Source organism: Podarcis pityusensis, assembly GCF_964106645.2.
Source record: "Podarcis pityusensis genome assembly, chromosome: 9".
Taxonomy (NCBI): Eukaryota; Metazoa; Chordata; class Lepidosauria; order Squamata; family Lacertidae; genus Podarcis; species Podarcis pityusensis.
This window is the reverse complement of record NC_138034.1, coordinates 41,165,681-41,287,576: the sequence shown is the minus strand read 5'-3', so window position 1 is coordinate 41,287,576 and position 121,896 is coordinate 41,165,681. Positions and strand designations below refer to the sequence as shown.

The window sequence follows — 121,896 nt, the reverse complement described above, 5'->3', positions numbered from 1 at the left end:
AGTTCCACTAGGAGCACCACGATGTTGTTGTTGTTTAGTCGTTTAGTCGTGTCCGACTCTCCGTGACCCCATGGACCAGAGCATGCCAGGCACTCCTGTCTTCCACTGCCTTCCTTTGGTCATACTCAGTTTGGACAGCTTCGAGAACACTGTCCAACCATCTCGTCCTCTGCCGTCCCCTTCTCCTTGTGCCCTCCATCTTTCCCAACATCAGGGTCTTTTCCAGGGAGTCTTCTCTTCTCATGAGGTGGCCAAAGTATTGGAGCCTCAGCTTCACAATCTGTCCTTCCAGAGAGCACTCAGGGATGATTTCCTGAAGAATGGATACGTTTGATCTTCTTGCAGTCCATGGGACTCTCAAGAGTCTCCTCCAGCACCATAATTCAAAAGCATCAATTCTTTGGCGATCAGCCTTCTTTATGGTCCAGCTCTCACTTCCATACATCACTGCTGGGAAAACCATAGCTTTAACTATACGGACCTTTGTTGGCAAGGTGATGTCTCTGCTTTTTAAGATGCTGTCTAGGTTTGTCACTGTACCATGATGGATCATACCAAAGGTCCGCGCAGTCCTGCATCCCGCTTCCCACAAGAGTCAAACAGATGCCTTTGGGAAGTTGACAAACAAGGCACCAAAAGCAGTAGCCTGCCATGTTATTGCACCCCAGCAATTGGTATTCTGCCTCTGAACCTGGAACATCCATATCAAGAATGGCAGTCACTGGTAGACTTACTGGGTTGCATCCAACTCTCCTGTTCCGCTTGCGCAACAGACTTCTGCTTGCTGCATGGAATTTCCCACTGCAGCGCCCTGCAAACCCTCAAAATGTGATCACAAGTTTTGGATGACCCCTCTGGAGCAGGATTTGGGGTTGTGCAGGGAGGGCAGAGGAAATCCCATTGCATGAGTGGAATGGCGCACATGCAGTCCATTTGCCAAGGCCACATTTTGGGGCAGCAAATTCCATCCACAATGCAAAGCTCAGACGGTAGAGCATGAGATTCTTAACCTCAGGATTTTGGGTTCAAGCCCCATGATGGGCAAAAGATTCCTGCACTGCAGGGAGTTGGAGTAGATGACCCTCGTTGTCCCTCCCAACTCTACAATTCTATGATTGTGTGGGAAAGTATTTTGTCTCCCCCGAATCTCCTACTAATTCATTTATTTGAATAGCTTTTAGTTCTAGCTTGATGTCAGAACTGTTGTACTGCTGCAAACCCATGAGCACATACTTGGGAATAACCCCACTGAACTCACAGGTAGATAGGTGTAGGACCCAGGTGTTGATTCCATTGATTTTACTAGGATGTAGGCACACTTAGTTTTTTGTATGCATTATCTCATTGATAATGCTATCACAGGAAGGAATATAGGATGGTGCATTGGTCATTCTAGCTTAGCATTGTCTACAATGACTGGCAGCGGCTTCTGAAGTTTCAATCAGGAGTCTTTCCCAGCTCAAACTGGAGAAGACAGGGATCTGAACCTGGGACCTTTTGCAAACAAAGCATGTACTCTCCCACTGAGCTTTACTAGCCTGTCCCTAAAAGTAGCAAGTAGGATTCTGCTCAATTACCCAGGCCATATGTACAGTGGTACCTCAGTTTAAGAACAGCCCTGTTTATGAACTATTCGGTTTACGAACTCCGCAAAACCAGAAGTAGTGTCCCGGTTTGAGAACTTTACCTTAATCCAAGAATGAAAGCCGAATGGTGGAAGGGCACCAGTGGTGGGAGGCCTCATTAGGAAAAGCGTGCCTCAGTTTAAGAACGGTTTCGGTTTAAGAATGGACTTCTGGAACGGATTAAACTCATAAACTGAGGTACCACTGTATATGCTATTGTGAACCTGGAGTAAGGAACCTTTTCCAGCTCCAGGGCTGCATTCCTTTCTGACCAACCTTCCAGGGCCCACATGCCTGAAGCAAGAGCCGGCAGAGCAACAGATGTGACTCTTATCTCTGTAAAGTAGGCTACATTCCAGCCACATATGACAGGGAATTCCACACACACAATACACGCCATCCAGGCAAGCAAGAAGCATTAGTTGAAGGACACATTCCAGCCAGGCAAAAGCACTCAAGGATGACAAACCACTGGGGGGCATGTGGACATGATCAGGTCAAAGTCCAGGTCAGTAGAGCTACATTTGGCTAGCAGATCTAAGGCTCTCCCCACTGCTTTAAATGCATCCATGCAAATATATAATTGTGCATTATTAGCACTTAAGGTGAAGTAAAAACTAAGGCCAACTAGACAGCAAAAACTCTTAATTGCTCTCATTAAAAAGTCACAAGATACTAATTTCAGAGTCCCAAAGCACTGTTTTGGCTTTTCTTTTATAATTAGCATGGTTGAAATTCAAGAGCATTTGGTAACCATGAAATGTTGTGAACTTGGGTGACTCACCTGCACATTGACTATCAAAACAATTCCCCACAATAGTCTAGCACACCAGGGGGGCTATTTCTCCTCAAGAGAGGGAATTGCTATTAATAGCAGCTGTTACAAGTTGAAATTATTTTCTATGTAGTCATAAAGAGTCTTATGGCCTGGTTCATGTTAAATAATATTTGACGCTGATGATGACAGCTACCCAAATAAGTTCTTGTTTGGAAATTCATGCTGGTAGATTGCTTATTTAATGCAATGCTGCCGTCCGTACTGGAAAAACCTTTCAGACACAGCAGCTCTAAAGGAAAACTCGTATTTTATAACTGTGACTAATTGATTAATTATGATTAAAAACTGTGTGCAGGAAAAGACCTGTATAGTGCACATCAAATGTGTATATGGCTTAATTTCATACGGTTTATTAAATTCTGTATAATAGGAACCAAGTAGTCCTGTATTGTGGGCATGTGGAAGCTGGGACCTTCTAGCTGTTCCAAAACTATAACTCACATCATCCCTGACCACTGGTCATATTGGCTGAGGTTGATGGAAGGTGGAGATGACAACATCTAGGTGGACCACAGTCTCATTACTCCTTTATAATACAGTGGTACCTCGGGTTACATATGCTTCAGGTTACACACTCCGCTAACCTAGAAATAGTGCTTCAGGATAAGAACAGAAATTGGGCTCCAGCAGCACGGCAGCAGCAGGAGGCCCCATTAGCTAAACTGGTGCTTCAGGTTAAGAACAGTTTCAGGTTAAGAACGGACCTCCGGAACGAATTAAGTACTTAACCCGAGGTACCACTGTACAGACTTATAGCAAGTTCGGGTGAATGCTACAGCATCTGAAGGCATGAACTATTTGATGTAGTAATATATTTAACCCTCCCCTAAACACACACTTTCAAACTGTTTTAAGGTTCCTTCAAGGTGTTTCATGTGTCCTCAATGAGAGAATAATAATGGCAGAGAAGCTTTTCTGAAGTGCGATTGCAGGGGAGTGCTGGGTGTGTAAACACATTTGTGTGAGGCTGCAATGAAGACTGCAGCTGAATGGGACACAGCTGTGGGAAGCCTGAGAAAGTACCATCCACCTTGGACCTGCCCATAACAAGCAAGTCTAGCACGAGACTAGGATGATACCCACTGTTTCCAGGAACTCTTATTGTTGTAAAACTTGTGGGTAAGCTGAGAGTTTGTTTGGACCCTGGGTGAGAACCCATAATCAGAGAGATGAGGTGCGCCAGAATGAAAATGATTTGATATTGATTTTTATATATACAGTATTAGTAACTTTGTATTAAGGTAACATTTTTATATGTAAATCTGTATTTTTGTAATATTTTGCTTAAGTTGTCTGTTGTTGCTTCAGTTTTGTGTATGCCGCTTAGAGATATTTTATATTAAGCGGTATGTTTGATTAAAAATTAAATAATCATTTGCAGAAAAATCGGGCTTGGAGGAAGCACATCCTCAGGATACGACCTCAACCCTGCTCTTTTCAGCAATAAAGGAGCAGCAGGAGATTGGTGTGTGTCTTGTGAGTTCAGTCCACCCAATAAAAAAGGAAGCAAGTTGCACACTGTCTGTTACTTTTCAGCCACCTCAGCTCCCAGCTTCAGCTTGCTAAGGGCTAGAGAACCCTGTGCCCACATTTCTGACTCACCCACCTCTATTTTGCATCACTCCTACTCTCCTACCCTGCCTTCCCTCCATATACTCACAAAGGCATAGCAATTTGCAAACACAAGGAGTGGTGCTTATAATGCCTTGGTTAAATTATTAAAACTGTATTTTTGCCAACTTTGATCTTCCTTACGTGTATCTGGCTTGATGTATGCAGAAAGCTTTGGGGACTAGATGAAAATGGCTTAGGTTGATGGGAAATGCGATTGATATTCCCATTGCTTGGTTTAAGTTGGGTATCACAATATTCATATGGCAGGGAGGGGAAACATGTGGTCATCCAGTTGTTGTTGGGACTCCGGCTCCTTTCAGGTCCAATCAGTTTAGCCAGGGATGATGGGAGTTTTAGTCCAGCAATAATCTGAGGTGCACCAGATTATCGTATTCTAATTCAGCCCAGCATCTCCTCTGAAAATGTGTGGAATGGAGGAATATAAAAAAAGGAGGCTGGGTAATGAAAACCATCTGTTGCATAAGCATTTTACTCCAAAGAGTTTCACCTGACCTACTTTCAAAATATAATTTCTGCAATTATATTTTTCAGCTTTACACCCATGTCATGAAAAGTAGGCTGAGCACCCCCACCGTCTGTACAAGGCGCTTCATTTCCTTGAACTGACACAATCCCGCCTCCCCTTATCCAAAAGTCGTCCTCTCGAGCTCCCGAGAAACTTTCCAGAGCAATCCTGGCAAGAATCTAGCATTCTCCAGAAGAAGTTTCTCTCCGTTTCCCAGGCCTGCTTCGGCAACTACCCTTCTGTGCAATCGACTACTTTTGCGCACTACAGATCCCAGGATCCCTTCCGTAGGGTTGAGTCCCCTCCCTCCCTTATTCGTTAGCAAAAGAAGAGAGCGAGCGAGCGAGCAACCTCTGGCCGACTTTCAGAGAGTGGGGAAAACACTCGCTTCCTCTGCTTTGGACGGAAAGCACGCAGAAGAGCTATAGAGGCCAACGCTGGGGGAAGAAGAAGGGAGAAAGGTTTAGGGAGGGGTGGGAAGCGTCACAGCAGAGCGGGCTCCAAAGGCAGGGCACTCGGGCTGCAATCCTAACCCCCGTTACCTCGGAGTAAGCCCCGCTGAATTCAACAGAGCTTACTTCCAGGTAGCCATAGGTTAGGATCGAGCTGTTACAAACTGGACTTTCCGCTTGCTGAACAGGGGCGGGGGAGCCCCTCTGGGGCAGCGCCCCTCTCGCCCGCGGTGGACACGCGGAATTGCGTCCCCGCCTTCCCGGGTTTTTAACAGTTCTGACGTTCTGAGCGCAGAATTCCGCCGCCCTCAGGATTCCAGAGGGGCGTCCCCTGAACTGGCTCAGCGCTGCAGCTGCAGCGAGGACCGTCGAGGCAGCACTTCAAGCGGGGACGGGACTAACCGGCCGGGTTCCTCCTCCCCGCTGTAGCAGGAAGGGACAAAGCGCCGGCTGTAGCAGCGTCCAGGCTTGCCCAGGAGCTGCCAGCCGAAAGTTACGGTGGCCGCTCTGTGTCTTTTCCCTACCCGTCGGCTGGGAGGAGGAGAAGGAGCGCCTCTGTCCCTCCGGCCCGACGTGGGCTCTCTCCCTGTGTGTGCCTTTGGATACACACATAAATACACCACCTCTCTCGGCCCGTCCCTCCCTCTCTCCCTCTCCTGCTCTTTCCCGGCCGTCTCCTCCTCCCTCCCTCCTCCTCTTTCCCCTCCTCTTTCCCTTCCCCCAGAGTTGCCGGAGGAGGCCGGAGCAGGCAGGCAGGCAGGCAGGCAGGCAGGCAGGCGCGGTGCTCCTGTTGTGTGCGCGCCTCTCTCCCTTTCTCTCTCTCTCTGGGCTGCCTCCTCTCGGCCCAGGCGCACCGCAGCTGCCCAAGGAAGAGTCTCCCTTCCCTCCGCCCGGTGCGCAGCAGCCATGAGCGGCGGCGAAGTGGTCTGCTCGGGCTGGCTCCGAAAGTCGCCGCCGGAGAAGAAGTTGAAACGCTACGTAAGTGCCTTCTTTTTTTTCTTTTTTTCTTTTTTTTGCCGCGGCTTGCGGGTTGTGCTGGCAGGGGCGTCCCTCGGCTTGCAGCCGCCGCCGCCGCTCTCCGTTCCTCCTTCCTTCCTGTGTGTGTGTTTTCGCCCTCAGTCCTTTCTTCAGCTCTCCCTTTCCTCCTCCTCCTCCTGCGCCTCAGCTTCTCTCGGTCCCCGGAGCGTCCCACCCAACCTGGGCTGCGGTGAAGGCTCCCCTGGCGAGCGGGGCTGCTCGGTTTGCCCACCCGAAGGTGCTCGGGGCAGCCGCGGAGCCCGTCAGCCTCCCAAGTACTTTTCAAAACTGCCAAGTGCGCAGTTCTGGTTTCTCAGCGTTTTGCAAAAGGCCCTGAGCGGACACAACTTTTACCACCTTCTTCTTTATCAGTGCCCTTTGCCAGGGGATGGCGGTGGGGGAGCGGGCGAAGTTGAGTCCAGAGGACGCTAAGTTTCTGTTTTTTTCCTGGAATGGTTGTCTTAAAAAGAAAAAAAAAAGGGGTGGAAGACGGGAGATCCTTTTGGAATAGGGTGATAATTTTGTTCTTCGAACTTCCGCTGGTTATCCTTGTATATGATGTCTGTCCAGTCCGATTTGCAGCATAAAATACAAATATAAGGCGCTGGGTCCCCCCCCCCCTCTCCACTGAAAGGACACCCGTGCAATAAATAACCTGCAGGCTGTGAACAGATAGTCGCATGTCCATAATCGTGCATGTAGGTGTGTTGTTGGAGCTACATGTGAACCTGCAGCCATATGGCTTCCTAGTGTAGTGTGCACATAACACAACTTATCTGAGCTTGTGTGTTTGTTTAAGATTTGTATGTGCAGCAGACATTGCCACTCAAAGGACACCCAATGGGGAAGCCAGAGTATCAGAGTAACGCAGTGATTTTGGGGTGGGGGTGGTACCACAGATGCTTAGAAACCAAGGATTTTTTTTAAAAAAACACAGATTATTCCCTCATTTTCCTTCCCATGTGTATTAGTCCATTTGAAATGCGCACAAATCTAGTTTATCTGAGTTGTGCAGTCATGTATAAATAAAATCTGCTCGTGACATCGATTCTTACATATATCATTGATGATTTTGCAGCCGTCTCTAATATGTGGTGCCTCTATAGATTATGTATTTTAGTTGCAGTGAGATGTAACTAATTGGCAGAACTGTGTTATCCCTAGTGCCATTCAGATTAGGATAGGAAGACCAAATACTCCTGGAAGCCTTTGGTTTTAATACCAAACCTTTGCCTCCTAAATTTCTACATTTCAATACATGTTATTTTAATCCCTTCACTCCTAGGGGTGCGAATGAGACTGCCCATTCTCTCTCATACCTTCAGGCATAACATTTCTCAAGCTACACCATTGGATTCTGGTCTCTAAACAAAACAGAAACAAAACACTAAGTACTCTAGTTAGTACAGCAAAAAGAGAGACTGTCCTTAGAAAACAAAAAGCAACCATTTTCACCTTTTAAGACTTGTCTAGCCCTGACTAAGGTCCCATCTGCACTAGACATTTAAAGCGCTATGAAACCACTGTAAACAGTCATAGTTTCCCCCCAAAGAATTATGGGCGCTGTGGTTTGTTAAGTGTGCTGAGAGTTGTTAGCAGCCCCCTATCTCCCCACAGAGCTGCAATTCCCCTAGAGAGAGAGATTTTGATTGTTACACCATTCTAGCTCTCTGAGGGGAATAAAGGTAAAGGGACACCTTTAGGTCCAGTCGTGACCGACTCTGGGGTTGCGGCGCTCATCTTGCTTTATTGGCCGAGGGAGCCGGCGAACAGCTTCCAGGTCATGTGGCCAGCATGACTAAGCCGCTTCTGGCGAACCAGAGCAGCACACGGAAACGGCGTTTACCTTCCCGCCGGAGCGGTACCTATTTATCTACTTGCACTTTGACGTGCTTTTGAACTGCTAGGTTAGCAGGAGCAGGGACCAAACAATGGGAGCTCACCCCGTCACGGGGATTCGAACCGCCGCCCTTCTGATCGGCAAGTCCTAGGCTCTGTGGTTTAACCCACAGCGCCACCCACATCCCCTGAGGGGAATAGGCGTCTCCTAAACTCACAGCATCCTTCGGAAACTGCAGTTCCCAGGATTCTTTTGGGGAAGCCACAACTGTTTAAAGTGGTATGATACATTGTAGGTGGGCTCTAAATGCTTAGCAGAGTTTGGCTTGTTGAAGTAGATAATTCATCATTTTCTGATACAGAGGAAATGTCTCAGTAATGGAGGCATTCAAGTAGTTTATATGAGTAGACATGCTAACATTAGAAATACCTAAATATCCTTATTAACCTATAACTCTTTCCTTGCATGTTGTCACCTATGTTGTCTTGCAGTGGTGATCGTCAAGTTATCACATATTTATCCTTGGAAGGGACAGGAGTGAGAAGCCCCTAAGTCTTGCTTCAAGCTCCATTAAACACCTTGATCCTTTAAGCAAATCTGGGTTTGAAGTGGTAAAGGGATAAGTGGTTTAAGCAAGTCTGATTTTAAAAAACAGTACCTGAGTAGAATCTTGGGATGAGATGAAATTGGGCTTCTGCATAGAGAAAGCTTTGGCCATGACCTGAACTAATGACTAATAGGGTTAGTGGCACATGTGAAAAAGCCCAAGGACATGAGCTTGTCTCTGTGGAATAGCAGTTCAAAATAATCTTTGGAGGAACAGTATATGAAGCAACTAGGCTGGTGAATCACTTCTCTATGGTTGACATTTAAGCAATCAGGCAAAAAATTGAGGGAATACCATCATAGTGTCAGACTTAGGTGAAGCGTTGGGTTAGCTTCAAAAGTTACCTTCCTGTAATGGAGAAGGCCTCTTCATTTGGAGGAAGGAAGGCAGTCTTTGGATCAGATTTATAGGGCAATAGCCCACTAAGTCATGCTTGGAGCAGACCCATTGAGGTCAAAGGGCATGACTGATTTGTCCATTAATATTAATAGGTCTACTCTGAGTTCAGCTCAGTAGGATATCATCCATTTAGTCTTGCTGCTGCAGTATATTAAATACTTTCCTGTTTTCCTTTCAATTGCAAGCCTCTTTTTAGAGTGTTTCAACAGAAAATAATATTATAAAAATACACATATCAATCATTCAAATATTATACTATAAGCAAGGATGGGTGAATAAGTCTATTTCCAGTTTGCATCACTTTTGCTTTGTGTTCACCCCATCAATCCATGCTGTTTCCATGTTAATCTGCTTAAGAAACTCCACCAATTTGAATAGAAATATGTATTTAAACACACATTTCTGAGTATATTTTTTGTCTAAAATGAATTTTGAAATGTAAGATATCTTTTAAAAATTGTTAAGGCTCGAATCCTATACTTTGGGTGTAAGCCCCATTGAACTTAATTGGACTGACTATAAGTAGACATGGATAAGATTGTGCTGTCAATATAGGTTATATTGTTTTTTGAACTAAGAACTGCATTGGAACATTCAGGAAGTGTGAAAGCTAGTGGATAACTATGTTCCAATTTGTGTATTGGTTTGGGAGATGCAGATCAATCCAGTCCATTTTGGAATGTGCAAAGACTGAGTTCCTCAAGTGCCTCTAATTAGAACTAGTAAAGGTCTTACCCCTCAGTTTTGAAGTCTTCTTTCCATCTCCTCATTAGTGATTTGTCATCCATATTCTAAATGCTCTCCATCTCTGGCCTCTGGGAAGTAGATTGTGAAGCATCATATCAAGAAGAAAGAGCCTACCACTTTATTATATGAGGGTGGTAAGGAAGTTAATAAAACCTGTGTCTATGGGCAGAGAAGTATTCTATTTGGGTGTGGTGAATGGGTGTATGGTTTGTTTTTGGTAGAAGAGATCCAGTTGTTGTTTCTTCTGAGGCGGGCTCCTAGGAGCAATTAGTACAATAAATTGAGGTAATCATTAACTCCTTTATTTATAGTCCTGTCACACGTGCTTTGGTTCAATGTATATTACTTTTCTCCTCTGTCAACCCTACTGAGGCATTTCTACTGAAAGATAAAGTGGATGATCATGCTTAACTTAATAAGTGGGACTACATATGTGGGATTTCCTTCCATTTTTCTGGCAGATATTTGTTCATTTGCTTCATATTGAGGAGGGGGCTAAAGCAACTATGTTCAGGCAAAAGCAGGAGAGGCCAGGCTGATAAATATGAATTTCTTGTGCAGTATTCCTAGTGCCTACTGCAGGCATATTTGTTCTTCAGGGTTGCTTCTAGAAATGCTGTATGGCAGACTTTCACTTCACATTTCCTTTCCTGACTAGTGTGGAACTTTATTGCCTCACATGTTTTGTGATCCAGTAAAATCCCCTACTTGGCGTTCACGACTGCAAGCAAGCTTTCATCTTCCCTTCAAACCCGTCCTTTAACTGGTTGTATGGACTCCTGTTTTGCTTAGCTTACAAGTTCTGATGCATTGTTTGTCTCCTGTGACTTAGCTTAAGGTCTCCTGGAGGGCTTTGCGAACTGGATTTGGGATAAGTATTGTTGTGGTTGTGTTTAGCCTAAGACTGTTGCTCTGCCCAATCAACATTAAAGGAAACTGTTGCTTGAAAAATTCAGAAAGCAAGTTGCCACACCTTTTCTTGAGTAGGTTTGATCAGGCTAAATGTCACTGGGTTCTCCCAAGGTTTCATTTTTCCACAGTGCTCTTGGGGATTTAAATTATGTGCAGCCACTTAGAATAAATTTACTGGAATGACTGAAGTGATTCAAAACAGATTCAAAAGATGTGTTGCTGTACCATCTCTCATGTAAACTTACTCAAGTGAATGAGCAGTAGTATATCTTTCAAAAAACTGGAGCAACAGAAGGCTCTTTCCTCGTGTATCCTCCTCCTCCTTCCATGCCCCATTCTATCAGAAGAAGATCTTAGATATGTGAGATCTGGGTTTTCCTTTTATGATGCCAGGTTTTCTTGTTTTGTATTTGCAGATCTGTCAAATTTGCAACTATTATGGAGTACCAAAAATATTGGGGAGGGAGGACAACATAAAAAACTAAAGGGACTCCCAAGCACACAGTCAACATTGTACAGAAACTCCACTAGACTTTCCTGAGATGGTTACTTTATCCCAGCAAAAGAGAACCTGGTGGGTCAAGCCAAAGGCCCAACTAGTTCAGCATCCTTATTCTCACAGTGGTCAACCAGCATCTTGCTTCTGACACTGGACAACTGGGATGATTCTGGGAAGCCCACAAATAGGATGTGAAGTGATGTCTTTCCTCCAGCAACTTTTACCAGAGGCTTGCTGTCTCTTTAACATGGAGAGGTTCCTTTTAAGGATAATCGCTATTGGCAGATTTAGCTGCCATGTATTTGTCTAAAGCCATTTGTTTTAAAGCCATGTAAGCCAGCTGCCATCAACACATATTTTGACAGCAGATGCCATCAGTTCAATTATGTGTTGCGCATTGCCTATGTCGATTCTACTTCTAATTGATTTATTGAGAAGGCGTATGGAGATCAGAAGGGGCAGAGGCAGAAGCGAAGTGCAGCTGACAGAGGGTGTCAAGATCAGAAGCAGTATTGAGCCAGGTTGGGAGCAGGTGTGCAAGCTAGTCTTCCCCAACTTGGTAACCTCCAAGTACTACAACTTCCATCATCCATCAGCACTGGCCAGTTGGGGGCTGGGACTGATGGGAGTTGGAGCCCAACAACACCAGAAGAGTCACAGGTTCCCCATGCTTGTGCCAGCCTGGCTTCTGGCACTGTTGTTCAATCCCTTCCCTTGCAAAAATGGTTACTCAAATAGGATTTCCCTTTGCAGGAAGCATACTGATTCTCCTTCAGTGAGACTTATTCTTCCACGTGCTCAGTAATTCTAACTTTAATAGAAATATTCACTAGTTTATGAGGAACAAATTTGGGGCAATGGGCTTGTAATTTTGTACAGCTGTCCCCTGTTAAATTGGTGCTACATTGCCTACCTCCCAACCATCTGGTATTGGTCTAATCTCAGTGTTTCTGTGTCATATTTTGTGTTTTTACCAGTGTACTTCTATACATATCTACTCAGAAGTTAGTTTAATTAAATTAAGTGGGACTTACTCCCAGGCTAGTGAAGATGGGATTGCAGCCATAGCTGTTAGTTCCTGTTGCCTCTTACTACTTCAGCTGCCCTCTTGGGGGTAGGGAAAGAGGTTCAGCCACAAGTATCTGTCCAACATCTTCCACACAGAATACTGGTTTAAAGAATTCATTCTCTCTCTCTGCATTCTTCCCAAGTTTCTTCAGTACCCCTTTCACAGCTGACTACTTGGATGGCATCTTAAATACGACTGCAATTCATAGACAGCCACCTCCATAGTTAGCTGGTTTCCTGCTTCAGATATATTTAAAGAAAAGTTCATTGGCCATTTTGATGTTTGTAGCAAGGAGCTCCTGCTGTTTTTGCTTTTGCTTGCCAGCATAGATTTTCTTTTGCCAGAATTGCTGCTCCTTTAAATTTTCCTCAGCTGGGCAAGGATGTAACATTTTTGGAGGAAACTTTCTTGCTCTTTCTGCCTTCCTTGACTCTGCTTGCTAACTGGCGACTTGTTTCATACTTTTCTTATCTGCCCTATCTAGGCTTCTGTTCTCATTTTTAAATAACCTCACAGCATCTTGGGGAGATTTGACCCATTTAACAGACTTGCTTCCAGCTTCTTTCTAGCTAATACTTCAATTATTTTGAAATTAAATATGACTGCACTGGGACTTTCTAGGCAACTTTCCATTTACATACATGTTGAATTGGATAGCATTGTGGTCACTGCTCCCCAGTGGTTCAGTAACTCTTACATCTTTCACCAGATTATGGGCTTTGTTCAGAATTAAGTCCAAGTTTGAGCCAGCTTCTCAGCTAATGGTTATAAGGGACAATTATTTGTTGTATCTAGAAATTTCACCTCCCTGTTGCAACCTGATGTGTATGTACCTAGTCAATGTAAATATAGATAAGGTCTCACATTAGAATAGTTTCTTCCTTTGGCTGTGCCCTTAATTTTTCTCTATCTCAAGATCACCTTCAATGTTTTGGTCATAAGAGTGATGGCTTAGCATGAATACTTGGCTCTGGGAGAGGAGAATGCAACTGTTTTGTTCATCTCACTAGTTGTTCTAATGCTGTGCTGAGCTAAGCCATGGTTTGGCTTAGCGTTCTGTCTGAACCTGCGGTTGTCGCTTAGCTCTCTCTGGACTAACCATGACCTGTAACCAAAATTGATCCTATGATTTACAGCTTGTGATTTGCCAGGAGAACAAAACCATGAGCCCAGGTTCAGATAAGACACTGAGCCATTCTGCACCAGCAGAATGACCAGAGAGGAGGGAAGTGGCTGAAATCTCTTTTTGTGGGGGTTTGACTTAGCATGGCTTGCAAAACAGGCCACTATGTCCCCACTACTTGTTGGGTCTAGTATTTCTACTCACAGTGATTCTCTGAAGTTTGTTCCTCTTAAATTTTTGAGCTTTTTGGAGTTGCTGTCATTGTTATCCATGTTCTTAGATCTGGCCATACCTAGAGATGGTTTAAAAATTGTGCTGCAACCTTTTAGACATTGAGCACCAATAGTCTGAAGTTGGTGCCTTGTTCTGGTCTGGCTTATGTCATCATGTTCCCCAGTGCCTAACAAAAAATTAAATCCTTCCTCCTGGTGCCACTGCTACTTGTGCATTGATTCCTTGTTGGCCTTGCATGCAGAACAGGTAACATTTCTGGATTTCAACATCCTATTCAGCAACCTAAATTTGCCTTCCCTCATTGTATTTCCAGATGTTTAAACGATAGTGCTCATATGTACCACTTGAAATACAGACAAACAAAAAGGTATTAATTTGGAACCTGAGTCTCAACAAAGAAGGCACCAGGTGATGATTTATGGGGTTGTCATTCCAAAAATGCAGCACCACAAAACACTGAAAAGGACCTCTTATCCTATGTGGGAAAAGGCTACTGTGATTTTCTTAATGCCGGTGCAGGTTTCATATGGAAGTAGGCCATCCTTTCCGTTCTTATGGCAATAATTATGGGCTGGCGTGATCTTAGCCTTGGATATGCAGGTCGTTGGCTTTGGCTCTTCCTAGCCGTGGATCATTTGTTGTTTATCTGTCCTTTTATACACCTCTATGTGTGTAAATAGGTGCAATGTACATTTTGAGTTGTTGTTCTGATTATTTTGGGGGTAGGGAGGGAAATAAAGTTTGCCCACATTCATGTTGATGATCTGATTTCTACCCCTTTCTAAACATAATTTTTGATGCCAGGTTTTTGCAACAGGATTACTTGTTCCCTAACACTTGATATTTGAGAGGCACACTTTCCCCCGCCCTGACTGCTGGCTGCATGCAGTTCATTGGAAAGAAGCTTTGCCCTTGGGATAGAAATGTTTAGATTGTAAATTACGGGGTGGGGGTGGGAGACTAGAGACAAGAAAATGTTTTTCTTTTTATAGCACCCTACCGTTTCTCCTGTGTAAATATTTTAATAGGCTACAGTAGATCTGACATTTTAAGATGCATGAAACTGTTTCTTGTTTGCTGAGAGGGCAGATTCCTTGACATGGGAATAGCAATGCTGTTGTGTGCTAGCAGCTTTTCAGACCTTTTTCAGGAACTGTCTAGTCATGTTTGGGCAATGGATCTTGCAGGAAATGTTCCATCTGTATGCTGTTTATTCCAAGGTGGACTAGGTGATGTCTGTATTCGTGAACAGATGTTGCAGGCAGTTGTTGCTCATACAGAAACAGGGTCTGGTTCTCACACCCATATATACCGTTTGATCCCTCTATATTTGATTGGCAGCTGAGTGTGTCAACTAACCCTGCTGAAAGATGTGCCGTTGGAGGTGAAATTCAAGTTCAGTCTGTTGTGTTGGATCTGTACTGGCCATTCACACATGCAAGACATCGCTTAGCGTTGCAGTCAAGAGTGTTGACCTTGTTTACGGGAAGCAAGGTGGGTGGAGGGTGGAGGATTTTGAACTAAGGAACAGTTATTAAATAATTTGTGAAAGCTGGGATTGTTGTGCAGATAGTAATAAATATAAGCAATATTGGAACAGGGAGAAAAAGAAACATTCACATCACTCATCACCTTATCATGAAGTGATAAGGAGTGGGTTCAGTTGGAGCTAACTGTTGTTGTTTTTATTTGCTCTGGCCTTGCTCTTCCAAAGTAAGTTTTTTGATCTGGTCTTTATTGGGGCATTTGTTGCCTTTTATATATTCATACTTGAGCAGATAGCATTTATGTTCTAACCTGCTTTGTATTTTCTCTGTACTTAATATGATGATGTTTTGTATGGTTTTATTTTGGATCTCATTTTTGGTTTGTAGACCATAAATCGATGGTGATGATGATTCAGTGTGTATAGTCATCTATATATATATATAGAGAGAGAGAGAGAGAGCTTCATGCCACCCCAATCCCCACAAGCTGTGTGAGATTTCAGGGATTTCAGGCACTTACTCAGGGTTATGTTTCCATTGGGAAAATCAAAGCACAGTGGAGGCTAGTGTCTTCGTGAAATATGGTTTATGAACACGTATTTGCCCCTGGAAGTCTGCAATTGAGCAGGTGCAGGTCATTATACCCCCAAGAGAGTTTCTTATTGCTCCTCTCATAGTTTCAGCAAGCTTGAGTCCAAAGCAGTCATGGTTCCCGGTCTCTGAAACTATGAGCCTCTTCAGGCATCAGCAAAGATAGTTTTGGCCTGCCCAGCAGCTCATGGAGGTCTGGCCTGTCTTCTGCTTCTTCCCAGCACACCTCTCACCAAAAAACCTAAGCCTTCTGCAAAACAGCACATTTTACTGTCACCTCACACCCACCCCCATCACCTTGGCAACCCTGTTTTGCACAGACCTGAGAACCTTCTTTGAAGTGTAGGTGCCTGGCCCTTGTTTCATAAAGGCTTGCATTCAACCAGGCTGGCAAGGCTGTTTTGCATAAGCGGGTTCAGGGATCCCCTGTGTTTCTGGCACACTTCTGTAGCTTGCATTTCCCCTTCCTATCCCAAATATTAGCTAGATTCTGACATTCATTTATTTCTTGCATTTAGGATGGTTCCCCACCCCAAACTTATAACAGCATGCTATGTCTGAAGTCTTCCCCCCGCCCTTTGTTGGCAAAGGTGTTATAAGTGTTGCAAATTGTATTATACAGTATGTTGCAAATCACTTCAGAATGTTTCATGGGAACGATTCATAAATGAAGTATATAGTCTTGCACTAGTAAATTGGGCAGTTTTATTTTTTATTGACAAGTGAAATCTATCTTATTTCAAAATGACTAAGGATCTTGATATTTGGCATCTCTGAGAAAATTCTTTTTTACACTAGTGAGTGTTTTCTGGCTGTGTAGCTAAAGGAAAATTTAATTCTATACCCACAGGGTGGTGTGACTTAACACTCTGCCTCTGTGCATATCTTGCAGTGAACACTTGCATAATAATTGTTATAGTTCATACTAAAGTTACTTGCTAGCCTTTCCTGAGAAACTAGTGTTGCTGACTATATAAGAGGCGCTGTTAAGTTTGAACTACAAGGATAGCAGCCATGGCCATGGGCATTCTAGCTAAATTTCTACAGCCATAAAACCTTTTTTTCAGCTTCCAGATATGATGAGACATAACCCAGGTGGCTCCTCTTAGCCAACAATTCCTGCCACTATAAAATAGCTCTTCTTGCTACGCTTCCTTGGTCAGAGGAGCTGCTTAATAGACTTGTCTACCCAGACTTTAAGACGTTGCCTGTAGATTTGTACATCACATGTAATTGTAGCTTCTTGACTGTGCTGCAAACAGGTTTGGTTCCTTCTGATGCTTGCTTGCTAAGCTTCCATCCTGACTAAAGCAGAGGCTGCATTTGGGCATCCACTAAGCCATTAACTATGGTTAAGCAAAAGAGCCTATGCACAAGGGGAAGGGGGGGAAAACCCTGGCCTAGTGTTGCATATGAACCAATGCTCATAACTTGTAGGAGCAAAACAAGCCACAAAAGGGAAGCCAATAACAAACATGAATCTTATCTCCAGGTCATGGAGAGAAACACTGAGCGCACTGGTTCAGGCACAGTGCTAAACCAGTTGCTCAGTGGTTTGTTTCCCCACTCGCAAAAGAAAGGATTGAAGAAGGAGATCTCAAACTGTGTGCCTCACCTAATTTGCTTAGCCATAGTTAGTGGTTTAGTGCTCCACTGGAACATGGTCAGAGCCTGATTGGGAGCTGTATGTACATGCCAGACTTCCCAGAATATAGAATGTATGTGCTTTCAGATTTACAGAAGGATGTAATATGTGCTGAAGTAGGACTAAAGCGACTTCCCAATATATGCATATGTTATTTAGAAAGATGTGGTCCACCAGCAATCACCACCTGATCAGTGAAGAGGGGGCAATTATAATCTCATGGTACTGTGGTGGGTGGTGAGGTCAAAATTTTGCCCCCTGTCACAATGGAGATGCAAATATTTCCTTCTGTCTCATCCAGTGAGCAATGTTCAAAATCCCTCAGGCACCAGACTCGTTTTGCGACTGGCATGCGTCCAATTGCGAACAACTGAAGATGTTTTGCTTCCAAGTTTGGCGACTAACGTCTCCACCATCTTACTGGTGCACAGCAGTATTTTCTGCAGTGGCGCACGTCCCCATGCCAGTCAACTGGCCGATCTGTGGAGATGTCTTGTCACTGTTCTGGATTGTTTTATTCAATGTTTTAATGTGTTGTAAACCACTTTGAGCTCCACCTCCCCTTTAAAATATAAAGTGGTATATAAATGAAAATAACAACAATAACAGCACCACAACAACAGTCCCTGTTGGGGGGAGTTGATGGTGACTAGTCAGTCTGTTGTGGCAACCAAAACCTAGGTTTAATGTGCTATTTGGTGATTGGCTTATATATCTGAGTTTCTTACACTGTCAGTGAGCAATTTGATTGGCAGGAAGGGGGCGGGAACCATGTATGCCTGTGTGTGTGTGTCTCCATGAGCCTGTATATTGGCATTTGGTGTCCATGGGAGTGTGGGTGGGTGTGCTTGTGGTGGCTACATCCAATGCTGGCATGCAGCCGCTGGAGAGTTGCCCAGGATGCTCTTCCAACCATTGAAGGTTAGCCATCCCTGTTTTAAACTGATGTACAGTTCTGGGATAAGAAGCAAGACCCAGCTCTTGGTGGATTCTCGCATGGCTCAGTTTCTCTCTCTCTTCTTTGATTTGTGAACTCCATAGCTACATATTTTGCATAAGCTCTATGTTGTTAGTCTGAAGGCCACTTTAGAACAAAAGGTGGTGTTTTTCAGAGGAAAAGTTACTGGAGGTTTTATATTCTAAGGCTCAGTTGTTTTTCGGAGGAGGCGTATCTTCGATGCCAACATTCTTTTTTTCAAATATGAGGTTGATCATGTGCGCTCTGTACAAAGACCTGATTAAAGCCGGTGGCCAATAGACTTGGCTACAGTAAATGTAATTGCATCGTGGTAACAATGTATGTGTGGAGCTTGTTGAAAGCATAGCCTGTGTTGGCGATTATTCAAAGGTCTGTCTTGGGAGAAGGGGAAGTCTGATTGCCATTGGAAATATTTTTTTATTTAATTCTGTAAAGCTCACTTCCATGTGTATCTAGAAAAATTGCACCTTCACACCCTGTTAGTGAATGCATGTACGTGTTAGAAAAAATTCAGAATTCCATCTGGGCTGAAGATGGTAAGTATGAAGTTGCACTTGTTACATGTGGTTTCAGTGCATTGTTTTAAGAAGTGGGAGGAAGAATACTTTGAAGCTATTAGGCAGACGTCTGGTCTGTTGTGTTTTTCAGGTTTTTTCTCTTCCCAAAATGATCTGACGCAGCACTCATAATGTCTAAGCCCTGGAAGCTTCGCTATACTGAAGAATTTCCTTACAATTGGAAAAATTGCCTGGATTTGCGTTAAAGAATTCTGACCCACTTTTTTCTCGTGTTGAAACTGAACTGTGATGTTGTTCTGCCCATTAAGAAGCAACATTAATTGCTAGCAAAGCATCCTGTGTATAGGTGACATTAAAATCCATTAAACAGATGCTGAAAACGCTGGGGAGAAACTCCAGCAGCATCTCTTGTGAGTAGCAGGTCAACTTTGTCCTGTTGGGACTAGCAGATTTGTCCACTTGTTTTTTAAGGTGCCAGTGGATAACGTTTATGTAAGCTGGGATATCTCCCATCTCAATCTGGGAGGCAGTGTTGGCTTGTTGGTGTTGAGATGAACCTTGATGCAATTCTATGAGCTTGATGTTTTGCTCCTGTTACCTGTGTGAAGAGCCAGTTATGTGATGTAGTGGTTAGTGTGCTAGACCAGGCCTGGGAGACCCAAATTCTCATCCCTCTTTAAGCATGAGGCTCCCTGAGTGACCTTGGACTAGACACACACTCTCAGCCTAATGTCCCAATCCTCATAAGCTTGTTGTGCAGAAAAATGGGCGTGGTTGAGAACCATGAACATCAACTTGGAAGGAAAGCTAGGCCACAAGTGTAGTAACTAAATGAAAATATCCATTGGTCATCCCTATATCCATAGTTGCTATACCCTATCTCTACAACTCCCTTGCAAGACGTGCCTAGTCCCCCTCCTGGAGGCTACTGACTGCCATTTTATTTAGGTGGGCCTCTAGCTGGAGTAATCTCTGCCATCAAGTAAGGAATAATTATCTAGGTTTTTTTCCATGTTGTGTTTGTGCAGTTAGTGCCATTATTGCTACTGGGAGGGATTCGGGATAACGTCAGTGGTTCCAGTGATAGGCTCTGCCCGTATGTCCCAAGAGGTAGCCCACTTATCCTGATGACCCCCAACAGTGTGTGGCCACAGAGAAAATGAATTGGGCATTAGATGCGGAAATATAGCAAAAAGGGAGATATGACCCAGTCTGAATCAAGTTGCGCAACATTTATTTTCATTCACTGTTACATCTGTGTCCCATCTTTCCCACAAGGAGCTTAAGGTGGTGTACGTGGTTCTCCCTGTCCTCATTTTATCCTCACCACTTCGTGAGCTATAAGCTAGAGTCAGCAGCAGTGACTGGCCCAAGATCACCCATTGAGCTTCGTGGTAGAGTGTGGATTTGAACCCCTGGTCTGCTAGGTCCTAGTCGGACTTTCTGACCACTACACTGGCTCAAACAAACTGCAGTAAGTCTGTGTCTGGGTTGTACCACTTCAGACTGCATGTAGGGGCTGGATGGCTTGATCCTCTAAGCTAAAATACAGTCAGTCCTATCTCCCCACTTCCACATAGACTAGCTTAGTTGAGCCTCCTCTCTGATATCTGAAGTGGATTTGGGAAGAGGTCGTGGACAACTGAACCTAGACTTTTACCTTGGCTTTTTCAGAATGCATCATTTGCTAGTTCTTCAAACCCTTCATGTTGTCATTCCTCTAAAGAACTGAAAGTGACTTATTCTAACGAAAGCTTGGCTTGGAAAAGCAAAGTGTAGCTCAGCAACTTTGCTCCGGGGCAGTTTCTTAAATTACAAGCTGCTTGCAAGAACCTGTATTCATGTAAACAGGAAAACTCTCAAGGGGACACATATATATCATAGAACTGTTTATCTATGCATATGTAACACTTTTAATTTGGGAAGTGCTTTGCAGTCTTTTATTGTGTTTGCACTCAGAACAACCTTGTGGTTAGGTCATTAACTTATCCAGGCTTGCATGTGTTCAGCACAGGTAGGGCTACATTTGAAAATCCCTTTTTAGTTTTGTTTCAGTGCTTGTCTGTTCATTTGCATGAATTTGAGATGCACAGTCCTGGTGAGAGAGATAATAAAAGTGCTTTCCAACAAGGCAAAATGTTTGGTTCCAAAACATCTGGAGGACACCAGATTGTCAAAGGATATGCTAGAGTGTCTGCATTTCTCTACATGCTAGGTGTGATGAGTATGAGTTACTCGTGCGTAAACTGGTGCCTCTCTAGGCTAATTTGCCTTGTTAAACCTTTCTGACTGCACAGCCCTTTCTAATCATGACTGCCTCAGTCACTGGCAGAATCCGTCAGTGGGCGTTTCTTGAATCTCTTCCAACATAAGAGTTGTTTGACACCCAGTCTCCTCCTCCTCTCACTGCGCGGGAGCCTTCTGCACAGGGAGGGCGTAGGTAGCGGAGGACCTGTCCCCTCCTCACTGAGTTCCAGTGAAGAGTCCGGGAGCCCTCTCTCCGATTTCCCCATCTGCCCACCTTTGTTCCTGGTGTTGCGCTTAAATGCTTCCTCCTCCACTGAGCTGCTTCTCCCCCTGCTGCTGGGTCCTTCTCCAGCATCATCTAGGAGCCTCCCCTTCGCCTCCCGCTCCGATGTCAGTTCCCTGACATCCACCTCCCCCCCAGAATCCCCTCCACCCCTGGACCGACCTGTGGGATCAACTTCGTCCCCTTCGTCGGCCGAGGAGGCGGGGAACCCCCGGAAGGAACTGTCACCATCTTCTGTGGATTCGAAACCCGCTTCCCACCCGCTCTTCCACCTGCCAACGGGGTGGTCCTCCCAGTCTGATTCTTCTTCCTCCGAAACCTCTCCTCCCTCCTCCTCGGAGTCAGAAAATCCCTCAAAAACCTCTTCCTCATCTGTGGTTCCAAATTGCTCCTCCCAGAATCTCTCCAGGGGTTTGGGTTTGTCCGGGAACCGGCGGTGGAATACCTCCACCAGATACCTGTCCTCGAAGGCTTCCGTGGGGACCCACGTGTTTTCGGACCTGGGTTCCCCTTCCCACGCTACCAAATACTCCACCCGGCGCCCTTGCCACCTTGAGTCCAGTATTTCCGTGGCCCTGTGGTGGTGTTCCCTTTCTTCTACCTGCGGGTGTGTGGTGACTTCTCCCTCTTGCCCCTGGAATTCCCGCCCTTCCCTATGCGGTGAGAGCAGGGACCTGTGGAAAACCGGGTGTATTTTCATGCTATCAGGCAACTTGAGCTTAAATGCCACGGGATTAACTTGCTGTGTTACCTCAAAAGGTCCCAGCCATCTGGGCTGCAACTTCTTGCACCCCCCTTTGAAAGGTAGCCCTTGGGTGGACAACCACACCCGGTCCCCCACCCGTATGGTCTCCCCTTCCCTGCGGTGCTTGTCTGCCTGCCTCTTGTAAGTTTCCTTGGCCCGTTCCAAGTTCATCTTAAGTTGCTGGTGTAGGGCCTCCATTTCTTCCACAAACTGCTCTGCAGCGGGTACGCTCCAGCTTTCCTCCCCACTCCCCGGGAAGGCCCTGGGATGACACCCATGGTTGGCCATGAATGGGCTCATTCCCGTGGACACCTGTTCCGCGTTGTTGTACGCGAATTCAGCCAGCGCTAGTTTTTCTACCCAATCGTTCTGCCTCTCGCTGACATAGCAGCGTAGGTATTGCTGGAGTATACTGTTCGCTCTTTCTGCTTGCCCGTTGGTCTCTGGGTGTCTCGCCGTCGAGAAACCCACCTCCACCTGCAGCAAGCTCATGAGCTTCCTCCAGAACCGGGAAGTAAATTGTTTTCCGCGGTCGGAGATAACCCTCAAGGGGGCGCCATGCAGCCGGAATATGTGCTCCACAAACAACCGGGCTGTTTCCTCTGCCATTACAGCATGTGAGCAAGCTATAAAATGGCACATTTTTGTCAGTAGGTCGACCACTACCATGACTGCTGTCTTTCCCCGGGACTTGGGTAAATCTGTCATAAAATCAATGGATACCACCTCCCAGGGTTTCCCCGGCGTGCGTAAGGGTTCCAGTAATCCTGTGGGGGCAGCCCGCTCCCCCTTTGCCCTTTGGCAGCGGTCGCACCCCCGTACATATTCCCGTACATCCTCCCTCACCCTGGGCCACCAGAACTGCCTGGTCACGAGCATCATGGTTTTGTGCTGTCCAAAGTGCCCTGCTGTGGGGTTGTCGTGGAGTTGTTTAAGTACCTTTCCCCTCAGGGTCTCCCCTGGTACGTACAGCGCTCCCCTATAGTACAGTACCCCTTCCTTCTCCTCAAACCCTTCTTGGGTCCTTCTTCCATCTCGTAGTTCCCGGATTTTAGTTTGCGCGAACACGTCGTTTCTGGTCAGCCCGGCTAGTTCTCGTTTCCCCACCAAAGTTCCCCCACACACCCATCGGTCCTTGGGGATCACGTGTCGTTTCTCCGGCGGCCCCTCTCCTTCCAGGTACTCCGGTTTACGCGAGAGAGCGTCTGCTCTTACGTTTTCCTCTCTGGGCACGTATCGGATTTCAAAGAAAAACTTGGAGAACTCCTGTGCCCATCGAATCTGTCTCTGGTTGAGTACTCGTGCGGTTCTCCAGTACTCCAAGTTCTTGTGATCTGTGCAAACCTGGATCTGTTGTTGCGCCCCTATCAGTAGATGACGCCAACGACGAAAGGCCGCGTAGATTGCCAGCAGTTCGCGGTCATACACTGTATAGTTTTGCTCCGACTTGCTCAGTTTTCTCGAGAAAAAGGCACACGGTTTCCATTCCTGCTTGCCCTTCCCTGGCTGCAAAAGGACCGCCCCTACGGCTCTGTCGGACGCGTCGGTCTCTAGCCTCAGGGGTTTCTCCAGATCTACGTGCAGGAGTTGCTCTTCCGATGCGAACGCCTTCTTCAGTTTTTCGAAGGATTGCTGGGCCTCTTCTGTCCACACAAACTTCTTTTTGCTACTGAGACAATCCGTGATGGGCGCTGTCAAGTGGGCGAAGTTCTTGATGAACTTCCTGTAGAAGTTGCTGAACCCTAGGAACCTCTGTACGTCCTTCCGTGTTTTGGGAGCCTTCCACTCCAGCACTGCCTGCACCTTGCTTGGGTCCATCGCTAAGCCTTTGTCAGACAACTTGTACCCCAGAAACTCGACTTCTCTGGCGTGAAACTGACATTTTTCCAGCTTGACCCACAACTGGTGCTTCTGCAGTCGTTGTAACACTTCCCTGACGTCTCTAACATGTTGCTCCAACTCTCAGTTCCTCTCCACCAGCGTTTGCCCTCCAGCTGCTCCCCCCTTGGTGCTGGCTTCTCCAGGCTTGCTCATGATGCTGCCTGCCTGCCTGCTGCGCACGAGCAACTTTCAGGGACTGACGGATTGCTGTGATGAGTATGAGTTACTCGTGCATAAACTGGTGCCTCTCTAGGCTAATTTGCCTTGTTAAACCTTTCTGACTGCACAGCCCTTTCTAATCATGACTGCCTCAGTCACTGGCAGAATCCGTCAGTGGGCGTTTCTTGAATCTCTTCCAACATAAGAGTTGTTTGACACCCAGTCTCCTCCTCCTCTCACTGCGCGGGAGCCTTCTGCGCAGGGAGGGCGTAGGTAGCGGAGGACCTGTCCCCTCCTCACTGAGTTCCAGTGAAGAGTCCGGGAGCCCTCTCTCCGATTTCCCCATCTGCCCACCTTTGTTCCTGGTGTTGCGCTTAAATGCTTCCTCCTCCACTGAGCTGCTTCTCCCCCTGCTGCTGGGTCCTTCTCCAGCATCATCTAGGAGCCTCCCCTTCGCCTCCCGCTCCGATGTCAGTTCCCTGACACTAGGTGACTCTATTTCTAAACGCACAGGTGTAACTCCTTCCTTTGTTCATTTATTCATACATTTTTTCCCCATCTTTGGACAAAATGCCTATTTGTGGATTGAAATTCAGTACATTAAAAATCTGAGATTCTTGTGGGGACTTCCATTACCTGTTCTGAACAGACACCTATCAAGCTTGCTACTTAACAAGGATGCTTCAGCTTGTTAGAAGTGACCTTCAGTAGGAGTGCCTAAAAGAAAATTCAGTATGAGGCTTAATAGAGTAAATTTCTATTATTTTGTAGTTTAACCATCCCTCACAGAGCTACAGTTCCCGGCAACCTTAGCAAACTACAGTTCTCAGGATTCTTTGGGGGGAAAGCCCTGACTGTTAAAGCTGTATGAGTGCTTTAAATGTTCAGTGTAGATGTGACCTTAGACTTGTGACAGTCAGCAAATAGCTGTGAAAAGTATTTTCAGAGCGTCTCATCTCTCCCGTGTGACTAGTTACATGCTGAGGCCTAGAGTCCTTGGTGTTTTGGAGAAGAGGGATGTTTGGCTGACCTTACAGGGGTTGCCAGTATGGCTCCCTCCAGAGGTTTTTGGACTAGAACTCGCATCAGCTCCAGCTGGCAAAAGCAATGGTTGATGAGAATTGTAGTTCAGCAACATCATATTAGCACTGTATTAGCTTCCCCTAAGCTGGTTTGAAAAGAGGAAATCATCTTGCACTGCGAAAAGTATTCAAAGACAACTAATCTTTACAGTTAAGCCCTCCAAAATTGGGAAACACTTGACTTGTCCTTTCGTGTATGTGGATTATGAAAGTCTTATAATTATATGGTGACACAGCATATTTTGTAAGGGACAGCAATGGTAGTTGCTGTGCCAGTTTTTTTCCAGAAAGGGATTGCTTTAAAAATAGCAGTAGAAGAAATGTTACTTCAGAACAGGAGTTATTAGCTGAATTGCAACTTAACAACAGTTTCCTCTGAGTGTGATGAGTTCAGTCTTGTTCCTTTGAACACCAAAGGCTACTTTCAACATGATGTATTTCCTGTACAGAAAGCACCAATATCTAGAAAAAGGTGGCATGTGTGTACAGTAGTTTATATTTCTGTTTCTCTACATATATGCATGCCAGGAAAATGTGACTGAGTGCAGCTTTCTAGTATGTGTATACATTGGCTGCCTTTGGAAGTCATGATGAACCATGGTTTATTGTGACAAAAATATGTCAAGCCTCCCTCCAGGTTCACGTGCACCCTCTCCTTTTACTTCACAGCATGTTGCCTCAAGGAGAACTTTGCAAGTTTTTGCTGCTTTAAAAAAAAATTAACCACAGTGTGCTGTGTTGGCTGAACCAAACACGTTGTGGTTCAGCTTAATTAGGGTCAGTGACGTGGGATTTCTGGAAGATGTTTCCTTGGAAAAATATCAAAAGTCCTAATTTGCATAGAGTGAATTGCATAGGAACATTTTCAGTTTGCATCAGAAAATGTTATGTTGGCCTAGAACAGGATCTAATTCAGCATGTTTATTTCACTTATATTTTGCAAACAAAGCTAAAAACTAGGAAACTTGCAAGTTTGCCTATTGCTGTATTTGCAATTGTTGTTAAAGAAGTTGGGAAACAAATACATAAAGCAAAGAAAAATTTTCTACCCTACATCACTGATGGTGGTCTGCTTAAAAGAAGCTACCTCTACACCATGATTTATGAAGCTGGCTTGTGTCAACAAGAATTAATCATAGAAGATCATAGAACTATACGGTTGGAAGGGATCCCAAGAGGTCATCTGGTGCAACCCTCTGCAATGTAGGAATCTCAACATGAGGTCTCCCATCCAATTTGAAACCATACCAGACCCTGCTTAGCTTTGCAAATGTGCTAGCAGTTTAGGGTTAACTGGGGTAGGGAGTTTGCATTCTGCTACTGCTGCTGTGTTCCGCCAAGGTAAGCGATGGTTTAGCTCTCCCAGACAGACCATAACCCACAGGGCAAATCTATGCCCTAGTGCAAGCAGCAGAATAACCAGAGAGCAAATTTCACATGGATCCTGTATATTTGTTCCAAGTCTTGGTTTGGATTAGCATGGTGCCAGAGTCCAGCCTGCCTCCTTACACTATAAAAAAGTATCACAATAGTGTAGAATTTGCAGGAATTTGAAGAGTATACATGGTACTATCTTTTCTTGATTGTCCACAGTGAATGCTGCATGTTGGAGGTTTGCATGGGCTTCGTAAACTGGGATCTCAATATATGCTTAACTGAGATTTAGGATTGTACAAAATGAGTTCTTTGAGAGAAGTCCATTTGGAATTATAGTTTTGGCAGTTAGAATGAAGCAAATTTCTTCATTGTTACAGAGCCTTCCCCAGGCATGTACGTGACAAAGTTTTTCATTCATTATTCCTTTGTGGTATGAGAGATAAATGTGAGGGTCTGCCAGCCTTCTTGACCTCACGCTTCATTTTCAAAGCCTTTTTTCCCTACCAGGATGACAGCTGCAGACATTTTCTTTTTGGGTGGTGAAAACTGAGATTCTGAAAGCCTTTTTTTTTTTTTAAAAAAAGAGATGGGTATTATGGGTTGCATGGAAGTTCTTGGCATTCACCTGCTTCCTCCAAGTCTTTTGTTCTCCCTCTTTGATGGTTTCAAATGTAGCTGTAACAAACTTGCAATAATGGTGCTTCTACTAAGAGTTGGCATGCCATTAATATCAGTTTTACAATTTAGTTTTTTAAACATTAGTGTAAGCTTGTTGTTTTTCTGGGGCAAAGGTTTTGCTCACCGTGTTGAATTAGAGGTTTCATATCTGGGTCACATACCAAATTGGGACCATTTTTTCTTTATAAGTTTTCCCAAAGGGCTCATTGGTCTTTATAGGAGAGCTAGCGTAGGGTCTAAACAGTGAACAACAAGCCAGTCTTTCTGTGTCTGATGAAGAAAGCCTGCCAAGCTGAGGCAAATCAGAATCAAAACAACTTGCCTCCTTGGTCAGACTCTCATTCAAGGCCCTGTGCCACATCATTTCACCATCTTCAATGTGCCAGCTAGACTTGCAAGATACGGGCTTGTTGGTTGTGGCCCCTAGGCTCTCTAATTCTCTTCCATGAGAAGTGGTCCATTTGGCTTCCTCACTGCTTCCTTTTCAGCGGCCTGCTTTTTTGGGGGGTGGGGGGTGCATTTTCTTGGTAACAACTGAATATATCCTTTATTTTATTGTTGCTGAAGTTGGGCTGTGTTTGATGCATGCCAGATGTTTCTTCTGATTTGTTTAGAATACACACACACACACACACACACAAATTTTTCTTAACCATTGGGAGGGGATCCTTGATAGGCATGTAAGCAGGTTATAAGTATTTTAACAAGGCTAGTCCCAGTGGCTTATTTAGGAGCAGGAAGGCTGCACCAGAAGAATCAGAAAGCAAGCTAGGGCTGATACAGTGTTTAGCAATGGATGCACATACAGGATCTATGCTCTGTTGCACGTGAAGAGGCTGCAGGTAAGGAAATGATATGGAGGCAAAAGTGAATTGTGGGATACTTTCTGCAGGGCAGGGCAGTCAAGGTGAGGGGCTGTTGAGGTGACGTGGGCCCAGGAACTGCACACTCTAGAGCAGTAGTAGTGACTAAGTGAGCAGGGCTTCTTCTACTTTGTTCTCAGACACACCCAGGCTCCTGCCTTCTTGCATTTAGAGGGCTTAGCAATCTGGTTATGTGCACATCAAATTTATTCTGGAATCTAACCCACGTACAAAAACAGATGTTCATAAAACATTGATGCAACTTCAGTTTTTATGTAGCGTAGCGCTGATTTCCAGCCCCCAGTGGCTAGTAAAAGCCAGTGACCTATGCTAATGTAGGCCTCTGTGGCCTCTTTGGAAGTAGGGGCGGCACCTTGTTAGACATGTTGAGAAGTGGCGCTGTAATTCAGATGAAGATAGATTTGTCTCTCAGAGCAAATAATTTTATAGTTCCCTAATACGTAAATGCTCATTTTTGCAAAAACTGAATAGGGGGATAAAGCGCCATCTACAACATGTAACTGAGACCTTAAGATGTATAACCTTGGGGTTTTTTGCTATGCGAATTCAGCCTCTCTCTTTTTTATTTGAGAAAAGTTTTGTCATTGGAACTCATCCTTGGACGATGCTTTAGGACAGCAGTGCTGCCAGGTTTGAGAGAGCCCTGAATAAACTGCCTTCTGGGCTCCCCTACTTGCCATTCTGGCTGCTCTACTGCTGCCACCACACTGTCTTCCCCACTCCCCCACATACACCTTGCAATGCTCTGTCTTACTCTCATACTCTACCAGGAAGCTGGTAGGGCTCTTTTATTTAACATTTATCAGGTGGGCAAGTGCAGTAGCTGTGGCTGAGACTGCAGCCATGGACACCATTTTCACATCCCCAGAGTGTCTCTGAACCACCGAAGATGGCAGGTGCGGCTGGAGCCACAACAGAGGATTTGCTGCACTCTGTATCTGCCCCACTAATGGTTGGAAAAGAAAAAAGGATGCTGTACGATAACCAACATCTTGCCCATTATGCTAGGTGCAGGTACCCCGCTTGTTCCCTGTTCACCATCTGCTTTGGCTGCTGTTCCCCATTATCTGCCTTCCCATTTCACTCTCCTCTTACTTTCATATGCTAGAGGAAAAGAGAAGGATTGTGCTTTTGTTTTTAAACTAACCACAGTCTCTTGTGACATCTGAGCTCAAAAGACCATGGTTGTAAAATCTGGTTGTTGAGAACAAGCCTAAACTTGGTTTCAGATCTTAGGTCCCATTAACCATAGTTCATGCAAACCACAGTTTCTTGAATCTGGGTGGGCATCATGTGGAGCTCTGCTTCATTTGAAGGTGGCATATTTTTATTTTCTTCTCTTTCTTTTAGGAGGAGGAGGAGGAGAGGGGAATAGAAGCACACAAGCCTGAGGCGGGCAACCACAATTTTCTGTTGTATCTGAAGCTGGATTGGAGGGGGGAAATGTCTAAGGATATGTTGTGAAGTGTGTTTTGTGACCAAGCATTTAAGAGCTGTGTTCGTAGCTGAGCCCAGGGTTTGTAACGATGCACTTGTAATATACCACATTGGAGTTGTTGCCAAATTTGGGCAAGTCTAGTCTTGCCTATCTCAGGCAGACTTTTCTACTATGATGCATGGCTCACTTTGAATTGTAATTGAACTGCCATTAGCAATGATGTCCTTTGTGCCACCTCCCATCAACCTCCATTGAAGAACAAAATATCCAAGGCCTAAGATACTGGTTTTGAGATTATCAATTTCTTCTGAAACATTTATGTTACTGGCATTGACAATTCCACATGAGAGAGAAAGAAAACTAAGGTTTAGGATAATGATCAGAAAGCACTGAAGAAGTGGTGATCAGGCATGCTGTATAAAACTTTTCTGTGGCGTGCAGCCTGTTGGAACTTTTGATCTGTTTGAAGGCTTGTTTGTTCTTTTGCTAATATGATGAATGCTTTGAGGATGGTGATGCAGGAATTAAGTGTTAGTGCCCTGCCCTGAGGTAGGAGGTGTTTTGAGGGCGATGACTGGAATGCAGTGCTCGCTTAACTGATAGAAGAAGCTATATATTTGCTGTAAGCACTGTTGAAGCTGCATAGGGCCTTACTAATTTTATGGGATAAAGGTCTTAAATTTCTGATAATTAGAACTATCTAAAAGGAACCGAGAGGGCTATTTTAAAATATGGTCTGTATCAAATTTAAGGAATTTGATGATCAGGTGTACTAACCACCTGTTTTTATGCTTATTGTGTTGTTTTTATCATGTTAGCAGCTCCGAGCCCGGCCTTAGCTGGGGAGGGTGGGATACAAATAAAAATTTATTATTATTATTATTATTATTATTATTAAATAAGAGAGAGTGAACATTTTAGCTCTGGATTATTGCAGTAAAGTTTGGTAAGGAGCAAACTTCTAACACCCTGTTATCGAGTTATAGATTACAATCTTGTCCTTATTATAATCTGCTGAAAGAAATTGCACTGCTGAATAATTTACTGTATTAGATGAAAGTCATTAAAAATTAATGCATGTATCTCTTATGGCTTTACAACATTTGTGTCTCCAAAGAAGATTTTTAAAAGGCAGGGCAAAAGTGTAGAGAAGCAATTTCTCGATATTGGGATGCTAGTTTCTTGGAACTCCTAGCGTTGTAGAGTGCACAAAGATGAGGCACTGATGTTAAATCCTAAAGTGGACATATCTGTGTTGCAGTGTCTGTTGTTGCTGCTCTAAAAAGAGCCTGCCTAAGGAATGGGATGAAAAATCTATCTGATGGTATCTTTGTATTAGGGAAGCCTTTGTTGACATATAGTTATTGATAAATAGCATGGTAAAATACAACATGCACATATTGTTAACACTGGAAAGGAAGTGAGGAAGAATGTAAATCCATTGCAAAACAATCCAAGAAATGTAGAGGGGACAGAAACCCCATTGGTCAGGCCCTGCCCAATGGTAGAAATAGCCACTTACAGGACTGATGAGAACACACATGCTCAACATTTATCAGGAAATGTCCTGAAGCCCTCCCAGAATTCCTGAACGAGCCTTCCAGAAAGTGGCTTGTTCTCCAAAGTTTAGTTTAGTTTATTAGCTGCTATTGCTTTGTGCCTTTGTAGCTTGGTGAATGTTGGGGTGGAGTGCTCAAAAACTGAGAAGGGTGCTGAGTTCATACATAATACCAAACCATAATTAAAACAAACCAAGTCTGGTAAGCCAGCAACAAACCATGGCTTCAGATAATGGTTTGTTGGCAGTCATATTGGGCAGAATTAGCACGTACTGCTAAGAAGAACAGAATGGCCTGGTTTGCACAAGACGTTAAGCTATGCTTTATTAAGCAGTAACTTAGCATTTTGTGCAAACCAGGCCATTCTGCTCTTTATTACCCTATTAACATATTGTGGTGATCTGCCATGGATACAGGAGCACCTTGTGCTGGTCAGATGAAGCAGGATTGAAATGTTCCGTCTGGCTTTGCTCATTTCAGAATGGCTTAAATGCTTAAGTTTTTTTGCCAGGGAAGTGGCACTGGTTGCTGTAAACAATAATGTTGCATGAATGAAACCAGTTCTCCTCACGATCTTTGATGAACCCAAGTGTGGCTGCTGGGGTGTTCATTTTGCTCTTGTGCTGATACTATGGCCTTTAAGAGTGTGATCTTTAAAGAAGAATCATCCTGGCTCAAGTCAAGGCACATATTGAATCTGATCTTGGAGTGGTCACTAAATAACTTGTACTTCCCCCAACTCATGCCTTTTTAGCTATTCCCTTACACACCTTGAGAGCAATGGGGTTACCAGAGTAGACAAGGACTTTTTACACTCTCTCATGATTGGAGCCTGGTTTATTACCCAGTTGTGCTATCTGACCTAAGCCACAGTTGCCTTATTTGAATGTAATGAACTCTGGGTTAATTTATGTCAGCATCTCCACACTGAAGCCAGCATGCAGTAGGAGGAGGAGAAAGATAAGAGAGGAGCCCGTAGCCACTGTGCTTCTCTGTGGTTTCATGAAGCTCCCAACAAATGTCTGAATGTGACGGAAGATTGCAGTGAGAATTTTAAAAACAACCTGAGAGGCAATACAGAGAGTTGTTTTTCAAAGATCTTGGCAGTGATTCCATTCTTAATTAAAGAAAAACTTTTGAGGAGGGTGGGAATGCCCTTTAATTTAGTCAATTACTCACTGTAACTAGTAGAATTCAATAGAACCTTGTTATAATTTGATAACTCAGATTTGAAGCAGAAAATTAAATTTACAGGCTAATGGATACTGATTAACTAGAAATACAATTTATTGCCATGAAACACTGTTTAAAGCATTTATTGTTTCCTTTAGCTAAGGAAAATGTAACTCTGAAAGCCCAAACTAAAAATTGTCCTTGGATCTGATTGTGCTCTTGCATGAGCAAAGAAACTTCTACTTGAGAGGGGGTGGCTGATTTCAGCACCCACCCAAAAAAACCTAAATTTCTGGTTAACACCATTTTAGCAACGTGGTTAATAGTGGTGAAAGGAGTTTTTAAAATTGGCTTTAAAAACAATTAAAACCATAGCATTTTGGTATTACAGTGGTACCTCGGGTTACAGGTGCTTCAGGTTACAGACGCTTCAGGTTACAGACTCCACTAACCCAGAAATAGTACCTCAAGTTAAAAACTTTGCTTCAGGATGAGAACAGAAATTGTGTTCTGGCAGCCTAGCGGCAGCGGGAGGCCCCATTGGCTAAAGTGGTACCTCAGGTTAAGAACAGTTTCAGGTTAAGAACGGACCTCCAGAACGAATTAAGTTCTTAACCCGAGGTACCACTGTATAGTGTTATACCTCTCTTCTTCCTGCTTTTTAAAAGACACCTCAAAATGTGTTACTGTGATAATTAAAATATTGATTTAAGAATTGGGTTATATTGGAGCGTGGTAAGGTGACTTAAACTGAGAAAGACCCATTGGTCCATTGAACTCAGTACTGTCTACTGACTGGCAGTGGTTCTCCAGGGTTTCAGACAGAAGCCTTTTCCAGCTGTTCTTGGAGATGCTGGGGTCGAACTTGGGACCTTTTGGCATGCAAAACATTTGCTCTACTACTGAACCTTATGGCACTTCCTCTGGGTTATAAAATGGCACCCTCACAAAGGCCATAGTGAATGTGTGCCGAGCTTCGTACGATTCCACCACAGCTGCTGCGCCATGCCCAATGGTTTGAATGGAACACAGTGGAATGCACAAATGGGAAGAGTGAGTTCTCCTAATAATGTGCGGAAGTCCAGTGCAATTCCTCTTGCAGCCCACGATAGAAGAGCAATGCTTGGGTAGCACCAGGAGCCACCCATCTGGAAGCAGCCTGAGATAATATCACTTGTTATAGCCAGAATCCAGCACACAGAGAGGCATGCTTAAACTCCCTGAGGTCTGTAGGCATGAGCACAACTGATTATGGGTTGGGTTGTGGCCAGTGGCGTAGCGTGGGTTTTCAGCACCCGGGGCAAGGCAAGTAATTTGCGCCCCCTAACCCTAACCCCCAGATGTTGCACCCGGTGCGGCCGGCCCCCCCTGCACCCCCCACACTACGCCACTGGTTGTGGCCGCTTGCAGATCTAGATGTATCTGCTGTTGATGATCGCTGTGTGGCAGCTTTTCAAAGTTATGTCAACGCAGCATTTTTTGCACCATTACAGAAGAATTGAGGCTTTTCTGGGTACTCTCGCCTAAGCGATGACACTAGCTGATTCAAGAACAATGCTTCTTGCCTTAGACATTGTAGGTTAGTCATCGGTGACGGGTGGCAATGCTTTAAAGGCTCTGGGAAGACAGAGGAGTGTACCCTCTCCCCGCCCCCAAGTGTCTGCAGTTCTTCAAGATCTTGCAACACAGTTTCACATATTCACAAATAAAACTACATGCACTCATTGTTTTTAATGACGTTACCGTGACATTGTGCTCTCAAGCATTTTATGTCATGCTGAGTAATCAAACAATCCCAAGCTGATCATCGCATTTAAAGTGATGTAAATTGTTTTCACTGAGTATAAACCATAAGAAACCTATAGTCTTGCAATTGAGTGGTTAGTTTAAATCAATACTTGAATTTTTGCCCCACTCCCAAAAATGTACTTGAAGACTAGTAGGTCTGTACATGTAGTGAGCTTCATACAAGACACAGATGGTTGGAACAGGATAACATGCCAACCTTCAAACAGGCCCAGATGTTATTGGTGGGACATGGATCAATTGACTCTGAGAGGAAGGAAGAATGAGTTCAAGAACCTTGGGTCAGTGTGTCTATGATTGTTGCCGTGTGGAGGCCATTTTAAGTTGTTCTTTTATGTGGTGAGCCATATGTGTGCAGTAATTCGTCATAACTACTACCAACTTCTTTGGGAAGACACAGATTGCCCAGTCTTGGGGGTGAGCTCTTTTAGAAGAACAGTTTACCATGTGATGACTGCCACATCCATTAGTTTAAAACATCTCCCGTGTGCTATCTCAAACATGCATACCCAACCTAAGAGTCTTCCTTGTATTCCTCTTTATATTTGGTAGGGTAAAACCTTTGTTGCTGCAGTCTTTGCTGGTTTCACTGCCATTGTTTCAGCTTTTCTCTTCTATCCGTTGTTTTTGGCTGTTCTGTCTGCTTCACTGCTCTTGAAATGGCAGACTTAGCTCCTCTTGAAATATACAAAAGTACAACATGTCCCCTTTTAGCATTTAAGATGTTGTCAGTTGTCACCCTCTTGTTGCCACGAAACTCCTGCAGCTCATGTGCATTGTCAGAGGCCTGCTTTTTGTGTGGCATAGAATTGTAGAGTTGGAAGGGACCCCACCGGTCATCTAGTCCAACCCCCTACAATGCTAGAATTTCAACACCCATCCAATTTTATTTTATTTTTAAAAAAATTAATCATTTTTTATTTTTGCAATTGTAACAATAACGATAATCCAGATGTAAAACATACAACTGATTTTGAGTTCCCTTCCCCCCTTCCATGGTTCATTTTATAATTTTCTTCTCCACTACATATTCTGATTTCCCCCAATATTTTCTTTTTCTCAGTTTTATATCCCAATAATTCTTACTGCTGAAATTACTCTAATACTATCCAGACTGAAGCCATAGCAAATGTGCTAGCAGTTTTATTGCTGCATCGCCATTGTGAATGTGATCTGCCACATGCATAAGCCTAAAACAATTAATGGGTGATAAAATGACAATAAGCCACAGGTTTATCACACAGGAATGGAACACCTAACAAAGAGTTAATACTTAAGTTCTCTAGAACGTACTTTTATCTGTTTCCATTATGGATTCTTTATTTTCTCATTAGTAGTTCTGCAAGAGGGGGGAAAACACTAATGGAAGAGGAACATCTGAACTCAGATCTTAATAACTTCCTAACAAGCAGTGGCAATGCATTTAAATGAAGAAAGTGCCTTCATGTTACTGAGGTCCAACTAAGTGTTTCAACTTGTCCTGCTACATGTTTTCTCTGAGGCTTGTTTACCCTATTGTACAACTCAAACTTGCCTATCTTGTTGGGCAAGTACTGCTAAGATTCCAAAACTGCAAAGTGAATGATAGTAATATTACCAAAACATATTCTTACAGTGCGCCATCTATGGCTATTGTTACAGGTAGGTAGCCGTGTTGGTCTACCGTAGTCGAAACAAAATTAAAAAATTCCTTCCAGTAGCACCTTAGAGACCAACTGAGTTTGTTACTGGTATGAGCTTTCGTGTGCATGCACACTTCTTCAGATACTTCATGTGGTATCTGAAGAAGTGAGCATGCATACGAAAGCTCATACCAATAACAAACTTAGTTGGTCTCTAAGGTGCTACTGGAAGGAATATTTTTGTTTTGTTTCATCTATGGCTATTGTCATTATGTGTGCATATGTGCAATTCTGAGGCAAATAGCATCATAGCAATCTTATTCTATCTCTCTCTTTTGTAAAGAATAAGACAGCTTTGGGAATGCTGCCCTTTTGTGATTATTTTAGTGTGCTTTTGGTAAAGTAGGAGAGATCAGTGTACTTACAGTCTAAATTCTAAATAAGTATATTACTAGGCTCCATGCTTAGATAAGCTTGATCGTAGACACAGAAAACCTGGATTAAAATATCACCAAACTTTGTATTCATTAGGTTAGCAAGTCATTATCTTTCAGATTCCTGTTGGTACAATAGAAACAAATGCTGGAGTGAAAATAAGATTAGGATTGTAAAACTCTGTGGCCTTGATCAGACAATAACCGGCATTCCTACCTTCCTTCTGAGGCCATTGGTCTTTAATGCATGAGTCCAAAATGATTCAGAAGGGTCTGCACTTTAGGGCCAGATCACATGGCTTAAAGATATTGACTGTGGAGATAAGTCATGTAACATTGACCATAGTTTGCCTGGCAAGGAGAGAGGGAATCAACATAAAACCACAAAATATATATTCAAAATAAAAAGAACAACCCAATAACGCCCCCCAAAACACCCATGTTTTAAAAGGGCTTTGGATGTCAATCAGATCATCTGAAGGCCTGGTTAAAAAGGAACATTTTTGCCTGGTGCCTAACATTTTGCCTGTATAATGAAGGTACCAGGCGAACTTCCTTGGGGAGAGCATTCCACAGACAGGGAGCCACTGCAGAGAAGGCCAGTTCTTGTGTTGCTCCCTCCGATCCTCTCAAGGAGGAGGCACACGAAGAAGGGCCTCAGAAGAGGATTTCAGGGTCCAGGTAGGTTCATTTGGAAAGAGGTGGTCCTTGAGGTATTGCGGTCCTGAGCCGTTTAAGGTTTTATAGGTCAAAACCAGCACTTTGAATTGGGCCCAGAAACCAATTGGTAGCCAGTCCAGTCGGACCAGGATCGGTGTAATATTTTCTAATTGTCATGAGCAACCTGGCTGCTGAATTCTGCATCAGCTGAAGTTTCTGAACCATCTTCAGAGACAGCCCTACGTATAATGCATTGCAGTAATCTAGCATTGAGGTCACCAGGAAGTACACAAATGTGTGTCACTTAGCAAGCCTCCAAACTATGGTTTTGAGAACTAGGAATATATCCACACTGGACTATGAAGGGCTGGGAACCACAGTGTATTTGATCTTTGTTTCCCTTGAATTTATTCATGGAAAGGGATGGTGGTTTGTTCTCATTTTGTCTGGAAGCAAGAATTTTCCATTAAGGAAAATTTTTGCTTTAGTGCTTAAATGTTTCTTTCCAGGCCTCCATCGTTAAATTTTCCAAGTTGCTACCTCTGTTTTGCTTTGTCTTTGCTTTCAGTATAGAGGCATTCTTTTAAGAAAGTTGGGCTCAAGTTTAGAACCAGTATATATAAACAGAAATCTAAAGGGGGAAGTGAAGCAACTCCCGTGATTTAGTAATATCTCATTTTGTTATGAAAATGCAGCTTGAAAGGACTCTTGATTATTGGAGGAGCCCTGTTGATTTCAGGGTGGGGTTTGCATTCATGACAGTATGATTTCCCTGCTGGTTTGTTTTTTTTAAAAAAATAAAGCTAAAATTAGAAAGCACAATCCAATTATAATAGTCATGTTTGCATTTTTCCCTTTCATTACACCTTATATATGCTGTATCAGTTCAAAGAGCAAATACTTAAACTGGATTAACTTGTTTGAAACTTCAGGTATGTTCTTTCTTCCCAGCACCTGCAATTTGCATCTCTTATTACAAAACTTTGTGTAGTATTACTAATAAATAAACTGCTTCTGCAGTTGATGGCTGGCTGTCTTTAAAGCAAATTTATATAAGTGTTTACATATCAGCTCTGGTTGGTATTTGAGAGGGATCTGGCAAAGCTCCTGCCTTTTTGAACAGATAAACAGTTTAAAAAAATATTGGAACAGCTAATACATAATAACTGCAAATGTTGGTAATTATGTAATCATAGAATTGTAGAGTTGGAAGGGACCCTGAGGATCATCTAGTCCAACCACCTGCAATGCAGGAATATGCAGCTGTCCTGTATGAGGATTGAACCTGCACGATTCTCTAACCAACTGAGCTATCCAGTGGTGTTTAGTTGATTGTGTAACCTTTTATAAATTACCCAACATAGGAATTATGCAGCTAATGAATTATGCAAAGAACAGATTGTCCAAAAATTGTTCCACCCCTTTAGAAGTTCAGCTAAAAGTTGACATTTCTACCATTTGTGCTTCTGTAATAAATGCTTCTTTTCTGTTATGCTCCTGTCTTGTGGCTATCTGACCTTTTGTGTTTTTTAAGATTAAACATTTTCACTCAAAAGAAGAAGAAAAAAGCAAGCAGAAATTCTCTGTGTGCGTTTTGCTCATCATAAATAATTTCTACAGCATATTAAATGTAATTTTTCAACCTAAATTTTGTTTCTAGCCCAGTGAGGTTGCTCCCGTTGTTCTCATTGCACAGGTCCTTCATGTTTCAGAATTTGTTAAAATTTCAGAACACATCCAGAATATTTGGCTGATTAGTTTAATGTTGGTACAGTTTGAGTGCAGCATGTGTCCTGCCACTTGATGGTTTGGTGTTAGCATGGTTTTTATATCATTTCACAAATGTCCAGGATTAGTTTTATGCTGTGATGGCTGGAAAGGGTCAGGGTGATTCAATGACCATTTACCAGGTGGTAACTTTGTTATAAACAATACTGGTGACTGGCTTATTTACCGTATTTTTCGCCCCATAGGACGCACCGCCCCATAGGACACACCTAGTTTTTTGGGGGGGGGGAATAAAGAAAAAAAAATTATTTCCCCCCCAGGCGCGGGGCTGGCGCGGGGGAAGCCCAAGCTTCCCCTGACCCAAGCCCCGAGAACAGCCTGCTATCTGCAAGCCTAGGGAGCCCAGCGGGAAGTCGCGCCGGTCTCCCCAGACTTGTGGAGAGCTGCGCGAAGCCCGGGCGCGCTCTTCAGCGCGCCCCAGGCTTCAGAATGCAGGCAGCTCTGCACAAACCTGGGGAGACCGGCGTGACTTCGCGCAGGGCTCCCTGGCGTTGCGCAGAGCTGCGCGAAGCCCGGGACTGCAGACAGCTCTGCGCAGCCCTCGGGAGCCCGGCGTGAAGTCGTGCCGGTCTCCCAAGGGTTGCGCAGAGCTTCCTGAAGCCTGGAGAGCGAGAGGGGTCGGTGCGCACCGACCCCTCTCGCTCTCCAGGCTTCAGCGAAAGCCTGCATTCGCCCCATAGGACGCACACACATTTCCCCTTCATTTTTGGAGGGGAAAAAGTGCATCCTATAGGGCGAAAAATATGGTAGTTATTTTCTACAGCTAGTTATCATTTGTGAAATGTTCTTCTGTATTCTCTCAGTGTTAAATCTTTTGGGAAAATATGAATATAATTTTTGCTACCCTTTTGGCAAAAATACTTGAGTAAAATGTTCTTTTCAAAGTGCAATTCTCCATGTTCATGTAAAGTAAAAAAAAAAGTAAAAATAAAAGAAATTTAGGATAGCCATGTTTTATTTATTTATTAGATTTGTAGACCATCTTTTTACAGCAAAATTCTCCTAAGGGAACCTATATAAAAAGGATAAATACAATTCCATATTTTTGGAGGGGAATACTTGTATCCTGATTGAAACAGCTGTGAAAACTTACAGTTGTTTTGAAAAAAAGATAAGCACTGATGTCCATTTTAATGCAATTTTATCCTACCAACTGAATTCATTCTCTTGGTTGAGATTTCTTTTCTTTAGACCATTTTCAGATTGATGATTGGTATTTGATAAGCATCTCAATGATGCCTCTTTAGACCAGCTGTTCTTAACCTTGGGTATCTAGATCTGAGATGTTCTTGGAACTACAACTCCCATCATCCCTGACCCCTGCTCTTGCTGACTAGGGATGATGGGAGTTGTAGTCCAACAACATCTAGTAACCCAAGGCTGAGAAAGGATGCTTAGGACAGTGGCAGAGGTACATGGAAAGGTTTTACATTATTGGCAGTTGTGCTAAGTTTATAATAACATTCTCCCTCTGTTTCTGTTTCTGCCTCCAGACATCAGACACTTGAATGAGTGGTAAATGAATGCATTTGTACTATTAGAGTGGGCCTGAGATGACGTACTTTTGGTATAGCTAACTCTTGCTATAGGTAGTGTCAAGGCTTGTTCTGAAATGCAGTTTTGATGACTCTGTGGAAATTCTAGAGTGCACAATGTAGCAAAATGTATGCTTTGTGATTTTTTGGAAAGCTGAGGCCTTATGAAAGTGGCAGTGCTTGAAGGGCAAATCCATTCTGAGGGACAGTTTTTAAAAAGTCAATACAGTTGTGCCTTGGGTTACAGATGCTTCAGGTTACAGACTCCGCTAACCCAGAAATAGTACCTCGGATTAAGAACTTTACTTCAGGATGAAAACGGAAATCACGCAGTGGCAGCGCGGCGGCAGTGGGAGGCCCCATTAGCTAAAGTGGTACCTCAGGTTAAGAACAGTTTCATGTTAAGAACAGACCTCCAGAACAAATTAAGTTCTTAACCCGAGGTACCACTGTATCTCTCCCCAATCTCCTGCAACTTGTTGGAAAAGAACAGACAGCTTCTCCATTCTCCGCCACCATCCCAGTTAGGGACAGTTTATAGTTTACATTGTTCTGAGTGAAATTAACCCCCTCCTAAAAAAGGTTTTCTCCTGTCTGCCATTCTAGTTTCCACTAACTGCACCAAGACTCCTACACCATAGGGTGTCATCTGCTATATTCTAATTCTAGTATGTATTGCACCCGTACTTGTAATGAAGAGTTGAGACATGCACTTGGAGTTAACTAAGGCCACAGCTTGTATTTATGTACAACAGTGGCAGGTGTAAAATTCAAGCAGAAAATGCTATGGGCTGTGCAGAGACTAGTTCAGCCCTCCATAACCTAACCAGATGTTTTGGACTACCACTCCCATCTACCCCAGCCAGCATGGCTAGTGGACAGGGATGGTGGGAGTTGTAGGCAGGGGTGGATCTACTATGAAACTAATGAATCTGAAGCTTCGGGGCCCCTAATCCCCTAGGGGCCCCTGAAGCAACCTTAGTCCACACTGCTTACAATTTTTCAGTCTAGGAGACTCAATTTGAATGGTGCAACTCAAATTGATTCATCTTTTGTTATATATATTTCAACAGTCCCGAAGTTTGAGAGCCAATAGCACAGATGTTGTAAAGGTGTGGTGATCTGCCATGGAACAACAGCACTGAAGAAAACAGTGGTTACCCAGACCTCATTGCTGGTTGCAAAGGGGCCCCCATGACAGTTCTATCTTCAGGGCCCCCAAAATGTAGGTCTGCCACTGATTGTAGTCCAACGACATCTGGTCACCAGGTTGGAGAAGACTAGGGTTCTGCCCGGACACTGAGGTCCAGTGCCGAGGGCCTTCTGGCTGTTTTCTCACTGCGAGAAGCCAAGTTACAGGGAACCAGGCAGAGAGCCTTCTCGGTAGTGGCACCCCCCCATGGAACGCCCTCCCACCAGACGTCAAAGAGAAAAATAACTACCAAACTTTTAGAAGACATCTGAAGGCAACCCTGTTTAGGGAAGCTTTTAATGTTTAATAGGTTATTGTATTTTAGTGTTTTGTTGGAAGCTGCCCAGAGTGGCTGGAAAAACCCAGCCAGATGGATGGGGTATAAATAATAAATTATTATTATTATTATAGGGTGAGCCTAGCATTGTTTCCTTCTCCCCTATCTTTTTGGCCTTTCCTTAAGTATGACTTCCATGATTCTGAGTGTGTGATCCATAAGAACATAAAAAGAGTTTGCTGGCCTATCTAGTCCAGTATCCTGTTCTCACATTGGCTAACCAGAAGCCTAGAGGAAGCCCACAAACAGGACCTGAGCACAATAGCACTCTTCTCCAGTGGTTTCCAGCAACTGGTATTCACAAGCATACTGCTTGTGACTGGACAGTACTGAAGCTGAAGCTTTGCCCTCCCATTGGTTACAGCTCCTTGAAAGGGACAGTAACCCTTTTACCATAAACATGTCTCTGGATCCTCATCAATGTTTATGCTCAGCAACAAATTCATGCAATGCCTTGTCATTTAACCAAACTCCTCCATTGGTTGGTACCACCATTATACTAGATGCCAAATCTACCTGCTTTAACTGTGCATAGTAGGTGGATAAGCCTGCTTCACTATGCCAATTTGATTTGTAGGTAAAAAAAATAATCCTGCTCTAACCCTAAAGCAAGTAGCAAAATCTGCATGGGAATGGGTGGGAAGTTAGTGGGTGTCTGGATGATCAGAAAGAGGTGAATGGGCCTAAGTGATAGGTTTCTGTGCTCTTCTTTCTCTCGCCTCCATATTTGTTTGTGGGCGGGTGCATTGGTGTGTTCCATGCTTGCCCTGGCATGCCACATCCCTATCTCAGGCTGGCTGCGGTGCCGCCCTCCACCCTGTAGCATTCTGTGTTGGAAGGAGCAAAATAGTCAACAAATTTCTGTGTTTGTAAAAATCTGCATCTAAGAAGTGTTCAGTGCCAGCAAAATCAAGGTTGAAGAATCCTTCTGAAATAACTTGGGGCGAGCAGATGGACCAAAATCACTTTCGTTCTGAGGACATGGCCCCCAAAAGTCCTAATCAGAAGAAGTCACACGTGGCTTACCCCAAGGAATCATGGGAGCTGCAGTTTGCTATGGGTGGTAGAAACTGTAGTTCCATGAGGAGTAAACTACCGTTCTCGGGGATTCTTTGAGGGAAGCCATGTGTGGTGTGGATGTGATGCATTCCTTTGCGATGGAATGCATTTCGCTTCTGTACAAAGCATGAGGCATTTTTGTTGAGTGATTCTGCAAATATTTTGTATGCCGGTATCTGCCAAGACTCATCTCCTTCTGTTCAGTTGGTTGGGGTGGATTTAGACAAATGTGTCACAGTTCAACTACACAAACCATGCTTTGGTGTTGCATGTGAACTACACCAATGGCGAATTGTGGTTATGCCTCTGAAGTTAAGCAAACTTCTTATTGGCTGTTACCTGACCTGATTACCTAGCAGCCCTATATATGTCCCCCTTGAGTTCTTTTGGAGTAAGGGCAGGGCACAAATGTGGTGTAACAAGTGAGGGTTATGATGCAAATAATTCTTAAGATTTACAGCATGTTAGCCCATGATGTAACCACATTCAGTTCTTCTCCTTCAGTAACAAATGATAAGACAGCATGTCTTCAAGAGAGGTTCAACCCCCAGAACCTCGTATTAGAAATTGATTGCCAGCAACATGGTTTCTAGTGCTTATATATTTGATTTTTATTTAAGAATTTAATATCCCACCTCATTCCTAAGATTCCCGGAAACGTGCAAACAAATGAAAATCAATATTCATAAAGCATAATGGACATTAAAGAGCAACAACAGAAGCAAGTAAATCCGTTTGAACTTCCACCTTACCCATTAAAAGCCCTTCTGTGTAAGGATGCTTCGCTAGGTTATCTGAAAGCCTACAAAGTTTCAAAGAGGTGTGAGCTCCATAGGCAGCTGACTTCCTTGAATAGGGACTTCTGTTGAGAAGGTCCTCTTTGGCTTATGATGAGCAGAAATTTGGATACACTTCTGTTTTTCCATAATGATCGTCTTAATGGAATGTTCTGGATAAATAATAAGAACAGCCCTATTGGGTCAGATCAAGGGGTTTATGTTGTCCAACATTTTGTGCCTGCCAGAGAAGCACACAAGCAGGGCGTGAAAGCAACATTCTGGACTTCAATGATGCTCTATGCATCGGGCTGCCTTTGAAGTCTGCCTACAAACTTCACCAGGTTCACAAATCCAGCCATCAGAATGCTTGTGGGGATTGATCATATTCCACCAAACTACCATCAGTTGCCTTGGTTGCCATTTGTTTCTGGGCTCAAGTTAAAATGTACCCTTTAAAGACCTGAAGAGTTTGGGACCAAGTTCTACATTTAATAATAATAATAATTTGAAGGTTCCTTGTGACACAAGTACTTTTGATGAAGGATGTTAGTAGCAGTGTCAGAGAACATCGCAAAATATGGTGGGAGGTATCTAATTAGGATGAGTTTGAGAGATACTACACATTATACAATTTGCCTTGAAGCAGTGTACACCTTTGTTATCTCAAGAAAATACTTCGGTGCAAATTTTAGGTATTGTGGTCTTCCAGACCATGTCCCCACCCCCAGTTGTGCTTATTAATGCAGTTGTAGTGGTGACTTTGACCATCACTTGCAGAACTGAAAAATGCACAATATAAACAGTACTTGGAATGGGAGGGGGATAACCAAAGCTTTGCAGTCTTTTCAGACAAATGAATGTGTCTCTAAAGCTTCTTTTTTTAAAAAAATATCTGAGTCTGTTTTGTGTAATTGCTGTGCAGCAACAGCTTCCCTCCCTCTTTCTCTCTTTTGAATGCAGACAGTGGCTTGACCAAACTGTCTGATCCACTCCATTTTCTGTCTCTGTCCCCTGTGTATTGCTTCTGTTACTGTATGAATATGGAGCAGTTGAAGTCACTGACTTGGCTGAAGGCCACTTTGTGCTCTGTGTATAGCTTCTGTGAAGACCACTTTAATGAACAGTATGATGATGTGATTCAGAGATAAGCAGAGATTCAGCTTGGATGAACGGTATGTTATTCTCTTTCTATCTTGCTTTCTTCGCTGCTTCAAAACCCTGCTTAAATACTTGATATCATCCATTTTTCCACTCTTTTCTCCACCCCTTTGCATCTCTCTCTCTCTCTGGAATCATTATCCTTTCTTCCTTGTTAGGCAAACTGATGCTGCTTTGATAGCTAAAGGTCTGCCTCTGTTAAGTAACATCCATTGCTCGAAGACAAGTCTTGTTCAACAGCCTTGTAAGTTAAGATCGGTAGATGATCACCGTGTAATATATAGTATAATAATCCATGTAAGCCATTTTGCAGCCCCAAGATCCCTTGGTATGAAATAAATATAGATGTAAATAAAGTATTGCATTATAACTGAGCTTATGACTTTCCTATTTATACACGGCTTTGAGTTTTTATGTAGTAGGTTTGTAAATACTGATTATTATACATGGATGTGTCTTATTCTACTAAGACAAGAAGCATCAAATTCATGAATCCCTGGATGTTATGTGGCAGTCTTATGCTGGGTTTGTTCACAGTTGGCCCATTGTAGCCAATGGTGTTTACTCCCACATGAGTGTTTGAATTGCAGCCTTAAAGAAATAGGACATTGCAACTTTACTTCTAGTTTTTGAACACGTGTGCCACCACTGAAATAGATAAATGGATATTTTCTGAGCAATTTTTTTAAAAAAATATATGTTTAAACCATGGATTGTTCATTACATAAAGATATCAGTGGATCTACTTGGAGTTGTGACTTAGTCAGATACTACTTTGAGAAATTTTGTCATTTTGGAATACTTTTAATATTTCTTTTCATGTCATTGAAAATTATTCCTACATATATTAATCCTGTTATCCTGTCTTTGTTAACTGTTTTAGTGTTTACACATTTTATTTCTTAACCGTAAGTAATAGTTAATACTGGCTCTGTGTGTGTTTGTTTGCTTCAGTCTCACTAGTCTTTACATCTAGTGTAAAGTGGACTGTGTTGTCCTAACAGGGAACACGAAGGATCATATAGAGGTTACAGTTGCACTGGACAAAAATCTAAAAAGTCATCCAGTGATTGCTTTAATGTATCTTGGTGTTGAGTTGTTATTGATGATGGTGGGCTTAGAATGGGGAAACCACTTACTGAGCATAAAGTGTGGTTCTTGTTGGACCCTGGACTAGCCATTTTGTCTCAAGGTAATCATTCTTGATGTAAACCCCCAAAACGTATTTTCTATAGTTAAGTTTTTACCTCTATCTTCAGTACATTTTATTTTGTTTTGTTTTATTGCCACAGCTAGTGGCTGATGCAAATAAAGATTCTTCTGATTCAAGGTAATCATGACAACAGAAGTAGCATGTGCTGTGCTGAGCTTCTTGATAAGAGCTGTTCGACTGTGGAACAGAATCCCATGAGAGGTAGTGGACTCTCCTTCCTTGGAAGTTTGTAAGCCATATATGATTTAGTTGAGGTTCCTGGACTAAAGGGGGTTGGACTAGATGACCCTAGGGACCCTTTCCAACTCTACAATTCTGTGATTCTATGGGGATAGATTAAAAAAATGAAATAATGCCATCAGTTTGCACAGCATAAGGCTTTTATTTTTTAAAGTAAAGAAAGCAAATAGATACTGAGGGCTTTCTGTTTATATCTTTGCATTTTTGGACGATGCCTACCATGGGAGATGGATGTGTTTGAAATTCTTGTGCTAAAGCATTAAAGTCACATTGCAGTAGATTTCCTCATCTAAACACAGGGAACACCATTTACACAATTCTTTGTTTATTATGACAGCTGTTAAAGCTCCAGATAAAAAACTGGTAAGCATCTGCCTTGGATAATTATGATTAAAGCTAATGATTTAACAGTGATTAAAGCAGAGACTCAAAGTGTAGCTAACTTTGAAAAAGGGCCTTTTTAAAATCATTGGAACTGTGCACTTGTTTATGTTGGAAGTTTGCAACTTCCTGCGTCTACTGCGCCTTGTTCTAGATGAGTAATGATTTTTCATCTGTGGCTGCTAATTCGTGTTAAGAGTTCAGATCATTCAGTATTTTTAAAGAAAGTAGATTGTCTTCCTTTCTGTGCTCCAGTGACAAACCTCTGTGCAGTTTTGTTGGCATTTGTTCTACAGATTGGTGATGGTGTTGGAAAGTAGAGGAGAAGCCATTTGCTCCGTTTTAAGAAATTGAGTATTTAAAAAGAGGTGATGCTGGTAGCTTTCGCAAATGATGTGTCATCTTGTATCAAACTGAGCCCTATTGTCAGGCCTCGCTGAACCTTCTTGCCTCCCACCTGCAGATTTTGCTGCAAGAAAAGCTAAAGTTGACTGGCTCTCTAATTGATATCTAGGTAACTGTAACATGAAAAATAAAATTTAACATAACTTATTGATGAATAAGCAATGTGACTTGGCCATCCTATGGAATTCAGATCAATTTATTCTCTAGTGACATGTTGATAAAGTGAGAATGACTGGAGAATTCACGTTCTGGCATTTGATATCTGTGGGTTGTGGCAGATGCTACAAGGGTTCTGTGGAACTGCCATGGTGTGAAATTGCAGAATCTGGTTGCTGTGTGCTAAGATGGATGCAGAAATAGACCATAAGGATCCCTGACCTCTTTGCCCTACATCAGCTATTCTGGATGACAACGTCGCCCTTTGTATTTTTGCTAGTCTTGGAATTACGTAGTTTGCTATCTGTGTCTGGGCCATCTTTGCTCAGGGACTGTGACAAGAAACAATTGCCAGAAATAGGCACTACAACATTATGTAATGCTCTGGCAAGTGCAATTTTATATTAATTTCAAATGATACAAGTTGCTGGAGCAGAGGGGGAGTCCATCTTAAATTCATTTGCTTTTTTGATTCCCCTCCCCCTTGATTAACAGAGGGGTTTTTCCCTCACAGAAGTGACCATGGTACCCTTGGTTAAGTTTACTATAGAAACCTATAATGATCAACAAAGCAACTGGGATATATGACTGCAAAACTAAATCAGTTTGTTTGTGGACCATATTGAGCAATGTGCGGAGGATGTTTCAGCAGGAAGTCTAAAAATATTTGTTAAAGTTTTTCTCCAGAGAGACGCCTCAGAATGTCAGGAAAATGAAACATGTGTTTGCAGGGTACAGGTACTTGAAATTTTGTCTGGCAAAAATCGGGTTTGGGATCTGCTTTGTGAGGAAAACGTAGATTTACAGCAGAAGTAGAGAGCCTGGGACCCTTCATATGTTCTCTGTCCAGTGATTAGACCAGATAGGAGTTTTATTCCAGCAACATCTGGCAGGCCACAGGTTGAGGGACCTGTGGCCCACTGGATGTTACTGGGCTGCCACTAGTCTTCTGAAAGAATGTCATAAACTTTACTTCCCATGACGATTTACGTAGCTTTAAGGCAAGTAGGAAGAAATATGCATTAGAATGCAAAGCAAATTAGGACACAGCGACATGAAACAATGCTGTTAAATTAGACCTTACGTTTAGTGGAAGAATTCTGTACAAGAGTGTCCTGTGAAATAAAGAATCTTATTTGGAGATTGTTTCAGTAATTTAACTTGTGCAATAAATAATGTGTATTATCTGCTATAAAATATGGTGGACTCGTCAGTCGGCAGTGTTATAATGATTACAATGGTGAATAAGCTGTAAATAGTGGAATGCTGATTATGTAACTTTAGTAGAACATGCAAGTGTGTTTTTCTGCTAAAATTAGTGAAATGCATAAACTGCCTTGAAGACCTGGCTTAGAAATGGCATGTAATCAATTACGCCCCCCCTCCCCACCCCTTTCTCTTTGCTTCTAGATGTTGCAGGGCAGTGTTTCAATGCTGTGTTTAGATGGTAAGCTGATTAGCCCTGTGCCAGGGGACTGGTGTAATGGGTTGCCATTCAGAGTGCACTGTGAAACCACACACACAAATTACCTCATCTCATTAGATGATCGAAACCTTGATTTGAGCGTTTCAAGATCATTTCATGAGCTCTATAGCAGGGAAGAGATACTAAAATTGTGATGGCTTCATTTACTTGGAATGAGCTTGTTAGATGTTTTCTTACAAGACAACAGCATAGGTTTAGTGACAAGTAGAGACGGTTTCGTGGAGGTGCATGTTTGAAGAGTGAGGTTTTGATCTACATACAGTACAAGCTTAATGATTCCTAAAAGGCCAAATTTCTGAGAGTAATAAATGCTGTGTTCATTGAAGGCAGGGTTGGGGACCCAGTGACCCAATAGAATCTGGAGGGGCGCAGACTCTCCATGCCAGCTATGGGGTTTATTAAATGTTAAGTATTGAGGTTACATTTACGTTTGCGGTTTTGTGTGTGATGTTTTTTCCTTTTCCCTGGTTGCTCTTTTTGCAAACTTGAAAGGATCTGAGCTCCTGTGTAAAAGATCCAGAATTCATGTAGGTGCAAATAAGCACCTGCAGTTAGAGCACTTCAAATGGTAATGCTTTTGAGAAGCGTATTTCCCTGTTATTACTTGCCCCCAAGATACAACGTATATAGACAGGAATGCCACATGAACTCTCAGACCCCGCTTTCAGGAAGGTGATCTAAGAGAGTAATTTGGGGGGGGGCGGGGGGGTCTCGTGCTGCATTCTCTCTCTCTCTCTCCTTCCCCCACCTTACTTCCCATTGCTTTTATCCATGTTGTGTGTGTTTGCAATTAGTTCATTGCAATTATCTTGTTTTGAGTGGAGACAGTACTACATAATAGTTCATATTTTAAAAAGAGATGATTTCATAGATTGGCTAGACAAACAGACCTCAACTAATCATTCCTAGGCATGGGCCAATTGCCTCAGCAATACCTAATCAAAATGGTCCTCTCCAGACTGGGTTTTCTTTGCAGTTGTACTCTGCAACATGTCATTGATGATACGATACTGCTTTAGAGGTGGATTTATACTTGACCATCCACACCTCATCCTGTTTTATTAGTTATTCTGCAATGCTTCGCCAGTGTCATTGCATTTTGGAGGGGGGTAGTCATAAACCAGAACATGTGTGGTATAAGAGTTACAGGATTTCAGCAGGAAGTTATGGGACATGAATTAATTGGAAATAAAGCATTATGTCTGCCCCAAAACATTTGGGTGGGCAAACACTATTGAATGCTGGCTGGGGTATTACCGCCTGATGCCAACTTGAACACCAATAATGAACGCCCAATAAAAAGGATATCTGAAGGTGCCTATTGTCACTGTAATTAATTGTTGAGTTGGCTTCCCAAACAGGGCAGAAACAACCTTAAGGCAAGGTGGTATAAGCAAAACAAGCCAAATATATGCTAAAATGAAGAAGCTGGCCTGTACCCGACCCCACAGCATAATTAAATTATTGACACTGAAGCTGTTGCAATATTCAACCACTGCCACTCCATAGTTGCATAGTACTTGTATTGAAGGAGCAGACCTTGTTGATGGGTTGTTTGCAATTTGAAGCAAAAGGCAGGAGTGGTGGACATGACTTTTAAGCGATTGGCATCGGTTGCTTCGGAATAGTAATGTCAAATTCATATAAGTGAGCTGTGCGAATGAGAAGGTAGCACAGTTGGCAGCAAGTGAAGACTTGTCTCACCAGGGTGGACTGCAAAGAATCTATTTTAACCTCTAAGCGGTTTTCTGTGGCTAAAGGGAGCACAGGAATGCAGCTTGGAATCCAGCATTTAAATTTAAAAATGTGTGTGTGTTGCTATCTGGAATATCTCTGATCCTCTCAGGCTGGCCAGATCTGAAACTTTGTTCTGCTGTGAGAAGATGCAGCGCCTTAGCTGGGAAAGGCAAGCTTACTGAGGCTGGCGGCATCTGTTTCTCCTTTCAGAGAAGCATGCAACTAAAGAAGTGTGAAGAAAGTGCTGGGTTTTCTTGCCAAAATTCACAAGCGTCAGGATTGAGACCATCTGCCAAATGTTGTGAGCAGCGGTTTTAAGAATAAATGATCAGAATGAGTCAAAAGTGTTGAGGCAAAATATGTCTTTGTTTGGTTTGGGGCTGAAATTTGTGCTGTGTAATGCTCGCTTTGGCAAAAGTGTTCAATGTTGTGAATGCTTGTATATTTATGTATTTGTTCATGTAGCAATTCTGTATACTAACAGAGAATTTGTTCTCCCAATGTGGATCCTTTTGTAACCAAAATGGCGGCATCCATGCACAAGAATTAGATACTAGCCTGCTGGGAAGGGGAAGATTGGGCAAGATGCTCTCAGTGGGTCCCCACCTTAAGCAGCTCCATCTTCTACTTTGCCACTGGTAACTGCAACCCTTTTGTTTGGCCTTTCCTTCTGTTCCCAGTCCACACAACCACCCAGGTGAATAGAGCCTGGAGGTTCTGGGAGTCAGGAGTATCTGCAGTGTTGTGACGTTTAGCAGGTGCCCAACAGTGCTGACCCCCAACGCTCGCCTTGGGGAGTGCCAAGGTTTGCAGAAGGTTTACAAGAGCAAAAATTGGTAGGTGGGAACCTAAAAATAGGCCCAGTGATCACAGAATGCTAACTTAGTTTTGTGGGGGAATTTGAGAATGAGGTGTGTGTGGGGAGACTGGATTGGACTATCCTGGAAAGAGCATGGCTGTATGGAAGCTGAATGAGGGCACTCTGCCCTGCTGCCTCATTTGAACCTGGTATTAAAGTATATCTTCCAGTTATCCATACTTGACTGGTAATATACTAAGGCTTTTAAGTGTTGGGAAATACATTTGTATAATATGTTTGACATATCTTTTTTCAAATGGTTTGTTTTTTAAATAACTCATCTCTATAACCTACCATGGGGACTTTTTCAGGGGGTGGAAGGACAAGATATCCCTAATCTTACCTGGCAACTGCTTCAGTGTGTGCAGTAAAAAGGCTTATGTTAGGTATGTTGGTACAAATTCCGTTTTGTATATCTTTAAGGGCCTTTTAGGCTGCTTGTGATATGCACGTGTGGATGTTAGTACGAGATTGAAAGGGAATAGGAGTCCTTTCTGTTTGCTGGCCTTACAGAATCAGGAAGTACAAAAAAATAAATTCAAAAGTTACTTGTGAAAATCGCTTGAAGGTTGCATCTCCTTGTGCTGTGTTTTATGTAACACGCTTCTTCAGATCACTTAAAGGTTCTGCAGGTGTCTTTCCTTGTGCCACAATATGTTTTCTTGACTAACTGGATTCCATGCACATCTGGACAGCAAAACAGATCACGATCAGGAACCAGGGAACTATGCAGCTAGTTCTGTGAGCTCTACACGGGCGAAATAATCTAGAAGATGAGTTCAGGCAACGACCAGTGTTCAGGACTGTGAAGAATGTAAACCTAAACTTTGTTGCTGTATTATTATGTTTTCACATGTGTACATTTGTCCTAAGAAGCCTGGTCGACAAGCCATGTGTATAACTGGCAATGAGCCAAAACATTTAGCCTCAAGAAGCCCCCAAGCAATAAAAGCTAGATTTAAAAAAAATGCCATTGGGAGTTGCTTCTGAGGTAAATGTAAAGGCAAATGGGGGTAAGCTAAAGCAGCCAAACATGATGCGACAGAGCACTGACAACAACAAAGGAAACATGAAGGCATAGTTCTTCTGCGGCTCATAAATTAAACGTGGGCCTCTAATGCTGAACAGGAGAAAGGAGATGAATAAGAAGTGTTCAGGAATACTTGTATATTTGGTGAGGGACTCATGTGCACTACTATTTTTAGTAGCATTAATGCACAGAGGTGTCCTTTATATCACAGGAAAGTGCAGTACACTTCCCTTCTCTTAGATTTACTGTTGCCAAATGGCAGAAAGCTCTGTATGTTGAAAGGCAGTTGGAACAGAAGCCAAGGACTGGAGTTGGAGTCTGGGTCAGGAGGTCCACATTTTAATCAAAGATGCCTTTTGTGTAACCGTTTTCATCCATGACAAGGCACCTGCAAGCTTCCCAGAACGGTAAATTTAGTTTATAAGGCATAGAATTTCTTGGTAGATTGTGGAGTCCAGCAGAAGTTAACACAACTGCAGCCCCCTTTGGGCATTATTCATTTGATGACGGTCTCATAGGTAAGGGGAGTCTGTGCCTTTGCCCCTGGCAGTGTATGGTTCCCTGCCCACCCCCCACGCCCCATAACCTACTTTGTGCACGGACGCCTTCTTAGGGAAAGATTACACACATAGAACTTCCTTCAGTCTTTCATGCAAAGATGTTGGGAGTGTGGGGCCAGGGAACTACATAATACCAGGGGTCAGGCCGATGGGGTGGCAAAGTCACTGCCCCTTCTTTCTGTGAAGCCTTCTACATGCAAATGGCTGTGAGTAAGTGGTCTTTTTTTCCTTTTCTACCCAACATGATTACTTCCTGGCCTTCCTTCCTAACTTTCAGTGTACACTATTAATTTTTAACTCAGTTTTGTGAGTGCTAATCCAACACTAGAACCTTATTTCATGTTAACATTATTTGCCAGTTAAAGTAGCACCTAGTATCTCTTGTCTTGTGCTAAGTATCCTCTGGTTTTGTTGGTCTCCTTAAAGGCATGTGGGGGAGAGCAGGATATCCTTTTTCGGTTATTCCTTGGCGTTATGGCAGCATAGGCTCCAGTCTCAGGATGGAAGTGAAAAGCGTGTTCTGAACTTCTCCAAGCACACTTTGGCTCACAGAACTAAAGAGGCTCTTAGCTGCTCTTTTGCCGGGTGTCAAATAAATGAATTTGACACTGGGAAACCTTAAAACTGAGCAAAGAGGGAGCTACATAAAGGAAAGGCAGTGCATGTTTCCGCCAGCCCTCTCTCGTGAGATTAAATAAATGAAAAGTGAAAAATAAGAAATGTACCGGTACTTACTACAATTGTACCCTGGTCCCCGTCCCCCCTCCGGGGAGTACAGAGTGGCTTACATATGGTTCTCTGTGGACTCTCTTCCCCACTTAGCTCCAGTAGCTGAACTGAACCACATCCATTCAGACCATCCTCTTTTCAGGAAATAATTGCCAACATTTGCAAGCAATTAAAACTTTCCTGCAGGACTGCATATGAAATATAAAACGCATGCTGTATGTAGAGATGTAGGGTTTTTTTAAAGCAATAATTATAATAGAGAATCCATAGAAAGATACAAATCAACAGAATAAGAGTTTTGGCATTAAGCTTTATAGGTTTACTGTGCATGACAATTGCCCGTGTTCACTGTCCTCCCCCCCCCCCTTCACAGCACAAAAATAGTATTTGGTATACAAGGATAAAATCAGCTTTAGGCAGTTTGTTCACCAGTGAAATAAGTACCTCTTTCCTTTACATTAAATCATTCTGAATGCATACAATTGCTGTTATTTTCATTCTATTGTGTCTACTTCCTGTTGGTCAAAGGTTATTAGAATAGGGTGGTGTATAACGAGATGGAAAGCTGACAGGAAGACTTAACGCTGTGCTTATTTTGGGGTAGACACAACTACTGAAATGGTCGGGATTTTGTGGCTGTGCTGAAAACAAAATGAGGTACTTTTATTATCCAGTCTCAAGGTCCTTTTGTACATATGCACAGTCCTGTTTTTAAACTTGTTTCAATGGCAAATAAAAGCAACTCTAAAGTTACTTTATTTAATAGAAAAAAATGTCTTTTAGAAAATTACGGTTAACTTTTCCTCCTAAGCAATTCTGTTTGGTTTAATGATATATATTTGGTCTTTTTTAAATAGTCACTGTTCAGACTTCAAGAACAGTCCTTTGTTGATAGTGTGTAATACAACTGCCTTGGAACCTGAAAGAACACTTTCAAAAAGTACAGTAATCTCCACCTTTTAATGTTTGTTGTTGAATAACAGTGTTCTTAAGAGCTAATCTAGATGACATTTATTGAGAAACAGCTGCTTGCCTAAGACATGTTACATGTGGAAATCAGAGTAGAGGATTCTTGTAACTTTGTTAAAATGAAACCGGTAGATTGTAATACTCATTGATCCACAAGAAAGTTGTTTTTTGTTGTGTGACTTGAGGTTGTTTTGAATTGCCTACTCTCAAGGTCTCTAACTGCACAGTCATGAATTCATATGTAAGAGTGTGGCTTCATAACAAATTACTGTACTTTTTAAAGTAAATGTTCATTCATCGTACTGAAACGGAATGTGAAAGGAAGAAAAGACCAGTGGCAGAAGATAACATAGGAGGGGCTGTCTTTCTTAGCAATCCACCTCTGCTGTATTGTTCGGTTGTTGTTGTTGTTGTTGCTGTTTATTATTTATAAAGTTCTTAAAGTTGCTAGGAGTTGTACAGAAAGTAAAAATGAACACAAATCCTAGCAGGAGGTTTACAATTTAAAAAATTGACAGGAAAGTAAAAGGGGCTACAATGAAGTGATTAAGACTTCAATCCTATACAGTTACCCTGGGATTAAGTGTCATTGAAAACAGTGTTGCTTCTGAGTATACAGCATTGGTCTGTATAAATAACAAATTTTGCTAATGCATGTGAATAAAAAAAAAAAAGCTTTGAAAAGCAGAAAGGTGTAAACTTGGATTAAACTTGTTAAAATGTAGTTTTTATCCCTTTGAGAGGTTGGAAGTTTATGTGATAGCTGCTGGTTTTCAAAGCAAAACCTGACCACAGACTGGTTTTAGTGCATTTGTTCTTCATATCTAAGTTTGTGCATTTAAGGTGGAGGGGTATTTTGGTTTTTCCTTATTTTTTTTTTAATGAGTCCTGATGAGAGCAGATTACACCAAAGCTTGCACATTTTATTCAGAGAAAGGGGTTGAAACTTAGGAGAATGTAATGTAAATAGCTGTGAGTTGTAAAAAGACTTGGCACTGTTGGTAAAATGGATATATATGGAGCAATTCTATTCAGGGGCATTAATAAAGAGTTGAGTAATGAGGGGAAACACTTGAAAGAGCCCCCCCCAAGTTGTCGTAATATAAAAAAGGAAACCACTGGACAAAAACAACAGAATCTATGGTGGCTTCTGAACTGCTGTTACAGCAATGCCACCAGAATGAACCACTTGAAGGTTAATGTGGAATGGAACATGATATCAAACAATACATCTTTCCAATGTGTTCATCTAGTTATGAGAACAGTTGTAGAAGAGATAGAAAGCGTTTCTTGAACAACAGAAAATAAAATTGAAGGTGTATTCTATTGTTGAGCACAGGGAAACATAGCATGCAACTAAAAAAAAAGTCACAGGTAAGACCAATTTGGGCATATTAGGAAACCATGATTTCCTGTTACATCTGAACCAGGCCAAAAGCACACGTTTGCCTACCCTTGTTTTTGCAATAATGAGATGGGATATTATGGGAGTGATATTCATATTGTGATTTTAAGTCAAAGGAATGTTCTGAAATCATTCCCATTATTAAAAATGGTCTGATTCTATGAGTAATCCATAATACACTGAGAATCCCAGGGCAGCTTGGCATACCTGTATTTCTTCTTATTTACCATTCCCTTTAGTGTTGGGTATTAAAAACCTTTGATTTAGGTCTGGGAGTGGATTGGGAACCACTGAAGATTGCAAAGCTTATTAATATTAATATCTAAAATGTGTATAGTGCTTTCAAGTCCTTAACATGCGTTAGCTAGTTGTAATTTTTAGAACGACTCTATAAGGTTAGTATTATCTCCCATATTGTGCATGGGGTGTGGGAATTGAGGCTGAGAAAGAGTGACCTGCCAAATACAATCTAATGAGTTTTTGGAAGAGGTGGGATTTGAACCACAGACTTCAAGATTCACAGCTCAATTTCTTAGCCACTAAACTACACCAGCTCTCCAGCTTGTTGGGCACCACTGATGGGGCCATGATGACATTTTCTCAGTCATCCTGACTGGTGTCACAGAAGTTAAACCTTACCTTTGCTACTGTTCAAGCTAATAACTTGAACATAGGGTTAATGAGTAACTGTAGGTACATAGGAAGATTAGTTTAAAGTTATTGCATTATAATTTATCATACCATGTGGATACTAACAGCGATGGGAAACTGAGCTTGTGAACACTCTAACTTGTACCTTAGAATCATGGAATAATAAAACTGTAGAGTTTTAGCACATACATGAACGTAAGAGGGGCCTTCATACTGCATCACACCAAAAGGCCTGTCTAGTCCAGCATCCTGCTTCCACAATTGCCGTGGGAATCCCAAGAGCAGGACATGAGGGAGATGGTGCTCAGTCCCACGCACTTGTATTCAGAGACACATTCATTCTGATGGTAGTACATAGCTATGATGACCGGTAACTGTTGAAAGCTTTATCCTCCATAAATTTGTCTAATGCCTCTTTAAAACAAAGTTGATAGCCACCACCACATATTGTGGAAGTGGATTCCTAAGTTTTTAGCTGTGCAAAGGAGTACCTTGGTTCTCAGACGCCTTGGAACCCAAACACTGCAAACCCAGAAGTAAGTGTTCCAGTTTGCGAACTTTTTTAGGAAGCCGAACATGCTCCGTTTTGAGTGTTACGCTGAGGTCTGTCTGTTTTTGCTATTTATTTTGCATTTTTGTTTTTGTGGCTTTTTTGTTTTGCTTTCGTGACTGTGTGCAACTCCGTTCAGCTGCTGATTGGTTGATTGTGTGACTGCAGTACATTGTTTATTGCTTTAATTTTATGGATCAAAGGTCTCGTTAGATAGTAGCATTCATGTTAAATTGCTGTTTTAGGAGTTGTTTTTAAAAGTCTGGAACAGATTAATCCATTTTTCCTTACTTTCTATGGGAAAGTGCGCCTTGGTTTTGGAACAATTTGGTTTTGGAATGGACTTCTGGAATGGATTAATTTTGAGAGTCGAGGTACCACTGTACTTACTTTAGCGTGTTGTGCTTCTCATACAATCCTTGGATAACCCTGGCCACATGGCTACAACAGGTTGAGGTGGCCTTTAGAATAGTCTTTTATTACATGAACAAAACTGTAATTAGACAGCAGCATTCTAGGAGTGCTTCTAATAAAGAATGCTATAACAGCGCTAAGTACCATGTGGTTGGTAAACCCTTAATAGTGATAAAGTTCTTTGGGTTGCATAAAAAACTACTAATTACTAAGCGTGTAACAACTGCAAAGCATAGCAAACTTTCTCTCTCTCTTTCTCTTTGTTCTTCTTGCCTTTCTGACTGTTTTTTTCCTATTATTTTTTCCAGTGTAATTGAACAAATTCCATTTCAGATTGCTAAGCACAAAGCGCTTCAATGCTGCTTTTCTGTTTTCAATGTTTTCTTTGTTTGTATAAGCAAGCTAAAGTTAGAACTGACCAACACAAAACTAGCAAATGGTGACAATAGATTGAAAACAGGAAATTTTGGCCGTGTGTGTGTGTGTGTGTATTCTGAACAGATTATAAGGATGATAGCTGGTGGAGTGGAAACTTCCACTGAGACTGTTTTTTCCTTATTTTCCCCTGCTAGAAAAGATGAGGCTTCCTGGAAAACAAGCCTTATGAGGTGTGAGTGCAGAGTGTTTTTATATCTTGGTCAATATCTTAGTAAAGGTGCACTGGATATTTTCCACAGTTCATTCATACTTGTGAAAGATTTTGCAAAAGGCATTAAGAGACATGGAACTCCATTCATCTCAAATAATATTTTCACCATTCTCTAAGACCAACCTGGCAACAACTTTCTATTGAATGCCTGAATAATAGTTGTATGTGGAGTCGAAGATGGGGCTGTCTCTACCCCCACATTGGCAAGGGGATGTCTATAGGGGGAGCTTGTTGTATGCTCATTGCCTCCTGCTCTTGCACATGATGTGGAACCCTGGTTGTTTCAGTGGGGAGGATCCTGCATGCATACCACAGGGAGGCCAGGTGGTTACGTGGGGCCAGTGGTCGCAGCCCCAGCCTTGCGCTGTGTAGGGAGTTAAAGCTCATGATTGAATTCCTGAATCAGGCTTCTGTTTATTGTGACATTTGATACTATTGTCAAGTAGCACTCCATAAAACAAATGTGAGAATATTTAAAGCAAATTGCATTGAATTTTCACATTTAAAATGATACAAAGCAACTATTTTAATTAAAGGGAAAATAGGGAAAACCTCACCATTTGCTTGTTTAAAAGGCAAGGAAACGAGAGATTGAGGCTCATTCCGATACACATATACTTGGGGGTTAGCCGCATTGAGTACAGGGAGGCCTTACTTTCGAGTAGTCGTGCATGCTACTGTGCTGTAAATTGTTTTGTTTGTAGCCCATTCCTCCTCAGAGCTTTTGTTCCTTTGTCTTCACTGATCAATATTCTGATCCTCAGTTTTAGGGCTGGTGGTGTAACATCCCTACAATACCAAACACTAATTATGGTTTGGATTAAGCTGTTTCATTTCTCTGTCTTGGAGGAAAAGTTAACATTTGCTTATTGTAGTAACACTTCTGTAAGCAAAGATCTGTTTAGCCTTTCTGAGCATGCTTTTTCAGTTTCAACATCAGGTGTCCCAGCTGCAAAACGTAAATGGATTTTTGTGAAGTATCTCTTCATGGGCAAATGAACATATAAACTTTGTAAGAATTCTGTTTGGGAGCAACCCAAATGTTTTGGGTTTGGAAAGTACCTCCCAAAGCTGTACTCCTTAACTTCTGTTGTGTAGCATGGGCTTCTGAAGCACTTCTCAGTAAGGCAATGTAGAGCTTCCACCAGGCAGCCAACACTAAAATGTTAAAAATAGAACATGCTTCAAGAATGCCAGATATTTTCAGATAACAAAGAGTGATTTATGTGGGCTCCCTTTTCAGTTTGACAAAACATAGAAGGGCCTTTGTACTATGATTAGCACGCGTGCTGATGTCAGTTCTCTTGTCTAGCTTCAAGCTTTATTCTGCTGCTAAATTGTGCTTTTGTGCTATAATCCAGAGAAGCTTTGTGTCTGCCTTATTAGTGTGTAGTTTATGGAATTGCTTTTGTTTCTGAGGATAGTCTGTGCCAGTTTCAGTGTGAGTGACTCATTATGCAACTGAAATAAACATTCCCATTTTCACTATGTGGAAAAAGAAATCTTCTGGGGAGATAAGGGGAGGGGGCACAGAAGCAGGTGTTAATGGTCACTGTTTCAGATACTTGGTACTTTGTGGCTTGCCAGGCTAAAAAGAAGGTCTGTTTGGATTATCAGTTTATGAAACTGGCTCCAGTGAGAGTTGTATTTTGCCCTCCATGTTGAATTGGGTCTCTGTTAGCACTGAAATACAGAGGCGATTTCAACTCATGAATGTGCAGAATTAGGAAGTAAACTTCCAAATTACCTTCATTCGGTGTGTTGCAACCACATCATTAAACAAATTGCAGCTCAGTTTTGTGCAGCATTTTATTCTGTATTGTATCTTCTCCCGCCTTCCTCCCCATTAGCATTTTTTACACAACCCAAAGAACTTGATCATTATTAAGGGTATACCAACCACATAGGACTTACAACATTCTTTATTAGATCACTCCTGTCTTATTAACAGTTTTGTTCATGTATTTGAAGGGTGTGGAGGGGGAAAGCAAACTCAGGCCCCTCCAAGTAAAAATGACCTCCCCAATCAGATCTGGGAGTGGGGCAGGTAACAACTTCTGGGTCAGGAGGGACAGGACTGTTCCTTCTGCACTGAGACAGCATTGGAATCCCCACAGAAGGCTGTTTGATGGAGTGACCCTCCTCCTTTGCTGTTGTTAGTGGCAGTTTTGGTTTCTTGGTCTCAGTAGACAGCAACCCCTCCCTGAATGTACTCTCCACCCAGATCAGATATTTTTTCTGCCTGTAGGCATCTCCCCCCTCCTCTCCACCCCCCAAAAGCCACATAATTGAAAGTTAAACAAGTGTTTGGATTATAAACTGTGCAAATATGAGTTGTACTGGAACTTCTTCTTCAAAGCTGTTTAAAACAGGCTGTGCCAAGTTGCCATCTCTGGTCCAAGCAAACTGAAGAATTGCCGGGGTGACACAGGAGTCTCAGTCTAGTCTAGCAGCAGCACAATGAGAGCTCCAATGATAGTATGTGGTCATGTAAATTATAGTATAGAAGAGGAAGAATTTTCATTCTTGTTTTCATTCAGAATTCAGAATTTTGCACTTTGTATTGCAATTGTGAGTTTAGATAGCATGCTACTTAGATCTGCCAGTTACCTATTGGGATTATTGTTACCAAGCCTACACATGTCCTGGTTTATGTTACATGAACACATGTGTTTAAAAGTGCAACCATTAAGGTATGATATTTGAAATCTTTGTTCCAAAGTTTGCTATATGTCACAGAGGTTATTGCACTGTACTTACACTTTTAATCACTTGGGGGAATTAGCAAATACAATTCAGTCCCAGTTTGGAGTTAAACACAATAATATTTACTTATTTGTGTGCCAAAATTGTGGTGAGTGAGTAATTTGATTTGTGGTTTGAAGCACCAAATGCACTATTACAGAATTGCAAGATGGGTTGGTTGTTGAAAAACTATATGCAGGCTATCCAAACCCACATGGCCTGAATCAGTAGCTGACACTTAGGTTGCTACTATCTTAGAGACAGCAAAAGATGGAGGCAGGGAGTCTAATGGCTGCTGTCGTGTAAGAAGTGAGAAGCATTATCAGGGATGTTGCAGGCCAAGGCATGCCAGGAGGATGAACTATCAAGTGCAAATGACCTGGGCTTGGACCATGGGAGGGCAGAAAGATGGCAAGATTTAAGAAATGAAGCAGGTGGAGAGAAGTGAGAGGAATAAAATGCCAAACACTATTTGTCCCAGAGAAAGAAGGGGAGGCTTCCTTGAGGTCCCAAGCATGCACTCTGATGTCCTTGGAACGCTCAGCCAAATAGGATTTTAAAATACTGTACAAATGTTGTCCAGAGAGCATGTGAAACTTGCGTTCCCTTAAAGTTCCTGCCTAAACCACCAGACAAGGAGAAGAGGCAGGGAGGAGGTCTGCTCCCATGGGGATCCTTGACGGCAAGTAGACTAGGCAAAGTGTGGTGAATGGGGCAGTCTCATGGGAGAAACACTTAACTTGTGGAGCAACGCTCCTGGCCAGAAGACTGAACAAAGTGGGAACTGAGGGGACAGGACTTCCTGAGGGAAGCAGTCACTCTTAAGACAAAAGACAGTTACATTAGGGACAAAGCAAGATGGAGGGGAACATTGGGAGCTAATTAACTCAGTTGCTGAGTCATTACCAAGCTTATCAATGCAAGTTTCCTGCTGCATAGTGGCAGGGATGTCACGAAGAGTCTTTGTCCAACCTGGTGACTGAGATGACTTTTGTGGGGAGAGGTGGAGGCATTTCCCATTCAAAGTTAGACTTACTGTAAATTTCGACTTAATTCAATTACCAGACGTAGGTGCTTGCTGGAAGGTGTCCTAGAAGTGATTAATGTTATTTGAATTTATGTTGCTGAGATATTGGGGGGGAGGGGGCAGCAATTAGGCTTTCATGATTGCTTGTGCATACCAGTTCTTGCAGGGAAATTCTCCTATGCAGCAGCTACTGTAGAGATATTTGGTAGAAGCCACTAGAGCTCCCCATGATGGGACTAAACTTGAACTGCCACAGTTTCCTCTTATTGTCTTGCAATGGCACTGCACTGATTGTTCACAGTACTCACGTACTGCTCAACCAAGCTGTGGCTTGGCGTGATAAGTGAACACAGAGGGAAAATTGTGGCCCCTGCCTGGATCTACACCGTGCTATCAAGAGCTAAGTCATCATTTGGCTTAGAGTCGGCTGCACACCTGACCCCCATGGTTTGTATGCTCAAGACATGGGTTGTTTTTGGCTTACCCCTATGATTGCTCATTGATGGGTAGCTGTGGCTTCACTTAGCATTACATGTGAACTGGATCAATGTCTCTGGGCATGTGCAGAGTTTCAGTCGAACTGAGTTTCTTAGTAACAGATTGCACTCTGGACCAACCATGTGCCTCCTTTTCCCTCTTAGGCCGCTGCTGTCCCTTTTAGTGGAGGTTTAGTGAACTAAATAATAATTCATGATATTTAAGATTTCCAGAACTTTGGTCTAAGATACAATTTTACAGCTTTGAATATTTTACAAAACTGTTTATTGTGTCCAGCGCTGGTCGAGTAATGCACTGGTATAAAATATGAATTGCCTGAATCTTTTCTGCCTTCCCTTCTCTAGGCGTGGAAGAGGAGATGGTTTGTGCTCCGCAGTGGTCGACTGACAGGGGATCCAGATGTGTTGGAATACTACAAAAATGACCATGCCAAGAAACCAATTCGTATCATTGACTTGAACTTGTGTCAACAAGTGGATGCTGGATTGACATTTAACAAAAAAGAATTTGAAAACAGCTATATTTTTGACATCAACACAATAGACAGAGTCTTCTACTTGGTTGCCGACAGTGAAGAGGAGATGAATAAGTGGGTTCAATGTATTTGTGAAATCTGTGGGTTCAACGCTACTGAAGAAGGTAGGATTCCCCCCTTGGTTCCCCCTCCCACCATTTAATTTGTATTCTTTTCCCCTAGGAACCCCAAAGCACTCTATGAGACAATTGCAAGGCAGTGCAGATGTCTGCTGTGCTGTGTTTGCTTGTTTTAAAAAACTGCACAGTGTTTGGAAGTTTGCAAATATTGGGTCATCATGTAGACACAGTCAACAACTGAAGAGTTGTGTTTTGAATTCTTTACACTATATAGAGCCACATTTTTGTATGTTTCTCTGGAAGGCATTGCCTTTTTGGAAGCAAAAGAGAAAGGTTCTGTATTTGGTTTTATAGGCTTGAATATTTTTAGGACAGTATTTGCATAGTGGCTAGTTACGAGTTTTTATAATTTGTCTGGCTGTAGATTTAAACATATATATTTGTGGTTGTAATAAGCTAGCTGAACAGCTAAAGCTTGATTGCAGCTTGAGCAGTGGGGTTGACTTGCCAGACTGTGGTTAAGTGGAACAGTGGCCACAGAAAAGCAGATCTTTTAGTACACAGCAATAAAATAATAATAATTAATGAAACCTGACTTAGTATTTGTTACCTACCATTGCAAAATTCCCCAAGGATCTCAATGGCTACCCCCTGCTTATTCGTTCATAGACACAAAATAGAATTTATTCACTGACTATTCTGACTTTCCCAGCATGTCTTGGACAATGTAATGGCACTTTTAACATGAAGAATGTCTAGCTGACTTGTGTTAACGCACCATCAATGTCTCCAAGATGTCGCATTGCCCTCATTTCACCATTAATGCTTGGAAGCTAAGATAGAAGGGTTCTGCTGGTGCACTGGGACTTCTGTTTCCCCTTCTTCTCCTATGTTCCCTTAAAATCTGCTCTGGTGTGTCCTCTGGAGCTAATTTTAAAGACCTGTGGGGAGCTGGAGGGGAGAGGAGAGGAAAAATACGCTCCAGTGCATGTATGGAGCTACAGTGTTGGATATGGCTCCTGGTTCACTTGTCACATTAAACCTTGGCTTAGGACAAATGCATATGCTCCCCAAGTCCTCTGAAGTGGGACTTATGGTTATGCTCTCTCCAGACTAACCACAAGGTGTGACCAGGAACAAGTCTTGGCTATAGCTCGTGGTTAGTGAGGACAGAGCTTAACCATGAGTTCCGGTTTGTACAACACATTAAGTCAAGCCTTGGCTTAGGTCAAATGGCCACAGGCAGCAAAAAGGGAGGCACAAAGCACCTGTCAGCTGATTTCCAGGAGCCCATGCATCCACACCAAGTCAACATCTTGCCCAAGACCTTGCAACTATACTGTGGTTAAGGTGAGATTTTAGCCCAAGTCTTCCTAGTATGATTCTGAAATGCGAAGAAGGCTTTTCAAAATTGTGTCCTGATTTTTGTAAGGTTTCTGCAAAAAAGGCAAGAAATGCTGTTTGAATCCTTCAGCAAGAGATAGATTTGCACATCTAAAAATCTGAGAAGCGAACATGCAATTTTTAGATGTTCAGATCTTGCTGAAGGATTCAAACAGCATTAATGTGATTGTTTTGAAAGATCCTATGAACACACATTTTCATTGTGGAGGAGCATTTGAAACTGGCATCATCCACACATGTCTTGAGGCAGTAGAGTCCGTTCTGCCACCTCATTCCTACCCCTAGTTCACTGCGTGTGTAGACTCTGCCTCTTTATTATTGTATCCTTTGTACAGGATACAAAGTGATATTGAATGTAGGATAAAAGAGGTGTAGGAAGTTGCCTGTACAAATGTTCACAATGTTGTACAAAATAATGTGTGGGCTTTTAATCAAAATAGATGCATGTGATTCAGATGTACTCCCTGCTTTGGATGATGTGCTCTGAATTTGCATGGTTTACAGCTTGCAGACAAAACTCCTTTTGTCCCATGCTCCTTTGTAAGCTAATCACTTAACGTCCATTGCCATTGTATCTGCATATTTTCTACTTGGTATCAATTTGAAGTGCAGTCGGATTGTTTTGCTTCTGTACAGATGTCCTAAGTGACTCATTCCTGAAAAAGAGTTGCAGTGCAAGACAATCACTGCAAGACAATTTTGTTTGTAGCTGATTCATCACTTTCCATTGCCTCTTCCCATGTTCTGTGAAGTGTGCCTCCATCTCTGTGTCTGAATCTGACATTGCTTAAGGTCTTATCATTGTGGAGGGGTGGAGCTGGTATCTAAAACATGTTCACTCTGCCTTTAAAGTATTTATTATTTCCCAAAAGGTTGGTGGTAATTTTCTGCTCATATGTAAAGCTGGATATTGGGAAAGATCCAGTTTATGTGTATTGTACAGTGTGCTACACCAACATAGGGGGTGTTTAAGAAGCACGCATATCTTATATTGTTGTTGGTGACAACTAAGTACAGGGAGAGAAATGAATATTTTGCTATTCTGAGAGGTCTTTGGGGGTTATTTGCTGTGGCTTTCTGATGTTAGAATTTAGCGTGCAGATTCACCAAAGGACACATTTGAAACAGTAAGAAGTCATACACAACCCATGATAGTGGTTGGGTCTAGCTGTTCTCACCTCAAGACAGGTAATCTGTATCCCCCAGCACAAGGCAGGTAGTTAAACTATGGAATTTATTACCACAAGATGTGCTGATGGCCACCAATTTACACTGCTTTAAAACAGGATTAGACTCTTCTCCCAACTGGCAAGAAGAAGAGTGGAAGAAAGAAGCAGCTGCCTAGTGAAGCTGGCAAGATGATGAGTAGGGCATACACATTTCCCCCAACTGGCCTGAATTTCTGACAGGAGAGACCATTGAAAGTGGGGTGCTTACATGGCTTGGCTAGCCATGGCGTGCTCTTGCTTTAAATGGAGCTTTGGATCAACCCACTGGCAGGAAAAGGGGTGTTTCAAGGAACAGGCCACCACTCCTTCCAACATAGGGCACTTGTTGCATCCACCCCAGTATGGGGATAGTAACAGCAGGCTACATTACAGGCTTGTAATGTCATTTGCCCCCCCCCCCCGTTAGTAATGTGGCATTTATTCAAATGCAAATCACATTAATTGACTGAGCATCTCATGATTAATTGATTTTTCAAAGGCTTCAGTTGGGCTTGGCTCTGATTTAAAGAGACTTAAATGCAATTAAGCAAGGATTGAATGCTGCTGCATGCTTTTTGCATTTGTAGATGCTGTGAAGCTACCTGGCAGTTCTCTACAGGCGCCTGCCGAATTGCCCTCGGCTGTCAACACTTCCCTGCCATCTGTGCAAGCAGAACCATCCCTACCTCCTCCATACCAGCTAATTAACATCCCACCATCAGAGTCTGCCTCAAGTCAAGAAGATCCACAAGACTACCTGTTACTAATTAACTGTCAGAGCAAGAAGCCTGAACCCACAAGGTAAATGTTAACTTCCTCCCTCATAAAAGTGCTAATGGTGACAAATCCGACATTGGCTGCTGCTGTTGCAGTTTGAACATGTCTTGCAAAAGCCTGTCTCCTCCACTTGCAATGGCATTTGATGCTCATCAGTCTTGGACAGACTTAATGTTGCCATCTAACCATTGACAGTGACAATGTATTGATTTTACTATGTTATTTGGTCCTTTAAAAACCCCTCAGAAAACATGGCCCCTGTCTGACAAATGGATAAGTGCATATGTAAACCCATTTATTTCAGTGGGTTTATTGTGCATTTAATTTACTCCCTATGGCACACCATGGTCAAGGTGCTACATACCTTCAGATTACTTGCCTATCTTAACATCGGTACACTTTTTGGAAAAAAGCAATGAATTTTATCCATGATTTTTCCAAGAACTAGGCTGCTTTTTGTTCAAAATAGTTTGTGTTGCTGACCTCTCTCAATTTTTATCACGCACTTGTAAACCAGTTCATACATAATCTCGGAAGAAGGGGAGGAGTATTTACTGCTGGAGGATTTTGAAAGTAAAAAGATTCCCTTGCAGTGAGTGTAATGTGAATTGTTTGGGATCTTGTGTTTAGACTTTAACCTCAAAGCTATAACTTGCTTGAATCAATTTCAGTGTGCGTGTGTTGCACGTTGTGCTGTGGAATTTTAATAAGCAATGCAAATAATAACCACCTGGAGGATCCAAGCATACAAAAAGGATTGTGTTTCAGTGTGCAAAGCTGTTTGTGCTTTTGTGGGCATTTTTTTTGGGGGGGGGGTGCTTTTAAAAATGATTCAGAGAAGAATCCTTGGAGGTGTTTTTGTATATTATGTTGGAAACTGCCCAGAGTGGCTGGGGCAACCCAGTCAGATGAGCAGGGTATTATTATTATTATTATTATTATTATTATTTATTTATTTTATTACTACACATAACTGAAGACTGCTGTGGCTGCCCTGCATTCTTTGTATTCTGCTCTTTTTTCTTTCCCCCGACAAAAATCCAACAGTTGCATTCCCAGTCCAGCCCCAAATGACAGGTAGCTATGCTATTCATACCTTGCCAGTTAGCATGTCATAGTAAACTGTAGTTAATGCTCCACTGTGGGCTTTGAGGTGGCTTGCATATTGCTCCTCCCCATTAGCATGTCAGAGAAACACGACCCCTGGCTTAATGTTACTTCCACATGGGGACTGTGGTTTTTCTGTGCCAAACCAATTATGATTGCTAAGCCAATTAAAAAGCCTTGGCTCCACATCACGGTTCGTTTGGAATGAAGCAAATCACAATTCCTAGTTTGGAAGTAACACTAACCCAGGGGGCGTGGTTGAGCTCCAGGGAGGAGGTGATGCTCATCATACGAGGGGAAGAGTGAAGCAGGAGCCCAGCCATATGTTTGAGGGGAAACATTAAGTATGGTACACTGCATGGCTGGCTAACCTGTGACCCTCCTGATGTCATTGGACTCCTAGCTCTTATCAGCTCCAACCAGCATGGCCTCATTAAAGGATGGTGTAAGTTGTAGTCCACCAACTCTTGTAGTGCCAAGAGTTAGCATTCCTGTGATGTGCCAATGCAGCCCTGGGTTAACAAATTCAAGCATTTCATGCCTCAGCCTCCTTTAAGTATACAGGCTTTTTCACTTTTAATTCCCTGCTATGTGAGCAAGATAGGTTTGCTGATTTTAGAACATAAACATCTTCTCTCTATGTGTTATATAGTGGTTTTATGAATGGCCACAAAATGCAATCAATACTGCATGTAGCAGCAGGCTACAATTTGCAAATCGTCTCAGTTCCTGTCTCATCTTAACAGGGTTTCACCTTATTATAGCACCAAGCTTGCTTGCTTTTAAAAACAAACAGTATTTAAGTAAAAAGGATGAAACTGAAGCTCTCAAACTGAAATTGAAAATCTCACGGTTGAAATGACTGATGAGTATACTTCAAAACTGAAAAATAATAATCTTGTTCAGTTATTTAGGGTGGATATTGTGACTAAAAATAGTACCTAACATTTATTTATCTATTCAATTTATATCCCGCCCTTTATCCCAAAGGAGCCCAGGGTGGTGAATTTAAGACTTAACCAACATGTTCCAAATTATCCTCACATTTTGACTGTAATCAGCTTTGCAAATATTAATTGAGGAAATGGTCACCTGATTTATTTTCAACTTGTGTGATTTTTGGCCCTTCACCCCAACTACCCTTGTAATACCCTTCCCACCCGAAATCTACAAGACAGATAGGAACTGAGACTTTAGCAGTGTACAGTGCAGAAATATAGAGGATCGTTGTGTAGCTATTCTTTGGATCCAAACATTAGAATGAGATCGACATGTATGCATATGCAGCCTTTGTGATTTCACCCTTTTTAACACAATAAGAAACTTCCCCTTCTAGTATAAAGAGTCCATATGTTATAGGTGCATGAATGTGATTCACATAAAATCAAACTATTAGTTATAGTTTACAGTTGTGATTCACTGTTTTCAGCTGATTATTTTGCAAAATGTGCAAAAGTTCCTGTAATAAACTTGGGATGTGCCAAGAAATTATTTTCTTTTTTAAAAAAATCTTGCATTTAGGTCACAGTCTGACTCAGCAAAAACTGCCTCTTCAGAAACAGACTGCAATGATAATGTGCCTTCCCATAAAACATCTGTACAGTCGCTGAACAAGCATGCAGTGAATGGGTTTTTTCAACAGCAAAGTGTCTATGACTCTCCCCCGCCGAGAGCTGCCTCTGTATCTGTGGATGGCAGCCTTTATAATTTGCCAAGGAGCTATTCGCATGATGTTTTACCGAAGCCATCTCCTTCTGGGACTGATGCAGATGGAGAGCAACATGTTTTCAGTGTTCCATCTGCAGCATCTTCTCTTGATGCACAACTGAAGGCTTTCTCCATTAGTTATGACATTCCCCCAACACCTGGAAGTACGTACCAGATTCCACGAACTTTCCCAGAAGGAACATTGGCTCAGAGTTCGAAGCTAGAGACTATTCCAGATGTCCCTCCACCTCGGCCGCCGAAACCTCACCATCCTTCAGACCGCTCACCTGTGGAGGTGTGCAATATCTCCCGCACTTCCTCAGACACTGATAGCAGCTACTGCATCCCTACTGGTGGAATGCCCCCATCGCGCAGCAACACAATTTCCACCATGGATTTGAATATATTTCGTAAAGGTTAGTGTTCTTCCATCTGGCTATGCTTTAACACAAATCTTCCTTGCGGTGCTCCCAAAATTCAGCCTCTCTAAAAAAAGAGCAAGATCTGCCCTGGAAATCTTGGTTCTTGGGGGGAAACTACACATTACACTTCAGCTGTAAGAAATCACACCTCAGTTCCCACATACTGATTCTCAATATTCTCTAAATACAGGAAAGGTGTATTTAACTTTTCCATTACTAGTTGCTTTCTCCCTGGTGCTTCCCCAGCTGCTTATACACTTTGCAGTGTTCCAGACCTGGGTTTATCTTGAAAATACAGGCTTTGAACTCTGCAGCGAAAAAAAACAGCTGGAAGCAGGGATATTCTAGGAGAAAAGCTACTTGCAGGATTCTTTTCTCCATTGCAAATTACCTCTGAGATTGCTTTGCAATGGTTGAGGCCTGTTGACTCAGGCTATGTTTTCCTTTGGCAGATAGTTAAGTGGACTCAAAAGCTCTCATTTTGGCTTCCAAGTGTTTGCTTGTTTGTATTCAGATCCCACCTTTTTTCTAAGGAGTTCAAGGTGGTGTGCATTGTTCTTTCCCTCCTCATTTAATCCCCACAACAACCCTGTGAGGTAGGTTAGGCTGAGAGGCAGTGACTAGCCCAAGGTCACTCTGGGAGCTTCATGGCTGAGTGAGGATTTGAACCCTAATTTCTCAGTTCCTAGTCCAACATTCGAACCCCTACACCACACTGGCTTACTTAATGTGGAGGGAGTGGGCAGCATTGTGGTCTAAACCACTGAGTCTCTTCGGCTTGCCAATCAGAAGGTTGGCGGTTCGAATCTGCACAATGGAGTGAGCTCCCATAACTTTGTCCCAGCTTCTGCCAACCTAGCAGTTCGAGAGCACACCAGTGCAAGTAGATAAATAGGTACTGCTGCGGCAGGAAGGTAAATGGCATTTCCGTGCTCTCTGGTTTCTGTCACAGTGTCCCGTTGCACCAGAAGCAGTTTAGTCATGCTGGCCACATGACCCGGAAAGCTATCTATGGACAAACGCCGACTCCCTCGGCCTGAAACGAGATGAGCACCACATGCCATAGTCACTTTTGACTGGACTTAATCATCCAGGAATCCTTTCCCTTTCCCTTTCTTACTTAATCAGAATCACCAGAAATTCATTTTTATTTTTTTACAAAGATGATTTCCAGCCAGGGAAAACTTTTCATATAGGTAATTACTTCACCTTCCTTGTAAATCAGTGAAGATCTTAAATATAGGGGATTGTTTGGGAGCTGAGAAGCAGGAACCTGTGAGCAGAAATTTCTTTGTGCAAGAATCAAGACAGTGCAACTCTGAATTCATGTTACAAATATGCTGATGTATGATGTGTCTGTGTGGTGTAATGGTTAGAGTTTTGGACTATGAGCTCTGAGACTAAGGTTCGAATCCCCACTCAGCCAATGAAGCTCACAGAGTGACCTTGGGCCAGTCACAGTGTCTCAGCCTAACCTACATCACAGGGTTGTTGTGAGGGTAAAATGGGAAGGAGGAGAACCATGTACAGCATCTTGAGCTCCTTGGAAGGAAAGGTGGTATGTAAATGCAACAAACAAATAAAAGATGTGCTACATTAACTGCTAAGATACACTCTATAAGAAATTCAAGATATATAGACTGTGATTATTGTTATAGCTCCCTGTTGTTGTTTTTAAAGGATCTGTTTCAAAAAAAATTGGTGGACGTGATAGACCTCAAAAACTCTTGATCTACTTTGTACTAAACCTGAACAGATTTTTTAAAACAATATTTTCTGAGTTTGCAGAAGTTAGTGGAAGTTGACATTATGCTTTGTGGATGTCTGGAATCAATCACAGGTACCTAATAAGATGGCCTCCACAATTTTAAAATAAACTTTCCCAACCTTATATAAACTGAAGTTTTCTAATGGCACACCCGTAACTCATTATATATAGCTCTTACATTTTCCCTTCTTTTCTGCTTGCCTTGCATTTTCCTTGTCTTTATCCAGTTTAATAATCTACTCCAAAGAGTTTGCTGTGTGATTTGCAAAGTACCATGTGCAAGGATCGCACCTTATAAATAACACATATGGATGCCCTCAACCATTTCCCAGCTCTATAAAGGCGCTTGAGAGCTTCGGCGATGGCCTGGCTTTCTGAAGCAATTAAGGTTTTAATTAAAATTTACTTGGTGTGGTTTTGTGTAAAATTCAGATTCTGGATAAATATTCAGACAATGGACAAAGACAAACTGTGGGAGTGGTATGGGGCTAAGAATGCCAGGGGTGAAAAGTGAGTTTAAAGAATTAAGAAGGGGAACAAGGGGAAGCCAGAAGGCGACACATAGAACAATTGTTAGCAATGTAAAGTAGGGTGGGTGGGAGGCAGGCAGAGTCACCTGTGAAGAAATGGGGCCAGGAGAGAGTAAGGGGAGGTTTCCATATGTTGTCCAATAAGACACACATGTATTGACCAATCACTAGTCAACATGGTTTTTCATAATGAAGATGTTCAGTTTTGTATCACTGTGGGCTGGGCTGTGCATTTCAGAATGGTTGTGTGTGAAATGTTGCCTATCCTGGTATTTCTATTTCTTAAAAAAAAAAAAGCCTGCTGTAATCTGCGGTGAATGGTGGTAAAAAATGTAATACTATTACAACAGTTATTTGCTTTCTAGGTTTTTTTTAATACATACTCTATTGTAAGATCTCCCTCTTTTTAAAATTTCTCCTCAATTTCTTCTCCTTCATGTGGTCTGGGTGCTTTTGTCACTTCCAGATTTTAGGACTGGCAGTGCCTTGCATTCAGACTGCATAACCAGACATAGACAGCAGCAAGATAGCATCCAGGAAATTTCCCCCCTTGTGCTATTTGCAGCTAATGGTGTGTGTTATGCCACCAGGTGTAAAAAGGAGGGAAAACAATGCTTTCTTTCTTCCCCTTTCTTTAGATATGGGTTCTCAAGATTGCTATTTTATTCCACGGACATTTCCAAATGACAGATCAAGCTCATTGGAAGGTTTTCATAACCACTTTGTAAGTATGTTTTGATTTTCAACATTAGCACAAGGCATATCTGCTTATGTATACTCTGATACGGATGGAGGCAGGGCTGTGAAATCCTTCTACACAGAATGTTTTGTTCTTAATATGATAAGCAGGCTAGTTCATAGTGTTGTGTGAGACAACAGGGGAGGCAATTGAGCCTTGGGAGGGAGGGGAGGTAAGTGATGGGGATAGCGGTTAAGAACACGGGAGGCTGCAAAGCTCACATCACCCCCCCTCCTTGACTAAAAACATGTAGAGTGTGGCAGTCAGTTACAAGATAGAGACAAAATGTAGATCCTGGCTGGAGCTTGTACAATGCAAATGGGGTGAAGCAATTCCATAGAACCTGCAAAAGGGAAAAAAAGACACACAAATGTTTTGAGACTGGTCAGGTGTTGTGCAATATATGTACGCTAAATTTCTGTTCACCTGTTCAGAATGTTGTTTAATTTCTTGCTGTTCGGAATCATTTTTGTTTCCCAGAAAAACAAAAGCCTATTGACTGTGGGAAGCGTTTCAAGTGAAGAATTGGATGAAAACTATGTCCCCATGAACCCAAACTCTCCCCCGCGGCAGCATTCTAGCAGTTTTACTGAACCTTTCCAGGAAATGACGAACTATGTGCCGATGACTCCTGGCACTTTTGACTTTTCCCTCTTTGGAATGCAAGTCCCTCCGCCAGCACACATGGGGTTTAGGTCGAGTCCCAAGACCCCTCCCAGGCGGCCTGTGCCTGTTGCTGAATGTGAACCACCACCAGTGGATAGGAACCTCAAGCCAGACAGGAAAGGTAAGGAAGGGGCATGTACTCCCAACCACTCTTGAGTGTTTCATGATCCTCGTTTTGTCCTTCCACCCACCCATCTTGTTCCACAGAATAAATTCCTGCTTGAAATTGAAGCAGCAATATTAACAGTGTACAGTTTCCTTTAGAACACACAGACCTCGACACTGACTATATTTACGGTTGTTTTGATTAATCACTGGATTGTACTGCTACTTCTCATCATATGTAAAAAAACGTGTGACTGGATCAGAACCTGCGTTTTCATTTGTGTTTAGAATCCATTTAAACCAGGCTTCTTCAAACTCGGCCCTCCAGATGTTTATGGCCTGCAACTCCCATGATCCCTAGCTAGCAGGACCAGTAGTCAGGGACGATGGGAATTGTAGTCTCAAAACATCTAGAGGGCCGAGGTTGAGGAAGCCTGACTTATACTTTTTTATTATTTTTTGGTAAGGCTAGCAAAAGTACACATTCAGATGATATGGATATAAAGTATAATAGCTGCGATTCTTACATTCCATGCATAATACAGATGCTGCTGCTTTAAAAATAGCATTTACAAAAACCTTAGTACAGGCTTCCTTTAACTCGGCCCTCCAGATGTTTTGAGACTATAATTCCCATCATCCCTGACTACTGGTCCTGCTAGCTAAGGATCATGGGAGTTGTAGGCCAAAACATCTGGAGGGCTGAGGTTGAGGAAGCCTGCCTTAGCAGGTAGGCATATGCTAAGTATTAGCAGTTTTGCATTCTTTTTCATTCACATAAAATCCGCAATTCACAATTACAAACAACCTGTGGGCAGCTGACCGTCAGATTTTCTGTACTGTCTATTTAAATGTATGAGTTTCTATGCGCATATGCCTTTCTGAAGGGTCAAATACTTAGCTGTTTGCATTTGGCATCACGAATCTTCCTCTCCCAGTTAACAGCTATTTCCATAAATGAGGAAGAGACCTCTGGAAGGCTGTACCAGAAGCTACCTAACCTGGCAGCATTGGCCAGTGTAATGTATTGTGAATTAATGGCTGCATTCACACATCACACTACTTTAGCATAATGTGGACCAGGAGGAATGTGTTGTATGCAGCGTCTGCCTTGCACCCTCTCACCTTTCTCCGTGTGGCTGGAAGCGGCAGTGCAGAGGCTTCTGCTTTTGCTTAATCGCATCCAGACCAACAAACTGTGAAGAACATTAACCGTATGGCTAGTTTCCATTCACGCCATAACTGATTGAAATTGGGTTTTTAAAACTAATCATATTTACTGGTAACAGCAACATTCAGCTAACATGGCAAACTGTGATTAAAGTAAAAGCCTAAGCAGAAGCTTCTAAACACCAACACCTGACCTGCATGTTGAGGGAAATGATTAAGGGAAGTATATGAACCCAAGGCTCACTGTGGCTCATTCACAGGGGAAATGGCCATACGGAGACAAGCAAGTCTTAATTTTAAAAAACTAAAAGGCACCAAATGTTTAAGTATATATGTGTCAGAAATAAATGTCATTTCAAGAATGTTTTTGACAGCACTGTGTCTAGTGAATTATGCATTTGGGGTAATTATGCTTTCTGCTGCTTAAACCTCTCAAAGCTTGCATGTGTTGGTGATGGAATGTTGCAAGCAGCATTGCTAGCAAATTGGATTTCAGCTTGGGAAAATCCCTGTTACCTCTCAGCACTACTGGATGGCATTCATCTAAAATCTATTAGTTAAATGGAACAAAAACAAAAACAAACCGTATTGAATTGGTTGGTAATAAAGAATGAAAAAGAACCGTGCTTGCAGTTAGAGGGACGGATGAGATCAAAGTTCTCAGAAAGATCTTGTTTGAAATGTGCATTTCCTTTCTTGCTCAGCATTGTTGCCGTCTATCCTGCTATCGGCCTTTTCCTTCAGTAGAGCTATATTGAGATGCTGTCATATTGATCATTGTTAAGCTGTAAGCCAATAGTACAGAAAACTATTTGATGGCAAAACGCAGGTTAAAAAACACCATGCTTTGAACTTGGAATATAATCTAGAATTCAGAATACGTTTCTTAGTACATATGGATGAAGATGGCTCATCTAGACAGGCATTCTGTTCTCATAGGGGCCAGTCAGATGCCTTTGGGGAAGTCCACAAGAAGGACATGAGCACAGTACCATTTCCCCATTCATGTTCCTCAGCAACTGGTATTCAGAGGTATAGGGCCTCTGATGCTGGAGGTGGAAGAATGAGGTCTTCCCCCCACCCACCGAATTTGATACTTTTGCATTTATAAATTGAACATATAGAGAAAAGACAGTTGTTGTGTGCCGACTTGGAAAAGATAACAGCAGTTCTATAACTTTATATATGAATATACATGCATATATGTCCCCCTCCCTTTATATAAGGCAAAACAGAAAGCAAATTTCACTTTCAAGTTTGGTTCTTGGGTTTGTCCTGTGCTCCTGTCTTTGTAGCTGTGTTAAAACAAGGATGTAACATTGCTTTTTTTAGTTTATATACCTGTCAAGATAGTAACATAGCATTTCATATGCAGTGATACATGGTGAGCACTGCTAGGAAACTTTTAACTTGCTTAACTAATGACAGCTGTCTAGTATTCTGCCCTAGAGATATCTAGGTTGGATCTTTAAAGTGCCTCTTGCTTGGATATCAAGAGAAGCTTAATTAAGGAAGTTCATGGAAGGAAAGCTCCTTTCTCATTCTCCTCCTTGCATCAACCTGCACCCCTGAAAGGCCTCTGTGGATGACTGGGAGTTATCCTCAACAATGGGAAATAGGTTGTAAGTGAGTCTCTCTCTCTCTCTCTCTCTCTCTCTCTCTCTCTCTCTGTCTCTCTGTGTGTGTGTGTGTGTGAGAGAGAGAGAGAGAGAGAGAGAGAGCGCGCGCGCGCGCGAGCGAGCGCAGAACAGAACTTTCCTTCCATGACTTTCTTTAGGTCAACTTACCTTAGGGTCCAATACTATAGGTTAACTCCTGACTAAATTTTAATTTACCCTGTTTATAAATAACTTTTCCCTGTGGCTGGTAAAGAGCATTGCTTTTTCTGTGTATTAAATAATCTTAATAGTAGGTAACTAAGTTGAAAGTCTCTTTGATAAGGTTTTGTTTTATTTATTTAAAATTTATATTCTGTTCTGTAGCCCTCAAGATGACTGACAATTTTAGGTTACTGTGGTAGAGTAGACTAGAATAGAATTGTAACCCACAAACTGCTGAAGCCAGATGTACATGGATATTAACATGGTTCAGTATGACTAATGAACTGTTCCCCACTTGAATGACTTGTGACCTCAAGACAATATAAGGGATATAAAGAAGAGCTAACAAAGTCTTCTACATTTTTTTAACGTTTATTTTATTTACGGTTGCATTTCAAATAATAATGATCTGCAAGGCTGTTAACAAGGAAATTAAAATGGCAATGCATATAATCAATCAACAATAAATGCATTAAAAGCTATGGTTTGATACAGTTCAGCACAATAAGATACAGTAAGTACACTAGGACAAGCACAAGTTTGTGAATGCGTCTTCACCAAAAGGAAGTCAGGTCTATTGTTAACAGCTAAAAAGGGATGTCCTCTGTAAACCAATGCTGCATCTTGGGGATTAGAAATTATGCCTGGATTTGGTTTTGTTTGGTTTTAAATTGCAGTAATCCACAGTTTTACAGATACCTATTTAAAGAAAACCAATTGGCGCAGTTACTTTCTTGCTCCAAAACAAGTTTTATTCATAATTAGCAAGGAGGAAACTTAACCAGAAACCGATGTTCAGATGACAAATAATGGCTTTGCTAAGGGCAGGGCAGCACAGGAGTAAAAAGGGCCAGAGAGGAGCAAAGCGGCTGTGAGCGCCTCTCCTCTCTAGGAGCCCATACATTTGCATGGTCCCAGAAGGCCATAGTTTGTCTTAGTGATGTGTGAGCCAGGCCAATGCATCAGAAACAGGTGTTTTGTTTTGTTTTTTACAGCATATTAATGTTAAAAATTGGGGGCTCAGGAGTAGGAATAGGAGGCAGGTTTAGCTCCATACCATTGGTATATAGCAGAGTTCACTCTCCCCAGAGTTCATCCCTCCCCCCCCCCCCATCTTTAGTGGCAGACATCCACTCATTTGGGGCAAAATTAAATTCTTTGCACAGTCACTCTGTTTCACCCTGACACTGGCAGTCATCCCACGGAGGCAGAATCAGTACCTGTGCACAGAACATGTGATATGCATTCACCAGGAGGTTTCCACCACCATCGGTTGAGCATGTGCACTGCACATCTAGTAGTAATGCATGTCTGATCATCACATACTGTTTTCATGCATTTTTCTATGTGGAATTTTGTTTCATAAAGTGATTCTAAGCTTAGCATGCTAAGGAGATGGCCTGCAGTGAAGAACATGAACATATGAGGTCCCATTGGCTGCTGCAGCCAGAGAACAGCTTCATTTGTATTTGAAGACTGATTTTGCTGGAAAGTCTTTTCCAATATAATGATCTTTTCCAATATAATGATCTAATCATCTTTCTCCTACAAGACAGTGGAGACAGCCACATGGTGGTAGTCCAGCACATGACGGTAGTCCAGATCTATAGGCCTTGCAAAAAGCCTACAATATAGAAATCCGACATAATCCAAGGGGAACGAAGTCCATAGCCATGGGGCCACCACAGAGAAGGGCATCTCCCTTGTGGCCACCCATCTTACCAACCTAGGAGACAGGCATCCCAGGGTAAGCCTCAAAAGCAGTTCTTAAAATGTGAGCAGGATAACATTGGTACAGGCAGTCCAATAAACAACATGGGCTCAAATCATTGTGGGTTTTCAGGGTCAAAAAACTAAACTGATCCCAGAAATGCATCAGTATCCAGTGCAGTGCAGTATTGTAGCCAATAGGGTTAATCCGAAGCGTGATTATTGCTCTTTGAAAACTTTCCCCACTATCCCAAAATCTGCTTTATGGCATAAAGAGCAGTATTTAAGGCAACACAGAAAAGATACTTTCCTACAGGAATTAGCATGAACTTGCCATTACAGATTGTGACCCACAGTGACCCTTCACATACATTTTGGATGTGCATTTTTGGCCAGTTCTGGACCAGCTGAAGTTTCCGAACCATCTTTGAAGGCGGTGCCATGTAGAGTGCATTGCAGCAGTCTGGATGTGACCAGAGCGTGGACTGCTGCTGTAAGGTCAGCTCCTCCAGATAGAGGTGCACTTGGCATACCAGCAGAAGGTGGTGAAAAGTGGTCCTGGTCACCGATGCCCCCTGCACTTCCTCAGTCAGCTCCAAATCTAGGAGCACTCTCAAACTGTGTGCATGGCCTTTCAGGGGATATGACAACACCACCTGTGAACCTCCTTCCTGTAATTAAGGAGACCTATCAGTTGATGGCATTCTACCATCTCTTCTTACATTGTCTCTTCCATGCATGTTTCCATCATGCATTCTGAATGTCGTGCTTATGCACTAGCATGTGCTTTTGCCACACTGCAGGACTCTTTTCACCAGCTGCTTGCTTTCGCTTCTAAGCATCACCTTTCTGCAAGGGGCTTGGCAATTTGTTTATAGGGTTCCATTTTTTCCAGTTATTAATTTTTTTAAAAAAAAAAACTATATTAAGAGAGACTCTTCTTTTTACCAATTAGGTCAGAGCCCTAAAATTTTAAGACCTAAGCCACATGGTTTAGAGCGAACAGATTCCCAAACCATAGGTGAATTTACTACAAGAAGAAAGGGTATGTACTTCAGCACTGCATGGTATCTGGGGCTGTGTATGGAAATGTTTTCTAAAAGGGGAACTCTTATAAAAACATGGTCGTCGCTACTCTTATCTCAATTTATTGGTCCGCTTATTTGTTAGCCGCAATATTTCCTGCTTAAGAGGCATTCTTAGCACACAGAAAATGGAATATGCTGTACATAAAAGCATCTTTCCTTCAGTCAGCAATTAGCCCTGCCTGCTTAATGATTGTATAACTGTTTGTTTTCAAATATCTTTCCAGTCTGCAGGTTATTTTAACTAACGTTTTCTAATGTGAAATGCTTGAAGGTGCAGATAGTGTGGCTATTGGGATGCAGCTATTGGGATCTTTATAGGACTGCTTTAGTATTACAATACTTTAAAAAAAACCCCCGAACTATATACAACAAGCACTGAAAATTTGAGATAGGCTAGTGTTTACTGCATTGCCCCATTGGAGAGGGAGGTTTTAAATAATGCTAGAAAAGTAGCGTGTTATAATGGCCAAATCACCATTTAGCACATAGCTGTGGATCTCACTGTCATTTGAATGAAACAGTTTTTCCGCTCCTAGTATGTATCTACTAAAGGTCTTCAGTTGTCAACTGTCGCTGCCCTCAGTCAGTGGACAAGTTGCTGCTCATATTGCTTTCAAAAAATATTGGTGCCTTTGGAGACTTTGCAGCTGTGTGGAGCTCCATTTGAGATAGGCAATGTTCCTGCAGCCCCAGAATCTGGAATATGTGACAAAGAACTGTCCCTTTAGGTATATGCAGAATGTATTTTCCTCTCCGCTAGGTAATAAGAATCAGAGGAAAAGGCTTTCACTGTAGACCATTACTTTACGATGTATATATCATAGCACTTACATTTCCATGGACTTGCTCCTAGGTATGTTTGTGTAGGCACAATTTAAAATTCCTGTGAAGTTCATTGGTGTGAAAATATGAAGTATACATTTGCATGTTTATACTTTCAAATGATTCAGAGGACTTGTTAAAAGTGCTTCACAGTTATGATGTTCCCCATCACCACACGAACACTTTAGAATCTGTCTGAGGGTTTTAAGACGCTTTTAAATACAATCTGCTACTTCAGACTGCTCTGAAAACCAAGTGCCTTGAAAGCTTGTGAATGGTGCAGTCCCCTACTCTGTTTGGGCATTTGCAAAACAGACCCCTGTTATCTAGTCTCATAAATACTGAAAAGTGCTTAAGGCTGTACTGCTACATAAACATACAGTGGTACCTCTGGTTGCAAACGGGATCCGTTCCGGAGTCCCGTTCGCAACATGAAAAGAGCACAACCCGCAGCGGCGCGTCTGTGCATGCGTGGGTTGCGATTCGCCGCTTCTGCACATGCACGTGACGTCATTTTGCGCATCTGCGCATGTGCGAGCGGTGAAACCTGGAAGTAACCCTTTCTGGTACTTCTGGGTCACCGCAGGACGTAACCTGAAAGAACTTAACATGAAGCAAACGTAACATGAGGTATGACTGTACTTACGAATAAGTCCCATTGAAGTCAGTGGTTCTTACTTATAATACAGTCGTGCCTTGGAAGTTGAACATAATTCGTTTCAGAAGTCCGTTCGACTTCCAAAACATTCAGAAACCAAAGCATGGCTTCTGATTGACTGCAGGAAGTTCCTGTAGCTAATCAGAAGCCGCAGAAGCCCCATCGGATGTTCGGCTTCCAAAAATAGTTCGCAAACTGGAACAGTCACTTCCGGGTTTGCAGCATTCGTGAGCCAAACATTCGAGAACGAAGCTGTTCAAAAACCAAGGTACGACTGTAATAATAATAATTTTATTATTTATACCCCAGCCACTCTGGGTGGCTTACAACATATCTAAAAATATAATAAAAACATCAATTCTTAAAAACTTCCCTAAACAGGGTGATGTACTTATGAGTACATACTTATTAGGTCTGTCAGAAACACCATATGCAGATAATTTACTGTATGTGACTGACCTAAGTGCTTAAAACTGTTCTTTAATCCTAAATAAACTAGCCTGCAGATACACTGCAATGAATCCTAGAAAGGTGGGATCAATTTCGGGGGGGGGGGGGAGAGTGTTATTGTAGGATAAGGCTGGGGATATAGGGTGATGTGCAACTAACATGCTCAGATTTCAATGGGGCTCCTCTGAGTATGACAAACATTGAATATTACCCATAGCTATTCATTTTGTAAAATAGCAGTTATGCATTTTTAATATGGACTGTTTTCAATTGCCAAGAAGTATTGCCCCCTCCCCCAAACTAGCAGAGCCTTAAGATAGCTACATAATCATGCTACATCAAGACAATTTTTTTAAAAATGCACCTGCAAGATATAACTCTGCTTGGTTATACACCCCAGTGTCCCCACCCTTGAAGATTTCAGGCCGTGAAATGGTGTGTAAATTTGTAAAGTAAATAAATATGCAGAAAGGCAGTGTTTGCACTGACATTTCATTCTAAACCATGGCTTAGCCCTATATACATAAGCAGGAAGGAGCTGCTATAAATCTCAGGCTTGTACATTCCCCATCTCTTTCTCTTCCTGCATGGTTGGGTGAAGGACTTTGGCAGCATTTAGAATCCTGGCTTGTTGTACCTTATGAAACAGAGATCATGGTTTGAAACAACTTCTAGCGTGTTTCAAAACAAGATGTTTTGAAGTTGGGTTGTTGTGAAATTGACAAAAGTTTAAAACGGTTTAAAATAAACCATTCAGTAAATAAGAGTTTATTTTAAACCATGATCTCTGGATCATAAGTCTGGATTCATGGAAAGTAAAACTAAATTCTACTGAACTTCTGCTACACAAGAGTGGAAGGGAGAGCATTCAAGGCTCAAAGCTACTTCTTCCTATTAATGCACATTAATGAAACCTATTAAATTCTGCATGTGTAAGAGAAGACAAACAGACCTGAAGAGCTTACATTGGTGCAAAGAAAAGCCCCTTTCTTCCTAGTTTCTGTAGCAAAGCAGTTTGTGTACAAAACAGAAACCATGCTGTTTATATGAGAGTTTGACTCAGTTTAGATTGTTAATGACTCACTGTGGTCACAAGAGCCTAAAAAGGTGAGATTTGGAGGCACCTCATAGAGTAGATTCGTACATTAATGTTTCTAAATGTAGTAATTGTTAGCTGTTACATCATTCAATTAGCAGTAGCCATTAGTTAGTGTTTGATAGTAAACTGAAATTATATATATAAAACTCAAGTATTTGAAGAAGCTCTCTAATTTTAACACATTCCTATTCCAAATTATTTCCTCACTGACCTTAAAATAATGGGAATTGCAATAATATTGTAAGAATTCCTTTTGAGGAACTGTAGTTCTTTCCTAGTACATTATTTAAAAAACTTGTTTGCTTCTTTATATAGTGAAACCAGCACCACTAGAAATAAAACCTCTCCCTGAATGGGAAGAATTGCCAGCTCCAGTTAGATCTCCGATCACCAGAAGTTTTACACGAGAGTAAGTCTTCTCACCCTTTTAAGAAATTAAATATTTGCTTTTGTGCATATGTGTGTATTATACAAGTAAACCTTTGGTGTGAAAAAAAGCATTTCACCCCAGTTCTATGTATGCTTACTTATAAACAAGTCTCACAGTGTTGAGATTGTGTGTTTTGGTTTGGTGTGTTTTTGCAGCGTAAGACTACACATGTTCATTCAGAATTACTTCTGAACATGTTCAATGCAGCATATACCCTAGTGCAGCGATGGAGAACCTGTTTTCCTACCAAGGTCTACATTTTCTTGGTGTCTTGGCATCCTGTCTCACAACCTAAGACACACAAATATATGCCGCATTGTCAAAAATGGGATTTTAAAAATTACATTTCGATACTGCTGTAATGATCATCATCTCTCAATCTGCTTGGTTATTACTGAGGTTTTTATTGTATTTTGCTTCATTGAACTTTTATTTCTTTTTTAAAAAGGTATGGTGGGGAAGTATAAATATTATAAACATTTTAAACAAATATAATAATACAGCTGCAAAGCATACATAAGATGGTTCCAGTTTCACTTTTTAAAACCAATGTCTCTTTATTTTAGTTCCTCCAGGTTTCCTTTGTCTCCCCGACCAGATTCAGTCCATAGCACAACTTCCAGCAGTGATTCACATGACAGTGAAGAGAATTATGTACCCATGAATCCAAATCAGTCCAGTGATGATCCAGTATGTAGTTTTCATTTTAAGTACTCTCTTTACTGTGCAGCTCTTTCTAAAATGATGTCATGGACCTCATCTGCACCATACATTTGAAGTAGTATCATACCACTCATCACAACTTTTTTGGGTGGGGAGGAGGCACTATACTACATGCTTTGATAACTTCCAGATTGGATTATTCTAATGCATTCTACATTGGGCCACCCTTGAAGATGACTCAGAAACTTCAATTGGTCCAAAATGAAGTGGCCAGATTGCTGGCTTGGGTTCTTCTCAGATCTCATATATCCCATGTTTTAAAACAACGGCATTGTTTGCTGGTTTATTTCTGGGTCTAATTCAAGGTGCTCACGTTAGTGTTTAAAGCCCTAAATGATGCAGGGCCCAAATGCCTGAAAGACCCTCTCCTCCCCTACATACCATCTTGGGAGGTAAGATTGGCAGAGGGTGTCCTCTTGGTTGTTCCACTGCCCTCAGAAGCTCAGGGTAGGGGGTGGCCCAGGAGAGGACATTCTCTGTGGCAGCCCCTAAGTTGTGGAACTCCCTTTCCACAGAAGTGCGTCTGGCACCTTCCTTATATAGCTTTTGGCGAATGCTGAAGATGCACCTCTTTACCCTGACATTTGATGCCTGAGCTAGCTAACTAGATTGAAGATAGATAGATAGATGATAGATAGATAGATATGGACCCGCCTTATTTCTGTAATTATTAGTTGTTTTAAACTGTTTTAAATATTGTGTAATATTACATTAATATTAGCGTTGTATTTTAATTGTTGTAACCTGCCCTGGGACCTTAGGGACAGGGGTAATAAATTGTAGTTATAGTAATAACTCTCTACATCCTTAGCAAACTACAGTTCCCATAACTTTTTGAGATGAATCCATGATCTTCTGAGGTATGATACTGCTATAAAATATATAGCACAGATAGAGCTTTTTTAGTATGGGACACAGGTAGTTAAACGGTTCAAGAATGACATTTTCGTTACCTCATTTTCAGAATTGCTTATATTCAGGGCTATGTTACAAGGCATGTTGCAAAATGTGATGTGTCTAGTCAGTTTCTCACGTGCTGTGCAGTGAGCACTACATTCCATTAAAGTTGTCACCGTCCGTTGCTGACTTAAACATTTTAATTATAATTTCAGGTTCTGTTTGGGAGCAACAGTCTCGATGGGGGAAGTAGTCCTATGGTAAAACCTAAAGATAAGCAAGTGGAATATTTAGATCTGGATTTAGATTCTGGAAAATCTACCCCACCTCGCAAGGTAAACAAAACTGAGTGGTTTATTAGTTACAATATAGGTGCCTTTCTGGGGTTAACAAGATATGTTGCTAGAGGTTCCCTGGCATACTGGCAGAAATGTTTCACCAGTATAGATTTTCTTCCAGCATTGTCAGACTGTCAGAACAGGGGGAAATGAGGCACATGGAGTGTGGTTGTGCATACACCACATAACACAGCCCTTGCCATGCCTGCAGAACTGGCAGACTACAACGAATCAGTGAAATGGGCTACTATAGTTCATTACCTTCATTATAGTCAATGGGAGTGAAAAACTTCCCTTCTCAGCTGGGCAATGAATCTGGCAGTCATTGTGTCAGGGGATTTTTTTTCTCCATCAAGATACAGGTAAATTTTTGTTTATTAAATTGTCCCAGGACAACTACTTATTTTTAGGAGAAAATGCTGTATTTAATATTTGCTTTTTCATTCCACATTACCACATCACAATTAATACAGCTTTAAGAACTAAATGACTTTTATCATCAGCCTCACTAATTAAAATTGGCTTCTGCCTATTAATACTAAACCAGCTTCATCTATCAGTTAAAACTTGCCACCAGTAATCTAGCACAGGGTTTCCCAAATTTAGGTCTCAAGCTGTTTTTGGACTACCGTTCACATCATCCCTGACCACTGGTCCTGCTAGCTAGGGATGATGGGAGTTGTAGTCCAAAAACAGCTGGAGACTCAATTTTGGGAAACGCTGGAGACTAGGTTTTGGGAAACCCTATGGAAAACCATGGAATCTTTAATGTCACCTGCCATTATATTGCTACACTTAGGCTTTTCTTGCAGCCAGTTTTCCACATACTGTACCATGCTTTGAGGATAGGTGAGATGAATAGGTGTTGTTTTAATGAAAATGGTACAGTGCAAATAATTATATTCACTGATACATTTGTCTTACATTTTGGCGGGACCCGAGTTTCAATGAGTTGCCCATTGGACACTCTCACTTGAAAAAGTGGGGGAAGGAAATATGTGCAGATTCTTCCTTACCCCTGCAGCCCCCTGAAAAGCTGTTCTCAAGAGCTGGGGTCTCCCGGGAACAGTGTAGTTGATGGTTTGAGGATTTGCCAGGGCAGGGGGGTAGATTGGCCAAAACTGCCCCCTCCTTCCCTTGCTGGGAGACTCAGCTGAATCTTAGTCCCTTCTGCAAAGAAGTCTTATCTTTTCATGAAAAGGATGCTCTGAAGCCAACCTGTAGACTTGTTTTAGCTTACCTTGTTCTTACCCTTTTCTTCATTTTGTCTCCAGAAAAAGAGCAGCGGTTCAGGCAGCAGTGTGGCGGATGAAAGAGTGGATTATGTTGTGGTTGACCAGCAGAAAACACTAGCGCTGAAGAGTACGCGGGAAGCTTGGACAGACGGGAGGCAATCCACAGAATCTGAAACGCTAACTAAAATTGTAAAATGAAAAGAAAAGAGAATCCTATTGTCGTCCTCCTCAAATTTATAAAAAGAGCTGCAGTTATGCCATTAACTGATGGAAGAGTACTGGACAATTCTTGAATGATTCCCCCCCCCCCCCCAGTTATATGAAAATCAAGGTGATACCATGAGATAAAACAGTAACCTGTGGCATCTGGGTAGATCATACATGTAAAATAATGTGTAAAATAGTATTGCTTAGGTCCCAGAGAAGTTTTGGCCTGAAGTTAACACATTTGTAGTATTACAATGTCTTATGCACTTTCCCCCCGTTAAAATGTTGGTTCAGCTTCCCCCGGCTAATGTACTTCTAACGCCTTTTTCTCCCAACACTACTATATTTTATAGCATTCTAGAAAGTAAGCTACGTATGATATAGAAATCAAGGTCTGAAGTGCGTTTTAACAGCTCAAAAATGAATTAATATGAAATAGTTTCACAATTTTAATCTACTTGAAATGTCAAGAGATGATTTGTTAAATACCTATGTTTTATATTTAATACATGCAAAGAATATTTGGAAGGCTACAGGTTACCTTCCTAACAGACATGGCTGTGACTTAATAATAGTCATTAATGGTTTTAGGATCTACCCTTCTGTCTTATGCAATATCACACCAATACTGGAGCGCCTATTGTAGTTTCATTTGTGACAGTGTTCATTGTTCAGTGATCAAAGATTCTGCAGGGAGGGATCTTTTGTACTGAAGAATTAAACTTCGCATAGTCCTGCAAATCACTGATGGGGTGCAGTAATGAGTAACCTTACACTTCATTTGCAAACCATTACTTTTACATTATTTACAGAAGGTAGGATCTCTTGAGATCAGGTACGTACATAGCACTGTGGTGCTAACACACTTATCAGGTTTAAACAACGAGTTTTAAGTTTTCTACTTCTACCAAGCCTTAATATTGGTTTTCAGTATGAAAATTAAAGAGACAGTTTGACATTCACTGTTTGTAGTACTAGAAAATACTGTGATTTTTTTTTTAGTAGAATTCAGATGGAAATACTATGAGCGTTATTCACCATATTCACTGTAGACCTGTTGAAATCAATGGACTTAATGTCCAGTGAGCTCAGTGGTTCAACTCTGACTTGGTAGGATGTAATCCTAGGTCTTGACACCATAGTGCTCTTTTAATGATCCTTATTATGCCTAGTTTCCTGCTTGGCCTTATATTTAAATTCCTATGCAATTGATATCTCTTAACATTTTGTGTTGTTGTTTTTAAAGAAAGGTGGTATGTTGAAGTGATCTCATTCCCTCTCTCCTTTTTTTTATAAAGTTCTTTCCCCAGGTACAGAGTCCATATTGAGTACTTTGTTCTATTAATTCTCTACCCCTCCTTCAAATAGCAGCTCCCCCCCCCAAATTAGAAACCAGATTTAGTTGCAAGGAAGAAAATGTACACCTTAATCAATCCATTAATCTTGTTATAATGGCAAATTACTAATTCATTCTCACACGGATGCATTAAAGTAAATTCTTCTCCGTACCTCTTGAGTTACAAATGAACATAGAAATACATTAGTATTGTTTTAATGAATGCTGGCCTTAATACTGTGCCTAATTTCCTGTTGTCACCCCCTCAATAGTATGTAAATTGTCTTTATTCCTAACATGGTTTCTTTTTAAATTAGAAATATTTTGATGTTTTCAATTTTTATTTTTTTTTGTAAAATAAAAACTAAACATGTTTCATTCTGAGATGAATTTTAAATAAATTCAAGTTGTTCTGGTTAATACGTGTGCAGTTGTTGTCTGAAACTCACAAAACAGCAATGTATTTACAAAGCTCTTGAGTTGCCAATTTCCGGTGCCTTTGAATGTAGACTATTAACCCAGCCTAGAAGTTGTGAACCATCTCAAAAAGATGATAGCAACCATGGCAGCATTTTATCCAGTCTTCTTGTCCTGCTTGCATTATTTTCTGTTTGAACACTATCTACTTTGTCTCTATTTTCTCAGCAATCTTTACAGCTTTAAAAAGACAAGCCCATTCATCACTTGGATAGGCCACCACCTCGTTTTTCTTACTGATTAGGTGCGTATGAGATAACCAAGGGGAGAAGGAAAGATTGAATTGCAGAAACAACAGCAGCACTTCCGTTTTGCTGCCAGGGAGAGCACATTTTTAAAACAAGGCTTGCCCATACCTTGGCTTAATATGGATTGTGAAGCCTTTATTTCTTCTTGAATCCATCCACTCCTACCCCCCATCCATGCAGTGTTCTCCGTCTACTGCCATCCCACACTTTATCCTCCCAAAATCTGAGGATTCCCTATGCAGTTAATGTAGCTTTCCTATTCAGATTTTCAAAGTGTAGGGCTTCACAGTCCACATCAAATCAAGGCATAGCTGTCAACTTTCAGATTTGAAAATAAGGGATCAGCAGCCTCACCTGTCCCGGGCACAGTCTACGGGATATCTAACAATCCGGGATAGCAGCGGGAAACGGCGCTGGAATAAGGGAATTTCCCACAAAAAAAAGTAAGGTTGACAGCTATGAATCAAGGTATGGACAAGCCCTTAGTTAGGTAAATGCAATGAGAGTTCTTTTTAATATTCTGCAAATTCAGAACCTATAATACATGTAACACTAAACCAAGCAATGGGTTAGCATGGTAGCAGCAGGACAGAGAGAAGCAGCAAAGTGGCTGTGATTTTCTCCCTGGGGACCTGCATACTTGCTTGTTTTTGCTAAGCCACACCACTACTGCCCATTGTATTACAGTAGCGTGTTCTAGTTAGCATTTATCAAGCTGTCTTATAAGGAGGTAGCAAAACAGAAATAGTAATTATATCAGATTATATACTTCATTGAGCCAACCAGTTGTTTACAACTTTACCGATGAAACTGAATATGTTACATGGCTAGCCTGGTGGCTGCTCTCAAAATGGAGAAAATGGGTAGCAGATTATGTAAAGCCAAGAACATAGATCAAAACGAATTAGATTTGCAAATACTACACATTTGGATCTGTGACATTGTTGTTGAAATATGGGATCCTAGTAATTTCTCTTGGCAAGACCTAACAGTCTACTATTTAGTTCTTACTTCAGTCGGTCCCTGAAGAGATGTTCCAAATACATCCACAGAGCCATGATTGGTGGTGAGCTCCCTCTTGTGTATAGCAGTGGAAGGAGGCCTCCTCCAACATCCCTGTAGATCAGAGCTTTCCACACTTTTCATGTTTGTGACACACATGACACAGTACACACACTCCATTTGAATGGGAATGCCCATCAACTTTGTGGGGACCCAATCCCCTCAAATATTCTATTGTGGGGGCAAAAGCCTCCACGGCCCCTAGGAGTTGGCTCCCATGTCCACCAGTATCTCCTCTCCTTTGTGGATCATCCATTCTTGAAATGGATAAATATCAGCAATTTAGCCAATGAAACATAATGTATAGGCTATGAGATCTTCCAAGAGGGTTCAGCCCATCACAAAAGTTAGGCTTCATGCTTCCTTGAGGGTTAACTGGCTAGTATGACCTATCCATTCTTAAGGAAATCAGCCCTGAGTGCTCACTGGAAGGACAGATTGTGAAGCTGAGGCTCCAGTACGTTGGCCACCTCATGAGAAGAGAAGACTCCCTGGAAAAGACCCTGATGTTGGGAAAGATGGAGGGCACAAGGAGAAGGGGACGACAGAGGACGAGATGGTTGGAGTGTTCTCGAAGCTACCAGCATGAGTTTGACCAAACTGTGGGAGGCAGTGGAAGACAGGAGTGCCTGGCGTGCTCTTGTCCATGGGGTCACGAAGAGTCAGACATGACTAAACAACAACAACAACGCTTTTAGGTACAAAAACTTGCAAGGCCCTTGATTAACCAAGCCTCTTGCAAATTTCTGAACCTGAAAGAATTTTAACAGGTGTGCAAATATCCCTTCCCTAACTAGATTTGAAGGCATAGGTATTCAACCAGTGGTGGCATAGAACAGGTTGCTGGCCTCAATTATGGCTGGATGATTTCTACAAACTGCAATGATTTGGCAGGGCCGAGGGAAGTGTGGGAGGCACGGGTAAAGTGGGTTGGCAGGGGGTGGGATGTCGTCAGGATTAAGCAGCCCATTAGACTACTTTGAGCCAGAGTAAAAGTTAAAATAGCACATTCCTGACTGCCGCAGTATAAAAATCTAAGTTAAGGAAGGAACCATCCAGTAGCCAAGCCCACCCTGCCTATTATATCAAACTCAAATTCCCAAATAAACCACTCTTTGCAAGACTTCAACAACAAAACCACAGCAAAAACACCTGCTTTTAAAAGTATTCTGTTGCTTTTTCACATGTAACAAACATAATTTAAAATACAATAAGCAATAGCAGCTAGTCTGTCATTTACTGGAAAAAAGGAGTAACAGTTAGAACCCATTTATAATGTCTATTAGAGACTCGAATCCAGCAGGTCTCTCCAGATGTTTTGATGGGTCTGGGCAGTGATGTAGAAGGATAAAGGACTCATCTTGCCTCTGGTCACTCTGATCCGGCACATCAATTTCTCAGCCAAGGCAGTGGACCACATCTGAGCGTACTATGATTCTATTGCAGAATGCCAACCTTTAGCTATTTCTAAATGAACAACTACCAGCAAAAATGTCAGCATCTCCTGAGGAGATAAATGTTGATTTGATTCATCTATTATTCCCAGCAGGGCTAACAAGGGAGTTGGAGATACCTGAGTTGTTTTGACATCTTTCTCAATTACCTTCTGATGCTCGCTGACCTTGGATTCTGTTTCTGTAGTATTCACAGTCTGCAAGTTGCTTATTAAGTTTTACTTCAGAGTCTTCAATTTCTCTCTAGGTCATTCTTTGATTTCCCATGACTTACTGAATGTAATTAAGATTATTTAACTTGAAAGTACAGTTTGATATGTTTGGCAAAAGCAATTACTTTTAAAACTTATTTTATTTTCCAGCATAGTGAACATCTGCCTCACAGGATGCAGCTAATTTTGGAGGCTACTCTGTTGCGAGGATGGCAGCAAATGAATCTTACTTCTCTGCCACCACAGAGTCAGCGCAGCGCCAGCCAGCAAAGCTTTTTTGAGTGGTTAGGAGCTTATCATATCTGAACCAAGAAAGAATCCTTGGAGGCCTGCTGTGACCAACACTTTGTTGAAAGTTGCTGACATCAATTCTAATTTAGGTTGGTTCTACCCTAAGACTGTGAACACACCATACATTTAAAGCACATGACTTCCTCCAAAGAATCCTGGGAACTGTAGTTTGTTAAATGTGCTGGGAGTTGTGGTACTGTGAAAGGTAAACTATGCTTTCGAGGAAATGGTTTTTGAAGGGAATAATGTGATTTAAATGAATGGTGTATACAAAGCCAAAGGCTGCCTACATGTTACCATCTTAAAAGGCAGCTGGTCTTTCTTTTTATCGAAGCTGGTTTGGGGGAAATGTGTCAAAATACAGTATTTCATTAGAAACAACAGGATAGATCTGGCTTGTCACTAAAGTTATGTGTACACCACTTCTCAAAGCAGCAGTGGGAGCACACAGGATGCAGAGTAAAAGGGAGTGTGTGCACAGCCTAGGTTTTCTCAGCATTACTAAATATTCTCTCTTCCATTTTAAGCTCTAAGTGGAATTAAAGCAATGGTTCCACACTGCAGTTAACATTGCAATTTATCTCCATTCACACCCAGCAATGCAAATGGTGATAAGGGAAAATGGGGGTTGTGCATGTAGGGCAGACCTTCCAAGTGTCCCTATTTTCCAGGGACATGCTCTGATTTAGAGAAGCCGTCCTGGTTTCTGATTTGATCCTGGAATGTCCCACTTTACCTTAAAGGTAAAGGGACCCCTGACCGTTAGGTCCAGTTGTGACTGACTCTGGGGCTCATCTCGCTTTATTGGCCGAGGGAGCCGGCGTACAGCTTCCGGGTCATGTGGCAAGCATGACTTAAGCCGCTTCTGGCAAACCAGAGCAGCACACGGAAACAACGTTTACCTTCCCGCCGGAGTGGTACCTATTTATTTACTTGCACTTTGATGTGCTTTCGAACTGCTAGGTTGGTAGGAGCAGGGACTGAGCAACGGGAGCTCACCCCGTCGCGGGGATTTGAACTGCCAACCTTCTGACCAGCAAGTCCTAGGCTCTGTGGTTTAATGCACAGCGCCACCCACGTCCCTAAGAACACAGTTAGGTGGACATAATACAAAATACCTACTGTTGCAAAGAGAAAGAATGGATTTGCATTGGGGATGTGGCCAGTCCCTATTTTCATCAGAGAAATGTTGTGGGGTATAGTAGGATATTCTTTTCCAACAAAGAAATGTTGGAGCTAGAGTAGGGGGTGCATGCATGTGTATCATTTGAAGGGATGGGTAGGGGGGGGGAAGTGCAGGAAGTGAAATTAACAACTATATGAAGCTAGTAACAGCTGTCATCAGAGGATCTGAAGTGTCATCAATATGTGGATGATACCAAAGTCTATCTCTCTGTCCATATGAATTAAGAGAGGTGGTTGAGGTGTATTGCTTATTGGCAGTAGTGGGCTAGATGTGGACCAAGAAGTTGAAGCTGAATCCTAAAACGACAAAGGTGTTTTGTGTCCCAAGTTCTCATATCTGGGAGGTGAGATGTGACCTGCTCACCTTCTCTGTCTCTGGCCCAGTGGGAGAGCACCAGCAAACAATGTAAGCAAACAGAATGGCAGCTTGCTCATTTGATCTTTCTCTCTCTGAGCTGTGATGGAGACTAGGCCCAAAAGCAGAGGGAGAATTAGTGGGTGATCACAGGGAGGAGAGAAGCCACTGGGGAATTTTGCCCAATGACCCCCCCAAAAAACCTCAAGCTGGCGCAGCAGGTGATTTTTGTTAATATGGGAAAGAGACTCAGAAACTACAACTAATCCAGAATGCGGCAGCTAGATGGGTGACTGGGAGCGGCCGCCGAGACCACTTAACACCGGTCTTGAAAGACCTACATTGGCTCCCAGTATGTTTCTGAGCACAATTCAAAGTGTTGGTGCTGACCTTTAAAGCCCAAAACGGCCTCGGTCCAGTATACCTGAAGGAGCGTCTCCACCCCCATCGTTCAACCCGGACACTGGGGTCCAGCCGAGGGCCTTCTGGCAGTTCCCTCACTGCGAGAAGCAAAGTTACAGGGAACCAGGCAGAGGGCCTTCTTGGTAGTGGCACCCACCCTGTGAGACACCCTCACATCAGATGTCAAAGAAATTAACAATTATCTGACATTTAGAAGATAATAATAATAATAATAATAATAATAATAATAATAATAATAATTATTATTATTATTTATTATTCGTACCCCACCCATCCGGCTGGGCTTCCACAGCCACTCTGGGCGGCTTCCATATAAACCAAAAATACACTAAATATCACACATTAAAAACTTCCCTGAACAGGGCTGCCTTAAGAAGACATCTGAAGGCAGCCCTGTTTAGGGAAGCTTTTAATGACTGATGTTTTAAGGTATTTTTAATCGTTTGTTGGAAGCTGCCCAGAGTGGCTGGGAAAACCCAGCCAGATGGGTGGGGTATAAATAAATTTATTTTTATTTTTATTATAGTGGTGAACATTTCCATACCGTCCAACATTTCTCCAATGAAAATAGGGACATCCCATTCCGTAATGATAATTTTACTATTTATATCCCACATTTATATCTTATTGGGTTGCCCCATCATTCTGGGCAGCTTCCAACATATGTAAAAACATAATAAAACATTAAACATTTTTTAAAAAACCTTTCTTATACAGTACAGGATTGCCTTCAGACGGCTTGGGGGTTGGATAACTCTATACCCTCCAACATTTCTCCAGTGCAAATAGGGACATCCTACCATACCCTCCAATATTTCTCCAATCTAAAAACGGACATTCCGGGATCAAATCAGAAACCGTGGCGCCTTCTCTAAATCAAGGACATCCCTGGAAAATAGAGAAACTTGAAGTGACTGTATTTCTGTGACTGTGTATTCTAGCCAATGTAGGCTTTACAACTGCCATAGAGAAAACAGCAGTATTTAGAGGTGTTAGACCAGTGCTTGGAAGCAGAGACGGGTTGGATGTAGGTAAGTAAACAGAAGCTGAATCCTGAAAAGACAAGAGATCTTATGTATCCCAAGTTCTCATGCCTGGGAGGTGGGTACAAATCCACTACTTGGGCTGCTCTTGGATTCAGCACTGTCCCTGGAGGCTCAGGTGGCATTAATGGCTAGGAATGCCTTTTCCCAGCTCCAACTGGTCTGCCAGCTGCAGCCTATTTTGGACAGAAATTACTTGGCTGCTATATGGGGACTAAGGAAAAGCCACAGAGGCCTGTTCTTGTCCTGTTTTTTTGTTCCCCTAACTGATTGCCATTTTGCTTCTGTAAAAAACTGCCTGCTTTAGAATTTAGGAGGGTGAGCCACAAATATGTGAAGACCAGATAACGTTGCTAGGCGATTTTCAGGAAAACCTCCCTCTGCCAGGCATCTCTCCCCTTCAAGGTCTCCAGGCAGGGTGTCCTGTTTTGATCAGCGCAAGGAACCTCGAAAGGGGGAAAGGAAGGGGGGATGCTTATAAAAAGTATGAACAAAGGCTATTTGGGGCGGTTTCGCCATCGCACTCAGCTGAATATACGAGTGATTATGGGAGACCAAGGCAGCTTGGGCCTGATTAGCAGACCCCAACAGCTATACTCCATCTTTTGGTAACTTCGAGACTGGATAGTTGCAATGTGCTCTATAGCGGGCTACCCTTGAAGACAACTTGGAAACTTCCAACTGATCCAAAATGCAGTGGCCATATTACTGGCTGGGATCCTATTTAGATTTCATATAAGCTGCTTTAAAACAGCTACACTAGTTCCCAGTTTATTTCCAGGTCCATTTCAAGGTGCCCCAAATGGCTCAGGCCCCAAATATTTGAAAGGCCACCTCTTTCCCTACAGAGACTCTTGGGTGTTAACAGAAGCGGCCCTCTTGATAATTTTGCAGCTTTCTATGCTCCTATGCATTGGAAAACACATGAAATGATCAGCTTCAAATGTCTAAAGCACTGGTCTTTAACTGGTGATGTGGGGCTCACTGTAGTTCACCTCTTTCTCTAAAGTGGGTCGTAAGATTGCTGTTACTTTTTTGTTTCTTTTAGCAAGGTGCCTACTTGACCCAAATAAGGACAGGTGATCTGTAACTTTGATAATTTAGAAAAGGGAATTTCAGCTTGTCCGGCTTTCCCCACCTTTGCATGACTAACAAAAAAATGGATGCGATTTTATAAAACCCCAAAATCGCATCTCATGTTGCAAACTCTAGTTAAATGTATGGTCAGGATTATATTATTTTAAGGCAGCAGCTCCCCAGATTTTTTGGGACTCCAGTTTCCCTTACCCATGACCATTGGCCAGGCTGAAGGGAGCTGGAATCCCATAAAAGCTGAAAACCCCCTTTATCGAAATAAGAAATGCATTGCTTCCCCACGCTTCCTGTCTTTAAAAACGAACAAACTCTGGCAGGCTTTCGCTTTCTTTTGCGGATGTTTTTAATGTGGCGCACGTGATATATCTGCTGTCCCCGTTTCGCTTTCACATCGGATCGTTGTTTTATACTGTTGCTTTTAATCCTCAAGTTGCTGTATTTTAGTTATCTGAGAGATGCGCTACAGCAGCAGGCCGGAGGTTCGCAAATAAAATAAAGCAATACTGTACAAGCATTTTACTAAAAAATAAAAATAAAAAAATGGCAGGCACTCAAACAGATCCTGGCACGTGCCTTCAACATCATGTGTGAAAACGTCCCCAATGTGCGCGTCCAAGGCTTATCCCGCCTTCCGCCCCGCTCCCAACGCGCGAAAAGAACGAACCCGTGCCCTCCCCGCTACTCAAATGACGCACACACAGTCCCCGCCCTTCCCTCGTTGATTCCGGAATCGCGCTCACACACGCGCGCGAGGCCCCAAATCCCTCCTCCTCCGCCCTCACGCCAAAATAATCGCGGAGGCAGCGTCCCGTGCCGCCTCCTCTCTCTTCTCTTAGCCAATCAGAGTCCGTGTGCTGCGAGCGCCGGCGTCTCGGCTCCCCTTCCTCTCCCCCGCCTCCCCGCCCTCGAGAGGCTGTCTCGCGAGACTCGAGAGCCGGCTCTGTTCCTGGTTGGTGGGATAGCGCTGAGAAAGCCGGGGCGGCAGCGGCGAGAGGGGGCCGTGGGAGAAGAAGAAGAACAAGAAGAATAAAAGAAGAAGGACCGGCCCGAGTCGCGCGGAGCGAAACTAGCGGCGAGACCCGTCCTCATATAGACATATATCAATATATAAGCGGCGGAGTTTTCGAGCCAGGCCTCCTCTTCTCCCTCCGCCCGTGTGTGGACGGGGGTATCCATTATGTCTGCGGCGGGGCAGGAGAACGAGAACGCCGGCTCCCTGCCTGCCGGCGCTTCGGTTCCCGTCGCGGAGAACGCGGGGGCGGGCGCCGCGGAGGGGCCACCCGGAGGAGACGCCGAAGGAGCGGTGAGGAAACAAAAAGGGAAACGGCGCCCGGATGGGGGGGGAGGGGGGCAGCGGCGAAGGTGTGAAGCTCCTCGTCGCCGGTTCTTGCCCGGTCGGTGGGGAGGCTCTTCGCTCGCCCGCTCCGGCGGCGGGGGGGGGGGCAGGAGTCGCTGCCCCGGTCCAGTGCCGCCCCCTCAGCGCGCTTCTCCTTCGACCGAAGCGTCGGTTGTAGCCGCCGCGTCTCTCGTCGGCGGTGCCTCAGAGCGGCCGGGTTGGGCCCCAGCCGAGCCGCGTGGGGCTGAGACAATAGCGAGGAGGAGGAGAGAGAGGAGGCGGAGGAGGAGCGGCTCCTCTCAGAAGCGCCTCGGGAAGCCCCGCCAACGTGCGTTGGGTGTTCGCGTCAGGAGCCCCATGCGCGCGTCCCGCCCTCGCTTCCCCCCTCTGAGGAAGGCGGGCGCGTTGGTTGGCACCTCCAGCGACGAGACTCCTTCCTCCCGGAGGCGGGATCCTCTGCTTCTTCTTTGCCGTGGCAAGCGGCCCGACAAAGCAAGCAACTGAGCGTTAACTGGAGGGGAGGAAGGGGGCGCACAGATCCCTCCAGGGAAAGCAGCCTCCATCTCCGCACACACCGCGATCCCCTCAGACGGTCCAGTCCTTAAAGGTGTTTTTTTGTCGGAAGCGAGCCTCAAACAAGTGAAATCAGGATGGGCTACACACGAAAGTTACCCCACTCGCAAACTGGGTCGATTAGTGAATTCGTTGCTGCCAATGCAGCAAGGGTTGTTTTGGTTCTGCGGTGGGGATACGACACAAAAGGCCTGCTTGATTTTTTTAGGTGGTTATAGGTCTTTCATGGTTTGTGTGTCCGGTACAAAGCCAGAGTAGTTGGCCTTCCATTAGGATACTTTGATATAACAAGTGGCCCATCCTGCCCCGGTCAGATGTTCTAAGGTGGAATGGATAAAAATAGATATTTTGTGCCCACGAAAAGAATAAAAAGTCAATTGTATGCATTTACCCCAGCACCAATGGTAATGTTGCATACATTTTCTTTTGTTTGGTACCATGTTGTATTATCATTTGTGCACCTGTTTCTAGTTTATATACATTTTCCTAATATGGGGAAATATGGGACTGTTAAAGACCTGATCCTACTGTTTTCAAAAGAACTTATTTCCTGGTACTTGCAGCCTCATAGTTTTGTCTTTGGTGTTTTTCTGTTCTGTTGTGTAATCTTGCCTTATATAACTACATTGGTGGTTAATATACAGCAACAGCTAGTACACTAAAAGTTCTACTCATACAGACAAACACAAAGGCTGCAAGTTGTTGAACCACCTGATTTAAACAGGGGGGGGGGATAATAATAGGTAGTGGGTGCCTTGTATGGTTTCACACACCATTGTGTTGTGAAGCTGATCATTTTACCTTTGTTAACGTGTGGAGGGACCAAGTGGGGATGTTAGTGTTAATGCTTAGGGTCCTTCACCTGCTGCGGCTCAGGAATTTGTCTTAAGTTTCATAGCCATGGGAATAGGACAGAACCCTAAGGAACATCACTAGCTAATGGCCAAAGTTCAAACAGGAATCCCTCAGACCACCTTCTAGGTTTGCCCCTCCAGAAAGGAACAGAGCCATTGTAAAATAGTGCCCCCAAGTCCCATCTCAGAAAGGTGACTCAGAAGGATACCATGATTGATGGTGTAAAAGCCACTGAAAGGTCCAGCAGAACCAACAGGGACATACTCCTCCTGTACAGTTTCTTGCATGTCATCCATGAAGGCGACCAAAGCTGTTTCTGTCCCATAACCAGGCGTGAAACCAGTTTGAAATGCTCCAAGATAACCTGTTGAATCTCAGAACCACTAGAGTTCAGATACCACAACACACTCCTGTATCTTGCCCTAAAAGGGGATATTGAAAACAGGCAGCTAATTATCCAGTATGGTGGGATTCAGGGGGAGGGCTTTTTCCATTGAGGTTTTATAACTGCCTCCTTTGGGCATGCTGAAACCCTTCCTTGTTGTAAGGAGGCATTGACCCCTCTCTTTACCCACTCAGCCATTCCTCTACTGGCCTTTTTAATGAGCCAGGAAGGCCAAGGATCTAGCTCTCACATTGCCAATAATCCTGTCCACATCATTGGGGTGTACAAATTGAAAAGTATCCATGCTCACCCTGGTTAAATACATATGTCATAGGGAGGTAGTATGCTGCATAATGGAGGTGCTGCTATATGCCTCCTTGATGAGAGAGTGGTCCCTACAGTCCCTGTGGTCTTTTTCAAGTGTACCCTGTCTGCTCCTAAAGGTAGTCCTCAGTAGATCCAACTGACTTTAATAACTTCACACTAGTGTCAATTCTTCCTTTAGATATTGGAATGTGCAGTTGCTCTCAAATGCTAGGGGTTCTTTGCACGATACTGAACTAGATCTGGTTTTATAGGAGAAATGGATGGGAAAAGTCATCCCTGTTGACTCTTACAGATCTCCTCAGTGTCTTTCTTCTTCTTCAAATATATAACCATGATAACTTTTCCAGGTTGGAGCCAGGGAAGGTCTTAAAGTGATTGGAGCAAGAGGTGGTGCTGGGTTCTACCCCATGGTTGCTGGCTTGTGGGTTGTGCAAATGTTCCTTTTTATGTCCTGTGCTACAAAACATGAAATTGTTGGGTGATATGGCTTGGAGACCTTGGGTACAGTGATATCAGTATGCTGCTAGTACTCAACTCTAACTGTTATTGTTTAATCCTGGGAATGCAATTGAAGATTGGATGAACAAACTGAAACCTAATCCTGACAGGATCTGGATTGGGAACTGTTTGTTTGTTTATAATGCCATCCTTCATCTGAAGATGACAGACAGGACAGTTTACAAGATAAGGAATTTTAAGATTGTTTGTAACTTAAATGCTTTAACAGGAAGTCATTATTCAAGCTAAATCCATTGCTACACCTTACCTCCTCAATATTACTTTTTTAAAAAATTGACTGGGGCCACAGCTCAGTGGAAAATGCATTGCCTTGCATGCTAGATGTCCCAGATCCAGTCTCTGGCATCAAGCAGGGGAATGCAGGTAGCAGAGCTGTGAAGACACACACGTTTGCACATAAACATGCACAGAGCACCTGGAGGGCTGTTGCCAGCAGGAGTAAACCTACTTAGTATAGTTAGTGTGCAATCTGTGTGGGATGGGTTTACACTGCCCCTAAAAACTCAGGTTCATGGCTGGTGTAGCAACAGTGACCAATAGCATTCTTATTACTGTACAAACTTGGGTATGCCCACTGGCTCCTTTTCTGGCCATGGCAATTCATGTGTGATGATAGTCTACTTGGATTACCATAAAGTTCTTCATGCAGGACTGTATTTGAAGACTTCATTGAAACTACATCGGCTAATTTAAAAACAAATACACTGGAGAACTGGAAGTCAGTAAATTAGCTTTTAAATAAAATGAACTCTTATTAATTATTTTGTTTGACTAAAATTTCCTTGTGATCTGATAATTTTTCCTCTTAAAGTAATACGTATTGTTTTCTTTTCTGCCTTCCTTCTCCCCCCCACCCCCAGGTTATAATTTGCTTTCACTAAATAGGCCATAGGGAAAGAACATGTTTATATAGGTTCTGATAGCTATATAATAAATTTCACATTGCACTGGAAATACATTGTATTATAAAACTCCCTAACTGCCTTTCTTTCCCATCATACTTGTTACCATGTTACTATAGTACCTGTATTGAGTGGAGAATTAAATGCTGAAACGTACTATCTACAATATTCTTCATCTATCAATTTAAAAGTTACAAAATGTCTACTGAAATTTTCTGCAATGAATAAATAATACATTATAAAACTACTGTAATGGAAAAAATATTTAGATTAACAATTTTCAGTAGAAGACCCAGTATGATCAGCAATTTGATGGTGATATAATGCTAAATTGGGAGAAAGGAATAAACATTGGACAGTCAACATTATTAAAAGGTACATGAGATCAAGACAACAAATGTTAATATACCATATTTTCTGTGTATAAGACTAGGTCCCCCCCCCCCCAAATTATGTCAAAAATTAGTGGGAGTCTTATACACGGCTAATGCAGAGGGTGGACTGGCGATTGGTTGTTGTCCCCAAAATGTTGTCTTATACATGGGGGTGTCTTATAGATGGAAAAATATGGTAGTTTGTCGTCTCTGTTATTAGATTGGGTAGGCTGTTAAAAAATGCAGCTTGTCATGAGAAACACCATTTTGGGTTACCTGCTTCTTAAATACTTGATACATTTGTGAAGTTTTGAGGTGCAGAAAGAAAACAAAGTATCTCTTTTTAATTTTTATGTTCCAGGATGTGGTTGATGACGAATCTCCAGGAATACAAAAAGAGAACCAAGAACCAGATCCTACATATGAAGAGAAAATGGTTTGTAGTTTTATACTAATAAGGATTGTTTAGATGGTTTAGAAGATTGATAAAGATGTTAATCTCTTCTTGTCTGAGATTTCACATCACAATGCAAATAAGATTGCAGAAAATATTGTTTATTCTACTCACTTGCCTTGTGTGCTACAGACCTCTTTTGTTTCTCATTTGTACCTTTTGCTTCTCCATGGCCTCCCCCACCTTGCACCATTCATAGACTCGATGTGGTAGGGACAGTTGTGGTAATAACAAGAGATGCTTCCACAAGTCGAGTGCAATTACATCCTGGTCCCCCTTCTTATGAACTAGGAATTAGTTCGTAAGGGGAAAAGGATAGTTGTGAAACGTGACTTGGCACTTAGGTAGGTGATAGTTTTTGAAGGGCAGTGATGTCTCCACCTGGGTTTCTCAGTACCTATTACCTTAAGAATAAAAGGCTCTGAAAGAATGGAGAGAGCCAGGTGGGACCACTGCTGATGCTTAGAGACTAAATAGCTGCTTATATGTCAGGCTTGGACATCCTTTCCTGCTGCTCTCTGCTTTCTCCTGTCCTCCCACCCTGTCTTGTCAGAAGGGTTGAAAGACAACTTGCATGACAGGGACTTCCGATATTTGCTGTCTTCTGTGCGTATCTGCCTGAGAAACAGAGAAGTAACAGCCAGACACTTGAGTATCCTGCCATGTTTCTAAACTTGCAAACATCGTAGGACATCCAGACAGCTTTCATGTTATCCTTCTCTATTATTCTGCCAGCAGAGAGTCAGAAAAGAAGAAAGTATGTAGTCTTCTAGTCTTAAAGAACCAGTTGCTATGTTCTCTATTTGCATACCTGTTTCATCTCATGGTCTAAGCAGTTAATATTTGCTGTGTGGAAATATCTGCTACCTCCTTTCTCCTGACTGGAGGAGGCATTCTTTCTTTGGAACAAGAATTATAAAATGCATACATATAATGTACCTGGCACAGAAATGAAGTAAAATAATTATTTGTGAAATATTTCAGATAATGACTAGCATTCCTACTAGCAGTGTGGTTGCACATCTTTAACTACAGGAAGGAACACACATAGCATCTCAAGCCTTCAGCAGTTAGATTAAATGTTCATTTACATCTTTACAACTCAGTAGATATTAGTGTGTTTTTTTAAAAAACAAACCTCTGTACTTTGCTCAGCTACTCTTCAACCTTGCAGGGTTAATTAAAGATAAAATTTGCATCTCTCTCCCCCCCCCCAGTAGAAACATTGACAACCATGTTATATTTCTAACCATGGCAATGAACTTGATGTCAAAAGAGTTGTCTTCAGAACTAGGGTTGAATGTTCAGTGTGTGTACATCTTTAGATGTTCTTAGCCTAAACAGGAAGGTTGATTTTAGATGGGGCAATATGTAGTTGATTCTGACATGCTGAAAGCTAATGTAATTCTAGAATCCTGCTTGCATCTTTGCTTATATTTTTCATTCTTATTCCAGCAAACAGACAGAGCAAACAGATTTGAGTATCTGTTGAAGCAAACAGAATTGTTTGCTCATTTCATTCAGCCTGCTGCTCAAAAGACTCCAACTTCACCCTTGAAAATGAAACCAGGACGGCCACGAATAAAGAAGGATGAAAAACAAAATCTCCTATCAGTTGGCGAGTGAGTACTACCCAATGTGTTGATTATCACTGGAATTATTATCACTGGAATTATTTTCACAGACAAGTGTCAATCTAGAGCATAAAAAGTGGTGAGATAGTTTTTTAAAAAATTAACTCCAATGTATAAGCACAATTCTAGAGAAAGCCACTTTTCTGTAAACTGTGTTTTTCTTTTAAGTTTATTCCACAGTGTAGACAACTTCCTAAAAACAAAGTCAATATTTATTAGCATCACATGACTGGGGAAATAATCTTTTAAATACAGGTATACATAGATCAGGATATTTAGGTATTGCAGGGGTTTACAGATATTGCCTGGCTTGTAGCCAGCTCAAAATTGATGGCTACCAGATACTGCCTGTGAGAGGAGCAGGCTGCTGTTCCTGACCTTCTGCTTGCGACTCCACAAGTTCTGGGACAGTCTCCTGCTTCTCTTTTAAGTTTCGGATTGGAGAAGGGAATGAGAGCTCACTTCTGCAACCTGTCATTTACTATCATTTTCCTCTCCAGTTGGGACATGGAAGTGGAAAGAGTGGCAAGGTCTTCCTTGTACTTGTGTTATGCTTCTCGGGCAATATGCTTCTTTGAGTGTTTTGGTATACATGGTAGTTGCTGCATACTTAGACTGATGCATTGTTTTTAGCTACCGCCATCGCAGAACTGAACAGGAAGAGGATGAGGAGCTGTTAACAGAAAGCTCAAAGACCACTAATGTCTGCACCCGCTTTGAAGACTCTCCATCATGTATGTAGTGGCTTTTGCTGTTTGTGGTACAATATCAATTACTTACCTTATTTTTCCATCTATAAGATGCCCCCATGTATAAGACACTCCCTGTTTTGAGGGACTCAGATTTAAGAAAATGAAGGGAGATGGCCCAGAGTATAAAACGCCCCCTAATTTTTGACATTTTTTAAAGGGGAAAAACCTAGTCTTATACACGGAAAAATATGGTATTTTAAAACTAAAATAGAGAATGTTTTCTGCCAAATTTTACAGAAACCCTTACATTTGCCAAATATCGACCAACCAAAAGTAATTGCAGGTAATAAAAATGTAGTGATCTGTTTGGGCATTGTGTACATAGTCTGTTTGGATCCTTTATAATACATGGTTTATTCCCCTGGTGTGTTTCATGTTCGTTGCCAAGAGGAATTTGCTGTCATTACAGTGCACCAGCTAAACTGTGTGTTTTTTTAAAAAGTAGACAATCGAGATAGCTTTCTCGCTCATCTGTGTTGATTGGCTTACCTGTGGAAGTATTGTGCTATGGCTAACAAGATGTTAGGACATTTGACCAAAACTTGAAGTTCGGCAAATCTGCAGGTAGAACTGAGAGAAACACTTCTGTTGCAGCTGAGGCGTCTCTGGTCCTGGTGTCCCCAAGGACTTGCATGCTCACTGTTAGGATATATACTAAAATATTCTTATATCATCTGGTGTTTTCTTCTTCATCATTGGAAGTATTATTAATGGTAACTTTAACTATTTTATACCGTATACTGTTTTTGTTGCAGATGTAAAATGGGGAAAACTGCGTGATTATCAAGTCCGAGGGTTGAATTGGCTCATTTCTTTGTATGAAAATGGCATCAATGGTATCTTAGCAGATGAAATGGTATGTGCAACAACTGATTTTGTCTGAGATTATCAAATTTAAATTAGATGTAATCATACTAAACTGAAATAGTTACTACATTCTTTTTGTCAGAGTCTTTGTACTACATTGTGGCTAAATCTGACATTGGTTTAAACTAGATGCATAATGGCAAATGCAACAGTTCACTTTACAGTACATAATGACGTTCATATGCTGATTTGCCTCAGTAAAATCCAGCTAGAGAATATCTTTATTGTTCTGTGGAACAATGTAGGCTCTCAAGTTGCTGCTTTTCTGGTTAAGAGTGTTTCACATTTAGAAAGGCCAATATTCTGAGATTGTAGGAAGATGTTTCCATCTGTTGGATAATTAGCATTCAAGAAGCTTGAGAAACTGGCATCAACATGTCCTCACTGCTTATTGTTCCTACTTCTGGCAAGCAGCTGAAAGTTGCTTCTGGACTAAGTTGCTTCCAAATTCAGTTTAAGTGATACAGCTTCTAAGGCATGTGACAGGTTATATTGCGAAATGCAGCATGTAGTTGGAGAAGATGATTAAGAAAAATGTGCACCTGATAATTTGGATAATGGACAAATCCTGTCTAGCAGAGCTGAAAGAAAAATTAAACATGCCTTTGCACTGATTGAAAGTTTTGCAAACAGACAGCTTCAAAAATGTGTTTTTTAGGGAATTAGCTGTGTTTGTCTTCTTTATACATGTTCTGTCTTGAGTAGAGGACATTTTTGTTGTTCGTTGTGTCTTTTTGGCTAGTAAGAATATTTAACTCATAGACATATAACTCATAGAATTGGAAGGGATCCTGAGGGTAATCTAGTCTAACCCCCTACCTATGTATATATTAGTTTTTTTATCTTGGTGACTGGAAACTTCTCAAGTTAACTTGATGCATGTTCTGTTAATAGGGTCTGGGAAAGACACTGCAAACAATTTCTCTCCTTGGGTATATGAAACACTACAGAAATATTCCTGGTCCTCATATGGTATTAGTTCCCAAATCAACTTTACATAATTGGATGAGTGAGTTTAAGAGATGGGTGCCAACTCTTCGGGCAGTATGTCTGATAGGTGACAAAGACCAGCGAGTGAGTATGAACCACCTCGGTGTTTCCCTAAAATTTTCTGGTGTAGTTAGCACATAATGTTAAACTAAGATTTAGTACCATGTGGATTACCTTGAGTGAAATATGCTTTTGTGCTCCTCCCATTTCTCATTTTATGTTCCCAAGAGAAGGACTTCTGCTAAGTTTAGTTTCACTTTCAAAGCATCTTTGTTTAGCAGAATATACAAACCAGGGCTCTTAGTTTAAAACAAACAACAGCTAAGCTAGGCAACAAACTATGTGTTATAAACAAACATATTTCCAGAGACTGTGATTCAGGTTCTTGGATTCTAATGCACCAGCTTTCTTTTAAGTTCTGATGTGGAACTTAATCAGGAAAGATCCCACCCAGAACCCCATATTCTCCGCATCCCACAGGCTTTAATTCTATATCACCATGAATTTGCAGAACATTTTAAGATGATCTAGAGTAGGGTGGTCCAACTTACGGCCCACAGGCTACATTTCACCCATGGGGACTTTGGCAACATTCAGTAAAAATCATCTTAAAGCCTTAAAAAAAAGTTTCTGTGTCATTCATTGTTAATGAAAGTGCATACATTATCAGTTGTGTATATTATAATAAATATATTACAAACACTTTTAATTTATGATTTGGAAATTTAATTCTGTGTGTAGCCTGCAGGTTCTGTGTTGAAGTACTCTTGCAGCCCACTTGGTATGGAAAGTTGGACTGCCCTGGTCTAGAGAAATACTTTTAAGAACCAGCATCAAACCTGAGGTGACCAAGGTACTTTGTGAAATATGTGAAATAATAGTTGTATTTTTACAGTTTTTCAAATCATTTTCCTCCCTCTTATTAATAGGCTGCATTTGTGCGAGATGTATTGTTGCCTGGTGAATGGGATGTCTGTGTAACATCATATGAAATGCTCATTAAAGAGAAATCGGTGTTCAAAAAATTTAACTGGAGATACCTTGTTATTGATGAAGCTCACAGGATCAAAAATGAAAAATCAAAGGTATTTTGAAACACCCAGTGGATGTAAATATTTAAATCATGCAAAAAATATTTCTGCAAGTTTAAAATATATATATGTATTTTTCTTTCAGTTGTCAGAAATTGTGAGAGAGTTCAAGACTACAAATAGACTACTGTTAACTGGAACACCATTACAGAACAACTTGCATGAACTTTGGGCACTTCTTAACTTTTTACTGCCAGACGTCTTTAATTCAGCTGATGTAAGGGTTTGCAACTTTTAAAATTCACTTTAATCTTGCCTATCAAATACTGTTGATTACTTATATTTGGTGTGCACATTCATGAGAGATCTCTTATAATGCTTGGTGGTTTGTGTATATAGCAACCTTCCCCAACCCACTGACTGTGACTTAGGGGACTTTGTAGTTCAAAATGTCTGGAGGGCAGCAGGTTGGGGGAAGGTGGTGTAGGTGAAATTTTGTTAGCCACAAAACTTCTCAAATGTATTTATAATTGTCAGAGTAATGGCAATAGGCATCCTTAGTATTCCATGAAGCAAACTTTATCATCTTGCCTGGATGTAAACCCCATTGAACTCCTTGGGACTATTCAGAAATATAAGATTACTTTTCCTGGAAGATTATAGTTGATAAAACAAAAGAAAGAATTAGTGAATGCATATTTAGCTAGAATTTTTTTTTAAAAAAATACATTCTATGCTATGTAAATAATTTGAAAAAGTGGGAAGACTTTCTATTTGAGAAAATAACTTTTATGTATTTATGCTAATGAACAAACCAATTCAGGTCTCTAGAATCTTCAAATGCACATAAGGCAGAAATAATCCCTTACTGATGCTGATTGGGCTACCTTGTATTTGGACATGGAAATTGACTTATCTGGCTAGTGGCAGGTGTAATTTTGACTTTTTACAAAACTATGGTTTGCAAATAGGAGCCTTGTGAACATTACTTTCCAGCGTAACTTTTCCTCCTCCCAATGCAATCTTGACTTTGGTTCTGTTTTTGCATTATATGTGAACCAATTGTCAACTGTGAAACTGGCATAAAGTAGGTTTGCAAAGCATTGCTGGGCAGGAAGTTGGATTGTATTATCCATTGCTTGTGTCAGTGCATGTGTTATGTGAAGTCATGGTTAGTGCAAGAAAGGTAGGAGTTGTGATTTTCAAATATTTATCTGAAGGGAATCTGCAGCATATTCTGTCTCTTAATTCATCAGAAACAGAGCCAGAACATTCTTACAACTTCGCAAGGAAAGCTTGAACTATAAGAGTTATGTATGCTTCCTGAAAACTTGGATTTAGCCTTTGCAGAACTACATAACAACAATAAATACCAATTTTTGTTCTTAGACAAATAATGGGTTATCTTATTCTGAAATGTGACTGATTATAACTTTTTAATACTTCAATACAGGATTTTGATTCATGGTTTGATACAAACAACTGTCTTGGGGATCAAAAACTAGTGGAACGGCTCCATATGGTGAGATTTTAATTATACTATCAGTTAGTTTAATCCATTGAACTTCACAGGAATGTTTCTACTCTTCTATGTAGCGCTATCAACTTTCTATATGCATTGTATTTGGGAGGTGAATAATTTTCTGCTTGCGAGCTTCAGTTGATATGTTACAAAAATTAATGCATAGTAGATATTGGGGCTAATAAGAGATTGGGTTCAATTGCCACTTAATATAGTTGGGAAGCCTCTGATACAAAGTATGGCAATCTTTTTGAATCTTACATATGTATGGAATGCCTACAGCATGTACAGACTGCCATATTGAAAGGGGGTGGAAAACAATATAGTTCTGAAGTATCAGTAATATGAATAAGTCTTTCATGTGTAGTGCTGCAATTTGAAGTCATGTGCTGCTTTTTGTGTTTTTGGTAGGTGCTACGACCATTTCTCTTACGTCGTATTAAAGCTGAAGTAGAGAAAAGTTTGCCTCCAAAAAAGGAAGTTAAAATATATGTAGGTCTCAGCAAAATGCAGAGAGAATGGTAAGTAATTGAAATTAATATATAAATGAACAAAATATTTCACCTTGCTGGTTGTGTATGAAAACTGTTTGTGTGACATGATCCTCAGTTGCCTTACTCTTTCAATACAGGTACACAAGAATCTTAATGAAGGACATTGATATATTGAATTCTGCTGGAAAACTGGACAAAATGAGATTACTGAACATTCTTATGCAGTTGCGAAAATGTTGTAATCATCCATACCTGTTTGATGGAGCAGAGCCTGGCCCACCTTACACAACAGATATGCATTTGGTTACTAACAGTGGCAAAATGGTTGTCTTGGACAAACTGTTGCCAAAATTGAAAGAACAAGGTAACATGTTTATCTTACTGGTAAATGCAGGTGGGAAACTGCCTCTTTTCTTATTTGATAAGGGAGTATTTGCCCAGTTTGGGCTTTTTATAGTGCCTTGTAGTTATAAATTAATGATCTTCAGTCTTTACTACTAAATGGAATAAGATTGGTGTATTGAGATCCTAGACAGTACTATACACAACTTGTAGGGTCTGCCTGTTAGTGAAATCTTGGAATATTAAGCTATATTATAGCAGTGAGACTATTCCTGAAGAAGCCCTTTTTGTACCCTGAACATTATTCAAACAAGTGATTAGTTGCAAATATTCCTTTAGGTGCAAGGTGCTGGAGTTAACCCTTTCTGGCAGCCCTTCTTCCTGGAGAAGTTGTGTACAGTATTTCAAAATCATAGAACCTGTTCAGATATTTGCCTGTTGGATGTGGACCAGGGATGCACCTGTCAGTCATATGATGTCACCTCTGCAAACACAGCTGATCTAAACTGATTTCATAGTTGCTTTATGCATAAAAATAGTATGTGATTGTGTAATTAATGTTTTTAGTTATGTATTTGATGTATACTTCTGGATTGCCATAAATTTTGCAGTTGTGCAGTTGTTTCTTAAAATTCTTGAGTGATCACTAATTGGTTTGAGAGTGTGGTTTACTTTGAACTATCTTCTAAAATCTTGAACAGATTCGCGCGTCCTAATCTTCAGTCAGATGACCAGAGTCCTAGATATCTTAGAAGATTATTGCATGTGGCGAAACTATGAATATTGTAGGCTTGATGGGCAGACGCCTCATGATGAGAGACAAGTAGGTGCTCAGAAGAATTAAGCTTAATATTTTTTCTCTTTGAAAATTTATGAACCAATATTGATGTACTGACTGACTCTTTTTTTATATAGGCCTCCATTAATGCGTACAATGAACCTGGAAGCTCAAAGTTTGTGTTCATGCTGAGCACACGAGCTGGTGGTTTGGGAATCAATCTGGCTACAGCTGATGTTGTAATCATTTATGATTCAGACTGGAATCCTCAAGTAGATCTACAAGCTATGGTAAGGTTCATAAGAGTACCTTAGAAATCATGAACTTGACTCTCACTTCTGCTTTGTTTTTGAACACATTTTCATGCTATACACGTTGACTCTGCAAGAGCCTATTTTAAAATTGTACTATCTACTGTTGATCCAGTTTCAGTGTTCTTGTATTAATTTACAAAGCCTTGAACAACTTAGGTCCAGGGTAACTCAGGGATTCCCTGAACACTTACATCCCAGCTCAGACACTGAGATCATCTGCAGGAGCATTGTTCCCCAAGTTGGCAATAGCTGACTTGAGGTCTAACGTTTTATATTGTTTTAATTGTATGGGTTATGTTCAGTTTTTGTAAATTGCTTCATTGTTCTTTTATGAATTGCAATGTACAAGTACTTTTATAAATAAAAGAAAGTTTTTCTCAGTGTTATCATTTTTGATCAAGTTGTTCAAGATGTTGGCTTCTACATTCATATGAATAAATTTTAAGTTATGCAGAGTTGCATGAATATAGTTCAATATAATGCTAGTGCTTTATTGTGGATAACTTATATACTGAGTTCTTTTCTTTGTAGGATCGAGCACATAGAATTGGTCAAACAAAGACTGTTAGAGTATTCAGGTTTATTACAGACAACACTGTAGAAGAAAGAATAGTGGAAAGAGCGGAAATGAAACTTCGCTTGGATTCCATAGTTATTCAACAAGGTAAATAGAACTTGGCTTTTCTTTCAACAAGTGTGCACAGTGATATTGGTTGATATTGGGTGTTTTTAGTAAGTTAAGAAGCTGTTTTATGATGCACATTTTGTAGTAGTGTGTGGACATAACATAAGAAAAGCCCTACTGGATCAGACCAAAGGGCCCTTTAGCTCAGCATTATTTTCCAAAGTTGCCAATTAGATGCCTATTGGAGCCTCATGGCATTGGTGCAATGTCTCTCCTGCTCTGTTTCCTGGCAACTGGTATTCAGGATACACTACATTACATACTGAAGCTAAAATATAACCTTCATTATTAGTAGAAATTGATAGCCATTTCTTCCATGAATTTATCTAATCCCCTTTTGAAGCTGCCCAGATTTTAGCAAGAAATGCTGCAGTTTTAAACTATGCACTGTGTGAAGAATTACTTTTGACTTTTTTAAATCCAGAAAAAAGGAAAAATGTTTAAGTAATCTTAGGGAGATGTATAACTTCCATGGGCTAAATCAGTACTATTAAACAACTTTTATTTACATAGAGAATATATTGTTTTAGTGACCAATATTATTTCAGTTGCACAAAAACCAGGAAGTCTACAAAAATACCTTTACTGAAAGTGGTTTCAGAAAGTATGGTCTGTAATTATTATGAAGCCGTTATCAGACATTACATGTTACCAGGCAGAAAGAAAGAGATCCAAGTGTTTAAATATTACTTGTTTTCTATAGGTTATAGTGAAGTTCACCTGTTGTCTCAAGTATTGTGTATTGTTTCAGAAAATCTCTTTTTTCTATGAAAAAATAATGTAAACTGCACTGTATAGGCAAAAGTAGAGTGTTTAAAGATTGAGTACATTGATACTAATTTAATCAAAAGTGTTTGCTTAGCATTGTTGGGAATACAATAGAAATGACATTTCAAATAATAGCACTGCTTCTATGGCTGACCAGATTTCAAAAAAGAAAATTAAAAAACATTCTTATGACAGCATATTTCAAAGTACTTGACTCTTAGTGTTACATTCTGTTTCTTAACATTTTTCATATTCAGGAAGACTAGTGGATCAAAATCTGAACAAACTGGGGAAAGATGAAATGTTGCAGATGATTAGGCATGGAGCTACCCATGTCTTTGCTTCTAAGGAGAGTGAAATTACAGATGAAGATATTGATGGTATTTTGGAAAGAGGGGCAAAGAAAGTAAGTTAACATGTTATGAAATACCAGAATAAAATGTGAGCTTTTTTCCCAGGTCAAATTTTGAATACCACTAACGATGCTTTGTCTTGACTGCATGCAATTCTCATTTGGTTATTGAGCATTAAGTTTTATTGAAAAAATGGTTCTTGTATTTTTAGACTGCAGAAATGAATGAGAAACTCTCCAACATGGGCGAAAGCTCACTCAGAAATTTTACGGTGGATACAGAGTCAAGTGTCTATAACTTTGAAGGAGAAGATTATAGAGAGAAGCAAAAGGTAATGAGGGGCTTTTAGTGACCAGAATTTCACGCAGTGTTGTTGGGATCTGTAGACTGGTTAATATTTCATTATCCAACAATATTGCTTATTGCAGATGGCATTCACAGAGTGGATTGAACCACCTAAGCGTGAGAGAAAAGCAAACTATGCTGTTGATGCTTATTTCAGGGAAGCTCTTCGTGTCAGTGAACCAAAAGCACCAAAAGTAAGCTAATTAATAAACTAGAACATAAATAGAAAAAAATCTAGCTTATTTGCTATGGGGAGGGTGGGGTGGAATCAGTTTATTAAAGCCTTTATTTTCCAAAATACCCATTTTGTGTAAAATTAAGCATACTACACAAGTCTACTACTCTTGACAGACTGCCATAGAAGGTTCTATTATTTGAGAAACATTTATTCTGCTGCTGTTTCCTTTGGCATGATTTGTAGTTTGTATCTTGTGTAGTTCTTGTTCTGGGGAGGTTGTAGTTGCTAATATTTGCCTACTGTATTAGTGGGCCTGATGGTGTAATAGCCTTGATTTCTTTTCTTTGATTTGTGTGTCTCTTTTTTTAAGGCGCCACGCCCTCCAAAACAGCCTAATGTTCAGGATTTCCAGTTCTTTCCACCACGTTTGTTTGAACTGTTGGAAAAAGAGATTCTTTATTACAGAAAAACCATTGGGTACAAGGTAAATTATAACCAATGTTTTGTTTTTCATTTTAATTTAAATAAATTTATATTTTGTTTTGATGCTATATAATTTGCCACTGGTTTATCTTATTTTAATCTTAGCAAAGTCAAATAATTTTTCATATAGAAAGCTTAGTTTAAGTATTTGGTGATGTCTGGTAAATTTTAGGTACCTCGTAATCCTGACTTACCCAATGCATCCCAGGCACAAAAGGAAGAGCAAATTAAAATTGATGAAGCTGAGCCCCTTAATGAAGAAGAGTTGGAAGAAAAAGAAAAGTTACTAACCCAGGTATGGTCATCCTTCTATGACATAATCTGGCTAAGTGCATTTCATTTCATTTCTGTTAATACTACAAAGAGAAAACTGATTTGTTTTCTTCTTTAAAACTTGTTTTTGAGAAGCACTCAAAGTACTGTTTTTTTTCTTTTGTAAACCACTTTGATGGTTTTTTTTACAATCAAGTGGTGTATATATTTTAATAAATAATAATAAAACCCACTGTCCCCATAAAGGGTTCTTGGTGCCTTCTGTTTTTGATGCTAGACAGGTTTAGTTTTTGTTTTCTCCTTCAGATTTTAATCTCTGATTAAACTGTTTTCATGTGTTCTCCTGATGCTGTTCTTAGTTCTTATCTTGTAGTAAACTACTCTGGAATTGTTTTACATTAAAAGATGGTAGGATACAAATTTACATGATAAATAAAGCTTAATCTGGGTCACTTAGAGAGAACACTGTTTTCAAAGTTTTAACTCCCTTAAGTTAGCTAGAAAGTTCTCAAGGCAGCTGATGACCCAATTAAGCTATGTCTTTGAAAGAAACATGAAAATCCTAAATACCTATCTTGCTATTTTTTAAGGGGTTCACAAATTGGAATAAGAGAGACTTCAATCAGTTCATCAAAGCTAATGAAAAATGGGGTCGTGATGACATTGAAAATATAGCCCGGGAAGTAGAAGGAAAAACTCCAGAGGAAGTCATTGAATATTCTGGTAACTTATGTTTTCTTGTGAGAAGTTCTGTGAATGATTTTATGTCTGAAGAGACATGCATGTGTATACATGTCTAGCTCCACTGAGTTCAATGGAGCTTACTCCTAGGCAAGTGAGTACTTTTGATATCACTTTTGAGTTTTTTGGGAAGTTTTTTCTATGAAATCTTAAAAACAACTGAGTCAGCCATAAAATCTGTTTTGAGATTTATGCAGTGTAAAATGGATTAAAATGCCAGTTTTCTATCAACAGGATATTTTAAAGTGAATATTTGCCTAAATAAAGGGCATGGGAAATAATAGCTGGTTGGCTTTCCCCATTTGGCCTGCAAAGCTGCTACTGGCAAGCCAGTGTCCTGCCCTACCTACACCTGACATCATTTATAGTGTTTGTGGTGAAGGTGAATGTGGGGCTTTCTCAAAAAGGCCAGTTGACAGTGCCTGCAAAGCCCCTTTCAAAGTACTTCATAAGTGCCTGATAACTGGTTGCCAGGTGCTTAGGATGCACTGTGCCAAGAAGCTTTGCAAGCTCTGTGCTCTGTGCTTCTCAAGCACAAGGATTGCCAAGCTTGCTCTTTTCTATGTGCAGCACTTCCCAAACACCTGGCAGTCAGCAGAGGAAGATATCTGATCTGGCCTGCCAGGCCAAAAGGAATAACCTCCCCAGACATTGTGATATATCGCACATTGCACTATTTAGCTTTTGAAAACCAGGTATCACCCAGCTGTATTCTCTAGCCGCCTCTTCTGCATCCAGTTACTCTCACAAAGGCTGCTGGCTGTTTTTCTCTGCTCTCTTCCATCTTTTCCCTGCATGCATCATTATTTTATTCCCCTGTGTGTGTGCCGTTTTTGCATCATGTTTTTTAAAAAATTGGTATTGCACATAAAGCTGCAACACATACATTATATAAGCATAAAATGAAAGTTCCTTGCACCACAGTTTCTTTCAAGGAGCTCAAGGTTGGTTCCTCCCCCCATCCTCCCTGTCTCATCCTCCCAACAACCCTGTGAGGTAGGCTACGCTGAGAGATGTTGACTGGCCCAAGGTCACCTATTGAGCTTCATCGCTGAGTGAGGATTTGAACTCATTTTACCAGGTCATAGTCCAACACTAATTGTTACATCATACTAGCTCTGACTTGTTTACATATCAGTAGCTATAAATTCATATTTATTTAACCTAATTAAGATTATGAAACTAATGAACTTTACATAAGATGTAACTAGCAAATAATCCCCCCCCCCCAGCTGTTTTCTGGGAACGATGTAATGAACTCCAGGATATAGAAAAGATAATGGCACAGATTGAAAGAGGTGAAGCTCGAATTCAAAGGCGGATCAGTATTAAAAAGGCACTTGACACAAAGGTAATCATATATTCTTTCTTTTTAATTACACTGGCATTTCAGCGTAATGATATATTATACTACTTAATTTCATTTAAATGTTGTCTTTCCTATTCTCTTCAAGTTACTTTTTCCATATTTCAGAAGTTAAGCTTGACATGTCTTAAGTCTTGAAACCGTGAAGTGCTCTTGGTGTTTCAGATTTAATTCTCTATTACTGTCTGAATAGTTTACTTCTCTTCGAATTTGAAAACAGTCTATTATCCACAATTGGAAAGAAAATATAGCCCATTAAAAAGTGGGTTGAGTTATACAGGCTGATTTTCTACAAATGATGCTTTCAGTGTTGCTAGAAAAGTATAGTTATCTATAACATAAATCATGTTTCAAAGTGATATGGAGCTGTGGGTCATGTCTCTATCCTGCACAACACTGATGCATATCTAGTTCTGTGCATTAAATTGTTTTTGCTTAGATTGGCAGGTACAAAGCACCTTTTCACCAGCTGAGGATATCATATGGCACTAACAAAGGAAAAAATTATACAGAAGAGGAAGATCGCTTTTTAATCTGCATGCTTCACAAGCTAGGATTTGACAAAGAAAATGTTTATGATGAGTTGAGGCAATGTATTCGCAACTCTCCCCAATTCAGATTTGATTGGTTTCTCAAGTCTAGAACTGCAATGGTACGTATTAGTTTGAATGTATCAATGTCTTCTGAAGGGAACCTCTTCAGAAACTGTGTTTCAGAGAACTAGAGCTGTTGTCTTCCACACTGGAATCTGCTTTGGAGTTAGCAGCCATAGGCCAAAATGAACAAACTGTTTCAACTAGGGCCTTGTCTCCTGTGTACTTAGTGTTTGCCCCTATTTTTGGCAAGTTTACCGTGAGGGTCTCTTGTAGGCTCACTCTAAAAATGTGCACACTGATGAAGTAAGCTTACGTGGCTATAAGTCAAGGTGTCACATGTCTACTTAAAATATGTATACGCTAACCTCACTAATGCTGTATTCAGCAATGTGGTTATTTATTAAAGTCCAGTGGTGGTGTTGGTTGAGGGACTTACATGGGCCCCTTCCTATCTCTTTTCTTCCCATCCCCCAAACTGGGAAGCTTCTTAGTCCTCTGTATATGATAGGCACCACTTGCAGAAATCAAACCTATGACTTGATTTTTCAGAAATGATATATACACCCTCCTTGTTAAGAGTTCACTTAATGCCCACAGCACTGTGCTAGTGGGCTCTACTTTGATCATATTCATTCTTTCCTCTACTAATGTAATGTTGGCTTTTTCAAGCTGCCCTTTTCTTCAGCACAGATTGATTCAGAGACTACCGGGAATAGGATGTAGTAGTTGTGTGAACGTTTTGTGTGTTGTGGCTACTGTATAATTGAGTCTGTTTCCTTGTTCATGACTCAGGAGCTGCAAAGACGATGCAACACCTTAATCACTTTGATTGAAAGAGAAAACATGGAATTAGAAGAAAAAGAGAAGGCAGAGAAGAAAAAACGGGGCCCAAAGCCATCTTTGGTGAGTGTAAAATATGAATTTGTTACAAGTGATTTATGTGATGAGAACCTGTTGATTTTGGCACATAATTTGAAAACAGTCGCTTTCTGTATCTGAATCCTTGACCAAATCATCCCCTAAAGGAACATGTGTATCTGGCCTCTGTAGCTGCTTCCAAAGGCTGGCTCTGGGGGTTTGTGCCACTGGAATTTTGACTTTCTTTTTAACAGACTCTCTATGCCATTTCAAAAGGTGCTTTCAAACTCCTCTGATCAAAAGTACTCTTCTGCTTATTCAGTGTAGTTCTGTGGTCCTTTGGATCATGGCCAGTTAACTTATGACTAAAATCTAATCTTTCACTCCCTATCCAGGTGCAGAAACGTAAGCTGGACGGTACTCCTGATGGTAGAGGGAGGAAAAAGAAGTTAAAGCTGTGAATTCTAAGTTCTTATCACTAACTTTAAAGTAGTTCTTTAATTTTACGGGTCTTCATAAGATGTACTGTACAATTCTCAACTATTATGTCATTAAAGGACATTGGGTTCATGTGTTTACTTACTGAACTAGAAGAATAGTAATGTAGTTTCACTTTTTTAAATAAAACAGCTGTGCTGAACTTTTTTTTACCATTAACACTTGAAATAAAAAATAGGCTTCATTTACTGGTCACTAACTTTTTTATATGTTGTCCCTTTCTTTCTGCATGAATAGTGTTGAAACTCATGGCTCAAGATTTGTTGGGTTCAGAAGTAGCAACACAAAGCGGCTTTTACAGTTGTCTATTTTAACAGAGACAGAGATAAACCTAGAGGTGCTGCCACTAATTGTTAATGTGGAGTAAGTTATTCAAAGAGAGCCAATGTGGTGTAGTGGTAGTCTCGTAATCTGGGGATCCGGGTTCGCGTCTCCACTCCTCCACATGCAGCTGCTGGGTGACCTTGGGCCAGTCACACTTCTTTGAAGTCTCTCAGCCCCACTCACCTCACAGAGTGTTTGTTGTGGGGGAGGAAGGGAAAGGAGATTGTTAGCCGCTTTGAGACTCCTTCGGGTAGTGATAAAGCGGGATATCAAATCCAAACTCTTCTTCTTCTTCTTCTATACTGGATGTAAGAAATAGGCAAAGAAAAATCTCAAAGGTAAGTCCAGTTCATGAGAGCTCTGTTGTATTCACTTACATGCAAACATCTTTTGCAGTGGTTGGTACTGATTGCTTCATGATTGTTGTACAAACTAGGCTTTCTTAACTTAGTTTGAACTGAACTGACCAGCTTAATTTTCAGGGGTAAGAATAGCGTAAGAATAGTAAGGAGACAAGTAATTCACACAAAAAAGTATGAAAGAAAAAAACCTTTATAAAACGTTTTGGCAATTTCACAATGAAAAGTGTAAGGTCACAATTATAAGAACGAATAAGCGACAGGACAATTCAATGATAACGTTTCAGTGCTTGCCTGAATGGGCTTTGCTCATATCTGGAAAACAAGTAGCATAAGCATATTGCAGAAATATACAACAGTGTCAAATGCATGTTTTAATGCTTATATCTCTGATTCCTTAAACAGCAAGAAAGGAGCTGGTCAGTAACAGGTCACACAGGAAGGTGAGGTAATGAAGGAATACTTGCATTTTAGTCCCTTTCAGTAACTTGGGATGCTGAAGCAGATGTTTCAACAATACAGAGACTGGGTTGATGGGACTTGCTGGATTAATTTGCTTTGCCCTCCCTTGCACTCTGGAAGAAACAGGTAGGCAGGAGGAGCAGCCCCTGTACCTTAGTTTAAAATGCATAGCATCAATTACTTCCAAGCAAGCTTAGAGAATTGTACTGTAAGTCCTGAGTTCAATGGGGTTTACATCTTACACAAACAGGTATAGGATTGCGGGCTTTGTCAATGGTTGCTGCAGTCTACTGGGCCACAGTGGCTAAATGAAGTATCTGAGGTCAGCTGCCATAGTAAAACTCAATTTCCATGTTTGGAGGGCTAGCCTGTAGCCCTACCATATTGTGTATGCTCTCTAGGCTGTAGAAGGCAGATTTATCAATTGACAGCTTTCCCATTTCAGTTTTATCACTTAGGTTTTTTTCTTAACAACACTATTTACAGTTATGTGCTTTGGGGGGTTGTAAAGTCAATAAGGAATTTTTAATTAATTGCATATATGTTTGTTTCTTTTGTGATGCAAACAAGTATCAGGGCACAAAGTACCTCCTGAATGAAAAAGCAAATACTTCTAAAATAGGCACTGTTAAAAAATCTGACCAATTAAGCAAAATAAAACTTAGTGAAAATGTCTCATAAAAATTGACTTGCTTTTGAGTAAACATGCATAAAATTCTGCATATTTGAATTTTCTGTGAACAGACCTTGTCTAAACCCATTATCTTAGCTGTAGGCAATGCTCAGCAGAAGATTTATACATGAAATTTACAAAAGCTGCATGTAGAATAAATGAATCTTTAACTACGTTTTTTAGTGTTTATATACTCACTGGCAAACTGAGATGGTTGCTGTATTTAGTTGTCATGGAAAACTTACAGCAATTTGAGTCTGTCAGATGCTGACCAGTGCCAAATATTGTTTCAAAAATGTGGGCAAAGGTAAAGGGTTACCTGACATAGAACAGAACAGCCTGAACCACATGGTCCTGCTTCACACAAATAAGAAACCATGCAGTCTAGCTTCCTCGTCCCAGTGGTTACAGCATTAGAAAACATGCTTCGCACAACCCTTTTACCAAAGCATTTGGTGGTAATGATTCCAAGCTCCTTTACTGCAGTGGCTGCATTTGATGGTTTAGAGATTACATAGTTGGATTAGTTATTTTGTTCAATGAATCTGACAACAAATTATAGGATATAAATGTCTTAAGTTATTCACAATATCTTACAAAATTTGCCAAACTAATGGACATTTTACTAACTGCAGGCAGACAAAAGGAAGGGCCATCTAGTAATGATTTAGGGTTATTGTAAAAGGCATGATAAAATACTAAGGACGCATCAGCTTTAGGGTCTTGTACAGTGGTACCTCGCAAGACGAAATTAATTCGTTCTGCGAGTTTTTTCGTCTTGCGAGGCATTGCACCCTGGGTATTAACGGTTTTCAGAAAAAGGAAACAAACTTGCAAGACGTTTTCGTCTTGCGAAGCAAGCCCATAGGGAAATTTGTCTTGCGAAGCAACTCAAAAAACGAAAAACTCTTTCGTCCTGCGAGTTTTTCGTCTTGCGAGGCATTCATCTTGCGAGGTACCACTGTATTAAGGTGTGTTTGTAATACCTGTTGGTAAAACCATTTGGGAAATACTCTTTAAATTAGCTTTCCATTTTTTCCAGTGTATCTCTCAGCCACTCGGACAGCACAATTCTGCTCTGATATTTAATTACAGATACTTTTCTTCTACCCTATCTCATTAAAATCTGACCCCTTCTCCCTCACACCACCCCTTTCCATATACAAGACAGATATAACTAGACATCATACAAGTTAAACAAAAAGGAAATCAATATCCCTTTGAGGAGCACCAGGCTTTCATGATGGTAGGTAAGGCACATTAATAGCTGCTAGCTGATGATTTATCTTTTTTAGCACCATTTGAAGAAGAAAGGGGGAAAGCTAAGTTTATTCCAGAAATCCATCCTGTTTTCCTGGGTAGGTGGGGAGGAAGTTAAGTTATAAATAAAGCACTCACACTTCTACACACTTCATCTTGTTTGCTACACTTTTTGTATGCTGGAATCTCACACAACCTAGCACCAACACGGCAGCTCCCAAGTCTGTGCAAACACAGCCCCCCAATACCAGTTTTTATGATGAAATGAAGTATCTTCAAACGACAACCCTCACCTTTGTGATGTAATTTAGACTTCAGAGCTATCACTGCTGCTGTGCCGCGTGGTCACAGTTTCATTACTGCTGGAATAGCCAGTGCAGGAATTTGCTTTCCCATTAGTAGAACGTCCCTTTCTCTTCAATAGGAAGATGATAATCAAAACTGTGCTGATCAGAAGCAGCAGCCCAGCTGCACCTCCGACAATAGGTACAATCCTGTCTTCCATGTCGCTTCCAGTAATTTCCAGGACCGGCTTCTCATGTGGTTTACCTGGCGGGGACCAATCTTTCTGCTCAATAACAATTTTGTTAGACCGGTCAAGAGCTATGTGCTGGATGTTGGTGCCTCTATTTTTATCTGCACTGATATCTTGCGCAAGCGTAGGAGCATCCGAGATGGCTCTCCGACTGCGCCCAGAATGTGTAGCACCTGGGATTCCACTGGCTGAAGATAGAAAGTGATGGTACTCGACACTTCTCTTTCCAAGGCCTCTGTGGGCATTCTCACGTGACCGAACCATGTAGATAGTGTGGATGTACCATTCTCGACCTGCTGCTACCTGTTAAATTAAAAACACACATGACAACTTTAAGCAAAATTAAGTTGCTAAATGCCTCCTAATCTCTCTGGGGCTCAAGATTTCAAATATGACTGTCTCCCAGAGTACTGCTCCTGACATAAAAATAACATGACACTGCTATTTACAATGCTTTAACAACATAGTATGTAAACATAAAACATGTTTTGTATACAGTCCCTTGATTTAAGATGGAATGTTTACAATCTATTCCAGGAGGTATTTGAAGGTGAGGTTATGCATCCCTTGATCAATAACATTTAACTGTTTTATTTATTTAGTTCCACTGACATGAAAAAAGATTTCAACATTAATAGGTGTGGATTGATGGTGCCAAAAATTGTCTTTCATGTAAATTTATATGACAACAAAGAAAGCAAAAAACGTTTTTGACAAAATTCCCAGAACACGTTTTTAGAAAAATCACTGTTATGCATAAGGCTGCGTTTTGAAAAACTGCAGGAGTTTTGAAAAATACCTTGCTAGTTAGGAAGTTAGTTTCCAACATACAAAAGTTCTGGAACAATATTGCTCTCAGAGGTTACCTGGAATAGCGGAGTCGACAACATGCTAAATCCATCAGACCCTGGCTGCTTTACCAAAGGATAACCATCTATGTGATCAACAGCAAGTTTTGCATTGAAGGCCATATTTCCAAACACTTTTGCCTGGGTATCAGGCTGAGCTTTATCCTAGAAGACAAAGAAACCAACACTGATACATTATTACATTCAGGATTTAAAACTTCTTGTATTAAGACTCTGCTGTACTGTACTATGGTACATACCAGAATCTTGAATCTGTATAAGAGAGAAGGGGAGTCTGCTAGGCAACCGTATTCCTTGTTATCTGGACTGTACTTGGGGACATACCCGTCAGCCCCAGTGCACAAAAACACCTTCTCAATGTTACAGATGAAAGAATCTCCTAAATTCTGGACAGGATCCACCATGACACGACCATAGATTTCAGAGCCTAGAAATATTTTTAGAAAAAGTTATTTAGGAATACCATTGATACCCCTTACCTTCAAACGCAATCAGACCCCATAGGGCAGACAGTAGAAGAGTAATAATATACAATATAGAAATAATTAACATTAATTATTCTTGTTACAATAAATGTAATTAAAAACATACAATAAAATAAAATGTGTACTACTTTAAATAAAGTCCGGTATCCCAAAACACAGCATAAACAATTTTAATGCTC

The 121,896-nt window shown here is 41.6% G+C and overlaps 3 protein-coding genes and 1 long non-coding RNA gene across 7 annotated transcripts in view; 2 read left to right on the top strand and 2 right to left on the bottom strand.

Moving 5' to 3' along the window:
* The first annotated feature begins 5,437 nt into the window (after positions 1-5,437).
* On the top strand, positions 5,438-87,732 carry GAB1 (GRB2 associated binding protein 1). Of its 2 annotated transcripts, XM_081021943.1 has the most exons (11): positions 5,438-6,033; positions 62,647-62,941; positions 66,096-66,309; positions 68,914-69,515; positions 72,458-72,543; positions 73,039-73,345; positions 78,985-79,074; positions 82,462-82,555; positions 83,143-83,266; positions 84,412-84,531; positions 85,809-87,732. In XM_081021943.1, the coding sequence occupies exons 1-11, from the start codon at positions 5,962-5,964 to the stop codon at positions 85,965-85,967; spliced, it is 2,163 nt and encodes a 720-aa protein (XP_080878069.1). In that variant the 5' UTR covers positions 5,438-5,961; the 3' UTR covers positions 85,968-87,732. The 2 variants fall into 2 exon arrangements, with proteins under 2 accessions (XP_080878069.1, XP_080878070.1); XM_081021944.1 differs by lacking the exon at positions 78,985-79,074 and having other exon boundaries at positions 5,439-6,033.
* LOC308485926 lies at positions 79,458-85,891 on the bottom strand. Its single transcript, XR_013990873.1, has 2 exons — positions 85,775-85,891; positions 79,458-79,813 (listed from the first exon to the last, which is right to left on the bottom strand). It is a non-coding gene; the product is annotated as an uncharacterized lncRNA (long non-coding RNA).
* Positions 87,733-96,027: 8,295 nt separating the features above from the next.
* Positions 96,028-116,949, top strand: SMARCA5 (SNF2 related chromatin remodeling ATPase 5). 3 transcript variants are annotated; one of them, XM_081021902.1, is made up of 24 exons: positions 96,031-96,460; positions 100,790-100,864; positions 102,338-102,504; positions 103,150-103,250; positions 104,024-104,124; positions 105,030-105,209; positions 106,055-106,210; positions 106,302-106,433; positions 107,610-107,678; positions 108,090-108,199; positions 108,310-108,536; positions 109,216-109,337; positions 109,430-109,582; positions 110,138-110,270; positions 111,317-111,465; positions 111,624-111,743; positions 111,841-111,951; positions 112,306-112,419; positions 112,627-112,713; positions 113,282-113,414; positions 114,665-114,783; positions 115,238-115,450; positions 116,187-116,297; positions 116,648-116,949. In XM_081021902.1, exons 1-24 carry the CDS (start codon positions 96,335-96,337, stop codon positions 116,711-116,713), a joined length of 3,075 nt encoding a protein of 1,024 aa, XP_080878028.1. In that variant the 5' UTR covers positions 96,031-96,334; the 3' UTR covers positions 116,714-116,949. The 3 variants fall into 3 exon arrangements, with proteins under 3 accessions (XP_080878026.1, XP_080878028.1, XP_080878027.1); XM_081021901.1 differs by having other exon boundaries at positions 96,038-96,460; positions 112,591-112,713; XM_081021900.1 differs by lacking the exon at positions 116,648-116,949 and having other exon boundaries at positions 96,028-96,460; positions 112,591-112,713; positions 116,187-116,581.
* Positions 116,950-119,619: 2,670 nt separating this feature from the next.
* The window catches only part of FREM3 (FRAS1 related extracellular matrix 3), an 89,597-nt gene continuing 87,320 nt past the window's right edge, over positions 119,620-121,896 (bottom strand). Inside the window, exons 22-24 of the mRNA XM_081021856.1 lie at positions 121,472-121,659; positions 121,230-121,376; positions 119,620-120,666 (exon numbers count right to left, since the gene is read on the bottom strand). Of these exons, the coding sequence (XP_080877982.1) occupies positions 120,136-120,666; positions 121,230-121,376; positions 121,472-121,659 (866 nt within the window). The 3' untranslated portion in view covers positions 119,620-120,135. The remainder of the gene's footprint in view (positions 120,667-121,229; positions 121,377-121,471; positions 121,660-121,896) is intronic.

Bases quoted from the DNA above. Each gene is read 5' to 3' on its own strand.
- GAB1 (XM_081021943.1), top strand. From the start codon at position 5,962: ATGAGCGGCGGCGAAGTGGTCTGCTCGGGCTGGCTCCGAAAGTCGCCG. The intron at 66,310-68,913 runs GTAAATGTTAAC...TCTTGCATTTAG, and splicing joins AAGAAGCCTGAACCCACAAG to GTCACAGTCTGACTCAGCAA. The intron at 69,516-72,457 runs GTTAGTGTTCTT...CCCTTTCTTTAG, and splicing joins TTTGAATATATTTCGTAAAG to ATATGGGTTCTCAAGATTGC.
- SMARCA5 (XM_081021900.1), top strand. From the start codon at position 96,335: ATGTCTGCGGCGGGGCAGGAGAACGAGAACGCCGGCTCCCTGCCTGCC. The intron at 105,210-106,054 runs GTGAGTATGAAC...TCTTATTAATAG, and splicing joins TAGGTGACAAAGACCAGCGA to GCTGCATTTGTGCGAGATGT. The intron at 113,415-114,664 runs GTAACTTATGTT...CCCCCCCCCCAG, and splicing joins GGAAGTCATTGAATATTCTG to CTGTTTTCTGGGAACGATGT.